This window comes from Xenopus laevis, chromosome 1L, assembly GCF_017654675.1.
Source record: "Xenopus laevis strain J_2021 chromosome 1L, Xenopus_laevis_v10.1, whole genome shotgun sequence".
NCBI lineage: Eukaryota > Metazoa > Chordata > Amphibia > Anura > Pipidae > Xenopus > Xenopus laevis.
In genome coordinates this window covers 134,931,215-135,056,003 of record NC_054371.1, presented here as the reverse complement: position 1 = coordinate 135,056,003, position 124,789 = coordinate 134,931,215, and the positions used below count along the sequence as shown (strand labels likewise).

The following is a 124,789-nucleotide window of genomic DNA, read 5'->3' as shown; positions in this document are numbered from 1 at the left end:
TTGGAGATAGGTTTCTTTTTCATTAAAGAAAGTAAAAATGGGATTTTATTTTTTTTGCCTTGACATGCCCTTTAAGAAAGGTAGCACAGTTTAGAATTTTTTCTTCTGTAAAATGAGACCAGTGGTCATGAGTCAGAATATTTTTGCAAGGCACTAAATGTATGCATCTGTCTACGTATGTGTGTATTCGTATGTTATGGAAAAACAATGTTAATCATAATTCATCTGTGTTTGTTAAACTCAATATTTTCTTTTCTTCTCCTTTTTTGATAAAGGTGGCCACTGAACCTTGCATCAATGTTCCTAGAAGCTACACACCTTGAATTCTCAGTGGAGCAGAATTACCGAGGGATTATCAGCAGTAACATGCACCAGTGAGCATCAATAGACATACATTATATACAAGAAAAGTAGCAGGACACCACCTCTATATTTCATGCAGTGGGACTCTTGATAACTCCTCCAGTCCATTGTTCTACAGATAAAGACATTTGCTGATCTTCTGTACAGCCCATAGATCTTTGTGACAGAACAGCTTTAGTGTGACTACCCAACCATTTTTAAAAGCCGAATGAAACGTATGACACTCTTATATTTACTTGATTGAGCTTTCAGAGAGAGCCATGAACACATTTTAGAAAAATGTTTCCTGCTTATCAGTTTGGAGAAATGTCTGCCTTTAAAACAAGGCTTCCACCCTATGAAATATATCAGGAGCCAAAGACAATCTTCTCTAGCTACTTGCTACGTTGTTCTGCGCACAGTATTTCATTTTATTTCTTGGAACTAGAAACAAACTCAAATACACACAGAGGGAGTGATACAGTCCAACACATGTTATACTAAGTTTGCTTGCGCATCAGTCTTAAAAACAAATATTTGCATGTACAGATTTATAATTAAACAAGGCACAAATTAAAATTTTCAGCATAAAAAAAGATTGATTTCATTTGATTATTGTGAAAATGTACTCAGCGAATACAGGTATGGGATTCGTTATCCAGAAACCGATTATCCAGAAAGCTCGAAATTATGAAAAGGACATCTCCCATAGACTGTATTTTATCCAAATCCAAATTTTTAAAAATGATTTCCTTTGTCGCTGTAATAATAAAACAGGACCTTGTGTTTGATCCAAACTAAGATATAATTAAATGCATTGTTCACCTTTAAATGATTTTTTAGTATGATGTAGTGGGTGATATTCTGAGAGAATATGCAATTGGTTGCAATTTTTATTATTTAGCTTTTTATTTAGTAGCTCTCCAGTTTGCAATTTCAGCAAGCTGGTTGCTAGCTTCCAATTTACCCTATCAACCATTCACTGATTCGAAGAAAAGACTGATATGAATAGTAGGGGGTCTGAATAAATAAAGGAGTAATAAGAATTAGTAATAACAATACATTTGTTATTTAATGGGGTCAGTGACCCCCATTTGAAAGCTGGAAAGAGTCAGAAGCAGAAGGCAAATAATCCAAAAATGACTGTATCACAAATAAATAATGAAGACCAATTGAATCTATAACATCCTAAAAGTTATTGATTTTTTTTTTTTAGTAAACTTAAGGTATAAAGATCCAAATTACAGAAAGATCCATTACCCAGAACACCCCAGGTCCTGAGCATTATGGATTACAGGTCCCATACCTGAACAGTAGGTAACATATAGATTTGTTCTGTGTACCATTTCCTCAAATTTCTTGTAGACATTCAAATTAGAGTTTTTATTCCAATTTTATTGTAATTAATTGCTAAGTGGTTTTTACAGCAAAAATAGCGGATTTGAATTTCCAAAACCCAGATGGAAAAATTGAACTATAAAAATGTTCCAAAAGCTGGCGAGTCCATGAAGAAGTCAATGTGAGTAAAATTTAAAAAAAAAAATTCAAGCTATTTTTCAATTTGAGTTTTGGAGAGTTATTTGAGATTCATTGAAAATGATAGAAAATGTGATTTCACTGTATTCAAGATGTTCTTTTACATTTTAACATGATCAAGTATAAAGGTTTTTAAAGGGGTTTTTCATCTTTGAGTTAACTATTAATATAATATAGAGGAAGATATTTTGAGACAATTTGCAATTGGTTTTCGTTTTCTATTATTTGTGGTTTTTGAGTTATTTAGCTTATTATTCAGCAGCTCTGCAGTTTGTAACTTCAGGCTGCTTGGATCCATATTACCTTACATTACCATGTATCGATTTGAATAAGAGACTAGCTGCAAATTCACTAAACGACGAAGTGCCTAACGCCAGCGTGAATTCGCCAGCGTATCGCATTTTCATTATTTCGCCGATTCACGGACGCTGGCGTAAATTCGCTAGTGTTGCTTCGCAACTCCCACAAAAATGCTGGCGTTTTTTCTTTTTTTATGGGTGATAGGCTGAAAAAGATCGAACATTTTTTTGGGGCTACCCTCCTTCCCCTCTACATTTCCTAACTCATGGCACCTTAACTATACAGTGGCCAATTTGCAGAGTGATTTGTCTAAGTTGGAAAACTGGGCAGCAAACTGGAAAATGAGGTTCAATGTTGATAAATGCAAGGTTATGCACTTTGGCAAAAATAATATAAATGCAAGTTATATACTAAATGGCAAAGTGTTGGGAGTTTCCTTAAAGGACCAGTAACATCAAAAACATTTTTAAAAAATTTGTTAGTATACAACGAAAAATAAACACCAAGACAAATTAAATTGCAAAGTCTTTATTAAGAAATAACTTACCGAAATTCCACTTCCTGTCCTCTGCAAAAACGGCGAAAGGGCAACCATCCATCCTGCAGTGATTGATTTCTCCTCCCTGGCTATTCTAGTGACAGCGAGTCTGCAGCGCTTCCCTTTTTCCAAGCAGCAGGTACTGGGAGAGCCGGATCAATGGGGTGTGCATGCCACTTGCTCCCCATAACTGTGCCCATCTGACTGTGCTAGCAGTGCCAGCTGCTGAATCCTCCCAGCAGCAGCATGTCCAGTGGCAGCCCCCACAGCATTGGAACAAGGTAAAGCTGAGCACACTCCCTCTTTTCTTCAGATAGCCTGGTGCACAATATAAGAGGGTACGGCAACCCCCAAATAGGACAATTGTGTAGAAATACACTGGCACTCAAGGCAATTAAAGTGCAGGGTTACCCCTTGCTGTTTATTTTGTGCGAACGTGCAACGTTTCGGGGCAAGCATGCTTGATAAAGGGGCTTGCCCCGAAACGTTGCACGTTCGCACAAAATAAACAGCAAGGGGTAACCCTGCACTTTAATTGCCTTGAGTGCCAGTGTATTTCTACACAATTGCCCCCACAGCATCCAATTGAAAAGTTGCGTAGAATTGGCCATTCTATTACATACGAAAAGCTAAATTAAAAGTGAACCACCCCTTTAATAAATAAGCACACACTTGAGCTTGGTGAGTCTGAGTTTTTTCGATTAAAAAAAAAACTCGAAAAATTCAGAAAAATGTATTTTAAAACTGTGTCCACTAGTCTGAGCTACTGAACCGCTGAGTTATGTGTGTACATGAAAACATTTATGTGCACACAACAGTTTTTTAGTTGGCAATTTTTTTCATTCAAATGTCTTGATATTTTTCAATTGGTAAAGTTTGGAAAACTGGAATTCTAGAACATAAAAAAATCACTTTTTTTGCAGAATTTTCATAAATCACAGGATCCAATATTAATAAATTTGCCCCTTAATGTAACTAGTAAGTCAAATACATCTCATGAGAGGAAATACTGGGGGTCATTTATAAGGTTTGCGCAGGGCATTTTTATTCACAAATGGTTGTATTGCCCATACTTTTTCCCCGAACGCTAAAATATTGCACTGCTGTGCCCATCTTTCCATTCGCATTGTGAACAAATTTTCGCAAATGGCTCGCAAATGAGACGGGTGTTTGCGTGAGTGCACCCAGTGTGCGAGGATGTTGTGCGTGAAAATAGCATTGACAGTAACTTAAATTCACAATTTGCGAAACTGTTTTGGGAATATTTTCTGCGCCACCAAAGTTGGGGCATAACTCAGATGCAGAGTATTCGCAATTTGCATTTTTCACCATATTTAAAAAGCTCTTATGGACATTCGCAATTCTATTTGCACATTAATTACATCACTCTTATCCAGCTTTATAAATATAACAATGCTCAGGGCAAATATTTTCACTGTGCGAATCTTCTGCCCTGTGCGAAGTTTATAAATGAGCCCCACTGTCTTCATAGAAAGATACATGTTAATTTTACTTTTCCAATATATTTTTCCATTTTAAAACGTTATTCCCATAGTAAATACAATGGATGTTGCCCATGACTGTAATTCTAGGGTAATGTATTAACAGTACAGTATCTCCGGCTGGACACAGCAGACATGCTTTATTTTTGTAATTTTTTTACTTCTTTTTTCCAGACAGTATCAATGTAAGGCACCCCGCTGGACCTGTGCACTTGCTTACCCCTATCTGATCCGGCCGACGGGCGCGAATACCAGTTTTGCGCTGATGCATGCACGATGATATCACGGCATGTGCCTTTGAGTTTTGGGGCTATGATTTACTTTGCCCGTACTTCCTGTTTCCTGCTTTTTGGCACCAAATCTCCCTATTTAAACTGCTTAGCCAGTCATTCATCGCCCAAGCTGGCTTCTGGTCCTGTCAGATCCTGCTCAAACCTTTCATTTGCTTCTGATCCTGGTTTTTGGCCTGCACTTTGACTATGAATCTCGTTGCCCATCCGAGCCTATGCCTGTTCATGACTTCTCTTCGTTTGATCTTTGTCTGTACCTTGTTTTTGGAACTTCTGATCTCTAAAGCTGGTAGGATCCCTGCTAGTGCCGCAGCAGAAAGTTCCGGGGCCCCAAAAGGTCGTCGGTGAAAACTAGTTGGGCTCTCCTACCTACAGAGTCAGACTGATACCAGCAACCTAACTCATACACAGTACTTCAGCTGTGTTCCTACAATTTCTTTACCTCATTGGAGAAAGAAGGGGTCACAGGTCAAACAGCTGAAACTATTGACCATGTGTAGATAGAAGTTTGGCAGGCATGTGTTTTGGCTTCTATTCATTCATAGTCTGGAAGCTGTTTGCTTGTCTCTGGGAGGTCTTTAGATTGCTGGAACATTTGTTTGCTGCTCATAGTGAGTTGACACCTGTATTTGTTCACAATAAAGGAAGTCATATTTTTTTCTACACAAAACACTGTTTCTTTTGTATTCTTCAGAAAAACTGATTAGTCGTCTGTTACTGATACCACTGCACATAAACTTCCTCAAAAAAAAAATGGAAGAAATCTCTTAAAGGGAAACTCCACACAAACATAACTTAAGCTTTTTGAAAATCCTCCAAACCCCACAATTCCCTGCACACATGATTTAAATAAGGAATAGAACATCACAGTGCAATGCATTGTGGGTTATGTATTTCCTGCATGCTGTCTGTAAGCTGAGGAGAAGTTGTTACAATTTGTAACATCAGTGTTTAGTCCATCCTTCCCTGCCAGGATTTCAAATGATGCAGAAAGAGAAGAACTGTTAAACAGCTGGATTTCAGCATAGAAAATGGCATTTATTCATACTTTTTGATAAAAGGGTAACTGTGATGGGTATATTGGGGGTTTCTGTGTTATGTGGGCCTCTTTATCAAGTTTTGGTTCAGAAGCCGGAGTACCCCTTTAAGAAAACTTTTAAAAGAACTGTTGCACTGCAGATGTTTTAGAGAAGGGAAGTGTTGCCAGAGGAATTTTTATTCTTTTTTTATTGTACATAGTAAGGATATAGGGATTGATTTATTAAAATGCAAATTTGAAAAACCGAAATAATCCCTCCCAGTTTGAATTTTATCACAGTTCTAAACAGATTCCCGACAGTCAGAATAATGTTCCTAACATCTTAGAAAGTGTGTAAATGAATTGGCCCATTTCCTTAAGCCCCTTGGTGTCTTTAAATGTGCCAATTTGTCAGAGTTGATCAATTCTTTTCAGTTACAGTTTAAGAGTTTTGTGGCAGCCGTAAAGTATAAAACCTGATCACTTTGATAAGACCCTTAAAAAATCATTTTGAAGCATTTTCTGAAATGTAACACATTGCAAATCTGTAGGGGAATGTATGATTCAGCAGAAATCAAATTGGTAGTTTCAAGGAAAGTGATCTGTAAATAGGAACTGCTCTTGTATTTAAAAAAAAATAACAAAAAAAAGCTATTACTGTTAGCATTTGTAAAAAAAATAAAAAAATAACAAGGATTAGTATATGAGCCTTAATATTTTATCCCAAAGTAAATAGCCATACATGGAATATACGGATCATTTCTGAGGAATGTAGAGACACTTTCATGTGGTCATTCTATTATAAGATTGTGGGCGAAACAGTAAGCTTTGCCTAAAATGCCCATATAACTGTGGTTCCAAATTGATAGCAGGCACCCAGGGGCAGGGAGGTCCCATTCAATGTCTAGCATAGAAGAGACTCATGGAGAATGCTAGTTTGCTGTTCTAGATACAGTACTCCTGAAATTCCAGACTGAAGGTCAGTCAGGGTGGGGTAAGTTTAATTGGAAATATAGCTGAATGGCTGATGCAGCAATGTTTTCATATATCTGTAGCCCCCTTACTTTTGTTATGACCTAACACAATGTTAGACTCAGGAGGGGGACTGTCTAAATACAGTACCATTTCAGTTATCATCTTCAAATATGGTCTTACATGACCTAAAAGTTGCCTGTTTGTGGGACCAAAAATTATAATTTTATCTAATCTGTCATACAAAGTACAACCTATTGACCATTTTTTTGCACCAACATTATATTCTCCTTATTCAACAATGGTTCAAGGCTCAGAGATTCAGATATTGATTAAAAAATCAAAATAATCCCTTTTTACAAAGAACATCTTCAAAGAGTGACTTTTAAGTGTACGTGGCACTTGCTAAGGGATGTTTACGTTTTCATAGTATAGTCTTTTCTATGAACATAAAATGAAGGTATAATAGACATATTACATTATACAGTAAGGATCCTATTTAGTATGCATATGTGACATATGCAGCATATATATATATATATATATATATATATATATATATATATATATATATATATATATATATATATATATATATAGTCCAAATTCTATTGGAGTTTAAAAAAATTAGAAATTCTAAATTTATCGTGTACTGTCCCTTTAAAAATTCAAATTTGACTAGTCGCCATCTAAAACCAGCCAAATTGGGGGTTTGGCCTATGGGGGACCACCTACAATCAATTTAGAGTAGTTTGGTGGACTTTTGAAGATTTTTTTTTTAAGATGTTTTTACATCTTTGTTTCGAGTTTGCAGGGCGATTATATTCACCGAATTTAAAAAAAAAAATGATTTTTTTTTTAATAGATTTCGATTGGCCGTTTTTTTCCAATTTTGAGTTGATGGGAGTTTGTGGAAGTTTTTATAAACTCCCATAAACTCTAAATTCTGTCCTTGATAAATATGCCCCTTACATGTCTGCATGAGGCCCACAAAAAAATCAAAAACAATCCTAATGTTACAGCAGTGATAAAATGAAATGTGCATACAATACTTTTGAAAGCGGTTAGGCTGCTACCAATATAAACTCAGCAATTGAGAGAAACGTTTCGGTTTACGTTGTATTGAGCTAAGCAACAAAAGAAACCCTGAACACTAAAGGACAAAGATCAAAAGAACAAATATCATGGGTTGATGATTCCTGATTCAGGTCATGAAGTGGTCTACCAATCACCAGGTGTTAAACCAGTTGAGCATCTCTAGGAAGGCAACTATGGGAGGCATTGGTGTTACCATACACAAGTATTCCTACATCCAAATACAAGGGTGATGCTTGGAGATGTTTCAGTACACAATTTAAAAGAGCGGAAGCACCATCAAGGGCACACTCCTGGTCAATGTGTTGATGACCAAACACGTGCAGATTGATACGATTGTGTTGCTCTTCCTTGATCAATAGTGCCACAGATTAATTATCATATCAACAGAAATGATCAATAGAGAAGATCAAAAGATCATCTCTAAAGGTTCAGTTAGGGGTCCATAGTTGACTAGGTTTTCTGTTTTGAGTGGTCTACTCTGGTAAGCCTTTGGATTCTCCCATTAAAGATGGCTGCCTATTTATTAGCACTTAGGGAGCATTGCAAAAATGGGTAGCAGTGTTTACATTGCTTTTAGATGAAACCACATTGTAAATAATAATAATAATATATAATAACATAATAAATATGTTTAGATGCATTTTCTCTGTTTATAGTAATGTATTTGTTGTTAAATAAGGCCACGCAAATAGCAATTAGATCAGCCATTTTTATTTGTTTTATTTCCCACAGAACTAGCCTGCCATTGTTTAAGTTCTCTAATTGTATTGCATGTATAGAGCTGCTTCTAGCCTTTACTGTAAATACATTTCATCAAATGGCAGATCTATTATATGAGGTATCTTCCTTTCACTTTACGATGTTCCACCTTCATTTCTGCTGTTATCACATGGAGAGACTGCTACGTAAACTCTACATTATTATAAATGCCTTCTGGCAAGGATCATTTGTTTTATTTGAAGTACAGAGGAATCTGCAAGCCTGGTTTGTATCAAAAAGATATGTAGCGCTTACAGACAGAACAGACAATCAGAACATGAAACGCGCAGGGCAGGATACACTAATCTATTGTGAATTGAAATACATTACAATAATAACAATAAATCAAATATTTTCTGAACGTTTTCTTTTGACTGTTGAAAAAAATTGTTTTACAAATATTTTGTCCAGATTTTCAAAACCGAGAGAAATAATGCCATTTAAAGAGTCAAAAGTGAAACTCATAAGAACAATCATTCTCAATTACAGTTCTTTCATCGCAACATATTAATCACAATAAACGTGAGCATATAATGGCAGCATATAATGGCAGTAAAGAGAGGCTTTGTTGAATTTGTAGGTAACCTGACATGGATAGCAATATAACTCCCACATAGCAAAAATCCTTAAGAAATGGAGTCTTTACATTTATAGAACCGTCATCATGGAAATATTTTAACTGTGCAAGATAATTCTTTCGAGTTCTGACAAAAAAAAAATACTCTTGTTCATCATAACAACCCAGCTGGGATCATATATCATGGAGCACCAGGAAAGCATATGACATACAACCAAGAAGACAGTATGCATGCATATTTCTGTATTCCCTGGCTCATGCTATGAGAATATTTATGGGAATGTAGAGATGTGTGCATTGCTAGTTTAGGTGGGTTGAGCTAGAGCTATTGAGAGACCTGTCTGCTTGACCCCCTGCATATTACAGTACTTATCTGTAATCTTCCAGTAAGCCTTCCCTGTGGTGATGTCACTGATAGGACCCTCACACTCCATGATGTCACTGGTAGGTTTGAGTTGAGTAAGGGCCCATGATGTGGGTGCAGGTCACCAATCGGTGAGTTGGGATTTTCCTCTTTTATTTTTATAATTATTAAAACAAAATATGTGAAACATAATAAAGAGATATAAAAAATAATTTGTGTATGGTCTATATATTATTTCTAATAGTGATTTCTAGCACAACCTGCACATGTCACTTTGGATCAATTGAGTATAATCTAATAGGTTACAAGAATAAAGTAAAAGTGTAAAATAGGAATAAGTTATTTGAGATATAAACTGTATCACAGATTATAGATTTTTAGTTTTTTTTGGCCCGTTATATGTAGAAATTTATAGTGAAACATAGACTATTAAACATTTGGCAAACTTTTAAAAACTTTGGAATTATTATGAAATACTGGCATGTGCTCTGTTTTCTTGAGATGTTTTTTAAATTATAATTATATATTGTTTTATATACTTTTGTTTAATCCTACTTTACACTGGGTTTAGGTGTGATGTAATTTCAATGCGCTGTAACGAGTGTATAGTTGTTTCGACAATAAAGTTTCCATGAATCCTTGTGATTTTTGATATATAGGAAGATCTACCAGTCAAAGTTGACCAAGTGTGACCAGCAAGGTCTTGATTTATAAAATTTTGAGATGTACTGTAATTTTTTTTAAGAGAAAAGTATGGGGGAAAACAAAACCTGAATTTTTTTGGAATTTGAGTTTTCAATATTTTTTTTAAAAAAATCTTAAAATATGAATAAAGAGCAACTGCCAGCTGAAACCTGTTGAGATTCAATAGAATCAACGGGAGGTGTATTTTCAACATTTCTGTTATTTTATTTTTGCAAGTTCCTTCAAACAGTTGAATTTGCAACAAAATTAGTTAACAGTACCACCAGGTTTTTCTGATTGTAGTTTTTTCATAAATATGCGAGCCAATCATGAGGGGGAAAAATCACAATTGCAGAAAAACTCAATAAACTATAATTGTGATTTGCATTTTTTTTTAAATAAAAATACAAAAAAAAACCCTACCTGCCTACCTTACATAGACCCCTTCCCTGCTCCCCCCCCAGCCTAGATGTTACCCCGGGTAAATGCCCCAACCTCCTTACTTGCCCCTCGGTGCATATTCTGTGCAGTGGAGTTCACGGGCACCATCTCTTCAGTAATCTTCATGAAGAGAGCGGTGTTTCGGTGCATGCAGAGTTGGAGCAATCTTCTGGCTCGCGACAACTGCGCATGCTCCGAAAGTAATGGAAATTGCTGAAGTGCCGGAAGAAGACCTGAAGATTACCGAATAGAAGTAGATGGTGCCCGTGAACTCCACTGCACAGAATCTGCACCGAGGGGTAAGTAAAGAGTTAGGGGCATTTACCAACACCTAGGCTGGGGGGAAGCAGGTTAGGGTTTTTTATAATAAGGGTTTGGTTCTCCTTCAAGAATCAAGCCCTTATGTCACTAGATTTTGCTCCCATGCTTTAGTATACAGAAATAACTACATTTAATCCTGGACAAATAGTTTGAATATAATACACAAGAGCCTTGGATGATCTGTAAAATATATTTTATCCAATTCTAATATATCTGTACAAATATATTTGACCACCAAATGCAGCTCAATATTGGTAAAGCTTTTAGTAAATAATGTAGTTACTCTTTGGAATGAATGTTATGTGAATCGCTGAATGAACAGGCCATTTAACAACTACAAAAAAAAAGCATGGGAATGGGAGCTACAATGTAAACATCACAATGAACAATTAAAACGTCACATTTATGTTCCTTTGTTCCAAAGCAATAACATTTCCAGGGTGACTCTATTTGCAATGACTTGTGAGAACCCAGCCACAAGTAAACGATCACTTCACTCTCTGTGACACAGAATTACAAAAGTAAAAGAAAACTTCCCCGCTTCTTTAAAGAGACCAACATTTTTGAGTGCTGAATGGAATACACCAGACCTTGGTTTGTTTCGTTAGTAATTCGAGAACAAGCTTTAAATTCTCCTTGTCACCAAGGTAGCATACACTTTAATGTAAAAATATTGACTTTTTTATTCTCCTTTCCACCCTCATTCTTCCTGATTTGCATATGGCCTTTGCACATGGCTATTATGTGGAGGAGTCATACCAAAGTGAAATGGGTGACAATGAATTGTGTACTGCCTGAACAAGTTACCCTTCTCATAGCTGGTTGATTTTGGCACATGGTAGTTTGCATATGTGGGTTAAAGAGTATCAGAATCAACCAAAACACATATTAAGTCTCTTTTCATCTCCCGCCTTGATTACTGCAACCTACTCTTCGCAGGTATTCCAACAAGTCACCTTTCACATCTCCCATCTGTTCTAAATGCGGCCGCTAGACTCATTCATCTATCTCGCCGCTCAACATCAGCTGCTCCCATATGTATGTCCCTTCACTGGCTCCCAATCTCCTCTAGAATCAAATTCAAATTACTAACACATTCAAGGCCCTTAACAATGAAGCCCCTCCCTATATTTCATCTCTAATCTCCAAATACACTCCTTCATGCAACCTACGCTCTGCTTCTGATCTTCGCCTCGCTTCTCCTCTCATAACTTCTGCCCATTCTCGTCTACAAGACTTCTCTCGAGCTTCTGCTTTTCTCTGGAACTCTCTGCCTCGAGTTGTCAGACTTTCTCCTTCTTTCCAAACGCTCCTTAAAGACCTGTACCTTAACCTTTAGTTGTAAATTCTAATTTGTAGGGCCCTCTAATCCTATTGTACTCTGTAACCCTTGTTTGTTATCCACCATTTATTCCCTGTTTGTTATAACTAAGGTAAAGCACTGCGTATCTTGTCGGCCCTATATAAATAAATAATGATGATGATCTCCTTTGTGGCTCCTTAAACAGGAGGGACAACAGCTTAGATGGGCAACAGAAGGCAACAAATATTTTGTTTATGGAGTTTGTGGATCCTTTTACGTGACACAATGAGTAGACAAATGCTATTGATTGTATCGAATTAAGCCAGCTAGAGCAGGTCACGTTATTTATTTACTTGATGGGCTGACTTAACATTATTAAACTTGTCTCTAGACAGAAAGCGGATATCTCATTCAGGTGATTGACATGTATTTTGGAATGGCATATTTATATTTACTATATTTACTTATCTTTTCTTTCCTTATTCAAGTTCATAGGAGAGCTTTTCTCTGGCCAGTTATTGTAGAGGTTCACTCATGGTCCTATCACTGGATCAGGACCCACAGGTCGGACCGACCGCCACACACATTTTGCGGGTCATGGGTGGGTTTGGGTTGCTCTTTTCTTCAGCCCTCCCTGCCTGCAACCTTTGTCTGTTGGCTTTTGGCTTCGGCAGCCTCTATTTATAGGTACATGCTGCCCTGCCATTTGTGACATCAGAGATGGGCGGGTCAGGGGCAAGTCTATAAATGGAGGTGTCAGCTCGGTTAGGGTTGGGTGCAGGTCGGTCGCTATTGGCTCATGCCGTTATTGATGACATCACGTTATTGATGACCCACAGTGACCATCCCAGTAGGCACACTTTGACTTATGACTACTTGTGTGTTACAGCACCAGAATATTAGCTAGTTATGAAAGCACTGACTTTTCTGTTAAGTAGCAATTAAAGGTTTCTATAGGGATAATCACAAACTCACTTTACTACTTCACAATTAGTTGGGCACCAGTATTTCTTTAAAAACACAGTAAACCTCTTTATTGCTCTCCTACTGCCCACTTAATGCCAAAGAGTACATGTGCCCCAAGGACTCCTCAGGGATTTCTGAATGTGGCTTACAATTGCTCCCCCCCCCCATTATTAACCCACCACACAGTTTGGGAACTTCTGGCAAGAAAATGAAAATTGAGAAAACCCTATGAAACTTTTTTTTTAATTAAAATATGGTCAGAACTATATTTTGTGTTTAAGTTATTACTGTCCTGTATGTGCATTTCAAAAAAGAAAAAGAAAAGAAAGAAATTGTTTCAATGGATTAGGGGAAAGTGTGAAAATGTTTGATTCTCTGCAAATTATACTGGGCAGGAAACTGTGAGACTACAAATAAGCAAGGATCTTCTTATCGCTCTTAATGAGACCTAAAATATATTTAGTTAGTGAATAACAATTATTTTTCAAATGAATCCTTTCCACTCATAGGTAAATAGGATTCCAGATCTTTGGCTGCATTTCAGCTCCCAAAAATGACTGACCTCTTTACAAAAGAATTTTGGAACAATTCTTTCTTTTTTTCTCCATTGGGTTCCCTGCTTTTTTGAAGGTTGGCAAAATCCCCTGGACTCTGTACTAATCTTCACAATAAATCAACTGACTTCACTCTTTCCATTTATACCCTGCATATTTGAGCTTGGAAAATTGTAATTCATACATATTTACAAGGGGGGGGAGGAATCAAAGGAATTTAGATGGTTTGGGGAATTTATATATTATATAAAGGGCGTTTTTATGTTATTAAGGGCGATATTGCTTAAAATAAAAACACACAATGCAGTTTTAATTATGTTGCACAGATTTCATTTTAAGTTTAAACCTTTACTTACATGACATAATTGGCCAGCTTCCACTATGCTTTGAGTCCATATGGTTCTTAGTAGAGAATAACAACTCTGGCATCTAAATTAAAGCTTCTTAAACAAAAACTACTTTAAAAAAACCTCCACCCAAACACTGGAGAAAATTCACTAAAGCGTCACATTTCGGGCCACTTCACCAGACGAAAATTAGTTACCACTACACTAATTCATTAAAATGCAATATTGCGTCCTGGGTGCCGAACGCTGGCGACTTTTTGCCAGCGTTACTTCGGCAGTGCGAGCGTTTCAAATAGAAATTACGCTAGCGTTCTCTTCTGCCTAGAGAAACGTTGTTAGTCCTCTTACACTTAGGTCAATATGAATAGGGAGGGTACATTAAAGTCATATGGACGGCTTTACTAGAGATGTTTGCTTGAACTGGATCAACTGGCAGATAGGTAGTTAATAAAAAAAAAAAAAAAAAAAAAAAGGTTGAACTCGATGGACATGTGTCTTTTTTCAACCTTACTTACTATGTTACTATGTTACTATGTAAGTGGCCACTTTTTATTACAAATGTCCATGGAACCAGAATAAAGACAAAATATCCTCTAATGCCCTACCCATAAGCCCACGCTAAAATGAATGTTCCATGCCCCTAAAATGTCTGGGGGAAAATGTTGATACAAAACATTTTAATAGTTAAGACTTTTGCAAGCAATCCCGCTTAAAGAAAGGACAAGTCGCCAACGTTTTTACAACTTTAATGCATTTAATGATGTAACTGACATAAGATTGAGGAAGATATAGCTTAATTTTAGCAGTTCGTCTGGTCTGGCGAAGTCAACTCTGGAGAAAGACGTAACGTTCATTAAAATTCACACTTTACAGAAATTGCGGAATAATGACCGTTTGCCAGATCGAAAAGTCGTTTGGCGATAGAGTGCGAACGAACTCTAGCGATGGTCCTGTTCGCTAGTGAATTGTTGCCTACACCTGTTAGTAAATTGCCGATGTCCCTGCGGATGGGATTTCTGGTGTCGCTAGCGTTAGCCACTTCGCCCTTTAGTGAATCTGCCCCACTATACCTTATTTAGATCACAAGGTATGAAGGTGTTTGGGTCTCCTATACCTTATTAGTTAAAGGCCAGGAGATATGAGGGGTCATCTATGAACCCTGTGAGCACAAGTACAACAGTACACCACTTAGTGCTCATCTACTCCACATGTGTGCTTTTTTATTAATTTGGAGCAAAGTTTTTGTTTCTGGTTGTTTTTATCTAGCTGTTATTTTTTATTTAAAGAGAGTAAGGTACATAGACAAAAAAGAAATGCTCAGAAAATGTAAGACTTATTGATGACCATGGCAAGCATAGCTTAAAGGCTAAGTAATACTGATGGTCAAAGCCTGTTGGTTTGGTGCAGTTATAAAAATCAAAGGAATATCTGATTTGTGCTATTTTTATAGGACTAGGCCTACTGTATGTGTGTTTATAATTCTTTAAAGGAGGAAGTGATATTAAGGCAATGTTTGTAGGAACTAGCTAGACTGTCCTGTAAAACAAAAACAATAAGAATCCTGAGCCAGAAGTTAAAGCTCTGGAGATGTTCCATCACAATAACTGAAGGGCTATGGGTTTAACATTCATGAAATAATAACATGTAATTAGAGTGCACATACATAAAGGGCTATTTTGATTTATTTTAGAAAAACAGAACTAACTTGGATCTCAAATTCTCTTGATATAACACAACCAAACAATATAAATCATTAATTACTATAAAAAAAAAACAATGAGCAGATGTTCTCAACACGTCTCATGAATTTGCTTTAAATCTGGTTGTCATCAGTTTTTATTATTGCATTGTTCACTGAGCTGGCAGGGTATAAGTCACCCAGTGTAACACCACAGACATTTCCAATTTAGCCAAGTAAAGTGCAACTAATAGGCTAATAAAATATTTGTTTTTGTAAAGAAAACCTAACCTCTGTCATAAAATACAGTCCAATGAAATGATAGCAAAGCGAGCAATCAAACTGTTATTACAGCCCTACCCATTTCTAATGCATTTTGCTGACGGAGCATAGGAGCATATGGTTATATGAAAAGCCTTTGCATTCCAGTTGGAACCCTGTGCAAGGTTGGTGTAGGGTGCAATGGGAAACAATAGGGCTCCGGTACAAAAAGTGGAACAAAGGTGAAAATTGAAAAAGTTATATGTGTTCCTAAAGGCACATTGGCCTGTGTTTCTGTGGCACATATCACAGGCACAGTATAATGGATTTGGTCCATCCCTACTTTAAAATAATTTCCTTTTTCTCTGTAATGAGAAAACCGTACTTTGTACTTCATCGTAATTAAAATATAACTAACCCTTATTAGAGGCAACCCAATCCAATTGGGTTTAATTCGTGCTTAAATTACATTTTCGTAGACTTAAGGTAGGGAGATCCAAATTACACAAAGATCCCTTATCCAGAAAACCCCAGGGCCCCAACATTCTGTATAACAGGTCCACTATCTATACTTATCACGTGCTGTAGGCAGAATAAAGTACAGCACTCTTGGCTGTGCAAAAATGTTCAGCTGGAGAAAGCAGGGAACGCATTCTGGTGCAGATTTACTAAAGGGCGAAGTGACGGTTAGCGAAAATTCGCCAGCATCACGTCATTTCGTTACTTCGCTGATTAACTAACAGCGTAACTTCGCTAGCGAAGGAGATAGACTCTAGCGGTAATTCGCTCCCTTTCGCCTGGCGCCTACGCAAATTCAATAAGATGCGGATTTTACTGAACGTTACCTCTTGCGCCAGACTTGCCTTTGCCACCTCAGACCAGGCGATGTGCAATAGAGTAGATAGGAGTTCCTCAAAAAATAGTTGAACATTTTTCTAAGTCCCAAAAAACGCTGGCGACTTTTCATTTTTCAGGGTGCAATAAATGCAAAACCATTGTATCAATGTGGCAGATTTATCAAAATGTGAGTTTAGAGCTTCATAAATAAAAACTCACCCATGTTCTATTCATTCCTATGGGATTTTTAGAACCATATTTACCAAAAAGTTAGTTATAACTTTTATCCATTGATAAATGCAATTCTAAAAATGCCATAGAACGAATAGAACTTTTGTGAGTTTTTATTTATTAAGCTCTAATTTTGTATAAATCTTCCCCTAAATATTTAGCCTTTAGGGTATTTCTTGTTAGGTAGGGTCAGTGACCGTCCAATTAAAATCTGGAAAGAGCCAGAAGAAGAAGGCAAATAATTCAAACACTATAAAAAATAAAAAAAAAAGTTGCTCAGAATTAGCCATTCTATAACATACTTAGAGGGTTGTTTACTAAACCTCAAATTTATCGGGTAGGGATTTTTTGGCGCTATAAAATTTTTTTTTTAATTTTTCGAGATTTATTACACCTCGAAATAAATCCATCTCAGACCTACTGAAGTCCTGTTTGAGTCAATGGGAGAGGCACCTATCTCAATTTATAATTATCGTGCTGAGTTTAGCCCATAAATAGGAAAAATTTAGGGTTTTCGGACAAAAACCCGAAAAAAATAGAGCGATTCAGGAAAGGTTTTCACTTGATTTTATTTTTTTTTCCCCCGATCCGATTAGTTTATGTTTTTTTATTAATAAATTAAGTCAAATCAGGCGTGGGAGTTTGTTTGTGGTCTTTTTAATAAAGTAATGAGATAAATACAGAGTTTAGTAAATAACCACAAATTACTCTCTATTCCTTATGGGAATCCATATAGCGGATTCCTGTAAATCCAAGCGGAGCCAAAGGGACTTGCCCCCGGTCAGTATGTACCATTTTAATGTGATTTGTAATAAAAAAAAAAAAAAAAAATTGAACTACTAATTGAGCCTTGGGACATATTTCTTTGATATATATATTTCTACATTTAGTAAATAACCCCCTTAAAGTTATGGCTACTTTGTATTACTCATATTTCTATTAAGGGCCTCTCCTATTCATAACCCAGTTTCATATTTAAATCAGTGGTTGCTAAGGTAATTTGGACCCTAGCAACCAGATTGCTGAGAGCTGCTGAATAAAAAGAAAAATAACTCAAAACCCACAAATAATAAAAAAGGAAACTGATTGCAAATGGTCTCAGAATATGACTGTACATCATATGAAAAGTTAATTTAAAGGGGGAACAGCCTCCAAGTGTTTGGTTGTTTTTATGATTTCATATTTTATTTATTAAGAAAAATTAGGAGTTTGGGAGCAATAGTGAATTAAGAATGAAACCAATATTTCACTAATTAAAGTGTCATTAACAATCTTGTAGAAAAACTGCTTATGAATCGACTAAAAGAATAGCTGCATCCACATCATCATGAACATCACACAGGACATTGGCATTCTCCTGCATCCCTTCATGCATCATGAATTTAAACACCGTGTGCTGCTACAGAAATCAGAATTGTTCTCCTCTTTCTATATAATGTCTCGGCTGACTCGCCGTATATTTTGTTAGACAAATTTTCAACTTCAAAGCCATCTGTCGGACAGATTTACAAACATAAATCAGAAGTGGCCCTCCATACAGGGAAAAAAAAGCAGATTCCAGATGTGCTACTTCTTCATCCAAAAAGTTTGTTTTATTAATATACCGGCATCTGAAAAGTATTTCATATTCCTGGCAAACTCTGTGTTACCAGATATGCAGAATGTATTTAGGAAATCTGAGCTGTATAAGGGTTTGATATTATGTGCTGAGATATATATATATATATATATTGTAAGATATGTAGTTGAAAAGGACACTTTTCAACTATACCAGTATTAAACTGGTGAATAGAAAACTCCAGGGAAATATGTATGCTGCTGCAGCAAGTAAGGCTGTATTTATGTATCAGCTCAGGAAAAGCTGGATAAATGGGTCCCTGGGGTGAATGGAGAAGAGCAGGGTGGGATTTCCACTCCACTAAGTGTTTTGCAGCTGCCCAGCTAGAGGTCTATCTAGGGGAGGAGCTATCTGATTAGCCTGCAGGTGAGCTGCAGATAAAGGAGGTGTAGGACAACAACTCAGTGCTCCCCCTGGAGACCTCCATATGCTGGAAGGAGGTGTGTTTGAGTAGATGGGGAGGGGAAGGTTTCCCTGCTGAGCTGAAGTGTTGGACAGATCTCCACGTAACTGGAGAGAGAGAGACTCTAGGAGACTGAGGGGCTGATTCAAGACGTGTTATTTAAGGGACAATTCATCAAATTATTTTCGCATGCACTAATAGACATATCGCAATCGTTAATTCTACATTTCTGCACAGCGGTATTCTAATTGCATTGCGATACTTACAGAATCCTAACGCATTATTCACTAACATCTTTTAAGCGATAAAAGCATAAAATAGTGCGATAATTAATGAGAAATTTAACACCTCCCAGGAGTAGCCGTTACTAAACAACATCAGATGGATTTATAGAAGAAGATGTAGTGAGGAGCTGTAGGGCAGCAATTCTAGACCTCTATGAGGAACTGGAGACTTACCTACAATCAGTAACACATTTTCCGGATCCCTTGGGCAGGTCCAGAATGCACTGCGATCTGTGTCATGGAATTATATTAAGTTTCCCAGGGAAAGGAATGACTAGAATACTGTAAAAAGAGACTGTGGGTGTTGAATTGGGACTGCTAATTCTTATGTGAAGCAAGAGTGTTGAAACGTTGATTTTGCAGCCAAGCTTTATATATATAGATAGATAGATATAGAAGGGGTGACACTGACCTATGCACTTCTTAAAGGGTAAACTGCTCTGAAGTGCTCAGAATCCTAAAGTCAATAAATGTTATACAATAAACAATTGAATTTTTTGTATGTTTTCCATAAATCGCAGCAGTTTAACACTGCCTGTTTTTGACCACAACATTTTACTGTTCTGTGGATAAATTGTGTCAGAAATGGGCAAATTGTACAATACTGCTGTGGCTAATATGTTTTGGGGGAATATATGCAGTGAAGGAATGCACTTGTACCCTTGATCAGCTACGACCTTCTATTGTAGCAGAAACTAATGAAATTCATATGTCCAGGTATGGGATCCCTTATCTGGAAACCTGTTACCCACAAAGCTCAGAATTACGGGAAGACATTCTCCCATACATTCAATTTTTAATCAAATAATTAAATTTTTTAAGAATAATGCATAATAACATAACAGTTGCCTGTACTTGATCCAAACTAAGACATAATTAATCCTTATTGTAAGCAAAGCCACCATCCTATTGGGTTTATTTATTGTTTAATTTAATTTTAAGTGGACTTCGTTATTTGGAAAACCCCAGGTCCAGAGAATTCTGTAGAACAGGTCCAAATAACTGTATAACAAAACCCCATAAAACTATAAGTAAATAAATAAGCTGCTGCTTGTGTGTGTGTGTGGATAATGTTTCTCATTAAAATATATTGCTTACTCTGAATCTGTTTAAAAGCATCGAATCCAACATTTTGGGATTACCAAATCCGTCTGAAAATGGGCGAATCCTAAACCAAATCGTGCATCCCTAGTTAAAAGTGATACAAGCCAGTGAAAATACAGATAACTCTACACATTGTATACTGCCTATATATTCCACATCACGCAATACAGATAATACATCATTCTCATCAGCATCTGATGTTTACAAGCCTTCCATATTAAAAAGAACACAAGCGAAATATTAAATAATTTGATTCATTAGTCTATGGCTGTCTTAATTTTGTCATTTGTAATGTAAAATCCACATCTTTCGGACTTATTTCAGGCAATAAAACAGGCAGTAGATCAGAAGAGGATTCAAGGCATTTTGTTAGTCTACATATTTAATTGCATTCAAAATACACAGTGGTCCATCAGAGAATACGAACTCAGTAATACGGTATCAAAATATCTGTACACACAAGCATGGAAAGTGACATTTAGTGTTTTGGATAAAAGAGACATATAGAAAAGCAGATACTGTGCATCACAATATGAAAGTTAGTGTCACATTCTTTTACATAAAAACTATATATATATATGTAGCTGTAATACTATAAAAATATGAACTCAAGAACAGAAACAAACAGGGAGACTCTCTGAAAACAAATCGGGTAGATCTAGTGAATACTGTTAATGTATAAAGTGAAACACTATATACCTTCTCTCTCATGCAGTACAAATGCTGCACAGTGTAATGTATGCTCAGAAACCTACTTGAGATCACAAGAATAGGCCTATACATTTGGAATGGCTGACAATATAACACAATGTGCTCATTTATTAAGGAGTGGCAAAGAGAAAATATATGGAGCTTTGCATTATGCACCTTTCTACTGCTGAGTTGTGCCTGGCACTCTTAGGTGCAACTCTTTGTGCTTCCAAACTGGACTGCCCCATTCTGTATATAGCACTGCCTGCACCTGGCAATTATGCAAACTAAATGGGTGGCACATGAAAGGTGACATGGGGGATCCACAAGGGAGCCCTGTAAGACCAAGGTTGCATGATTTGGGCACCAATGCCCTGTTTGGATCATACTACAAGCCTAAGGAGGACTGCCTCAACATGCAAATATAATCCTAATTCACCAAGACTTCATAATTGGTTGGACATCAAGTTGCAGAATTAGTTTGGTGTGTCTGATCCACCCATGTATGTCCACCTTAATAGGCAACACCCATTCATTTGAAAGGAAAGTCTCTGTTACTGGTCTAGAGCATTTTGATTGAGATAATCCTGCCTAAGAGGACAACAAGCACTCGAGAACCATTTGCTTCAAAAATAAGATCTTAACCCAACTAGTACAATTGCTGCCTTCCCTCAGATTAGACAAGTAATAGCTGTTTCAATGTTGCTGAAGAGTTGGGACCCCGATTAGAATGCTTGTCCTCCTCCACTAGCATTACAATAGTGAGTAAGCTTTTTTGCCTTCCTCTGGATCAACTGGCAGTTAGGCAGGTTTAAAGGTTGAACTTGATGGACGTGTGTCTTCTTTCCAACCTAACTTACTATGTTACAACAAATAAATCCAGGGATGAGGAACTACAAAAATAAACATTTTCCCCCTAATAATGGGCAGCATTAGTCTACCCATCTTTGAGCTGCCATGTGATAATGATTTCCTATAATTCCATGAAAAGTTTGGTTGGAATTTGTTAAAGGACATAAATTCTCTGTTCTAAGCACAATTTGTGTATCCTTCATTTCTCCATGATATGAACCATATATAGCAATACAATAGAATTAATAGATTCAGACATGATAACAGAGTCACATTTTTATCTGTTAAAAAGCCACCTACTCCTTCATAGTCCGTTAATAAAGAAACCCCTACTTCTTGAAGTATACACACCCATAGTCTATACTTTAGAAACCCCCATAATATGCAATAAGTCTTCTATTTTGAACTTTGTAAATTTTACATTGTAAAACCTCACAGTCTCTTGAAATACCAACATTGTGAGCCACTGCCTTAAAGGAAATTCATTAAATTTTCATTATGAGCTATATTCATGAAAATCAGAAAGGTTTAAAAATATAATCCATTAAAAACACTGAATTATCAAGTTATTCTACGCTAGCTCCTCTCTATACAGGTTTGGGACCTATTATCCAGAATGCTCAGGACCTGGGGTTTTCCAGATAACATGTCTTTCTGTAATTTAGATCTTCATGCCTTAAGTCTACTAGAAAATCATGTAAACATTAAATAAACCCAATAGGCTGGGTTTGCTTCCAATAATGATTAATTACTGTATATCTTAGTTGGTATCAAGTACAACATTCTGTTTTATTATTACAGAGAAATACTGGATTATTTGGATAAAATTGAGTCTACGGGAGATGGCCTTTCTGTAATTCGGAGCTTTCTGGATAACAGGTTTCCAGACAACTGATCCCATTACCTGTACATCTTCTAGGCAAAGAGCGTGGAACTATTTTTGCAATAGTTCCCTTTAAGGAGCTTCTGATAAAAGATTGACCATGTTAAGAAAAAACTCAAATATTGGGCAACCCTGTGTAAGTTGCCTGTTGTGTGCGGATTGAAATCTGCCTTCACTTTTTCTATAAAGTTCTAAATATGAAGCCACTTTGGTTTGTGTGTTTAACACAGAATATCTAAACCCATTTAAAGTGGACCTGTCACCCAGACATAAAAAGCTGTATAATAAAAGTTCTTTTCAAATTAAACATAAAATCCAAATTCTTTGTTTTTTATTAAAACATTCATAGCTGTAAACTCATTTAAAAATCTCACCTGTCAATCAAATATTGCCTGCCCCTCCTCTATGCCTAAGGCATAGAGGCGGGGCAAGCAATTACTTTCACTTTCCATACAGCACTTCCTAGATGTCACTGCTCTCCACACATTCCCCCGTTCTCTTAACTATTTAATTATGTGGCCAGTCCATGGGAATAGACGTCAGTTCCCCCATTCTGGTGCACAAACAAGATTCTGAGATGATGCGAGGATTGTCTTAATAACAGTGTCCATAAAATGGCTCCTACCTGCTTGCTGTATTATAAATTCCCAGACCAAAGGAAACAAGTTTCAAATAATTTAAACAGTGTAATTAAAGTAAATTTTACTTGACTAGCTTGAAAAAATAGTATTTGGAATATTTTTTTTGGGTGACGGATCCCCTTTAACCCAATTATCCCATTTAACACAGAAATTTGCACCACAGCATCCCATCTAATTAGAGCATTCACCATTGTGGTATGCTAATGAAAAATTTAAATGCTAATGTTGGGGAATTTATTCAGCAGGCACGAATTAGCAGTGAATTTCCGTGTTTCGCGTCTGGCGTATAAATTCAGGAAATTGCCGCAAAAAATCTCAAAAAACATTGATGCTGGCAACAATTCTGACACCTAAACGGACAAATGCCAACAAATAAACGGACGCCCATTGACTTTAATTGCGTGGAATTGTCTATTTGCTCATTTTTTGCCAGGAAAACGGGACATATTCGCCGATCGCTATTAAATGCATTAAATGAGTTAAGATGACTGTAGATAACAGTTTCTTCAGTTAATCCCGAGTCATGACGCATTTAACACACAAATCCAAGTGGCTTCATCTGTAAGTATTTAAAAGAGGTCACATTTCTCAAATACTGTTTGGGTAGAGCTCTGATTGCCATGACAAGTTGCTAAAAGAATTTGTTAAATACTTGAACCCAGTCAGATATAGTTCTTTGCACCTGAAAGGGTTATAATTCTGTGGGTTAGATTCACAGTGTTTTGTATTATACCTGGGTCCCTTCATTTTATTTTTTTTTAAATTTGGGACCTACAGCATGTGGGTAATTTATGATTGTAAGAGACAGCAAAGAGCTAAAGTCGAAACAAGATATAGATAGCACAATGTTATATAAACTTTTTTTTTTTTTTTAAAGAGTGCACCCGCCAAAATATTATACCAAACTAATTTCCCACAAGAGAAACTTCCTAATACTAAATGCAGAATGCACTGCTGACCAATACTCCGATAACACAGCTGAGATTTGTCACACTTAGAAACATTTTGTATTTAGCACTGCAGTAAAGCTAACCATTACGCTCCCTGCTACAAACCATTACCTTTACTGCTTTCCTTATGGTTTGAAATAAACCTCCAGTGTTGAAACTGCACCAGCTAATGTGACATATGTTATAGCTGTTAAAGGAAGTAAACACATCGATGATTAGATCGTGCAGAAGAATTCATACTGAAATACTGCTTCAAAAATGCCCAAATGCATTCACAGTTCCTGTGTTACTTTTGGGAGACATTCAAAACATGGAGGTGTTTTTAAGGACACAGTTTAAGTTTCCGTGCACTTATATATCGTCCCTAAAAACTTTTACACAGTACTGGGTGTTTTATTCTAAATACTCAGTTTAAAACGACTTTTGTTATGTTTGCCCAGCACTTGTTTCACATTTTACAGCTTTTGTAGTAATCACAGTAGTTTTATTATACCTTCGGCTGATTTTGCCAGGAACGTATTTGTTCACGATAAAAACAATCTGTACTTGATTAACAGAAATAGCAGAATGCTCTATTAATACTATGGTGGAATAGCAAGCTAGTCTAATGACATTGTCTTGCTAAAAATACTTCTTCTGATTGCTAGAAATACTGCTTGTTGCACAAATGACCTACAACAGACTACTTTCTCCTTATACATAAATATAAATGAAGCATTACCAAATGATTCCCTATAACATGGGACCCAGATGGTTAGAAATGTTCTGGAGGCATTAGGAAAGCACGGTCAGTGTGACTGTTCCTTTTGTTCGCTTAAGGATAGACACCGCTTCTTCATGAGTCACTCCTTCTAAGCTCTGTCCATTCACAGCGATGATTTGGTCACCCCTGTTCAAGCGCCCGTCTTCTGAGGCTGCACCCTGAAATATGATAGATCATCTCATGAGATCCAACATCACTAGCATTCAGGTGAGAGTCTGCTAGATGAATAACTCTTAGACTTAATACTTATAATACACAAGAGCCATGAATAGCCTGTAAATTATATCCTTATAAACAGTGCTTAGTTATGTCATCAGTTATAGTTGGAGCTTAGTGATGTCATTACATAAAGTATCCCCTGTTGAAAATATATTAGTAATCACCTTGGAGTTCCATGACCTGTATAAATCCACTAGGCCTTCATTTTATATGGTCATGGAGCGCCTTCGTAACTTATAATATCCTTATATTTTACAAGAGGGAATTCTTTATTCGCTATATAATATACAGGTATGGGACCTTTTATCCAGAATGCTTGGGAACAGGGACACGATTAATACACTCTACTAAAACACAATTTTTTTTCCAACTGAACATAAACTGTAAGTCATTTTCATGTTATTAATACAATACTGGAAAACAAACAAACAAAAAATCTGTTATAATAGACTGTGAATGGCACTGCTGTTTTTCCCCCCCAACCATTCCAGATATTAAGGGAGCGATTTACTAACATTCAGATTTTTTTTTCCACAAATCCTATTTTTTACATAAAAATTTGTTTTTTAAAATTTCTCTAAAACTTTGAGGATTATGATGTGTAAAGACCACGAAAAGCTGTAATACAGAAAACTGCACTGGCACGGGATACATTGTGATTGATCCGCTTCCTACTTATGTCTTCCCGCCACTTACACATGTGCAATAGTGAAAAAACAAACTTTAAACAAAAAAGCCAGCTTTTTCACTCTGCTACGCATGCATTGGCCACAGGATTTTGCAGAAAGAAGGGAGGAATAGGATTGCTTGCTCGCAAGTACACAGAGCCAGTACAGTTTTTTGCTATCAAGAGCACTGGCCCAGGGTATCCAGTCATTACAATCCATGGAGTGTGTCCTAACATTTGGGCACCCACCATAGATTGGTCCTTTTTTCTTCTCCTTTAAACGGCCTAAATTACAATTTTTATGTTTTTGTTTTGCCAGTTTTACTTTATTGACCTGTAAAAAATCTGGGATTCTGCCTCCAAAAAGAAATAGATCAGCTTATAAGGGGAATGGCTGCTTGCCACATAGGAATCATTGACTAGATATCAAAGCCCACAACATAGCATTAGGCCAGATGCATTACTGGAAATGGCTTTTTTCACACTTCATAAAAACTGCTATTTTGATGAACAGGTGCATTTGAAAGTTGATTTAAAAATTAGCATTTACCTTTGAAAACACTGTCTTCACATATATTGGCAGGTCACCGTGTGGGCTACCATGCCCTCCTACAATACTGAAACCAAGGCCATCTGGTCCTCTCTCAAGGATGATTGCCTTGTATTGTGGTGGTCTAGGGTACAAAGAAGGAAAGCATATGATTTAGTGATTTGACAGAAAAATAAGCAAATTATATAATATCATGCAGATGCAGGGTGATATTCAAGAAAGGTTAGGGGGGGCACATCCTACATAAAATGTTCAAAATAGTCTTTTCATATTCTTATTACCAACACAAAGGTAAAGATATTGTTTCTTAAATTGATCATAGAAATGGAAAATGGCACAACCTAAACAGTGTCAAACTGGGGGTGTGTGGGCCCACTAGAGCTGCCACATCAGGACCCCCCCCCTGATATTACACAATCGCAGCCAACTCATTTAAGTTTTATCTTAAATATGCAACCGATCAAAGATTACTAGTAACTTTTCCTCCTATGTATTAACAGTCAAGTTTGTATTAACCACAGTATGTTTTATGGAAATATATTCCAGGACTCTCTGGTCAGATACATTTCCAATTTTAAGCAGAAACAGAACATGGAAAAATACTTTTTCAGCAAAGAATCTATCCCAATAAATCTCTCTAAAACCTTCTTACATAGATGTGCAAATTTTATTAAATGACAACTATATAAACTGGGCTGTAATAATAAATGTTTATAAAACCTTGTATGGGAGAAATAAGGAAAAATGCTAAATTAAATTAGAAGGAAAAGCCATTTAATAGATATATATTTTATGGATTAAAACCAGAACGTATCTTAGAAGAAATGTTTTGCTCTATAAAGGATGTGTTTGATTTAGTCTTGCCAGATTCATCATATTCCACATTTACCTTGTGATAGTTCTGGTTTCTCCGCAGATATGTGAAATACACATTTCCTCTAATAAAGAAAGAGACCCTAATTCATTATGCACATGCTTGTCTAACATAAGTAATACAGAACCTATCAAGATAATGCAGAATGGGGTCAGACTGTAGCTAAGCTAAACAACTAAAGTGTTGTAAAACAGCAGTGCACTGTGTGCAGGAAAAGGAAGTGAATAAATGTACTGAACTGAAGTTAAGAAAAACAAATCTGAGGCCACTGGAATGTGACAGTGGGAGATGGTTAAAATTGGAATGTGGAGAGGTGAGTAAAATATGAGATGGTGTGATTGATGTAGAGGAAGAAAACCTACAGATTTCTTAAAATATGATGTTTTCTCGTTTGTCACGTTTTTCTTAGGATTTTTTTAATTGATTTGTAGAATTAATTTGTAGGATTTTTGATTTGTAGATAAACAGCACTTGCATTTAAATGTGGGTGACTTATTCTGGGATCACAAGATGAAGGACGTCTTTTATCTACTGTTTTTATAGTTGAACAACACCTTAAGTGATAACCCAGATTTTGGGAACTAAATTTAGATTACTGACCGATCCTATTCTTATTGTCGCATGGTGAAAAGCATGGAAAAAAATGTTTCAATCTGATAAAACGTTGACCATTTCCATAAGATGTTTCTGAACAGAAGTTAGGAAAATCATGACATCTTCAAACTTCACCATTTTTCCAGCTTTGACACTTAATAAATAGGCTCCTTGGACCTGAATGCTGCCTAAGTTATAGAGATGTACAGATTGTGGTAAGAACAGCAAAGGAGGAAAACAAAGGAAGTTGATAATATAGGCCACATACATAGGCGGATGATCAGTTTATTAGATATTGAACCAACATGTTGATGTCCACATAACACTGAATGTTTTGTTCAGTTGATGGGCCCATGAGTAGGCCATGAGTGGTTATCATATTGGTATTATTAACATGTATTTATATAGCGCCAGCATATTTCACAGCACTGTAAAGTAAATGTGATTATACAACTAAATCACATTAATTACTTACATAGAACATATGAAGTTACATACATCACAACCAATACTGGTACAAAAAGTGAGGAACACCCTGTGTAAAAGAGCTTACAATCTAAAGGGAAAGGTAATAAGACACAAGGTGCGGGAGTGGGCAAGATCAGAATTAAGTGAGTGAGAGATGTAGTACTGTATGTGGTATTACATTTGGTAGTTGAGCAAAGTGAGGGTAGGCTTCTTCTGCGTTTTAAGAGATGTTTTTGAAAGCAGAAAGGTTGGGAGAAAGTCGGACAGACCGTGGGAGAGCGTTCCAGAGGAGGGGAGCAGCTCTTGCAAAGTCTTGAATGCGAGCATGTGAGGAAGTAATGAGAGAAGAGTTGAGTAGTAGGTCAGTAGAGGAGTGTAGTAAGCGGTTGGGTGAGTATTTAGAGATGAGTTCAGAAATGTAGGGTGGGCTAGAGTTATGAAGTGCTTTAAATGTCAGGCTCATTAATTTGAATTTTATTCTAAAAGGTAGCGGAAGCCAGTGTAGGGATTGGAAGAGTGGCATGGCAGAGGAGGAGGAGTGGTTGCGGAGGTTTATGTGCCTTGCAGCCGTGTTCATTATGGACTGGAGAGGTGACAGGTGTCTCTGGAGGGGAAGGCCAATTAAAAGAGAGTTACAGTAGTCTAAACGTGAAATGACGAGAGAGTGAATTTTGGCAGCATCTTGGCTTGGGGGGATAAATGATGGTATTTTGGATATGTTCCTTAGGTGGAAGTGATATGATTTAATAAGTGACTGGATATGAAAAATATGATATCATAGAAGTGTAATGTTTACTGAGAGCTTACGGCTGAGCATTGAAATATGTCTCATCACGGGTCCCATGTGGCTGTGGTCTGGCGGGATAGGAGAAATCAGAAAAACCACATGACCAAAAGGAATAGTTCTTTTACAAACTTATTCCCATGTGTGGTTGCTGTAAAATGGACAAAACTGTTGTGTTTATTAACATCAATTTCACAATTTACACAGTCAGCACCCTCACCTCCAAAATACTTTAATGTGATGCACGTCCAACGGTTCCCAGCCTCAATCCGTTCATCAATTCAAATTGTAGTAATAGACGGCACCAATCTTTTCTCAAGGCCGTGAGAGGTCTGAAACGTTGCCGGGTGTTTGGGGTCAGAGCCTATGTCCCAATAAAGGCATTTTAAGACAACAAATCAATGATTGGTGCCGTCTATTACTACAATTTGTGTTTATTAACATCGTCAAACACGCTGCTTGCACTTTCCGAATAGTTGCGCTAAACTCTTTTGCATCCGTGCTGCCTCTTGTACAGAGTCACGAGAACTGAATTGGACAAATAGTGGGTTGTGTAAATAGGCTCAGGAAAGTTGGAACAATGTCGTGCACCAAATGTGATGCAATCTCCACTTTACAAATGTTAGCTGCAACTGCCCTGCATTCATTTGGGCACAACTCCCATTTGCCTGCAGTTATGCTGGAATTCTGGGAAAGAACGATATGTATCCAAAAACTGTACTTTGTACACTGCGTTTGTGAATGATCTTTTATGTGTATGGCCACCTAACGACAGAGGAATCTAATGTATTAAAGCAAGAAAGTGTAGAAAACATAGGTATTGCCAATAATGCTGGTAGTTTGCGTTGTAAGTGCCATGTGGCATTAGTATAGCATACCCTAAATCATCCTGTAAAATGCTGCTTGACGTGAGTCCTGAGAAGCTGACAGTTGACCCCACATGTTCTTGCTGCTGGCCGGTTACCACGCTCACATCCCCACCGGCCACCACCTACACAGAAAGAGAAGAAGAAACTGAACTATTAGGGAACAGCTGTGGGCTTAACTGAAGATTTCACTTTAATGATAAAGCGCAGCTGTCAGCTTCCAGGGAAATGGAATACATGCAGTTTGGAGCAGGCAGCTGTTCTGTATTGTCAGCAAATGTATTTCAGGAAAAGAAGTAGCCAAGGACTAAACATAGAGGGAAAAAATGTTCTTCGACTACGTTTGAGGAATAGATGTGATTTTTTACCCTGGAAGTGGACATGAATTCTTATCCAAACTCAATGCTCCATATGTTCCAATGGGAACATTTCCATAAAAGGCAATGGAATCATTTCTTATGATTTATGACTTATTCTGTTTCTACTTTCATAATGCTGTGCAATACAGATCTATTTAAATTGCAATGAATTTGCTTACAAATATGGAAAATTAGGTCTATTTGCCAAGGACCAGCAAAGAAAGACGGTAAAATCTATTTAGCCAGAGTGAGCGGTTTTACCTGTAGTTCAATTGCGCCTGAAGCGTTTTTCAGGAGGGTGACTGCCTGGGAGTGAGTCATTCCTTCGGTGGATTGCCCACATATGCTAACAATCCTGTCACCAACCTTTGTTCAAGAAGAATAGTTAGGAGAAGAAATAACACACCTGTCAGTTAAATATCCATGGTATTCGTGTAATACAAAACCAAGTGCAGTGTTTTTACAACCCTAATTTTCTGGAAAAATTAAAGTAAATAGAACAGTTTAGTATTAAATCACATCTTGCTAAATCTGTTCCTATGCAGTCACTTCTTTGCTTAATGTATATTAAATAATAAAGTCAAGTGCATACAAAGTAAAAAGCTGTCTACGACATTTTATAATATTTATACTTTGCTGTTCTTACATATAGAAGTCTGTCACTTAAATATTATTTTTTGGGAAGCAGCTAGATAAAAAGGAGCTTGTCTCTTGCTTTGGACATAGCCCTCAACTGCTAAGGGTGCATTATAGATGTTTCCTAGGCCCTTGCAAATTCTGCTAGCTTTAAATATCTGTTATTCTTCAGAAACAATAATAATTCTTTTAGGTTTCAAAGAAAAAGAATCGATAGTTCAAATACAAGGCATGGCCATACGGAACACACCCTGGACTCAAGCAGACAGACAACACTCTGTATTTCCCTATAATTCATCAAGATTTATGAGATTTGTTATAAAAACACATGGGTGCATCCAAAAGCAGCGGGGAGCAGGATTAATGCTTTCATGGCAATAGACTGCCAATTCTTCAGAAGCCACTGATAACACATCCCAAGCAATGATTAAAAGGGCATGTAAAGCATATTTTGAAGGGAGATGCCAAAAAAAGTGATTTATTTCACGGTGGTGCCTATTTTGGCAGTGAAATGGGTTTTAAATGTCATTAAGAGTCTTAGATACAATTATAAGAGCTCACAGAACAACTTTGATTGTATCCTAAATTAGACTTTATAAAACAGATAGTTTAAGGGTGCTACGAAAATCTTTGGCTACATGAATTTAATCTTTAGAGTCTATTGCCCTCTTGTGGGAAAGGATTAGATCACAAAAAATAATTTCAATAGTAAACTATCTTGCATCTCTGGTGACTTGCAACAAAAAAAAAATGCAGAAAAAGAGCTACATTATCCTGACGAGGAACAAAGGCACTATAAAATCTATAGCTATTTGGGAATTATATTTAGGTGTTAAAAAATATATGTATATACACTGTTCTTAATAAATAAAGGGTTTCATTACTAGTTAGTAAGAGGGCAAAACATGTTTTTTTTTCTTTAATTAAGAACTAGATAGGACAATTACATTTAAATTGTGCAAAACAAACATACCCTGAGTTTGTGAGTTTGGGCTGCAACTCCATTTGCATGCATCATAGCAATGAAAATTGGTACATCTCCCAGAGGGCTACCAATACCTCCAGCAATGCTGACTCCCAGTGAGTCTGATGGCCCCTGTTAAAATACATATAAATGTTTTCAGCTGGCAAAAGCATATAATTCAACTGCTGTTTATAGTTGTCACTTAATATAGTCACTCTTCTTTTTCTTGCTAAACGTTACACTATTTTAACTATACTGCTACTTAAACTGTGATGTATAAATGAAAAACATCAAACATGGCTAAAAAGGGCTATGATGATTTATACAGTAGTTGTCCACAGAATCAGGCACACAAGCCTACAAAGAAGCAAGGTCTAGAAGGGTGAATGTATTAACAGAAACAATGTTTGCTCCAGATCTACGGTCCCATAGCAATCTATAATGTGGTTAACATTTGTATTCACATACTGTTGTAAGAATGTACATATCATTGGTTGCTGTGGGCTCCTAGGGCAAAGGTGCACCCATTATAACATTACCCCATGTCTTGCGAGCAAACACCTCTTTCCCCCAGAATATGTTTAGTGTCAGCAGAATTTCTCATTTCATTTGCACAAATACCTGAAAATCATCTTAAAGCTTCCACTTTCTAGTATCTTATCTCCACATAGCATTAGGTCCCAATAAAAAAAAACATGCTATATATGAACGCCAGAGGTCTACTGAATACTTTGATGTCCAATATAGATAGATTTACCAAACTATCTGGCACAGATAGGTATCTGCAAAATAGCTGATATGGATTTTCAAGGCTGACACTCTGGCAGCTGCAATATAAGCATCTAGTATGTGTATTATGTGATAGTAGGGAGACCCTGGAAAACAATATATATATTCAGGAAGTATACATTGTGACAAATCCAAAATGGGTAAATATGTCTTTCTACTGCAAATTATGAAACTATAAAGCCATGTTAAACACAGCTGTTTTTATGACATTTCTAAAAATCTTTGCAAAGCTTGCACTGTACTCCATTATATGCCCCACATTTTGTAACATACCAGCATAAAACATCCTAAATATGAACGCCAGGGCTCTATTGAACAGTTTGATGCCCAATATACATAGATTTTCCAAACTATGTGGTGTACAGAGGCGCCCAAATGGATATACAGCACATAACATGTCCATGGTCAAAAAACAAGTAACAAAGAAATGCAGAATGCAATAAAATCACTAAAATGCAATAACACCACTAAAATCAATGGGTTTTTTTCACTCGTGTAATCAGCCATGAGAGTCACAGTTTAAATTTTTTAGCTTGGCCAAATAGGTTTGATGGACAGAAACAAGTGAGCAATGCCTATGCAGAACTGAAAATGCAATAAAATGGCAAAACATGCAATAAAATGGCTAAAAATGTACCAAAATCACCAAAAATTTAATATATTTAGCGAAATAACATAAAAAAGGTATTGCGCATTGTGGTTAGTGAATATGCTGTTTGCAATTGCAATAAAAGAGTTTTTTTCAGACACCACAGGATGCAGTAAAAAAAAATAACAAAAACATAAATTGTTTGTGTGTAAGTGTGCGTACACTTGCCAAAATAAGTGTTGTATGCATATGCGTGTGTGAGTGGTGCAGATGTGTGAAACTCCCAAAAAATGTATGTGTAAGTGTAAATATAATTGTGTATTAGTGTAAAAGGTGTGTGTGTGTATTGTGTGTGTGTTACACTAACCTGGGGGGATCCATCTTAGTAGAATCTACGTTCTGTGGCACTTATGTACTTTCATGCACAGAACATAGATTAATTGGTAAATGCACTTCTTGACAATTCTTTAATTTTTATAAATCTTGGTTAATCCTTATAAATCTTAGTTACATGTTTGTCTAGCATGTTATCACATTAAGTTTATAACATTAAGCTTATAACATTAAGCTTAAAATAACTTTAAATTAAGAAATTGTCTTTGATTTTACTATATATTCCTTCAACATGCAAATATATCTGGCCTTCCATTTACAAGTGAACACAGGGCTGCAAATAGGGTTAGGCAGTAGAGGCATGTGTCTAGTGAGCAATGATAGTGGTGTGGTGCGGTTGCTTGAACCCCGGGCACATCCCTATGCACATACTTTATGCTTTCTGTAACCTTGTGCATCAGCAACCATGTGAGTGGGGGAGCAGATAGGGGGCTGAGGTAGTGGATCTACGTGGAGCAGGAAGTAAGTAAAAAAATTACCTTTTTTATTTCCACGGTCCTCAGGCCTTGAATGTCAGAAGCTGCAAGGGATAGAAACTGAATTAGCCTACAATAGGTTTTATTTCATAATGGCCTCTGGTCAGCTTATTTGCATAAAGCTGCATGAAAAGGCAAGATGACCTTTCAGAATACAATGCTCCCACTAGTGTTCTATATTGGCAACAGCTTCACTGAAACAGTACCTACCAGCCAACTCATTCTTAATTTTTTTTTAAAGCAATTTGAAGTAAACTGCCTTTTGGCTTATTAAGAATCCGACAAAGATGCTGAAATGTCAGTGTAACCTTAGCAAATGTCCTAAGTGAACTATACCTCTTGTACTAACTACAACGTTTACTATTTACAATTCTGTCTCATTTGGAATAAAGTGAACATGGCTAGGCCATATTAAAACACTATACGTTTTTAAAGTGCTCAAATCGGAGGTACACTTATTACACAGAAAGCTTTGTATTACAGCCTTGTTCCACAGCCTCCAAATAATCCAAATTTATAAAAATAATTACAATTTCTCTGTAAAAATAAAACAGTCGCTTGTACTTGATCCTAACTAATATTTAATCTTTATTGGAAGCAAAACCAGCCTATTGGAATAATTTAATGTTTACATGATTTTCTAGTAAACTTAAGGAATGAAGATCCAAATCATGGACAGGTTCGTTATCGAGAAAATCCCAGGTCCCGGGCATTCTGGATAACAGGTCCCATACCTGTAGTTTTCTATAGATAAATACCAGATAAAGTGACTTGCATTTATCTTTAATCAATCTATACATCGGGACCTTAATTAAAAGCTCTCAACTACGATTTTATGACAAAGGGGCTAATTTACAAAAGATCATATTCAGATTTATTTCAGGCTTCCCCACAGTCATGAAAGGATAAATGAAATAAATAAAATATTGAATAAGGGGGTGAACCATTTAGAACCAATTTAAAACTTTTGTGACTACTTACACATTTTTATCCCCAAGTTAACTTAACCAGGAATGTGAAGAAAAAAGTGCTTGCTAAAGGATAGTAAAGCTGACCACACACATACTGATAATATAGTTTTATTTTATTTTAGGTAAACCCTAATCTGTTAAAACCAAGTTAAAACCTAATCTGCAGATCTACCAGTGTATGGTGCATGACAGATTTGAAAGAGAAGAGAAACTGTGACTCGTCTTCACTTCCTGCAGTTCAGATGTTTGGGCAGTCTGAACAATTGGAAAACTAATAAGGTGCCCATTCTGTGTATTAACAAAGTAGCTCACAGAATTTTGGGATTCATTTTTTATGATTGGAAATGTTCTAAGTAAAGTGTTGACAATTTAAGCATACACGGTGGCACCATAGACAAATTCTATACAAAAAAAAAAAAAAAAAGACTTACTGTCGCTCTTTTTAGAAGCAGAGTCAGCCGCTGCTGTTCCGGGTATCGGAAAACTGAATGACGTAAGACTACTGGTCCCTTCACTGACCTAAAACATATTTGAATAGTCCAATGAGTATTTAGAATGAAGCAGTTTTCATAGTTGTATTTCATCATATGGCTGCGGGATATGCTACGTTAATTGCAATGCTTGTCTCAGTTCAAAAGTTCATTTTTGAATTGAAGGATGGCTTTCACCTCTGGGGTATATATACATGGCCGTTTCTAAGCAGATACTAGAGTTTTGAGCTGATTTCTCCATTTGTGCTGATTATCTAACATATTTCAGGAAGTGTGGTGCATAAATCAACCTCAAACCCCCCCTTAATTGTACTGGGAATATTTAATACTATATGAAAGCATGGGCAATAACTTTAATTGCCTTGTTTAAAGGAGAACTAAAGCTAGAAATGTTTTTCATTCTGTTTTGGGCTTCTGTACCAGCCCAAGTCAACCACAGCCCTTCAATATGGAAGATCCGTGTCTCCAAAGATGCCCCAGTAGCTCCCCATCTTCTTTTCTGCTGATTCACTGCACATGCTCAGTGCTGCTTTCAGTAATTGAGCTTAGGGAATGACTCAAAATATACAATAAAAATAGAATATAAATGTCACAATATAAGGATGATTACTAATTAATACAGATAATTACTACATGGCAGCACATAATCCAGTGCAATTAGCATCAGAATTTAATAGAGTATCGCAGACACTTTCCAAGATGGTGACCCCCTATGTCAAGTTTGAAGTCATGGATCATTGCTGCTATTGACAAGATGAAACTTGTGCTGGTGCAGTAAGTTCAGTATGACATTTTTAGTCATTCGTTTTTAATATTTAGTTCTCCTTTAGTTCTCCTTTAAAAAGTCCAATCAAGGACCCTAGTAAGGACCCTAGTAATCCAAAAGTAAGACACGTATAGATGGCAGATGATTTACTTTAGTCAAGTTAAATTCTTAATCACCTGACTGCTCTGAGATGTTCTTCTTTCTGAGTGAAATGGACCGGTTTTGACTCTACCAACTTCCAGTTTCACAGTACCTAAAGAACACTAAAGAATAGAACTTAATTAACGCACAATTAACTAAAACTGCAATATATACGTTCTTGCTAAATTGGTTAACTGTAGAGAAACAATATGATTCATTTGGTGATAAATATAAACAAAATATTAGAGACAGAGGGGGCAAGCCAGAGTCAAACAATCCATTCAGATTTAAAGTTTGCAAATGAAATGAGAAAATACCAAGATGATTTATCACTGAAGATCAGACTCCGTCAACATATATCCAAGTGCAAATATTTGACACAGTCTCTCTGGAATGCACACATAAATTGTCTTGTCTCACAGAATAAACAGCAAGCCCTCATTTAGGGTTAGTTCACACCAGGAGATTCGGGGAGATTTTGTCGCCTGGCAACTAATTGCCTCGTCTTCTGAGCGACTATCTCCCCGAACTGCCTCAACGTTTTTCCCCTAGGCTACAATGAAAAGTCGTCTGTGCTAATGCACATGCGGTGATGCATTTTCTATAGTTGCCCGGGTTGCAGGCGACTTTTCATTGTAGCCTATGGTGAAAAAAACGCTGAGGCAGTTCGGGGAAGATAGTCGCTCAGAAGACGAGGCGATTAGTCGTCAGGTGACAAAATCTCCCCGAATCTCCTCGTGTGAACTAACCCTTATAGCTACTTTCTCTGCTTCTCCCACTGTCATAGCACACAAGCCTTTTTGAATCTATTCTTACCAAGCATGGATTGCTTCCCACTTATATAGGTATGTTCCAAGTTGCACGAGTATTTATGACCACGGTCGGACTGGGCCGGCGGAACACCAGAAAAACCTGGTTTGCCAGTCCAGACCTAAGCCGAACCCCGTCGGCGCTCCCCCAGGCTGCTGATCTCCCTCCCCCGACGTGCTGAAGGTAGGTTTAATTTATGCACGCTTGGGGGAAGCCGGGTTTGTGACTGATATCCAAGTCTTCTGCCAATATAGGTCTCCTCGTTTAGTATCATACACACACAAAATATTTTATAAAAAATTTTTTGTACGGTATTATCTGTTCGTCTATGGCCACTCTTCATCCTTGAGCAAGTTCCATGCATAGTGACTTTCCCAAATGAAGTCTGGTGCATGCAAGAAGCTGAATAAAAATCCCACTTGATGTTTTCAAAGCAGTATAGGATAGAGTATTATAGTTTAAGAGATATAGTTCAGATGTGGATTAAGAAATATTGATTGTGTTTTGAAGAGCTGTTCATTATTGATTTTTTTTTAACATGAAAGACTTTGTCCTAGAATAAATCTGTTTAAAGTGAATTTCTAGCACTTGGAGCATGTCTTTTCATTTAGAGAACAAAGTAATATACACTGTGTCAATGTTTTGGTCTTTTGACTGATAACATTATCATGACCTGTATTTTTTAATACTTTTGTTATGTTTCTTGCAGGTATATACCAACACTTGCATATGTCACAAAATCATTGTATTTTCATCTTCTTCTCATCAATGAAACAAGTATCGATTAAATTGTCTTTTGTAAAGTAGCCCTAGCAAGTTCTGCAAGATTGCTTTCCCTGTACTTTTGTGGGTTTCATCAAGGTATTCCAGTTTCCTCCAATGCTCCAAAAACATACAGGCAGCTTAAATAGACGCTGATAAAATTGACCCCAATGTGTGAAGACAAAATAAGATACAAAGTTTGACACATTAGCCACTACTTAACTATTGCTTTGGATTAACCCAGGGAAGATTCCCCTACCGTCACCAGTCAGGTCAAAGGATCCATGATTCAAAGGCCTGTAGCGGAGATACTTTGAGGTGGTATAGAGAGAGTTTTGTCTGTCTTTAAATCAGAATGAAATTGTGTACATTATGCTGAAAGCATAATTTTATTCAAGTTTAAATTGCTCATGATACTAAGATCAAGTTTTGTCTTAGCAGGATTTGCAGTCTCTTAAAAAAGCACATGGGGAATCAATAGGATTATTAAACAAGGCCTTCTGAGATTACAGTTATTACTGCTCTTCATTTTATGTTCTGCCATCTGGAGTTATCCAATATAACTTGCTATTATTATCCAGTTATGAATCTCTTGAGTCTTTGAGCATATCATTACAAGTACTCTGTTGGAAGTCATTTTTGTTTTCACAAGCCTCTTCCTTTAGTTTCATGACTGAACAATAGTGCCTAATGGAGAAGGACTGCAGTTGATAGATGTACATTTCTGGGACAAATAGAACAGTAGGTGGTTGCCAGCATTCAGAACGGTTAATATTTACCATACAGGTACGGGACCTGTTATCATAGAAAACAATTTACCCACAGAGATCTGAAATAGGAACATAATTTACCATACTGTAGTGCTTAAGCAAACAATTTATTTTTTTATTCTTTTTTTTTCCTACGCTGTACTAGTACCTTGTATTAGATGGCAAACAAGCTAGAGTGAATCCATAGTGATCGCAAAACAACTTACTGTTTTTTTGTTTTTTAAATGAAACTGTATATTCCCAACGCACAGGTAATCCCCTTGCATAATGGACTGCTTATCTATAAGCTAAAATAGTCACAACAGAGAGTGAAAGGAGGGGGTTCCAAACTGTATGTAATGTAATTATCTACCTCTTAACATGAGGTAGATTCAAGTTATCCGTTTGTCCTGACAAAGACACTAAAAACATACACTGTTTTAATGATTAAAAGAATAAACAAAAATTATGTTTGGTACAAGCCATATTCATTCAACTCATGTTGAAGAAGGAGGTATACTGTCCCTTTAAGTTAAGAAAATACGGACATATTATGGAAAGATCACAATACTTAAGTGATGTGTGTAAAATGTGATGCAAGGATGTCCATGGTAAAGTGCTTCAGACATACTGACTCTAATATAAATATACAGACAGGAGTTATCTTCTATCTGAATTTATAAGCAAACTTTTGAGGAATCTTCTACAAAGTGTGAGCGACAGCGTGGGCCAACTTGCGGTCGTGCATTGGCAGCTTGCCCTGGAAGCTAAAGGCCTGACACTATAAACCTAGTATTATTGTGTTACAAAGACAGCACAAGATTGCGCTGCCACAAATACACTTCTTGGCAATACAGTAATTACCTTTAACAGAGCAGCGACAGCTTCCTGAGTGGCATTTCTAACATCTTCTCCATTCACCATTAATAGTTGATCTCCCTGCATCAGCCTCCCATCTAGCTCAGCAATGCCTCCTTTCACAATGTCCGACACAAATACTCCAGTATCATTCCTAAAAACAAAACAAGAGTTTTCCATACAATATGAGTTAAATAAATGTCATCAAAAGGTCATCAACATTTTGCTGGTTCTAACCTCCTTTTTATTACAGTCTTGTTTTTTTTAGCAAAATCAATTTGATACCTATTTGCAGTTAAAACATGAAATAAATTAAAATAGGCAGTGTTTTTGATTCTGCCTCATCTAATCACGAGAAATTCAGAACTAAACAAAGGAAAAATGCATCTGAGTTCAGCACAATGAATCACAATGATTTGGACAGAAACATAATTCATTTTATGTGTTTTGTAGGTTCATGACCTGTATATAAGCAGTATATCTGTAGCCATATGCCATTTACATAATCCCTTAGGGGTCAAAAGACTGGGAAACAGTTCAACATCAGTTAGTAGGGCACAGGTTGGAAACAATAACTTCAGGCAATGGCATTTTGGCTTAGATAACAGAATTTCTTACAAAAGATAAAACTTTGTGACGGTAGTAATGTACATCTTAATTATAAGACTATAAAATGACTTAGAGGCCACAGAACATCAGTTTTATTTTACCAAAGGTATATATTATACACAATGTAACACCATTTTTTTTTTAACAGTTTTTCAGAATTTTATAACCAACAATTGGTTGTAGCATTGTTCAATACAAATACCTTATATACATACAGGACTACAATAGCATATATAAACAAGTTTACTAAACCATACCTTTTTCCTACAATGCTTAACCCGAGACCTTTGCCTGGTCTTTTCTGAAGTTCCACTGTGAATACATCATACATATCCTCTTCTTTGTACTGAGCTTCGTCTCTGTATACAGTAAGACACACTTTCTGAGGTGTCTGTCTAAGGACATTTATTGCTTCATCATGAGTAGCATTCCGTAAATCAATCCCATTCACCTATAATTAATCAACCATACAACAAGCATGTCACACAGGATTTATCGAAAGTGAATTATCTTAAACATATAGAACTGAAAAATTGGTTGACATAGGTCTTGTGACCCTAATTAAGAAATTAGGGTAAGGAATTGTGAGAATAATTTTTCCTAATTTAATGAGCCTTAATTTCTTAAAATTTTATTGTGACTAAATTAGCATTTTCATAAAGCTTATGCTTTTGTCATATGTGAAAAAAGGGGACCTTCATAAGTGGCTGCAATTGTAAAGATTATGAGCAATAAACAGCAGATACCTAATGCAGACTAGATGTGCGGGCCGGCCCAAAACCCGCGGGTTTACCCGTGGATCGGGCGGGATCAGGCCAACTCCTGCACAAAATCTTCGGGTCTTGGGCAACCTAGTACTGCCAGCTTCCGGCGCGGGAATTTATAGACTTCCGCCTGCCTGCCCCTTTTGTGACGTCACTGCGGGGCGGGCTCGGGTCTATAAAAAGAGGGTCGAGAAATTCTCAACCCGCAAATCACTAATGCAGACATAATATCTGGTTAGGAACCTTTTCAAAACACCATGTTGAGGGGTTTCTCTACAAGTATGCCCACAAACACTAAACCCTAAAAACATGCAACTCAGACATACTGGGTGGCCCTTGAGGGCTAATTACAATGTCATTAGTAGTAAAGTGTGTTTGTGACAGTATTCCAGCAGATGCTTGCTTGGGTTACCTAATAAAGGGTTCAGCTTATGGTGTCAGTTATATAGCATCCCTTGTGGAACATTTCAAGTTTCCAATAATATCTTTCCAGCAATATAATGGTTGTTGCTCCACATGTGTTTAAAGGAACAGTAACTGTAAATAAAGTAAGTAAATATTATGTACTGTTGGCTTGTACTGGTAAAACTGATCTGTATGCTTCAGAAACACTACTATAGTTCATATAAACAAGCTGCTGTTTAGCAGTGGTGGAAATTGAAAAATATGCTATGACACAGGTTAAATAGTGGATAACAGATAACACCATTATGTTATTAACTGCTGTGTAACCTGAGCCCTTTCTCCTTTGAATGGCTGCCCCAATTGCTACACAGCAGCTTATTGATATAAACAATAGTAATGTTTCTGAAGCTAACACACCAGTTTCACCAGTGCAAACACTTTAATTTTTTAACGTTACTGTTATTTAAAATGAGGTTAAAAGAAATCTCTACTTGGGTGTTTCAATTTAAATTGTTATTCTGCTAATTCAACAATACAGATATAAAGACTCATTTAAGGCTATGAGTGAATACAAAGTTAAGAAAAAAACAGTGCTATCTTCATTGTTTAAACCACCACACAACATTTTGCTGAGAATTCTAGATTCATTGTTGACACTGAATACAGTTTATAATGCTGCATCTGATACACAAGATGCTGCTTAATGAACTGAGCTCATTTGTCTACCAAAACAACATGTGGATCATAGGCATACATTATAATATAGACAGTCTCATGAAGTACCAAATAGTATTTTATATACAATGATATTATAAATTGTACAAGGATTATACAAGTAAGTGTTGTAGAGAAGCAAAAAGACATCATTGTTATCCGAGCCCCAACTCAGATAGTTTATTAAATTTTTTACCTCTAGAATTTGATCACCAGCCCAGAGTCTACCATCCTTAGAAGCAGCACCTTCTTCATAAACTTCATGGATAATAATCGCCCCCTGAAAATGACAGAAAATAAATATTTTACATTATTCACAATAACCGTTTTTAAATAGGGCTCCTTCCGCTGGTAGGCTGAGCATTTCAGCTTTCCCTTTGCCGGTATAAAGGGTACAACTCTTCTCAACAAAGTCTCAGGTCAACTACAGTTTAAAATACCTTCAGAGTATTCTAAGCCTCTATTGGAGCTATATGCTTCTCTTTTCATTTGACTTGTTTATCACTGCAAACTTGGTGGCAGAAAAATTCCATCTGAATGCATTTATTTATTCATATAATATGTATTAGAGACATGTATTATTAACACATTTATTCATATTTTTTATTCATATATTTTCAAAACTGCATATACCAAATCAGACGGAGTCACATTATTTCAGATCGTAATATTAAAGGACAGGTTGTGCTGTAAACAGATTTAATTTGCTTTGAAATTATTTTTTTCACTGTCTCTTGAGAATGAAGCAGCACCAAGGATTAATATTTGCTGACATAGAATTTTTTTTTTGACTTACCAAAAGAGTATCAGCACCACCCACAATGCTAAGTCCCAGTCCTGTTCGCCCTTTAGATATATCAATGGTGGTTTCACATCCTGGGATTATAGGGCAAGTGGACGGATCAGAGGGAAATGTAGCTGGGGTGGAAGATCTACTTGAACCTAAAGGCAATACAATTACTCAAATTATATATAACTGTGCTCTAGCATTAGTCTTGACTGTACCATTTGATTGAAATATGTGGAAAATACATTGGTTTACAATGCAAACACATTTTTTATTAACTTTAGAAATGTCTCTACTTTTTATCTTATTTTAAACAGCATAAATAAAATTCTGCTTATGTTTGTCTTGTACTCCCAACACAGGAAACCTATATATGGTAAACATGTTGTCAATTTGGTCCTGATTTTATATACCAATGTGTATTATTTGAAAGATCCTTTCACTTGAAATCAATAACAATTCTGGTCTTTAAAACGCATAATTTGGTGGTTTGGCTTACAGAATCTTCACGTGTAATTACATAAGAGATATTTGAACTTCTCCTTAGTATTCAGCAACTTAGAGCTCACCACAACTAATTTTTTGTTCATTAATATGGGATTTCTAGAAGTGCAATTATCAAATTGTAAACTCTGATTAAAAATGTATATAAATTCTTACTGCGAACTGGCTCAGGTTCTGTGAAGGTGGAGAGTGGTAGACACTGTTGTCCATTTTTGATCTCGCCTGTGCTGGAAGTAAATGTAATTGAAGGAAGAGGAAGCAGTTGTGGAATGTCCTTTTCATCAGAGCTTATTGTCAGCTTCACAGTTGTTTTTGCTTTCTTTAGTAGACAAATAACCTAAACAGAATTATGGAAGGTTATAAAATGTGATTTCAATCAGAAGAATAGGCGATGGTCTGAATAGCAAGATATGTACTTAAAAGAAACAATAACCTCACAAAGCAATAGTTTTTTGGCTGCTGGGGTCAGTGACCCCCATCTGAACCTTGGAAAGAGGTAAAAGAAGATATAGATTGTATGCTCTTGCGAGTAGGGGCCTCTAATCCCATCCTTACTCTGTTTGTTAAAATTTTTGTAAGATCCTTGTTCATTTTATATGAATGTAAAGTGTTGTGTAATTTGCTATATAAATGAATGATGACTACATAAAATGTAACTATGACAAACAGAATAATATGTATAGCTACAACAGTGACCTTTCTTCCGATGTGTGAAAAGTACAATGCACAAACAATATGTTATTCTGTTAAATTTCTGCTGAACAAAACCAATAAAGGAAGTTAAAAAAACTATGACAAATAAAAAATGAAGACCAATTGAAAAGTTGCTGAGAATAAGCTATGCACAAGCAACACATAAAATTTTCTCTATAGTCTTCTAGGGGAATAAGGTAAACAGATTCCTCACATCTGTTACAGAACTATGTCACCATAGTTGAAGACCTTCCCTCTACCCTTTTATTATCCTCACTACTCTAAGGGGTATATTTCTAAAACTGTGTAATTCATTGCGTTGGTTAGGTAAAAATTGGTGTAAAATGAAATGTGATGCCTTCGATGTGTGGTTCCTTCCTTTTTTTTTCCTCTTAAAATTAGTCAATCCTCTATTAATCAGCAGATCCTGATGTTTTGGAAAGCCACAGAAGTCTTCTCTACCTTTTCAATAGGGTCTCCAACAACTGGTTCATCATCAACAGCCAATATATGGTCTCCCACCTTGATGTGCCCATCCTGCAGAAGAAACAAATCATGTCAGTTCACTGGGGAAAGTCCTCTGGGCAATGTAATATCTTAGTCATTGAAGTTACCTTTGCTGCTGCACCATGATCAGTTAAGCTCTTGATAACTACGCCATTTATAGTATCTTCTTCACTGATGGCAATGCCTAAACCACCTTGATCCTAGAAAATAGAAAACATCACCAAATATTTTTAAAAATAAAATAATGATGATCACCAATTCCTGTAAATCTTGGTATATATGTTAAGGGGAATGTATTATGCTGTTATTGTGCACCTTTTTATTCTGCCTCTCAAACTTATACTGTAACTTAAAATGTTGTCGGGTAGTTCAGCATCATTGAACCACTAGAAAGAGCATTCATCTTGGGGACAGATTTATTATAAAAAATTTTTTTTCTAATTAGCCTTCTGGTGGAGAGCTGCAGAATGTAAATAATTCCAAGCCCATGTGCAATATATTAAAAATACCATCTGCAAATCATCTTCAAATATTATTGTCTACCATATTTATAATAATCAGATGTTACAACTTTAGGGTAAACATGCTGCCTCTCCATACAATGATTGGAAGTTTGATTCCAACTAGGGAAGTAGCAGCAAAGAGTTTATCTTTTCTGTTTGTGTTGGATTGACCCTGGTGTGCATTATTATTTTTTGTATTGTTTACTCTTCCAATAGGCCTCAATAGATGGAAACTGAAAGCTAGTATATTTTTGTTTTTTCATTATGTGCATATACTCTTTTGATTGTGTTTGGCCATATGGAAAAAAACAAATATCTATCCATAAATTAAGGAAAAAAAACCTTCAACATTATTAAAGGAGAAGGAAAGATTAAAACTAAGTAAGCTTTATCAGAAAGGCCAATATAAATACAACAGTAAATCCTCAAAGTAATGCTTCTGTCAAAAGAAACACAGCATTTCTTTCCTTCTATTGTGTACGCACAAGCTTTTGTATCAGACTTCCTGTTTTCAACATAAACCTCCAGGGCTAGGGCTTGAGCATGCTCAGTTTGCTCCTCTCCCTCCCCCCTCCCTGCTGTAATCTGAGCCCAGAGCTATGAGTGAGCAGGCAGAGAATCAGGCAGGAAGTGATGTCACACCAAGTTAATATGGCAGCTGCTATCCTAAACAAACACAGTTCGAGAGCGGTTTACTCTGGAGTGGTAAAGATCACTAGAGTGGTTCTACAATGGTAAAGCACACTATTGTGGCTAATCTATTGGCAACAAACTGTCTCTGTAGCTTTCCTTCTCCTTTAACAACTACGAATAAGACAGCTTTTTTTATTGATCATGACATATTGCGAAGCCAAATGTAAAATCATTCAATTTTTCAAAACCCATTCATGAATGTGTGTATTGTCTTCCTGTTTGTCTTTCACAAAATATTTAACCTGGTGATCGATTTTATTTACCTTTGGCAATTCCACATGCATAACATTTTTAAAGGATCCAAGATTTATTGTGCGAACAGAACTTGGGACACTTTCTTCTTCAATCTGTTGGGAAATATCAAAACAATGAAACTATGGAGTAGCCCCCCACCACTTTCCCATGCGCTAGGGCCATGTAAATACTAAAAACAAATTTTGCTTCAAAGGAAATTTTTATAATATAAATAATTTTATAATTAAAAAAACAAATGGACTAAGCTGGAGTGGTTGCTTAAAAATGCTGTGATAGGTTTTATCTGAGTACACATTAGGACAGTATAAACTGTCAGGATCAAACATCAGACACACACCACAAAACATGATTGTTATCCTGATATCCAAGTCTGGTCATAACTAATTCTTGTAACTGAGCCTGAACCAGGTGGATGAGCCTGTTCTAAAGGCTAATGGCAGAACATGCCTTCTCTGCTTGTGTTTCTATAGGCTGATCCAATCCTATCAGCGCCCAGCCACTCCTTGCTGTTAAGTGTGCGGACAGCCATAGTATCGGCCTGTGTGCACACTGATTCGATTAGAATTAAGTATCAGGGTTATGTATCAGAATGACTGATTGGAGTCAGGATATAATGTAGTGTTTAGAGCAAGTTTGAACCCAGTATGTCCTAATACGGTCAATAGACAACACAGATGAAAAAGTAGGTTTTACCAAAATGCATATAAGTATGTAGTTTATACCTTGTCAGCCAAGAAAATGACAAAGTGATTTGTACCTCTGAAAATACTGGAGAGCTTGAGAAACTTGGTTCTGTTGCCTTTACAGGGCAGACGGCCATCTGGTTAACGGCATCTTTGTTCCTAAACAAAATGAAGCAATCACACAACAGATGCACACAGACTACATCTTAGAGGTGTCCTATTTAATAAATAATTGTATTCCTAATCATTTAGCCAGAACACAAGTGCTGTATTTCTCTTTTATAAAGCAGAAGGAAAATTGAAGATAAGTGCAGCCTAATTTTCTGAGGGGTGTTATTGTTGGCAAATGTGGTCTTTATTATGATCATACAGGAACACTTAGAACAGCAACTTGCGAGAAGGTTTTTTCACTGGTGAATCACTCAGGGATAATACACAGTGCCATCTTGTGGTTGTCTCAGTATAGCACAATAAATTCCATAGATTCCAAGTTAAGTCAGGTGCAAACACATTGTTTCAATACAATGCTGCAATCAATTAAAGACTGTGTATTTCAGCTTATGCACATACAAATATTCAGATTGTTCACCAGAAATAAAGACTTTTTTCAATTGCCTTCTATTTTTTATTTTTACCATTTTTCCAAATTCTAAGTTTACAATTTAATGTTCCTGTCTCTGGTGTTTCATTCTGGCAGCTCAGTAATTCAGGTACAGATTCTGAACTGTTACACTTGCAACATTTAGTTAATACATCAACTAAATGCATCAATTTAGAACAGTTTACAGAGTCAGTGACACCCCCCCCTCCCAGAGCTGCTTTAGAAAGACAAAAGGTAAAAAATAGAGCTTTACATTTCAATATTAGAAAAAAGGTCACACATAGGAAATATAATGCAATTGGAAAAAGTATTTATATCAGGTGAACTATCTGAATCTAACTGAACTGAAAAAAGTGTTGGAAGGTGAACAACCCCTTAAAAGAGGAACTATCGCGAAAATGATAATTTAACGAAAGCTTCATCATACGGACATCATATTTCTGAATATAATCAATTATATTTCTAAACTATTTCTGAAATATTCAAGTTACTTTTCACTATCCTCCTCTCAGCATCTGTCTCTCTGCATTCTCTCTTCATGCAGGAGTTGGGAGTCTGATTTCGAACGACAGTTAAACCCAATATATCTCACTCTTACTAAAATCACCAGATATCATGTCTCTCTACATGCAAAATTTGTGCCAAAGTCAAGTTTGTGCCAAGAGGTATAGTGACGTTAAACTTTATAATTTTAGACACAATACAACATTTTTTATTGATCGTATTTACGAAGTTTCTTCTTTCAGTACTGTGAAGCTTATTTAAAATTTTCATTTTTGCAATAGTTCCAATATAGTTATATTCTGTGGTAGCTACCCTTGATTTGAATAAGCAAAGGCTCCTTTAGAAATATAGCTCCCAAGCATATGAATAAGCTCAAATAAGCAGATGAAAAAAGATCCTTGGACAATGCCAATAAATGTTAGCATTTAAATTAATATAAATTAACTTTAAAGCCTGCTTATAAAAAGAATATACAGTAGAACCCCCATTTTACGTTTTGCAGGGGACCAAGAAAAAATGGTGTAAAATCCAGGAATAATGTAAAATCAGGGAAATTTTATTATATTATGCATCATATATAGATGGGACCACAAAACAGCAATGTAAAATGAGGGAACACTTAAATGTAGTTTACTTGTCAGCTTTGCAGCTTTGTCTCCCTTGTAACTGAAACATATTACTTAAATTACTTATTATTGCAGTCTGTCAAAATATGAATAATAAACATAATGCATATAAGTCAAGAGATGGTACATGGAAGAATAAAAAGTATTTGTTTACAGCTTACCTTATAAATATTATTTTCACTTTTGAAGGTGCACATTTAATAATTGATGAGGCATTCTGATGGCTCCTTCCATATAATATTTGCCCATTGATCTATTAAAGAAACAAACACCAATGATTAATCTGAGCTCTCGAGTTTATCAGGAACAATGCAACCCTACAAAGCTACACAGAATGGCAGGGCAGGAAATATATGATTGATAGCTGAGATTATTAACACAGGTATGGATGCTCTTATAAAAAACTAATTTGGGTTTTGTGTTTGAAAATAACTTATTTTGATTATGCTTTTGATTATACTTTGAAATGCAAAAGAAGAGGTTTGACCTAAATAAAGGTATCCATATAGGAGAGATATGTTTGTTTAATAACTTTGTACTCCAGCATGCACCCGTTCACTGAAAAAAAAAAATCCCTCCCCATAGCATAGAAGTTTTTCCTAATGTAGCAAAAGTTGACTTAACATGGCTTCTTTACCTATTAAAAGATGGGTTAGTGCTAGTGATCACTATTCCTCTTTTTACTTTAACTTTTACTTGTTATTTTTCTTTTTTTTTTTGTATAGCTTTTCAAAGTAAACTTACAAAGCGAGTTCAGAAACAGAAAGTATGAATTTGCTAAAAAGCAGCGGAAATAGACTTGCCTCTAACAACTCATCAGCAATCTGCAAACGACCATCTTTGCCAGCTGCTCCATTTGGATCGATACCCACTATGAAAACGCTCATTCGCGAACGGTCTTTGTTTCCAGCAAGGCTCAGTCCCAAACCGGTTTTTCCTTTTTCTAGCTCTATCATATGTAACTCTCCTGGCAAGTTCCCATAGCGCTGCGATATCTTCTCTATTTGCAAAAAACAAAAACCCTAATTATTATGTTCATCATGCTAGGAACAAACATTAAGAAAAAGAAACAAGAAACCACGATAAGTGCAAAAAAAAAAAAAAAAGGAGGTGATAAGGCAAAAAAACAGGAGCAGATTTATGAAAATCTAAGATTCACTCTTGATTTTTCGTACTTGATTTTTTTTCTCATTGACCTCGCAAGTAAGAAATCACAAGTGGGATCTCATGCCTTTCACTTTCACTCTTTAATTTCTCATATCAATTGCAGACACAAAGATGGAGCAAGTAAATTCTTCCTGAGATGCCTGCGGTTCCCATAGAAATTCATAAAATAGATTTACTAGCCTAACTTTAGGGGAGGTAACACATAAAAATTACAAAAAAAAATGTCAGTCAAAAAACGTTTATTATTAACGATAAGTGTAAAGGTCAGAATCTCAACTTTTGATAAATCGGCCCCATAGTGTTCAGCAAATAATGATGAAAATAAATGTGGGATCTGCTTGCTGTTTACCACTGTGCCCTGAGAAAAACATCCATGACTCACCTCATTCTTAAAAAAGTCCATGATTAATTTGTTATCCTAATGGGAAAGATACAGAGTGATGGAAAATAGCACAATTTCAGGGATTTCTATTTAGCTTATCTATAAAGGCTACTCAAGCTTATAACTAAAGGTTATGCCGTTTTCCTCACAACATACTTTGGCAAGTGCATGTTAAAACACTGAATGGCAATTATATTTACGTGGTCAAAGATACAATCATGTTTGTATCTTGAAATGTATGCTACACTTATATAAATTAAAGCATAATTGAAGTTATAGTTCAAAAATGTGCAGTCCCAGAAAAGATCTATTGACTGTCTGGAGCTGCAGCAGTTCTGGGCTGGCTCTCAGTAATGATTTGCCAACCAACAGGGAATGCACACCAGTGTACACCAAAAATACAGTAATAGTACATTAAATGAAAACTCTTACTTCAAAGGAACCAGTTTGGAAAAGGGGTCTCAGATAAGAGTACTGTTATGATCTAAGATAAACTAAAGGATAGCTCTTTTTAATTTAATTTAAACATTGCATCCATCATATTACAAAATTATAATATATACCTTAAAGGGCACCAATCATAATTAAAATCATTTACTACGTGAATGCACTATGGGAAAGTTAAAGAAATCCGATTTTTAAAACAGTTAGAATTGTTTGTATAATGTAAATCATCTCACTAAACCTTCTGCAAGATCTCCACTGCAGTTCTAGCTGAGGCAGGCCATCTTGGATTTCACTGGCTCCTCCTACCTATAGCTTCACAGCTCTGAAATCTCGCACATGCTCAGTTGAAATTCCTTGGTTGCTTAGCAACCCTTCTAAGCTATTTTTAAATCAGCCAAACTTCTGTGTTAGCTGCTGTTCAGTAGTGCTGCCACCTTCTGGAAGTTAGTGTGTGCCATTTATTTGCATAATGACATCACCAGCAGTGGAGGAATCTGAGCATGCTCCTGAAATTTGCATATTATAGTCTCTGTTATAGTCTCAGTATGGCCTCCCTCAGTGAAAGAACCCATTTGACAAAGTAAGGGATTTTTTAAAACCTCCATTTTTTTTTCAAAAAACTATATATGTAGTTTGATTAAACGTGTTTAGGTTGTACTGGTCAGATTGTTAATATGTGTTTGATTTTGGCTGTGATAGGTTCCCTTTAACATTATGCACTGATGAGTAGTTCCCCTCTCATTTTATCCTGTGGTCCAATGCATTTGATTCAAGCCCTTCAAGTCTGAATAAAATCTTTAGCACTGATATTTTAAGAAAACACAGTTCATTATACTGGATTATGTTCAGATAACCATATTCAGATATTATTACTGTTAGACATAGGACAGCTGAAAAAGAACCAGCACACAGAGCTCTATATGATACACAGTCACAGAATATATATTTATTTACATGCTGATTCATATAAGGAGCGAAGGAATGATCAATTTTTTATTGTGATCACTTTGCTCCGGTCTTATCCTTGAATATGTATACAGTATTTAGCTATTTGACCTGTTTTTGGGTCCCCTGATGGGCTGCCTTTTCAAGCTACACACATTTCTGTCTATTTCTCTCAGCTCCATTTTCTCTTTTTCTCAAAGGCTCTCTTTTTCCACTTGGGTCCTCTAATTGTATTTTCTATCTTTACAACCAAATGGCCTTTCTGTAAATCACTAAGTCCTTATGTGTCACTCTAGTATGGCCCTAGTATTAGTTGGTTTGGGGCTGTCCCTGTGTGGCCAACACAATCTCCTTCTATGGCCAAATTTATGTGATAATTAGGTGCCATAATTGTGTATTTAAGAAATGTGTTCCCATAATTGTGCTATCTATCTATTGACTGCTTTAATGTGCAATTTAAAACTGCTGTATACACAGCATTATCTCTGTTTAAATTTTACTATACAGTATTGATTAACAGTCTGACGATCATCCAGGGTTCACCTATAACTACACCAAGTATTCCTATAATTGTGCAAGCTGTCCTTAGTGACTGCATTAGTGGGCAATACAAATTGTCACACACAGTGCTGCTTATGCCTGTATTCTATTACGTTTTTGACAAGCAGTCTGATGAACAATTTTTTTGTGGTTGCACATGCTGGTCTTTTTGGGACTATGCCCCCCCCCCCACACCATAAATACACTACATCAATTTTTTCAATCTTGTTATACTGTACCAATGGTGCTGAGAGGTATAATACAACCAATCCCTTTTCTTTTGTTACCTCTAGAGGCCACAATGTTTGTTACTTGATTCCCTGATATGTGTTTCTTGCACTGTCTTGAGCTATATGTGATAAGGGGCCTCTTATCTCAGAACCTTACACAGTTCTGTCACTTTCCATTCGGGTGGTGCAGTCCACTCTGGGCATTTTGATAGTTTGCACTTTTAAGACTACGCTCAGTTTTGGTTCCGGATAAGACCCTTCTGCCTTAACTTGCTTACTAATTTTTGCCAGTTTTAGACACAGTGCCTGGGCAATAATCCTCAATCTGCTATGCAATATCTAGTTAATCCTATATGCCTCACTTGGTTCTTTAGTTATCCCCAAATAACTGGATTAACCACATTGTTTCTTTGTATTATGCTATGAGTAATCCAACAACATCTTGATTTTTCAACTTTTCTGCAACTTGCCTTATCTACAGTTATCACTTGCTTTAATTTTATTTACTTTTATGATCTATTGTTAGGCTGGTTGCATGCTGATTCATATAAGAAATATAAGCACACTTATAAAATCTTGCCAGAAAATTTAAGGGGTTACCTACAACTCATTTCTGGCAATACCTCTGCCTTTTAAAAATGTTTAATAAATATGGATACCATAACCATCCCCACGTGGTATTTGCCATTGACAAACCCAATATTTTGTTCAACTTACTCCAGCTATAACCAAACTCATCTTCCTTTTCTGGGTCTGCGATGGCTGCGTTGCTGGTCATCTGAGGCTTCTCCGAGTTTATAGAGGAAAATGTTGAGGGTCCCATTACAGGTGAAGAAGTCTTTTCTGTCTCAGAATCAGAACTACTAGATGCCTGAAAATGGGCAATGTATAGAAATGAATGTGAAAACAAAACTTTGATGCCTTGAACAGGCAAATATGTAAACTTACAGACAGAAAACATGCCTAAAATGCTTACAGAGAAAACAAACTCACCCCAAAGCATAACATGATTTTAAGGGTGAGCTGGCCCATAGTGAACACATAATGTAAATGTCTCCAATAACAGCTAACATGCTGCTGTACAGGCCCCAAAAACTTAGTTGACTTGTTTTTGTTGTTTGGGGTCTTCAAAACACTGCAAACCACACATACGCAAATCAAAAGTGGACCAGGCACTTTTGAAGGAGAATTTTATTTTTGCTAATTTTTTTTAAGGAATGGCTGTATAGGGTCATTAAATGTACTCAACAAAAATTCACCTGGGAAAATTTTAAAAAAAAATTGTCTTTTCAGCAGTACATTTTTTTTAATTTGATTGATTGTAACCAATCAATCAAATATCTGTCAGGCAAGTCATTGCGACAATGCTCCCTGCGTGATATGTGCTCATGATCACAGGACTACTAAACATTTTTGCTTGCACTGAAATAAAGACTGCATACTGTGTCCCTAAAAGTACAAACAGAATTAGTGGATGGGTTCACATCATTAATGACCAACATGCTACAAATGTATCACCACAAACAAACTACTGTACACGGTGACACGGATGAAGCATATCCACAAATATTTGCGTTTGCTCACTCTGACAAACCTTAAATGGTGTGGGAGCAAATGGGTTAGTTGGGGAACAACGGAAGGCAATTCTAACCGGATTCATTGTGCCCTAAAGTGACAAACAAGAAACAAGAATTGCTTACTGAACATGTTTGCTATTTGAAACATGAGTCTAACGTCACATGGAACATCTACAGTACTACCATCAGGAGGAAGTAAATGTTAGCCATAGCCCATCTAACATTAGCAAAAGTATTCTTGCTAACAATTTGAATGTATAACATAACAGAAACAAATAATGGAAGTCTTTCCATGAAGAGATTTTTTTCAAGCTGTAAAATGTCTACACATAGAAGCCCATTTATCAAAGGTCGAATTTGAATTCATATGAATGTTTTTTATAAATTCGAACACACTAGAAATTCGAATGGGAGTTTAAGAGAAAATGTGAATGTCTAAAACTCGAACGAATATTACCGACTCGAAAACTCAAATCGAATTTGGTTTGAATTAAGCTTTACTTGAATCACGAATGTCAGGAAGGCTATTAACATCTTCAAATGGGTCACTTGACCACTGCCATTGACTTCTACATGAACTCGTCAGGTTTTAGGTGGCGAATAATCAAATTTGAATTGTTCCAAGGGTCAAGGTTTGATAAATCTAGAATTTTGAGTTTGAATCGAGTTTGGATTATTCCTAATTTGAATTTGAGAGTTTTGACCAAAAATACAATTCAAAATCGAATTTACTATTCGACCCTTAATAAATCTGCCCCATACAGTGCCCTCCATAATGTTTATGACAAAGAAACATTTTTATTTGATTTAGCCCTCTGCGCCTCAGTGTAAAATGTTAAATCAAACAGTTCAGATGTGATTAAAGTGCAAATGCCAAGCTTTAAAGTTATTTGCATACATTTTGGTTTCACAGTGTAGAAGTTGCAACACTTTTGCACCATAATGTTTGGCAAAAAAGTAATGGTAGTATTTTTAAGTACTTTGTTGCATATCCCTTGCATGCAATGACTGCTTGGAGTCTGCAATTCATAGGCATCACCAGGTGCCGAGTATCTTCACTGGGGATGCTCTGCGAAGCCTCTACTGTAGCTACTTTCAAATCCTGCTTGTTACGGGGGCTTGTTTCCTTGCCAGCATGTGGAAGGCATGCTCAATTTTATTTAAATCAGGTGACTGGCTTGGTCATTCAAGAATGTTCCATTTTTTAGCTTTGAGAAACTCCTGTGTTGCCACAGCAGTATGTTAGGGATCATTGTTGCAGGATGAAGAGCTGTCCAATGCATTTACTGGAACTTGAGCAGATAAGACATTCTATACACCTCAGAATTCATTGTACAATTGCCATCAGCAGTTATCAATGAAGATAAGTGTGCCAGTACCTGTGGCAACCATACATGCACAAGCCATAACAACCCTCCACAACATTTAACAGATGAGCTGGTATGCTTTTGGATCTTGGGCAGTTCCTTTAAATCTCCATACTTTCTTCTTGCCATCACTCACTCACACACTAATACAGGTTAATCTTGGTCTCGTCTGTCCATAACAGCTTTTTCTAAAATTCTGCAGACTCTTTTACATACTTTTTCATAAACTGTAATCTGGCCATTCTGTTTTTGCAGCTAACTAGTGGTTTGAATTTTTGCAGTGTAGCTTCTGTATTTCTGTTCATGAAGTAATAAGGTTTGGCCAATGTCTCCAATGGTTTTATTCTTGTTTTTCAGATTCATAATACAGTAGCTTCCTTAACTTTCATTGGCACAGCTTTTCTGCTCATGCTGAACTATTGGCAACTACAGTACATACTCCAAATGGTAGACACAAGCCTAGGTATCTCATCCCTGCAACACACCTGAGTAAACACCTTTGAAGTTAATTGTCCCAAACATTATGGTGCCCTGAAATGAAGGGTAGTATGTATATAAAGTGTTGTAATTTCTACATGGTGAAACTGAAATGTATGCAAATAACTTTAATTTAAAGTCAGGAATGTGCACTTTAATCAGGTCTGAATTGTTTGATTTAAAATTTTACACTGAGGAACATAGGGGTTAATCAAAGAAAATGTGGGTTTGTCCCAAACATTATGGAAGGCACTACATATGAAATTGCCATGGCCATGCAATCTTCCAAAAGATAATATCTGTATAAGAAAAAGCAATGTTTGTTAAGTAGAATATATATTCCATTGGCATATTTAAACACAGGACTAAAATATGTCTTCACGTACATATGTACCTTTCTGACATAAAAAGAGCCAACGTTCAACTCTAAACCGATTCAATCGCTTTGGATTTTACATGCAGTGTGGGGTTTTGGAAAAGTGCAGTTCGGCAAAAAAGAGGTTACTAAAAATATAAAGATAGCAATGTTTTCTAGACAATATTTTGGTTTTGGGAAAAACATAGTAGAATGGTCACCAGTCTATAACAGGCCATATAAAAGCATCTCACATTCCTTTATATAAACAAATTTAGATATTTTATTATTTATTATTCAGATTTCCCAACCTAAATGGCAGTCCAAAAATCTCCTGGCCATCTGTGGACAGGCACAGTAATTGCTCAATTTAAGTTTTCATGTATTAATCGCCGATTATTAGTGGTGTTGTGCTTGTAAGCTTCCATTCAGCAATGTTATAGAGGGTTCTACTGTATTAATGAGACTAAAGGATCATTATCTTTACTATAAAGAAAATTCATTTTGAAGAAATAGGAAAAAGACGAGATAATCAACCCGTTACAACAATTGCTGTCTGTGATTGTTGACTGTGAATCATAATTAGTGAGATGTTTAATAAAAGAAGAAATGATATAATAATCACTACCTACACTAAACTATATACAAAAAAAAAAAGCAAACTGCCAATGTGAAACAGCTCAGAAGTAGTCATTGGACTGTGGCTCAAGAAGATCTGCTATGAAGTAGTGTTTATTGTCATACATCTTGCAAATAGGTGATTAATTATGTGGGTAGTAAGCACTCCATCCTTACTGAACATATGATTACTACTGGCATGTGGTTGGTGAAGTGGCTAGTTACCCTATGTGGTGCTGCGAGCCACCAAACATATACAGGTACTGCAAGCTTAATGGCACTGGGATTATATGCATAAACAATTCAGTGCACAGTATAGATTACATTTTACATACATGTTATATGATTACAAACAAAATTTGTGATTTTTTTCTTAAATACAAAAATTAAAGGGGACCTGTTCCCTAAGAAATAAATCCAAATCCTATGTCATTATGTTAGTTGAGCAAAATAAACTTTACTTAACATTATTTAAATCATGTTGCATTATTCTTTTGAAATCTGCAATTAGAACATACAGGCAAACATTTCGTGGAACAGTTTATCAATGCCAAGCTTTCTATCTCAAAATCTAATGTATGCACCAGAAATGAGGACCCCATGCCCATGCAGTTATATACAGTGAGAAGATAGGGGGGCATGAGGAGTGTAGAAGAGTGCAGAAATGAAAGTGAAAGTCATTGCTGTGCCTGAGTCATAGCGCTGGGCAGGCAATAAATGATTGACAGCTGATTCAGCCAAAACACTACATTTTCAGTCTTGGCTATTTAATATTATGCATCTACTACTTGTATGCTTGTATATAAATATATTTTCAGCTATGTAGCATAATATGTACACAGCACAAATATATAGAACAAACAGGGACCATTACAATAAAATTCAAATAAATACAAAGTACAGTTACATTAAAGATTAAGAGCTAAGTGTCAAAGAGACACAAAATAGAAAGGAAGGAGGTCCGTGCCCCATACTAATACTGTGCCAACACTGCCACTTTTAATTAATTATCATTAAGCTGAATGTTAGCCCCACCTTTATGATAACATTAACCACCAGCCACAAAAAAAAATAAAAAATTAGGACACAGGATATCCTAAGCAAAACAAATCTGCAACCAATGTCTTACCCATAAAGACTAAAGATCATTTGTTAACAAGCACAGCGCAAAATGTATTATTTGCTACAGATCAATAGCAGGCAGCATGCACTGAAAGTTAACAATAGCGTAAAACATCCAACCTTGTTAATGTTGAGCTGAGAAGAATCAGCAAATGGGTTAGTGCACCTGAAGAGGGGTTTAGTACCAAATGTGCTCTGTAACAAAGGCAAGGCTGGTTTCTAAAAAAATAAAAATAGATATTACAAAATGGATAGAAATAGGACATTAAAATAATGTTTAATAACAGGCATGCCCTAGAATATGTGTGCAGCACCATCCAAAAAGTGCGTACTTAAAAAAATCTGGTCATCGTAGAGCCTGCAGATATTTATTTTCAAAGCAAGGCAGTTAATGTGAAGCCTTCCAGCTACAGGGCAACTACACCCATTCCATCAAATTCATTACAAAACAAAATCTCAGTAATAGTATACAATTTGGCTCATTAGAGTCAAGATGACACTAGATAGTTATTTGTGCAGTATGACAGCATTAGTTAGAGTCCCTTATGAAAGTGACATGCAGCAACATATTTACCTTGGGTGGTGTATGAGAAAAAGGGTTAGTAGTTGGGTGTTCTCTTAAAGCAGAGGAAGATGGAGAACAATACACAGATGCAGGCTGGAGAAGAGAAGGTGGCAAATGTGTGAATTTACTCAAGAAAGAGTGAAGCCTTTAATGATGAAGTTTTAATTATAATGTAGAAATAAACACACAAGGATAAGCAGCTAGAAGGTTTAGTATTGATTTATTAAAGTAAGCTGGAGGAACATTTACCCTTCTAAGGAAAATTTCCTATGCATTTGCTCAAGTCCTTGCTAAGACTGAGTAGATGGAAATGCATTTTACATGTTATTAACATATAATGGTATAAAGATATATATATCTATTTTGAGAATGAACGTCTCTTCAACAAATCCCAGCTGATACCTTTAGGACAGTACAGGTAAAAGTAGCTTACCAACAACTGGAGGTCGGTAGGGTGGATATTTATTTTTAGCTTTGTAAGGACAAACTACTAGAATAATCCATTTGTGATTGTCGGGGTCTAGATGCTCCCCAGAGCACTTACCCTTGATCTGTTGACAATACTCTGAACCAAAAACACAACTGGGTTCCCTGCTTTCCTTATGGCTTCTACTGCTTGTTCATGGCTTGCATCTCTTAGATCAGTTCCATCCACCTAAGAAGAATAGCCAGAGGTCGACATATAAGTTCCAGGTGCAATTTTGGGGTATATGTATAATCTTCTTTTTAAAAAATAAAATAAAGAGAGTGTTAAAAGTAAAAAAATAAAATAAAATAATGACATATCAAAGCCTTGGACATACATGCAAACCACTTGCTTATATTTGTGTATATTTATCATACTATCCATAGTGCTGTTCACCAAAGCAAGAGATAAAACAAATAGTACTATTCTTCAGAAAACGCTTTGAAATAAAGTATATATTACCTGGCCTGGGTTTGGTAGCTGCAAAAACAGATGCTCGTAACAAGCTTCATTATTGCAAAAAGCCTTTATATGGGAGCTTTATGTTGTAAGTGATTTTACTAAATGGCTTTAGTACTTGGATCTTTTTCTACCTCTATACTTTCTAAAATGAAAGTGACTTTAAGACGGCAGCTGACACATTAATCCAAACAGAAACAGACAATTTAAGATTTAGGATTTTAATCTTGTTGGAAAAAAGGGTGCAGGATGCCCAGTCTTTCTTGCTCAAATGACTCCTATACTTTAAAAGTTGTTTGGAATAGGTACTAGTATGAAAACATTTTGGAAAGAGAAAAACCTAAAATCGTATCTTTCTAAATCTTAGGATGCCTGTAAATTACATTCACATACAATATACATGGTTTGTGACATAATGGCAGTGTGCTGGCCCAATAAAATAATCTATCTACTACTGAATGCTACACTTGAATTAGGCGAGATTCATTTTAATTTCTTTGTATTTATTTTCTATATCATATTGTCGGTACATATTGTGTTTTTTTTTTTTAAAGCCAGGCAATGGGCTCCACTATATTACTGGATTTGGGAACAGAGGAGGAATATAAATACAGTTAAGCATTATCTTAAATTACATTTTTAAAGCATTTGATTTGTAAATCTGTAAAATCTGTAGCATAGTTGCAGTTACATAACTGTGACAGAATGTGTAAGGTGATAGGTTTACAGTCTCCATGCAAGACACCCAAAATATATATTTTTTCTAGAAAAATAGAAATGGAAACATAGGTACTGAAAAAGTCATTTGTGATTATTTGAAACAAAATATACAATTTGTGAATTGCCCTTTTAAGTTAAAGCCCGATGAGAGGAGGATACACCAAAAACATCTAAAAAAAGAAATGAATAAAATTAGTTTCTATCTGAAACAGTTCCCCAGCCTGGCTCAATCTCAACCTATGCCACAAACTTTTACAAACTGTAGTTATGATAAGGATGCTTTAAAATATGTTATCAGAAGATCTTTAGAAAATTATCAATGTCTACATAATTCTTAGATACCTCTACAATTCGATCCCCAGTTTTAAATGTTCCATTCTTCCCAGCAGGACTATCTTCTAAAATGTGTTTGATAAAGATTCCTCTCATGACTTCGCCATTGCTTAAACGACTTCCCATTCCTCGACCACCAACAATACTGATTCCTAAAGATTTACCCGGCTCTCTCCAAAGTTCAACCCTTAAAAAAGAAAAAATGTACTTGTAAAAACTGTTTTGTAAACATTTATTTGTAAATTACTGTTTTAGAAAAGCGGGAAATTGCCTGCATATGAATTTATACCTAGTAAGAATAGATCAGAAATATTTGTGTGACAAATTATTTGGAAATGGTGGAGTACAACATCAAAACTGAGAGAAGTATAGACTATTATAGACTATTTAATGGGAATATTCATGTTTCTCTTCATATGTAAGTGATGGGTAAATCAGACCCCTTTCGGTTCACCGAAAATCCGCTGAAATGCATTGAAGTCTATATTTTTTTGACGCTCTGGAAATTTCTGACATGACAACTTTTTTTTATGCATTGGAGACTATGGGAGTAATTTTTGCGGCAAAACATTCATCACTATTCATATGTAATACATCTTTAATTAATTGTAAACAACAGTACCCTGCATTATTTCTCACATAGCGCTACTGTTCATCATCAGATTTATGGGTGGCGCTTGGATGTGTTTGACCTAATTTGTTATTTACTATGTATAGTTTGAATACATAAAATGATGTATGACTTTAGAGTGAAAGAAACATATTTTATAGTAACATTAGTTTTTTTTGCATTCTATTCAAGTCTAGACAAACAAAGATCGAATATACAGGTAACTATAGAAATCTCTGTGTTACTTCAATGCCAAGAGTTAAGCCTTCCAGGTGTTGACTGGTCCCTTTCCCTGCCTTGTTCCACACAGAGAAATACCTACCAAGTTCTAGGCTATTCTATGATCGATACTGTACATACAGTATGCTGCAAGGAAAAAAAATATACAGATCTGCCTCACAGACACTACCTGTAAAGCGTCTCTCTCTATCATATAGGTCAAAAGAGAAAAAATGCTTATAGCTACCTTATTGGGTTGTTCCAATTGCTATATGTGGCATTCTCAAGCTCACTTTCTTCCCCTTCTCCTTCTTCTCGTTCAGGCAATTCTGGAGCAAAACTGGGAGAAAAATATTAGATGATTTGTCATAATTAGAAAATTATATTTAACTTAGCCTTACAGGAAAAAACAGTGTGCTCTTAAGTATTAATGCTTGGAAGGAGTAGTTTGCAATAAGGGATCCAATGCAGTACTCAGTGCAGGGAAATGGGAAGCATGAGAATCAAGAACATACACAAAACAATTTCTAGTTGTACTTTAAAGTGTAATACAATAAGTAGCACATATTCTGTGCATTATTGATTTCCACTCTTCACACCATCTCATTAACATTTCAGTTAATTTGTTTCTGTCTTGAGGTCTTTCATACTAAATAAATCACATGATCTGATCTGAAGAACACTGCACATTGTATATTGTTTAAATTTTGTAGGGGGTCATTTTCTTTTTATGTATCACAGACAACGGTTTGGCAGAGGATTTGTTATGCTGAACCAACACAGGCAGCTTTACTGCATCATGTAGTAATGACTTCAAAGGGTTGTTCAGTTGTTTACAGATTTTTCACCAGAAATACTTTTTTTCAATTGCTTTCCATGCTTTATTTTTAAAGCATCCCCAAAACTGCATCTTAATGTTCCTGTCTCTGGTGTTTCAGTCTGGCAGCTCAGTATTTAAGGTGCAAGCGCTGAACTATTACAATTTGCTACGTAAGTTGATACATTTTTCAGCAGAATCTGTGGAATTTAGCAATTATTGTATCAATTAGAACATCTGCTTTTAAAGGGGTTGTTCACTTCCAAACACTTTTTTCAGTTCAGTTGTTTTCAGATTGTTCCCCAAAAATAGAGACTTTTTTCAATTACTTTCCATTACCCCCCCCCACTCCTCCTCCCCTTTCAAAAACATTTGGCTCTACCAAAAAAGGTTGGGACTGCAGCTCTAAACTGTTACAGTTTTGCAACATTTAGTTGCTATATTTCTCAGCAGCATCTCTGGAGTATCAGCAACTATTGTATCAATTGTAACAGTTGCCTGTAACGAAACTCAGAGATTTTGCTCAGCAGGGACAAAGATAAGAAATGTATCAACTAAATGTATCAATTTAGAACAGTTTACAGGGTCGGCGACCTCTCCCCAGAGCTGCTTTAGAAGGTTAAAAAAAAAAGACTTTACACTTCAATATTAGATACAAATGGCAACACATAGAAAATAGAAAGTAATAGGAAAAAAGACGTTATTTCTGGTGTTCTATCTGAAAACAATTAGTTGTTTGAAGGTGAGCAACCCTTTTAATGAAACTCAGGGATTCTGCTCAGCAGGTACAAAACTAAGAAATGTATCAACTTACAGTATCTATTATCTATCTTATATCAATTCGGAACAGTTTATAGAGTCAGTGACCCCCACCCCAGAGCTGCTTCATAAAGACATAAGACAATGAAAAATGAATGTTATGTCCAATATTAGAAAAAGTATTTTTTTTTTTTAAAACAGATACAAAAAATATTGGAAGGTGAACAACCACTTTATTAGTGAGTAGTAGGTGTACAAGTTTGCTTTTTATGCAACATTATAGTAAATTTGTATTTTTTGCTCAATAAGGTCTTGCTGCATACAAAAAAATCCCATCATAAACCAAACTCTTGGTATGCAGGATATCTGTACATTCTGTCACATAAATATCACTTGCAGCTGTACTTTATATATCCTTGATCTTTCTGTATTATCTGCTGTGCAAGCATGTACTACTAAAGGGGAAAGAAAGGCAACAATTACTGTAGGATGCCAAGAGTTAGGAACCCCCTGTGATTGTATTCACTTACCTGATAACTCGGGCTGGTGCTGTTAGCAGAAAACTGCCCACAGCAGTGCCACATGTTAAGCACAGAAATTAATGTGGTTCTGTCTATCACTGCCCTCACATGCCTGGATGTTGACCAGATATTTGAAAGCATTCATATTTGTCTATAGAGGCTGACAAATAGGTTTAAATCATTTATAGTGCTCACCTTTCTGTATTTGATCCATAAAGTTCTCCTGTCACTTTCCCTTCAATGGGTTGTCCCAGGCAAGCTCTGTATTCTTCCAAGTGCTCACTTGGTACATAAGTGATACTATAAGAAAACACATCACATATATGTTTTCCTCTACCAAGGTTTCATTTGTTCATTCCGCATTGCATGCAATAATGGATAAAAGTGAGGATCATTGTCACATGCTGATTAATAGTGTTTTAAACACAAAGAAACATCAAAGACAAAAAATTTGTACAGGTAACTTTTACAAACATGTAAAAGTGCTACCTTTATTATCTATTAAAATCTATTACTTCATAGGGGTTAAGTGGAAGGGCATCACAAAGAAAACATACTAAAAGAGAGCACAGAACAGTCTGATTATAAATAACGGGTACTGCTTTTATTCAGATCATAACACTAATGCCCCCATTCAAGGCAAGGGAAGCAATGAATTTGATTTGCTGAGTACACTATTAATTTGAAAAGTACTCAACAATGTGTGCAATTGTCTTTCTATAGAATTTTTTTTTTAAAACAAGCTCCTGTATGTATTTTTTTTGTTTTCTGTGGTGTTTTTTGTAAGTAAAGCATTAATGGCATTAATTGCTGGATCACCAAGTTCACTGCTAAAACAAAAATTCATATAAAGAGAAGAGGAGGAGCATAAAAAGGACACAAAATGACTGGTACACAGGTCAGTTCAGATTACACGGATGATAAATGACAGATTGGCTATACAGTAGTTCACTTCCCACAAATTCCAATTTTATCAGCCTCTAAGTTATCGGGAAACAATTAAATTGTAATGACTAATATATAGATATATAGATATATATATATATATAAAAAGCCCAATATAGTAAAAGGAAGTTATAAAAAACTATGAATCACCATTTGTTAGATCTAATTAAAAAATATATATAATATAATACTCCAAAGAGATTGGATCAATTTTCTGAATTACAGTAAGCTGTCTATGGACTAGCAGGGTTGTGACTCAGTCCCTCACTACTATGGGGCCCATTTACTTAGTTCGAGTGAAGGAATAGAATGTTTTTTTTGGCTACTTCGACCTGAACGATTCGAACTAAAAATCGTTCGAATATTCGACCATTCGATAGTCGAAGTACTGTCTCTTTAAAACAAAACTTTGACCCCCTAAAAACCTAAAACCCACCGAAGTCAGTCGGGAAGGTCCCCATAGGCTTTGCAATCTGTTTTTGGTCGAAGAAAAATAGTTTGATCGATGGATTGCGGTAAATTCTTCGACTTCGATATTGGAACGATTTAACTTCGACAGTCAGATATCGAGGATTAATTAACCCTCGATATTCGACCATAAGTAAATTTGCCCCTATATGTTTGCATCTTTGGGGTATATTGAATTGACTACGAAGATGCTTCAACATTTTGTCTTATAGGATTTTCCATTTACTTCACATGGATGGGAGCTGAAGGAGTTACAAAATTTCTATTATGTGCTCGCTATAATAAAGACCTGAAGATTAGTGCTATGACAGAAGAATATCCGTAATTTTCATCTGATTTCATATTATGCACTAAATTGAATCAAGGAAGATAAAAATACCACAAAGCCCACCAGCACCTTAATCAAGCATCACAGCTGGTGGCTACCAACACAAGTGCTTTGGGAACTGGCCAATAAACATGACGATATCACAGCTAAAATGAATTTGATCCACTGCCTGGCACCTGGGTTTTTTGACTGATATCCAATGAGTAGGAGTCAGATAAACAACTCATGAATGCATGATCAAAATTTTGCTTTCAACACAAAATGTGTTGTCTATAATATGAGGAAAGGATTTTTTTTCCTTTCTGTATTTGTGCTAAATAAAAATGAAGCAACAAAAAAAATCAGCCTGTGCTGCACTGTGTAAATATAGTCAGTTTTAACCCTATTTCTTTTTTAATGTGGAATATCCGTGTATTTGGAACACTCCCAAAAAATATGGTGCAGTTAAATAGTCTATATCAAATAAGATTGGGTTTAAATCAAACGGTTGAAGCAATTGATGGGCTTTCAAATGAAAACTGGCAATATACACCTCTGCTACATCACTAATAAATTCTTTTATAACCATTACGGACACACTCATAAATGCCGGCTACCTAATTGTATTTTAAAGCTAATTTAACTTGTTAGATATTATCCAGTCCTTACTTTGTATAGGTTTCTGGTACAAATTGATATAACCCATGAAAGCATTTCTAAAAAGATAACGGAATACTGTACCACAATAATAGCCTTTTAGTAAAGGGTAAATTAGGTGATGGCTCTATACATATAATGAATAAGGTCACCAGTTGGCTGTCTTAGAAGTTTCTGGTGATAAACTGTAATTAGATCAAACCCCTTTTTAATAAACCAAATGACATGGTGAGAGGCACAAGCAGACTGATGAACATACAGTCTGAAAAAATTCTGATGTACAACTTTATTGTATTAATAACACACCAATTGAAGGCAAGGATTGCCCATGAGCAAGGATCATGGGCAAGTTTCAGGCACTTTCTCATTGGTGCAGCCGGCCATACTTTCCATTGCATAAATAAAGCATAATGTAGGGCATGAACATTGGACAAGCAAGTTTGATTATCATAATATGTTAATTATTGTTCCAGACAACTCTGTAAGTAATAAATCAATGAAAGGCTTGTCTAGAAAGAAGTAATGGCATTTAAATGAATCATTGTCTGTCTTCTATTAAGGCACGAATGGCAGCAAAATGCAAAGCAAGGTACATTCTCTTAAATGCAACAAAGTGTAAGACTTTATTGTACGACAAAGCACTTGTGCACACTGCATCCAAAAGCCTCTACAAAGAAAGTTTTTTTTGAAGCTCAACACACTAATTTTTCTTGTTGGACCAATAAGAATGCCTACCTCACCTTTTTTTGTGCTGCTGTGACCTTCTCTTAAAGGAGAACTAAACCCTAACAATGAATATGGCTAAAAATGCCATATTTTATATAATGAACTTATTGCGCTAGCCTATAGTTTCAGCTTTTCAATAGCAGCAATGATCCAGAACTTCTCACTTGTTACAATCTTGGAAAGTGTCTGTGACACTCACATGCTTATTGGGCGCTGAGCAGCTGTTGAGAAGCTAAACTTAGGGGTCGTCACAAATTACCAAGCAGGAAATGAGTTTGGCCTGTCATATAAGCTGATGCTACAGTGCTGATTATTAAATTCTGATGCTAGTTGCACTGGTTTCTGAGCTGCCATGTAGAATTATCTGTATCAATTACTAATCAGCCTAATATTGTGACATTTATATTATGTGTGTACATATATATATATATATATATATACACGTATCCCTAAATTCAGTAACTGAGAGCAGCACCGAGTAAATAGCAGAAAATAAGATGGGGAGCTACTGGGGCATCTTCAGAGGTACCGATCTTCCTTGCTAAAGGGCTATGGTTGCCTTGGGCTGGTATAGAAAGCCAAAACACAATGTACAACATTTCTAACCTACTTCTTTAGTTAAGCTTTAGTTCTCCTTTAAACAGACTTTAAATAATTTTATTTTCACTTTGTATATCCAGTGGAAATATCAAATGCAAACACTCCTGTTGCAGGGGTTGCCTGGTTTATATACGTTACTGATTTTTCTCTGCCTTGTTAGCATGATATTCTGTTTGCCACTACCATTTACCCAACACTCTGGGGCCAATTTAATAACATTCAGATTTATTTCATGAATCTCTAAAAATTCATGATTTTTCTTTTTTTTTTTAAAACTCAAAAAAGTTTTATTCAAGTGTAAAACCCCAAAAACCTCTAATACAAAAATTTGCAGTTACATAGTTAAATCGGGTTGAAAAAAGAACAAGTACATCAATTTCAACCCCTCCAAATAAAAATCCAGCATCCATACACACACCCCTCCATAACTTCACATAAATTATATATATATCCATATCTATACTAACTATAGAGTTTAGTATCACAATAGCCTTTGATATTATGTCTGTCCAAGAAATTATACAAGCAACTCTTAGGGGCAGATTTTTCAAGGGTCGAATTTCGAATGGCATTACTTCGATATTCAAAGTCAAAGTTTTTTTTATCGAATTTGGCCTTATTCGGTCGAAGTAAAATTGTTCGATCGTACGATGAAATCCTTCGAATCAAACGATTCGAATGATTTAATTGATCGATCGAACGATTTTACTTCAAATTCGAAAAACTTAGCCAACTGTTGGCTATTCTAGGAAGTCCCCATAGGCTAACATAGCAATTTGGCAGGTTTAAGGTGGCAAAGTGTCAAAGTGAAATTTTTTAAAGAGACAGTACTTTGATTTACGAAGTCAAACTTTTTTACTTCGAGTCGAAGTTGAATTTAGGCCTATTCGATGGTCGAAGTACCCAAAAATGAGTTCAGATTCAAAGTTTTTAAATTCGAAAATTCACTTTGACCGTTAGTAAATGTGCCCCTTAAAGGGATCCTGTCATCGGAAAACATGTTTTTTTCAAAACGCATCAGTTAATAGTGCTACTCCAGCAGAATTCTGCACTGAAATCCATTTCTCAAAAGAGCAAACAGATTTTTTTATATTCAATTTTGAAATCTGAAATGGGGCTAGACATTTTGTCAATTTCCCAGCTGCCCCTGGTCATGTGACTTGTGCCAGCACTTTAGGAGAGAAATGGTTTCTGGCAGGCTGCTGTTTTTCCTTCTCAATGTAACTGAATGTGTCTCAGTGAGACATGGGTTTTTACTATTGAGTGTTAGATCTACCAGGCAGCTGTTATCTTGTGTTAGGGAGCTGTTATTTGGTTACCTTCCCATTGTTCTTTTGTTTGGCTGCTGGGGGTGAAAAGGGAGGGGGTGATATCACTCCAACTTGCAGTACAGCAGTAAAGAGTGATTGAAGTTTATCAGAGAACAAGTCACATGACTTGGGGGCAGCTGGGAAATTGACAATATGTCTAGCCCATGTCAGATTTCAAAATTGAATATAAAAAAAATCTGTTTGCTCTTTTGAGAAATGGATTTCAGTGCAGAATTCCCATGACAGTATCCCTTTAAAGTCATTAACAGAACCAGCTATCACAACATCACCCAGCAGTGCATTCCACAACCTCACTGTGAAGAACCACCTACGTTGCTTCAAATGAAAGTTCTTTTAATCTAGTCTAAAGGGGTGGCCTCTGGTACGGTGATCCACTTTATGGGTAAAAAGGTCCCCTGCTATTTGTCTATAATGTCCTCTAATGTACTTGTAAAGTGTAATCATGTCCCCTCACAAGCGCCTTTTTTCCAGAGAAAACAACCCCACCATGACAGTCTCCCCTCATAATTTAAGTCTTCCATCCCGCTAAATAGTTTAGTTGCATGTCTCTGCACTCTCTCCAGCTCATTTATATCCCTCTTAAGGACTGGAGACCAAAACTGCACTGCATACTCCAGATGAGGCCTTACCAGGGACCTATAAAGAGGCATAATTAGGTTTTCATCCCTTGAATTAATACCCTTTTTTATGCAAGACAGAACTTTATTTGCCACAGAATAACACTGCCCAGAATTAGACAACCTGCAATTTACAAAAACATAGAAAAAACGTTGGAAGTCCTTTTGAAGATTGGAGCATTGCTGACCTTATTGGACCAATCGTAATAAATTCTGACTTTTAGAGGTTTTCAGGATTTTTTGTAATTTTACTTTTTTGTATTCTTACTTTTTATACTTGGATCTTTTAACAACTTTCATGATTTTAGAGAAAGTGGTTTCAAAAACCCCGAAAAGCACTAAAATCTGACCTTAGATAAATGGGCCTCCATGATATTTAGATTTCTCCATGTATAGACTGTTCTACTAAAAACTGAGAAAATACTATTGCCAATTATTTGACTTTATTTTACAATTTGCAAGTGCTTCATTAATGGGGTGGTTCACCTTTTACTTAACTTGTAGTATGATGCAGACATTCATATTCTAAGACTATTTACAATGGGGTTTAATTTTTTTTGTGGTTTTTGAAATATTTAGCTTTTTGTTCAGCAGCTCTCCAGTGTAGAATTTCAGCAGCAATCAGTTGCTGTGGTTCAATTTACCCTAGTAAACAGACAGTGGTTAAAATGAGAGACTAGCAGATGAATATGAGAGGGTCTGAATAGAAAGATAATAAAAAAAAATCACAACTTTTTTTTTTTTTTTGAACAATCCCTTTAATGAATTACAACCAGTAATGGTACTAAGGGTATAGCCACCTGGCTATAAGTGCACGAGAAGTCTGTCTTCTACCTTTTATTAGCATAATATAATTTAGAGTGGTCTGGTTAGTAATATGTGATATTTATTATGTAATATTTTTTACTTTCCATTCTCACTCAAGTGTGTATGACTAGTTAGAACAAGCTACAAATGATGTAAATATAGCATATAATATATAAAAGTATAGCTGTATAAACTTCATGCACATTTTGAACATGAAAATCAGATATTTTGGTTATACATCCCCTTTTCCACTGTACTACATTGCCTTTATTATGTTAAAAAAAAAAAGGGGGATATAAACACAAAATATGAATTGAGTAAACTTCCACAAAGTGGTCTTTTAAGCACTTTTGTAATTTACATCTGTTTTATACCAGCTAATACCAGCATGAATAGCTCTCTTTGAAAATAAGTGTCAGCAGCCTTGTCAATGCATTTGCTGTATAGTAAGTTAAACGTAGGTTTGCTGACTGACTTTCAGAGAGGCCAAGATGCTGGCATTACCAGTAATCTCAAGGAGCCACTATAAATAGAAAATGAATGTAAAATGCTTAGATGATACATCACTTTATTGTTTTGATATAGCTCATCTTTAAGAAATATAGAGGCAAGCGAATGTTGTGCTCTTGGTTCAATTTCCAACTAAACATTGTGTTTACCTCTCTCCAGCTGCAACTACTTGACATGGAATGCGATTATTGCTTTCTTGAAGGAAAACAGTTTGAAGACGTGTGTTTGTGGGGACGAAGAGAAAGAAAAAGGACTTGCTTTCTAGCAAACACACACAGCTCCACATGCAAAGATTACACAGGCGTAATGTGAACATGCAGGTGCCCAAACATAGTAATACGTAGATTAAACAAGCAGGTGCAATTCAACCCAAGTGTTAGTAGAAAACAATTATATAGCACGGGCTATGCCGATCCAGATACATAAATAACTGTATTTAAACTGGGGCAAAATTCATGCAAGTGAAGCTGCAAACTTTCAAGATTTTTTTTTTTTTAAATTAATGTGTTAAAAAAGAAACTCACAAAAACAAAGAAATGTGTCTTTGTCAGGATGCATTGAAAGAAACAGATATTAAGAAGGAATTAAATGAGTGAACAGACACACTGCAGATTGTAAGCCATGCGGAGCCTTTGAATCACCGATACTCACACATAAAAGGGGGCCTGATCATCAGCAGGTGCTGGAGAAGATCTAGAACAGGAAGCATACGATGCAGCATCTTTTTACAATAGTGTTAACAAATGTCAAAGCCTTGCATTGCGTGTGTGAAGCATACATATGTAGTTAAAAGTACGTGCAATTTGTTTTTGCCTGGCCCTCCACCACCCTCAAATCCCATCTCTCTCTTTCATCCACACCTCCCCCAGAAGGCATCTGCTCATTCTATTCTGTAGCCATGATTATCAATAAAGATGAAAAAATGTTCCTGCCATCCGTCTTCTCTCCCTTGATCAGGAATGTATTCTTTAGGTGAGGGCAGGTGAATTCCAATTTCTAACTGGTAATTATCTGACAGATGTTGGAAGCAGCAGCTGCTGCTGAATGTGATGCTCTGGCTGGTATTACAACAGAGAAAGCAGAAGCTATTGGCAAGGTGGACTGTGAAGTAGGGCGTCAAGCATTCTGTGTGTATGAGGCCGCACAGCTGCTTCTTGGTGCAAAACAACGCAAACCTGCAACCCCAGCCAGCTGTTTGAAAGCTTGTGAAGCTGAAATTATTCCTTCTCTTCAAGGAAAGAAAACAAAATGTGGCTGAACAAAAAAATGCCAATATGTTCTTGTTAAGAGATTTCTCTCTTCCTACAAAAGGCTGCGGAACATCAAACGTGGGAACCAGGCTTGTCAGCATTTCTTTTCTTTTAACAATACGCTTATAGTGACAGCATGTCTCTTAATAAAATACACCATAGAGCATTTGGAGCAATTATGGCTTGTAAAAGCTTTAGGGCCCGAATGTGTTTAAAGACGTGACCAGTTCTGTTGGCTTTTGTTCCCTGCTGTGTTTATTTCAACAAATAATGGAGACTAATAGCTAGCAATATTTTAATAACAAACATGCCACGCTACTTTAAACTGCTTACCCCCGATGTCTGATGGGCTTTTTTATTTACATTCAGAAAGGTTATGAGAGCTACTAAATGGAATAAAAAGGATTCTGAGAAATGATCAGGCAAGAACATGATCACTTTGCCATAGTTTATAAAGTAACATAGATCATTTTTGCCCCAGTCCATTAAACCTACAGCAGCCAACCAGCAATGAGCATTGACTGGTCTGGTTTATGAAAGCAAATGTCTCAGACTAGTGAACTGGGACAAATTTGGAAAATAATGAAATCAAAGTATCACTGGATTTCTTGCATACTTTTAGGCTATTGGGTGATAAGGTCTGTAATTGAAAACAGTATATGACACCGTAGTTCCCATTCATTAACGTCACAATGAGCTTGCCTACCTTATATCTGGTCCAAGCAACGAATGTCTTCTCAGCATAGCCCGCGCTTGAGCATTGGTGAGGTTTGCTGTGGACTCATTATTGATGCTCAGGATGCAATCTCCCACGCTGATCCGCCCATCGCGACTTATGGAACCTCCATTAATTATACTGCGAACAATCATTCCGGCGCCATCTTTACTAGCACTCACTGTCATGCCTATGTATATCAAGAGACAACAACATGCTTAAAGTTCCTTAATTTATTCAATCCTGACAACTAATACAAAGACATGGTTTGTAGAGGAAAAGAAAAAATAAATAAATAAAAAGAAAGAAAAATTTATTTTATAGGTGTAATGCAGCAAAATATACTATTACTGTAAGATCTCCAGCTCTAGAATGCAGTTAACTTGAGGCACTTCTCGATCTTCAACCAGGGAATGAAAAACCTGTTTCCATTTATCAAAAGGTGGAAAGAAACTTCTCAAAATATTCCAGCAGACCATTTACTGTAAGTGCTTTGTGCAGGGGTGTATTTTTTTTGTGCAAGGGGGGATTTTTTAGGAGAATTTTTCTTTTTTCTACCTTTGTAGATTTTTTTTTTTTTAACTTTTTTTACCTTTCATAGATATGTCCTGTAGACTCAAATTTTGTTTTTCAATTTGATTTATAGATTATCACTGAATTATTTTTATAAAGAGGCTGAACTGCTAACGTAGTTGCTAAACGGCACCAGTGCAGTTACTCAAAACCACAAATGAGCAGTTTATTTTGAACATTCTATAAAGTTATAAAATGAAAGCAAAAGATTGGTTGCTAGTGTTAACTGCAGTCATGGCCACCACCATGATGAGGGGTTAGGCTATCAGGGGCATTGCCATGAGGGTTTATGGATTCTTCATGGCAAATCTTACTACACTGGTTAGTATTTTTTAGGCATATTTAAAGGACCCAAAAGATCAATTTTTTTTTTAAAATTAGTTAGTAAAGAACTAAAAAAACCCCACAAAGACAAATTAAACTTTGAAATCGCCAAGTCTTTATTAAGAAATCACTTACCGAAACTCTGCTTGTGTTCCTCTTCAGAAAAGGCGATCCGGTGATCCATTGTGCAGCGCTCGATTTCTCCTCCCTGCCTTCCTTATAGGAGATAGCCAGGGAGGAAAAATAGAGCGCCGCATGATGGATCGTAGCCCTGTCGCCTTATCTGAAGAGGAGTGCAAGCGGAGTTTCGGTAAGTTATTTCTTAATAAAGACTTAGAGATTTCAATGTTTAATTGGTCTTTGTGTTTTTATTTTTAACGAATTTAAAATAAAAAAAAATTATATTACTGGTCCTTTAAGCTGCACAGTGTAGCACACATAATAATAAACCACAACCAAAATCCATAAAAAAAAAACATGCTGCTCACTTTGGTATTGTACATTATAAAGCCTTTCTGTGAGTAATTTCTCTGAATTAAAAAATAAAGCAGAATCCTATTATTTTAGAAGAGTAAAATTTCAGCCACACATTTATGCTGCAAATTACCATGATATTTTTAAGCAGCAGCAGAACAAGCTTCTCAAAATAAACCTTGTTCTGCATCTGATTAGCAAGGAATCTGTCTCACAAAGGAGTTATTCTTATTGGAGAATTCAGGATTTTCTGGAACACTGCTCAAACCAAGGAATAGACCACCTCACAGAAAAGACTGTGCTGAGCAGCTCATTATTTGATGTCACAAAGTACTCTGCAGGATCAACTCAGTGATTTCTCTATACCCCACTGTGCCTTGTATGGGAACAAGAGATATAAAACACTGCATGCACAAGCACCAAGATAATAATTAAAATAACATGTATGTGCTTAGCAAAATGTACTGCTATATTCAAAAACAAGGATTTTACCTTATTAGCCAGTAGATCAAAAAACAAGAGTGGTGGCATCTGTGATAGCTTTAATGGCTAACTACATCTGATTATTACAAAGGAAGCTTTCTGGACTCTATGGTCCCTTTTTCTGTTCTTTATCTTTTCACACCAGGCACAATTATGCAAGAATGTCAGTGTATGCTGACATAATTCACCACAATATAATATCCTCCTGCATAGACTGTAATATTTAATATGAAGCATTGGTGCTACTGCTCAGCACACCCTCCTCAGCACCAAAAGTACAAGGAAAGACACACAAGCTTTTGGGAAGGACCACTTGTGCATATTGTTAAGAGAAAAAAAACAGGAGGGCTCGGTTGATGAGAATTTACAATCTTAAAAGGAGTGAAAGTGAGATATAAGAATAGGGGTGATTATTGTTGTTGCAGAAGTCCTGTCATTCAAGATAGCAGTGTTAAGTGTGCAGTGAAAATGCTACATCACTTGTTAGTACCAAGCGGTTCTGGGAGTGCCCAATGACATGGGGAAATGCGTTCCAGAGGATGCGTCCAGCACTTGAAAAGTCCTGGACATGGGAGTGTGAAGAAGTGATGAGGAAGTGTGAAGGTGTGCGCTGACCAAATGGTTACCCCTGGGGGTTTACATGGTGATTAAAGAAGAACTATAATTTAAATCACTGGGGCATACCAAAAGTTTAGGCACCCACCAGTGATTAAAATCTCTTCCCTGATACCCTGGGCCAGTGCTACTGTGCTAAAAACTGTTTTGGCCCAAGGTATTTCTACAGAAGATCTTTGTCCCCATCTTCATTAAATTCTTCCATCTTTTTGTTCCACTTCTGTCAGAAGCAAGGGCAGTAGAGTGAGAGCTAAAATTAGAGGCATAAAGCAGCCTTTTTCACTCTAGTGTACATGTCTGTACCCGGAAAAAAGAAGAGAGAAGAAAGATTTCGCCAAAAAACCTTGGCAGAAATACCGCAGCCCAGTGAAGTTTTTCACCAACCAGGCCACCATCCGGGGTAACAGGTGAGCTATCACAATTATTATTGCATGCCTTAGATTTGACATCTTCCAGTGATTGTGACTTTAATGCTCCTTTAAAGTGGTGATGTATGGTGGTGCAACATTCTTTGGAAGTTAGTACAAGTATTGGACCTCTTGTCCAGTGACCCAATACCCAGAAAGCTCCAAATTATGTGGAGACCATCTCCCATAGTCAATTTGAAGCAAATGGTCACATTTTCTAAGTACTTCCTTTTTCTCTGTAACAATACAGTGGTGTGATAGTAGGTTGGATAAAGCCATAATAGCTGTTCCATCATATATGTTTGAATATATGGCACTGGGAGGAGATGTACAGAAGGAGAAATCTTAAAAAGTGCATTCTAATCATCACAACCTTACACACCAGTTGCAATGCAATATTTTAAATCACGTTGAAATATACTGTATATCACCACAGACAACCTATGGCCACTAAAAGAAAATATACAAAGCGATTTAGTTACAATGGTAGCATTGTTTATTATGGCATGACTTGTTTTTTTGCAGTGTGCATTTGCCTGATGAGGCTCTGAATCAGTGGTTTGCTGCTTATTACTAACACGATACACTGGATTTAATCTTTCACTCAGCTGCATGTGCCCTGCTGAGGGTACTGAACATTTATTTCACTGTAATTTTATTTTTCAGCACTAAAGTCCAATACATGGTGGGTTGATTCATCTGCCACCACAAAATAACACAACAGTACATTCATCTTAGGCAGTTCTCTTAATCATGTATTAAGCCTAACAAATCTAACCTCACAGTTTAGCTTATGTGAAATAAATGTCTAGCTTCCAGTAAGAATTCCTCACTTTTATGACAGATAAATGTTACTAATACATACAAGTACAGGGTATATTATTTTTCTAAAGAAATAGCAATTACTAGGACAAAAAAAAAAGAAAAATAAAGTCTTACCTAAGCTGCTGCTGCCTCGGTTTACAGAAATAATTTTTTCAAACTTGCTCTTAATTAAAGTATTAGTAGAACAATGCTCATTTGTTTCTAAGTATTGTTTGCCACATGAAAAACCTTTATCCTGTGAAAGAAGAGAATTGCATATGAGCTCAAATAAAGGGAAGAACTAAAATCACAAAACGGTAACAATATCTGCTTACTTATGCACCACTACTTTGGGAAAACAACATTGGAAAAAAAAAAATATCCAAGGTCAGTATGAGAAAAATACCTGCAACATGCGACCACTCGCACAAAGATAAGAGAAAGTACATCTCTCATTTATGTATCGAACAATCTAATGGCTAAGGAATGACAGCCTATACGTGTAAATGGACTAACTTGGGATGTCTGGCATACACAGGCCCTCTTTTTGACCTACATCTCACAGCAACCACATGCTGCAAGTTCTAATTCAACAACAGCTGGAGAGTCAAGGGTTGAGTATTCAGAGAAGGTATACAGTAAGTGTTGTTCATGAATGTGACGTTACAATACATACAACACCTAATATGTACTGTATATTGTAGTGTCTAACAATTATGTCTGAAGATGCCTTTTCCATGTTAAAAAGAGAACAACATATATATATATATCAGTAAATCAGAATCAATGTATGCTTCTCCATAACAACATTCGTGATATTATAGATATTGTTTTTCACCATAGAAACTGTATACAGATAAGATGGCAGAGGTTTCCAAGAGAGATTGCTCCAAATCCAAAATAAGATGAAAAAACAAAAGTATTTATTGGCAAAACATCAGCATGAGCTTGGCCTTATATGTTTCATTATATTTATTGTTTTAATCTGAGAAAAGTACGTTTTCTTTGCAGTCACTGCAATCAGAAAACGGACAAAGGGGCTACAAGAAATATTTATGTTTTTAGGAGTGCAATACATTGTTTAAGAACTGATCACTTTATTTGCTTGCCTTGAAGACAACTAAAGAGATAAATTATTAGCTGGTACATGTAGCTTGTTAGAAAGAACTAGGGATGCACCAAATGCCGAACCCCCAAATCTTTCGCGAAAGATTCGGCCGAATACCGAACCAAATCCTAATTAGGAGTGGGAAGGGGAAACCATTTTTTACTTCCTTGTTTTGTGACAAAAAGTTTTGCGATTTACCTCCCGTATGCAAATTAGGATTCAGATTCGGTTCAGCCGGACAAAAGGATTCGGCCAAATTCGAATCCTGCTGAAAAACCTGGATTCGGTGCATCCCTAGAAAGAACCTTGGTTGATGTCTGTGTTGCAATTAGACTATCATGCTCCAATAGAAAAACAATCCAACCCAATTCTAACAGCTACATATACCAACTACTAATTTCCATGTCTGGTGTTATCTGAATTGTAGGCATATGTAACATGGAAGAAGAAAAAATTGCATGGGCTAAATTTTAGCATTACAAAAAGTTTTGATTTTTTGACAATATTAAAATTCTAATATACTGGTACAGGTATGGGATTCGTTATCTGGAAACCCATTATCCAGAAAGCTTCAAATTACGGGAAGGCTGTCTCCAATGGACTCTATTTGATATAAAAAATGCAAAATTTAAAAAATGTTTTTCCTTTTACTCTGTAATAATAAAAACAGTACCTTGTACTTGATCCAAATTAAGATATAATTAATCCTTATTGGAAGCAAAACCATCCTTTTGTATTTATTTAAAGGAACAGTAACAGCAAAAAAGTTAAGTGTTTTTAAAGTAATAACATATAATATACTGTTAGCATGCACTGGTAAAAGCTGTATGTTTGCTTCAGAAACGCAGGACCTGATAAAGCATTGTCTAATACAATGGCGTTTTATCTGTTATGTGCTATATAACCTGAGCCTTTTTTCTCCTTTCTTCCAGCTTGAATGGCTGCCCCATGGCTACACATTGGCTTGTTTATATAAACTATAGTAGACTTTCTGAAGCAAACACACAGCTTTTACCAGAGCAGAGCAACAGTACATCATATTTTCATGAAGCAAACACTTTCAGCTTTTGGTATTACTGTTCCTTTAATGTTTAAATGATTTTCTAGTAGACTTAAAGGAGAAATCAACCTATCCTGAAAAAAACCCATCCCCCCACCCCAAGTAGACCCCCCTCCGTCCTCCCCCAGGCTAACTACCCCCCAGGGAGATGCCTCATACTCCATACTTACCCCTCCCCGCAGATTCTTCAAGCGAAGTTCCGCACGTCCATCTTCTGCGTCCTCTGTAAACTGACTGGGAGATCGGCAATTTCCGTGTAATTCCGCGAATGTGCAGTTGCGCAAACCGGCAAACTGCTCCAACTCCACATGCGCAGAAATACAGATCTCACAGTCAGCTTACAGAGAACGCAGAAGATGGACGCGTGGAACTTCGCTGGAAGAATCTGCGGCGAGGGGTAAGTATGGAGTATGGGGCACCTCCCCGGGGGGGGGGGTACGGGTTTTTTTCAGGACAGGTTGAATTCTCCTTTAAGGTATGAAGATACAAAAAAGATCCATTATCTGGAAAACCCCAGGTCCCTAGCATTCTGGATAAAAGACATTCCTCTGCACTTTTTACTGTATTATGCTAAGCTAAAGGCAATATATAAAATCTAAAAGCAATACCCTGCAAAAATACCTATTTGGCTATGATACATAGATATAGGATATTGGCAGGATAAATGATTGAAAGAACATTACCTTTAACTCCGCACAAGAAAAATCAGCAGGTGTGTCAACAGAATTTTCACTGAACTTTATCCATGATGCAGGAGAAACATCTTCTTTTTGCTTCTCAAAAGCAGTTACATCAAAATGATCCTTCAGTTCAGGTGAAGGGCTGTTTACTGGATTCTCTTTCTCCATGTTGCAAAAATCTATGCTAGGTAGTTTGAAATCCAGCATTGGTGTAGAGGTGGCCCAAAGCTGTTTCTCAGAAAGGGGTTTGGGGAAAGATGCCGATTCCATATTTATTTCTGAATTAAATGTAGTATCCAGAAATGATTCTTCTGAGACATCCTACACGTTATAGAATACATGAATAGGAATGCATACAGTATATAAAATACAAGTATTCATAAATGCACAGCTTTTTCTGCAAACATTCTTTGGCATCACCTGGGCTACTAAATTCATATACTTAATGATTTATGCAGCATAAACTGTGCGATAGACATATTGTTCATGCATAGGACAGAAGAAAATACCAATACAGGCCAAAATCACATATTTTGGACAGAAAATGCCCATACAAGTTTCAGGCTGAAAACTGCCCTTTAAGCTCAGTTACAGGCAGGTGCCTTTGCCATTACTGTCTGCAGTAATATACCAACACATCTGCAAACTGGTATTCCTGTGTCAGACACCTCTGTATGTGGGCAACCATAAGATAATCAGGGATGCACAGAAACCAGCATTCTGTTCAGGATTCGGACCAAGATTCTGCCTTTTCCAGCAGTATTCGGCCGAATCCAAGTGCCTGGCTGAACCAAATCCGAAAAATCATGTCCATTGTCAGTACACAAACAAGGAAGTAAAAAATGTTTTAACTGCTTGCTGCATGCATGGTTCTCTTCCCCCCTTGCATATGCAAACTAGGGTTTGGATACGGTTCAGGATTTGGCATGGAATTAAACCTGCAAAATAAGGTCCCTAGGAGTTTAATGGTCGCCAGTAGTCACTTTCCATTTAAAGCAATAGGAACTGCAGAAAGTTGCAACTGTTATAGTTGGAAATGTACAACACGGTCAGCGAATTCAACAAACTGACAGTATAATCTGAAGGTGGCCATACACAAACAGATTTAATCTGCTGATTTGACCCCTTTAGACTGATTTGGCAGTATGGGGACCTCCAAAGGGCTCATCTAACAGTTATCAGGCCAAAAATTGGCCAGATGTCAATGGGGCATGTTTGATCTACCCGTTAGTTCGGGATCGCATAGCTCCTCTCGGATCATTCCTACGTATAACTGCCGTTGTAATCGGATTGTTTGGCTTTAGGACCAATGATCGGATTAAAGGCCCATATCGTCCACCTTAGGTGGGTATATGGGAGAAAGATCTGCTCATTTGGCGACCTCACCAAACAAGCAGGATCTTATCGTTTTATAGATTAAAGGGGACCCGTCACCCCCAAATCCTATTTTATCACTTTAGTCAAGCATAATTAACTTTAATTACACTGTATTTTGTTTCCTTCAGTCAGGGATGTCCTAATTATAGGAAGTAGGCAGGAGCCGTTTTGTGGACACTGTTATTAAGGCAAGTCTTGCATCATCTCAGAATCTTGTTTGTGCACCAGAATGGGTGACCTGATGTTCATCCCCATGTACTGGTTACACAATTAAACGGTGAAGACAACGGGGGAATGCGTGGAGAGCATCTAGGAAGTGCTGAATGGAAAGTGAAAGTAATTGTCTGCCCCGCCTCTATGCCTAAGGCATAGAGTAGGGGCAGGCAACATTTGATTGACAGCTGAGATTTTTAAATGTGTTTAAATGACTTTTATTATACAGATTTTTGTGCCTGGGTAAAAGGTCAACTTTAAAGCAGCAAGTTAAATTGCCCAGATATTTGCACATCTGATATCTGATGGGCAGCATCCGGCAACTGTCTAATAGAAAAGTATTATCTTTTTACAGGTTTTTGTTTGTCTTCCTTTGCCATCAAAAATCAAAAAGGGGAAACAGATTTCTGCCCTTTTTGAACATTTGCTACCCACTTTTGAACGCACAACTCATCAAAATGTACCTCTGCAGTTTTATTATTCTATACAAAGACAAAGTTCTTTTGCCATAATTTCAGAATATACCAATTTTATACCAAGTACACAACAGAGTACCTGTTCGCTGTGGCTCTATTGGCAGGTTCACACATGTACAATGGTAAAGAGTTTGTTCTAATTTCCATGAAGTAAATTGCAAAGATCAATGAATTACTATCAGTAAAAATAAATACTTGTAAATCAACATAGGAAATAAAAGATGACAAAACCTTTACAAGGTGTAAACATGCAACATGAAATCTGCATTAGAAATCTGTTATTGCTACTAAGAAAAACAGTTACCTACCTTTGGAAGAAATTCATCAGTGAGATCGTCATTATATGCACTTCCATGTAAAGCTAACAGAGAAGCATGGAATGTACTATCATCCTGTGCAGGAAATCGGGATTCTATAGCAGACTCACTGGTCAAGTCACCCTCAGATGTCTCCACCTACATTTATAATAAAATAGGTCATCACACACTATTCCTTGGTTAATACATTTACATTTTGAAAATTGTGCATACAACTTTAGTTATTTTTATTTTCCATTGCAATGAAACTTCTGTTACTCTACTAAAAGCGTTAACGATAACAAACACTTTGTTTAATGACAATTTCCCCTGCCCTATCCCGAAAATCCATAGCAACCAATCAGATGTTTTTATTATGGAAAGCGGTTTAGTCATTATGGGTTATGGAGGTAATACGAATGTACCCATGGTTGCATATACAGTAAAAGGTGGTCACTGTGAAAAATACACAAAATGATTCTAGTCAAATATGGTTATATGAAAGGTTAAGAAAGTCACTGGCACTAACCAGAGCTAACTCAGCATGGAAAAGAGGAGCATCATAAAGCCCTTCCTCTGCATAAGACTGTGCAGTGTAGAAAAGAGTGTCTTCCTTAGCAGAAACAGAACCCTCTTCTGGTGACAGCTGGAGAGAAATCAGGTTGCAGTTGGAGAGCATTAACAAACAGAGAATAGCAGCATGCGAGTGGAAACTTTGCAAGGGTATTAAATACACAATTTAAAGGGGAAGCTCATCCATAATTTAAGTTTTAGTATTTTATAGCCTTTCCTATTTATAGCAACTTGATATACCTTCCTCGTCTAGTTGCTAGAATAAACTGGCCCTTGGTAACCAAATAGCACTGGAATTCCAAACTGGAGAGCTGCTGAATAAAAAACCAAATATTTGGGGGAAAAAACATAAATTAAAATCAACTGAAAATTGTCTCAGAAAATCATTATACTAAAAGTTAATTTAAGGTGAACTACCCCTTTATTCTATTAGGACTACCATTAACGTATTTACATGGAACATGTACTGAAATGACATCCTTAGGCATGAGAAAAGCAAAAAAAAATGGATAGTGGAAACAGTGGATAGGTATTTCAGTCCATGTCCAGGACCTTTATCAATATCTTATGTACTGTGTCATTATGGAGACATATTTTGTACTGCCAAATGTCATATGGATAGAACTAGTGGTAATATGTATTGTGCCTTTGATATCACTATAAGATATTCATATCAGTGCTGCGCTTATTCTAACTGGTCACCTTTTTAGTGATGGGGTTATTTCTTAACGTGCTAGTGTGGCTGGGTTCCTCCGGGGATGCTTATGTCCATACAATCACTCTCTGTAAAGTTTATATGGGGATGTGATCACTACATATGGGAACTACATAACTGCATGACTGCCATTACAAGTGATCTTTTTCCCTGGGGCATCTAACCATGCAGTTATAAGACTGCTGTAACAAACTAAATAACAATGTTGTTGTCTGAAACCATTGACATGGTAAGGGGATATATTCCCTATACCCAAGACATCTGGCATGTCAGTGCAATCAATAATCTCCTTTTTGGTACCACTGTTTTTACCAGAGTATTTTATTGCATGCGAGATGTGGATTCTCTTTGTATTTCTCCCATGAGTGGGACCAAAACCATGACACAATAAACTACACTTTTTTGTACTCTATAAGCAAGTATGTAAACTATAAACATTGATTTATTAACTAAATTACTAATTTGGTATAATGTGAGACAATTAAGTGCCAAAATAATTAAACAATACTGTTATCAGCATTAATGAAAGACAAAATAAACAATAAACAATATTTTCTTACAGGCAATGGCTTGGCAACCCCAATGCTAACTTTTCCTGTTGGAGCTCCTTTTAATGCCTGAACAGCTTCTTCGAGACTGGCATGTTCCAAATTGATGTCATTGACAAACATAAGACGATCTCCAGGAAGAAGCCTGCCATCTTGTTCAGCAACACCTCCAGGAACTAAAGAGCGAATTACTATCACAGTACTTGCTGGGTCAATAGGATCCTAAGGGCAACATGGAAATATGCTTTAAAGTTGTTCTCCAGACATGTAGGTTGTGTAATATTAAGATATGTAATAATACTGTACAATTTTAATACTGATATGGAGTTGTTTACTCTGAATGCCATAGCTCATTCTCTCTGTTAATTAATTCTGTTGCTTGAGCTAGCGTGTCATAGTGTTTAAACGCTACAAAAAAAGAAGATTGAAATGTTTAAAGCAAGCTCTTCTGAGTTCCTGTTTGAAACCATACTAGTGAGTTGTTTGTGCATGCTGCAAGACATGTGGCCCTAGTGAAACCATCTTCTCTTGTTTTTAGGTGAAGAACCCTATGAATAACACAGCTACAACAAACAGAAGTAATAAAGAATTCCACTTTGCAGTCACTCGAACCTCTGCTGAGGTCAGTGTGTTTACTTGTGGGAAACACCTTAGTTAGCTCTTCAATGAAGCAACATTGCATTATACTTCATATTCTAACACAAATATCACTGTACATTTTCCACATACCACACATTGTTTCAGAGCAAAATAGAACACTTTACTATGATAGTTTGCCTTAAAAAAACACAATAAGAAGAAAAGGTAAACATGCAACTCAACTTCAAGTATTAGATGTTACTAAGACTGGACATAGAAGATAAACACCTGATAATCTAAAATGCTGAATCCAAGACCAAGACTTCCTTTTTCCAATAGGATATCCTGAACATCGATTTCCCACATTGCAAGTGGAGATGTCTGGGCATCCTCAATACTTTGAACATCCTCGGTAGATGCTGTGTTTAAATCATCTGTTTCTGAAGACTCAACCCCACCACCAAAGTCAATGTGCAGCTATAGAAAAAAAAAAAAAAGATGCATTACACCATACTATATAACACAATACAATGTGAGGCAAGTTACCTTCCTACTAACTGGATGTTTAGCAAGATTCTTCTCTTCTTGGGTAAACGCTATTGTTGCGAATAATTATATTACATTATGTTTGCCTTAGGTGAGTACGAAATACAGGCCTACCAACTATTATGATGCTTCTATGATATGTTATTCCCTATTTCAGAACAAGCGCTCAAAGGACTCATATCCAGGGTTATGGTTACAGCATTTAGGCAGCTTTGTCTATTTTTTAAAAAAGGTACACTTTATATGTAGATGTCAGGAAAGTATTTTCCTTTAGTTCTAATAATTTAGTGTCTATTTTGTCCAAATGTATTAAAGTCAATGGGCGTCCGAATAATTTTGACGCACGAATCGCTGGTGGCGAAGCCTGCCCAATTTATTTGCCCATAACTACTGGTCAGTAACAGAAAGCTATATAAAACAAGTAATAGCAAATACTCTGGCCTATATTTACAGTATCTAAAGCTAAAACTGAATTTTCCTTTACTCAGTTTTCACCAGGGTTCTGAAGTAAAACTCACTAAATATTCACCAAAAAATTAGCAATCAAACACAAAAGCTTCAGTGAAACATAAAAAACTTATTTTGATAATTGTACCTTATATTCTTGTACAGTTGTTTAACAGCTCTATCATTTCAATAGTCATATTCAGTTTACAATACCAAACAAATAATGGTGAACTAGTATTATCTGAATGGTATGGAAATGCCCCCATTTCCATTCTCAAACTGAAATAAGGGCATTAGAAACAAGGGCATTAATGTTGTACAGGTGCGGGATCTGTTACCTGGAAACCCATTCACCATAAAGCTCCAAATTACGGGAAGGCTGTCTCCCATAGGCTTCATTTTATCCAAATAATCAATTTTTTTAAAAACTAATAATAAAAAAATTTAATTTTACTTGATCCCAACTAATATAATTAATCCTTATTGGAAGCAAAAACAGCCTATTGGGTTTATTTAAGGTTTAAATGATTTTCTAGTAGACTTAAGGTATGAAGATACAGATCCGGAAAACCACAGTTCCCGAGCATTCTAGATAACGGGTCCCATACCCCTGTATGGTATAGGATCTGTTATCCAGAAACCTCCAAATTACAGAAGACTATCTCCGACAGAATCCATTTTTAGCAAATATTTCTAATTTTTAAAAATAATTTTATTTAATTTCCTTTTCCTCAGTAATAACAATGCAGAACCTTGTATTTGATGGTAACTAAACTGCATGAATCCAAATTGGTGTCAAAAAAATATTTTATGTTTAAATGATAATTAGCAGACTTAGGGGCCGATTCACTAACTTCGAGTGAAGGATTCGAAGTAAAAAAACTTCGAATTTTTGTGCTCCTCGACTATCGAATTGGCATAAATTCGCCTGAGTAGAATGTTCGAATAGATCGAGCGCAAAACCGCTGCGACTATTCGCCATTCGATAGTCAAAGTACTGGATCGAGCGCAAAAACGCTGCGACTATTCGCCCATTCGATAGTCGAAGTACTGTCTCTTTTAAAAATACTTCGACTGCCTACTTCGCCACCTAAAACCTACCGAATTGCTTTAAAAGCCTATGGGAAAGTCCCATAGGCTTTTTTTCCAAGTTTTTGATCGAATAAAAAGGCATTCGATCGAATGAAAATCCTTCGAGCGAATATTCGATCAAGTGCCTATTCGCCTGGCGAATATTCGCCAATTCAACAGCGCGTAAATTCGCCCGAATTGCCTATTCGATTCTATTCCCCAGTCGAATTTCGAGGGATTTAACCCCTCGAAATTCGACCCTTGATGAATTTGCCCCTTAAAGTATGTTAATCCAAATTAAAGAAAGATCCCTTATCTGGAAAAACCCAGGTCACAAGCATTCCGTATAACATATCCTATACATGTACTATCAGAGGTATAAGGGAAGCTATACCTTATCCAGGACTCTTAGATTTTCCTACTTAAGTTTTATCTTTCAGACAGGGGCGTATTTATATTAAGGCACCCGAGGGCCTGTGCCTATTGCGGCAGATTTCGGGTGCCTATAAATTTATTTTTTAAATTAAAAAACAAAAACTCCCCCAGCCTCTTCCACAGATTTCCATAGGAAATCCAGTGAAAATCTCTGGGGGGTAAGGGGCCGGGCTGGTTGGCGGAAGTGATGTCACTGCGTCACACGCGTTACGTAGGGGGCGTGTTTAGGGCCAGTGCCTAGGGCAGCATCGGACCTGCTTTCAGGATACTTTTAAGGTAGATTACCTTTGAATCAGTGTTCAGGCCCTGTGGCAGTGGAATATCCTCTTGAATTTTCCACAGTGCAGGTAATGGTTCAGGAAAATCCTCTTCCTGAAGCTTGTAATAAAATGGTAAAAAGTTACACAATTTTAATCCAATTTAGAAAATAAAAGAATAAATATCAAACATACAAAGATATTAAAAAAAACTCTCCAATTACTAGTCTAGAATTTTAAAATTCTAGGAAATAAACATTTTAAAAGCTTTAAGAAACATGACAGAAAGATAGAAAGCAATCAAAACATGAGCACAAGTTCTTACCCTTTCTGGTTCATCATTCTCCTGTTCAGACACGTGTTGTTCTTTTCCATCAAGCGGACTATTGAGAGATTTTACTTGTCGACAGCACACCATGGTTACACAAATGGGCAATTCCTTTAAGATATTTACAACATCTTTGTGATTTTGACCAAGAAGAGAAATCCCATTAACCTTCAGAAAGAACACAGTATAAGGACAAAGATTTTCCAAAGCAATATAAACTGTATATTTTTATAGAGGAATTTGTTTTTACTTCTAAAAGCTCATCTCCACTATATAGGCTGCCACTGCGACCCACTGGTCCTTCTGGTAAAATAGATCTTAGGAAATGATGACCACCTGAAGCTTCCAGACTTATGCCTAATCCGCTGCTTTCACTGAACTTGTTTACTTGTGCAACCTGAAACAAAGTTGAAAATGGAAAAAAAATGTAAAGTCACTCTTTAAATTACAGTGGTATTGTAACAGACTGCACTTAAAGGGGTTGTTCACCTTTAAATAAACTTTTAAAGGCCTATTTACCAACATCCAAATGTATCTAATTATTTTCTGAAAACTACTCCGACCAAATCCACACAGGTATTATTCCCTTATTTATCATTACATTTCCCCGAAAATTTCATGTGCGAAAAAATGGATCGTACAAATTTTTCGAGTTTCAACACAAAAACTCAAGGCTTTCTATTTTTTTCCCAAAAAACACAAAATCTTGGATTGTTGCCCGAAACCCAGTGCAGATCAAGATATAATAGGGACTTCTCCCATTGTATTACAATATATGCAACTTCGGCAGATCTGAGATGCCGGATTCAGCATCTATCCAGTTTGCAATTTCAGCAATCTGATCACTAGGGTCCAAATGACACTAGCAACCATGCACTGATTTGAATAAGATACTAGAATATGAACAGGAGAGGGTCTGAATAGAAAGGTAAGTAATAAAAAGTAACAATAACAATAAACATGTAGCCTTACAAAGTATTTGTTTTTAGATTGGGTAAGATGGAAAGAGTCAGAAGAAGAAGAATGCAAATAATTCAAAAACTATAAAAAATAAAGGCCAATTGAGAAGTTACTTAGAATTAGCCATTCTAACCCCTTTAAATGTCTATAGAACCTCGGAAAAGGCAATATCATGCCACTTATTTATATGTATATAACATACCACAACTTCATAGTCAACTCCCATAATCCTTTGCCATTTGCTTTTTATATCCTCCTCCTCCTCAGTATTCACTTGAGTTTCTTCCTCTGCAAGACATTACGAATAGATTACTTAATATGCTGAGCTCAGTCGTCCTAAAACACAGAAACTTTGCCCTTTGTTACATACTACACCAATGCTAGTTTACATTTAGCTAAGATTGTATGTTAACACTGGAATCTACAACATATTTGGGTACTCTGAGCTGTGGCTAATAGTCTGGATTATATTAAGCTACAGGGTCATTACAATTACTTTATTGTCCACTGTACATACGCCCTGAAATGTTCATGTGTATTATCATATATAGGGAAGACAACTCAATATATTAAAGAAGAAGGAAAGACTCAATCACTGGGTGGGGGGTGACAAATGTAAGGCGCCCCCAGTGATTGTATTCATTTACCTGATATCACGGTCCAATGCGCTTGCAAAAACAGCACCAATGGGTACCCCGTGCAGGGTATCGGGTTGGTGCCTAACATTTGGCACCCTACAGTGATTAAACCTTTCCTTTATCTTTAAGGGTAGAATCTCACAGATTAGGATGTGTCTTGGAACAGGTTTTGAAGCTCAAAAGTCATGATGATCAAGCTTAAATATTAAATTAATTAATACAATTATAAAGCGCAGAGTCTCTGGGCCAATGGCCGTGATACAGGTTATAATTTGTACCTTTTAATATAGAGAATTACTTTTAACTAGGTGCTGTTTAGGATATATGTTGTGGCATGCTGCATGGATATATTAGAGATATAAGAGAACCGCTTACCATGTATAGCCATCCTGTATCTACTGTGGGCCATGGTATTAGGTTTTTTATCACATGCCAATGTGTTTAAAGGGCTTAAAAAACATTGCCCATGCAAAGATTTTCTTAAATCCATTAAAACTGATGTTTTGGTTCTGCAATCAGACATTTATGATTCCTCAGAATGAAGGGGAGGCCATGCCCAACAGGGACCACTCTCAGGCGCCCTCAATTATTCAACCACTCCCTTACTTTGTTCCACATTGAAGTGATAGATTCTGGCTCTCCGGCTCCCTTTGCTTTCCATGGTGCAATGTGTCTAAAGAAGCCTAAAGGGATGTTTTTGCACCATTTTATCATAAGCTGAAATGAACAAGTTATGTCAAATAAAAATGGTTTAATTTCTGGTTTCAGTATCTCTCTAAGTTGTTTGTTTATTTTGTAAGTTGAATGTTGAATATGCTGTACCAATCAATTTATTTTCTTCGAATTAGGTAAGCAAAATCTGTGAATCTAATATAGCAGCTTTTCATTATTAAGAATTGTTACTATCAGCTCTTTAGATTTTACTGAATCTGTGCCTTAATCAGCCACTTCTTCATGACACACACACAAAACAGTACATTGTCATTCACAAAACAGCTGTGGCAATATGGCCAAAGAAATAGCAGCAGCATATGAAATGTTTTGAAAGAGCTCCAAAAGGAGAGGTGGGCCAGCTATTCTTTACATAAACTGACACTGTCAAATGCAGCATTAAAGATCTAAATGACAGCTGGGCCACTGCACCACAGACAGATTGCTAAAGAGTGTTGTTCCCACTCACAGTCCATGCTGTGCATTCTGAAAGCCAGTACCTGTTTGTAAACTTGACCAATTTGCTGGAGACTGTGTTTCTCTGTTTGTAACTGATGAAGATGAAGAATGAATTATAGGGATGCTATCTGTGGAGAACAAACAAAAAAAAAAAAATCATTAACCCAATTCTTCACTTTCATTAGTTCTAGAACAACCCTGATTTCTACAGCAAACACCATACATTAAAAGGCTTGGTTGCTCAAAAGTTAACCTTTTATAAAAACATCTTACCATGTTTCTAATATATTATATAAATGTCCTGTAAAACCTAATGGCATAAAGAAAAAATTGTCATTATTAAAATGACCCTTGGAATAAATGGACCTTATAAAATAAAGGGGAAATAAATGATTTAGTATAGTAGACAATGACATTACTTATCAGCTACCAATTTACATTTTTGTTTTTGATTATTTTCATTCATACAGCTATATATAACTTCAACATACTCTGCAGTGATTTGCATGGATATACCAAAATATGTGATATAAATACTTTTTCTTAAACTGTACCTTCACTACTGTCTGCATTTTGTAAAGGTTGTCCACTTTCAGTAAGTATCCTAGGCTCCTCTATTTGTGGGATGCAGGCCTCCTGTTTCAGACCCCTTCTTACTAAAGTCAGATGAACAGATTGCCCAGTGTGACGCAAAACCTCCACTGCTTGCTGGTTGGTAAATCCCCGAAGGTTTGTTCCATCCACCTGTACATTTGTACAAAGAAATTAATGTTTCTGTAGGGTTTTAAAAATATTTTTATTTGAAATATCACAACCATCATATATAAAGAAAAGCTTGAAGGTGCGTGTTATTATTAAAGGGGTTTTTCATCTTTGAATTACCTATAAGGGGCAGATTTATTACGGTTCCAGTTGTGATTTTCACGAAAAATTAAAGTTTTCAAGGTTATTTTTGAGTCCAAATCGATTTTTCTGGGTTAAAAAAAAGATGTTAATAGCCTTCAAGATGTTTGAGTATTTTTCGGGGGGGTTCCCTTGAAAAACTAAAAATTCAAGTTTTTTTTTTTTTTTTTTTTGCTGAAAACTCGAGCAATTCGACTTTTCACGCTGTTAAACCCAAACTCGCTATTTCAAGTTTTTTTCATTCCAATTTTTTCTTAAATTAGAAACGATTCAATTTGTGAGTTCATTCAAGGTTTAAAAAAGCTCACATAATTCTAAAATTAAAACTTTGATAAATAACCCTCTTGGTATGATGTAGGAAGTAATACTCAGGCAATTTGCAATTGTTTTTCATTATTTCAGGTTTTTGGAGTTATTTAGCTTTTCAGCAGCTCTTCAGTCTGCAATTTTAGCAATCTGATTGCTAAGGTCCAAATTACCTTAGCAACCATGTATTGATTGAACAAGAGACTGGAATATCAATTGGAGAAGGCCTGAAAAGAAAGTAATAAAATGTAGCAATAACAATACATTTGTAGACTTACAAAGTAATATTTTTAAAGGGGTCAGTGACACCCATTTGAAAGCTGGAAAGTCAGAAGAAAAAGGTGAGTTGGAAAATTGCTTAGAATTAGCCATTCTATAACATACTAAAAGTTAACATAGATGAACCATCTCTATAAGGGGTAACAGTATAAACTTAAGCCAACTTACAACAATTATCTGATCTCCAACTTGAATTCTTCCATCCTGCTCAACAGCACTGCCTTTGGTAATGCTCTTTACAAAAATTCCTGAAGGTTCTGACAATGGTAAACAGAGAATGTCTTAATACAAGTCTGAGTTGGGCAAATAATAGAAATTGCTGACAATCAGACTAGTCTGCTAGCTAAACAGTACATTCGAACAGTAAATCTCGATATGATAAAATCCATATAAAAACATTTGCTAACATGACAATTGGGTGGAGTATAAAAGAAAATACACCACTATATAAATTGACTGTATATTCAATGTTTTTACATTGTAAATAATTCTACACCTAATTCTGAGAACTTTTTTTACTTAAAAAAGTAATCTGAGTTTCCCCAGACTCAAAAAAATGTAACAGTCGTCATCCCATGAAAATAAGAAACTTTCTAAATATAAAATTCTAAATTCAGTGCCATTTTTGACATAATCAAGACACTATCCCTCTCTCAGCAAAACTTATATACAACCAAAAAAGAAACCGCACTAAACAGGACTTTGTATAGTGTCAATATATATAAATGTCAATTTAGGACCGGTGCACACGGCGATTAGATAACCAAAAAAAAAGAAACTGCACCAAACAGGACTTTGTATAGTGTCAAAATATCAAAAATTTATTTTCAACGTTTCGGTTCTACTTTTTGAGCCATCTTCAGGAATAAAAGACGGCTCAAAAAGTAGAGCAAAAACATTGAAAATAAAATTTTGATATATTGACACTATACAAAGTACCGTTTGGTGCGGTTTCTTTTTTGGTTGTAATATTATTGTTTTGAACCAACGTTTCGGCTCCGCACAGGAGCCTTCGTCAGGGAAAGACGAAGGCTCCTGTGCGGAGCCAAAACGTTGGATCACCAATAAATCTCCACTTTCATTTGAACGATTGACTTGATGTATTTCCTTGGAGTGCTGTCAATCCCTGCATATACATATTAAGGCGCCCATTCACTAAGTTCGAGTGAAGGAATACAGGAAAAATAGTTCGATTTTCAAATGTTTTTTTTAGCTACTTCGACTTCGAATCAAACTAAAAATCGTTCGACTATTCGACCATTCGATAGTCGAAGTACTGTCTCTTTAAGAAAAAACTTCGACTCCCTAGTTCGCCACCTAAAAGCTACCGAAGTCAATGTTAGCCTATGGGGAAGGTCCCCATAGGCTTTCCAAGTTTTTTCTGATCGAAGGATAATCCTTCGATCGATGGATTAAAATCCTTTGAATCGTTCGATTCAAAGGATTTAATCGTTCGATCGAACGATTATTCCTTCGATCAAACGAATTGCGCAAAATCCTTTGACTTCGATATTCGAAGGATTTTAATTCGCCAGTCGAATATCGATATTCGACCCTTAATACATCTGCCCCATAGCATCCATGTTGGGCCGGCACTACTCGTAAGAAAAGTGTTTGGTGCCTGGGTGCTATATATATGTAGGGAGGGGTGTGTGTATGGATGCTGGGTTTTCATTTGAACTTTATGGACTTTGTCTTTTTTCAACCCAATTTAATTATGTAACTCTGCTGACAATCAGACATATATATATATTTTTTGAGGGTTAATTTTTATATATAATGATCATATTATCCTTACCAGAACCCTTGTCACCAACATATCCAGCAATAGTTATGCCCAAACCCTGAGCATTTTTTGTCAGTTTAACATCGAAAGCTTCACCATCCGCATCTTTCATTTCTCCCTCACACACCTTTCAGAATACAAGAATGTAGAACCATTAATATGGAGGTGAAAACCTCTTAACTCATCCAGCTAATTGTGTTTAGTACAAGAGAATACAGACTGAAATACAGTTCTATTGTACAAGTCTGCATTCAACAATATATTTTATTACTTTTATTTTACTACAACAGAACAAGTAGAAAACAAACAATGGGAAACCCCTTACTTACTTGAGTTTCATGTACAGATGGTAGTGCAGGAGGTATCTGAACTCCAACAGAGACTCCTGTAGAGGCATCTTCCAATGGGCCTCTTGCAATAACAAGCTTTACCCGTTTTCCGCATTGCCTTAATACCTGTGCCACCTGTTCACTGCTCATTCCGGCAAGGTCGGTTTCTCCAATTTTCAGTATGTGATCTCCACTGCAGAGCCTGCCATTCTAAAAATGAAATACTGCTATTAACAGTGAAACTATGAAAAAAATAAGTGAGAAATGTGAACAAATGTCTTTATTTAAAACATTTTTTTCATTGTAAGCATCTGCAATCACTAAACAACAGCCATTAAAAGAATACTAACCACAAGGATATTCAGTTTAATTACTCCTAGTACACAGGAATGCTTATCCTACAAACACTTATAGTTCTACAAACAAACTTGGTGAAACTCCTTTGTTTATCCTATCTTCTCTCGCCCTTTATCGGTTTCTATATTTATGCACCCATGAAAATGTAACACACAAAACTCTTTCATCAGGTGATAATCAATACATTGCTAATAATAATGAGCAATACGTTCATGAAGAGACATTAAAACAAGAACATTGTTCACCTCAGGGAGTTTTGTCCAGGAAGAACCTCCCTTTTTTTGCACCTCCCTTTTTTTCCCAAGCAAGCCATTCTGTTCCCATTTCAATCATCATAATAGAATTTTGAAGCTGGTAAGACTGTGCTCTTCTGCAAATACAGAGCGCAGTCCTACAGGCTTCTCGCAAAAAATATTTTAAGCAAATAGACTGACTTCTTCTGACACTTGAGTTAAAGGTAGGGCCTCAACATGGGTGAAATGCATATGAATACATTTAGGACATCATTTAGCATCTGTAACAATTTTTTGCTATAGAACCGAGGATTACATTATTTTATATTGCATACATGCCCAATTATAGCAAAACATATGGTCATTAGGTCCCTCTGGAATTTTGGATAATAATACAATAAGAAGACTATAGGAAAGGCTGAGGTCACCCAGCCTGCGACCATGGCAAAATACTGCAGGCAGAAATACAGATATAGAATTTATGCTCTTCATATTTCCATTAGATAAATACAAAAAGAAGCTACAAAATCAAGGTATGATATGCAGCTAGAGCCCCTAATGGAAATGTGAGAATGTGAGACCATAATACTGACAATAAGACATCATGATGGCAGAAATGATGGTAAGTTTCTGGATCTGGTACTAAAGACACTGCATGAACATTCTTGAAATCTTAATGAAAGGGTATGATTGCTTTTGTAACACTAGTGTAGTGGCAACAATTGCCAACTAAATAAAGACAGTTAACCAACCTGGTCTGCAACTCCTCCTGACACAATGGTTTTCACGATTACTCCAGTTGATTTTGCTCCAACAATTCCAAAACCAAGACCTGACCCATCATTCACCAGTTCTACAGTCTCTACATGCTGCCAGTGCATCTAACAAAGCACATTAAATAATATTACAAAAACAGAAGTATTAGTCTATTTTAGGCCTACCACTTACAAAATAATTAATACTGCAATGACATTAGACATGATGCAGGCCTACTTACAGTATAAAGCTATGTAAAAATATAAATCGCAAATAAAATTTTGCATAACGGTGCATTCATTTTAGTTGTAGGCCAGTTTGTGAAAAAAATCACCATTGTTGCATTTTACACTAATTATTATGAAAATGTGTTCTTGTTTACTGACACTCTTCCATTGCCTTAAATGTCTAAGGTTCCATAATGGCTTCAATTACAGCATCCGGGCAGTGTAAACCTTTATAAACACATCAATTCTTTTTAATGATTTCATTGAACATTATACAAAAAAATCAAGTTTATGTAAAGATATACAGGGGCTTTGTAAATAAACATATAAAATAAATATATTTTATATTGCCTTTGACACAGGTTTTTGGCATAAATAATTTCACGCTGCTTTTTTTTTATTAACATTTTTAGCCTTTTCATCCTTGAAATCAAATTAGAAAAAAAATATTGTAGTGGCCAATTTTTCTCTTTTCAATTTCAAATAATTTTAAACTGCACAGAAACACCCATATGTCAGTAATATCCCTGAAGTTTACAGACATTCTGAAACCCCAAGCTCTCTTGTTTAAAGATGGAGCAAATAATTTATAAGCAAATTAGAAGAATCTAAACAGCGAAAACAGATCAAAGGAATAAGAGTCAGATTGCTTGCTAAAATGTGTCGCTTCAATTAAAACAGAATTAAACAGATTTAAAACAGAATGAAGTCCTAAAAACAAATATGGCTGCAAATTCCATATTTATATACCTGTACTGAACTTACTACACACACCTAAAAGTTTAGCATCTCTAGAACAGTGATGATCCATGCCTTCAAAGTTGTCCCCATCTTGGATTTTGTTAGGAGTGTGTCACTGATCATGCTCAGGAATCATTGTGAAGTTTTATTGAGACCTCAACAAACATTTTGGGGCATTACAACATTTGCTGAGGTCTCAATAAAACCTTACAGTGATTGCACATTGCGGAGTACTGTGAGTGCAATTTGAAGATATTTAGTAATATTTGTATATTTCTTCTATGACTGGCAGAAGAACCAAATAGAGCACCACGTACATACAGATTCATTTTTAGCTCCACACATAGACTGATGTTTTGTTCTTTAAATCAGCACAGGACTGCTGTGGTCTTGGGCTGGTACAAAACCCCAAAACATAATGTGCAGCATTCCTATCATAATTCTTTGGTAAGTTTAGTTCTGCTTTAATTGTCTCAAGTTTGATATCTAAAGTTTAAGGGGCATATTTATCAAAATGTGAGATTTATCAAAAACTTACCACTTTCTATTTATTCCTCTGGGATTTTTAGAATCATATTCATCAATGAGTGAAAGTTTGGGTTCACCATATAATAAATACACTTCTAAAAATCCCATAGGAATGAATAGAAAGCAGGCAAGTTTTTCTCTAATCTCACATTTTGATAAATCTACCCCTTAATGTTTTTTACATTTCGACCAAATCCTTACATTTCAACTACAAAAAAAATAGAACCATTGAGCAGCACAAATAGAAAGAAATGTGTTGAGGATTTCAGTACTTACAGGACTGGAAAGAGCAGAAACTGTGCTTGCCTCCGATGGTGAACGGGATATGCCAGGGCCGATAAGCTGTTGTAATGGTCCTCTAGCAATCACTAGTTGCACTTGCTCTTTTGCTTTTTGTAAGATGCCAATTGCTTGATGATGTGTAATTGTTTGATCAAGAGGTTGACCATTAATAGACAGGATCTGGTCTGCTTCTTTTAATCTACCATCCCTACAATAAAGAAGTTAGACTGTGAACAGCAGGCTGCAGTGTACTTGAGAATGTTTCTTCCATAGTCATAACTAACTGAATAGCACTTACTGTTAAGCAGTTTCAATATATTTTTTATGAAAATTGTCTCATTCCCAATAACTGGGATTACAAAATATTCAAGCATTGTTGTAATAGAAATCTTGGCAGACAACCGATATATGCTTTCAATGGCACATGACGTCAGTACGAACAGTGGAGAGGACAGCAAAGGGCTGATTTCCATAGCAATTACATTGACAAATAACTTTACAATCAATGAAAAGTGGTTTAATGTAAATTAAATAGATGCTCAGAAAAACATCAGGCAATTTCTTATTTAAAAATTAGTGTGGAACTCCCCTTAACTTACAAAAAAAAAAAAATGAAGAGCAAATGAAGAAAAGCTATTGGATATATAACATTAGAAAACAATAGGGGTAAGTTATTGATGCAACTAACTGTACCTCATGCATCTGAAATTGTACACTGTACTTGTGGTAAAAAATTGACACATAATATGTATCGCAAGTTCCCATTTATCGGCTTACCTAAAGTAACTGTGCAACCCAGATGATTAAAAATCGACATGCCTGCAGACAGCTAGTAATTTAGATTCTACATTCAGGTTGCTCTTGTCTGTGCAATGCCAAATGTTGTCTGGCAAACGACCAAAAGCAGGAGAGTCTACATGCAGAGGTTAACACCTGTATGTGTGCATGTTTGTGTGTGGCTCCTTATGGAATAATCTACACGGTTTCCCCAGTACTGTTGCACGTCTGAACAGTGCTAAATCCAATATATCGTAGATCAACAGAGACAAGAAGAATGAAGCAATGACATGTAAGTTATTTGATGCTCCAGAAACTAGTTATTACCTAGATTCTGAACAGAAGTTTGCTTAGCCAGTGTACAGGTTAACACCAACAAAAGGCTCATCACACATTTAGGGACCTGTTGGAGTGTATTTCCTTTGTCTAAAAAGGTTTAACCATATTTATATTATTATTTCCTGTCATATTTTACCTCCTCAAGATCTTGCGGACAACTATACTGTATTATTGGCTAAAGTAGGCAGATACTCCAGAAGCAACACACAGCTATGTGAAAGTAAGTATGTCATTCTAAATACCATGTTTCCATCCTATCTGCCTCTCAGCATGAAATGCAATGTGACACATTTTTTTCAGTTTTGTTAAAATCCACTTTTTATATCTTTGAATCAGCGACAGTTCTGTTCTGATCCTGAATCTGTATTTGCTTAACATATTGCTTAACATACTGAGGGTACCAGAGCAAACATTACTGATTATTTATTTATTTATTTGTTTATTTACTAAATTCTACTAAGTTAGGAAGGTGTGAAAAAAACATATTTACGGCAACTAAGCAATAAACACCAATACAATAAATAAAAAAAAAAGTTAATTTGATTATATTTGTGACTGGTATGATTTAAATATTGTATTTAAAAGGTACATTTTTAAAATCACTCTCATCATGTAGGCAAGGAAAAATAGCGAGGAGCCTTATTTCAACTTCAGCAACCCAAAGATCCTCTCCATGTCAGTTACATAGGAGTGGTGGAAACAATGATAAAAACTATTAATACCTATGTGCAACACTGTCTTCCTGAATGTCTTGAACAAATATCCCGAGTTCACCTCGGTTTTCACTTTTTAGCCCCACCACACTGAATCCAAGGCTACCACTCTGAGGCTTGAGTAAATCCATGGTTTCTATGTAACGGCCCTGTAAGAAATATAAAACATATCTTGCATTAACAAAAATCTTGTTCACTCAGTTAACATCTCTTATATTTCTGTATTCTTACCACAGGATATAAATAAATTCTTTATAAAAAGTTGCCACATGTAAACTAACCATTTGAAATATAAAATTGCAAAATGACTTGACTACTGGTAGCAACTAATGATAAACAGGTCTATACTTACTACACAGAAAAAATATTAAAAAGTAATTGTGAATTGACATATGTTGGCATGTTAAACAGGCTTTATGAAGCAGTAGTACAATTACAGTAAAAAACAAAGCGTTAAAAGAGAACTAAACCCTAAAAATAAATGTTTTTCAAAATGATGTGCTCCTTCTTTTAGGGCATTTCCTGCAGGAGACATTAACAGGCAGATTTATCATAACATGTGAGAGAGTTTACCACAGAAAAACTCACCCACTTTCTATTCACCATTTGATACTGTAAATACAAAAATGTCATATAAATGGTCCACAGGTCCGCCCCCATCTCACAGTAAAAAAGCAAAAAAAATATTGGTGGCTAGGACCCCACATAAGAAAAAAAAATTGGTGGCCAGCCAGCCCCTCCCCACATTATGAGAAAATTGATGGCCAGGGCCCCTTAAACGTCCATGCCTTCCCAAAGTCAGCAGCTCTCAGAAAGATGGGGGGCCCGGCTAATCAAGTAAGTGTGGCATGGCCGGACCCCCCTTACCCTCAGGGCCCCCTAAAACTCTCCCCCCTGTCCCCACCCCGATGGCTGCCCTGGCAGTACATGGGCTTCTCAGCAAACAGTAGGTAACAACTTCCCAAATGTACCGATTCTAGATTATGTAAAGTTTTATGGAAAACTCCCTGCAGTACACTGCCAAATTCATGAAATCCAGAAATCTCCATACTTTACAATGCAAGGCAAAAACAATCTACTATCAGTAGGTTTACCCTAGGAAACCATATATTTTTGGAAAGTACATATTTAGATAAACCCAAAGAGAGCAAATTCTACCTAAAACTACCGAAGTGCAATGCTTAGCAAAAATTTATCAAAATTAATGTTTTCTGAAAATTCTGAAAAATCACCTCAAAGCTTGCATTTTACAGCATCTTATCACTCACATTCGGCCAGATTCAATTCAATGAGAAAAAGTTATTACATTATTTATCACATGAACTCATGGACGAGATTCAATTCAAGGAGAAAAAAGTTCTCCAAATTCAGTTTCAGTTTTTTCCTATAAGCTTCAATAAAGTTTTTACGAGATAAACCGTGAGATAAGGTTTTTATTAATTGAATTGCATCTCAAATTGAATCTCGTTCATGAGATTTCACGTGATAAACCTTTTTCTTAAGGAACTGAATATGGCTGCTGCAAAACATGCTCCCTGTGTGCATTTTGTGTTGTGACTCCAAAAAAAATGAAGTATCCTAGAAGTACCCTAGAAACCTATATATTTTTTTGAAAGTACACATTCTGCCAAATCCAAAATCTGTAAATTTGTCTACTGTAACCTATCAAACTGCAAAGCTATGCTGAATTTAGCAGATTTTATGAAATTTCCTAAAATTGTCTCAGTGTTTCCATTAATGTCAACACACAGTATCCCCCGCATACCCTAATTTACCAAAACAAAACATCCTAAATATATAAAAAAAAAAACCTGGATATCGGTCGGCTCGTCGATCGGGCTGGATGGAAAATTTTGATCAGGTGCCTTTGAAGGCACCCAAACATCGGCCATTGTTAGTGTTGAATCCTCAGATATAGGTAGAATTCTATTGTTTCTACCTGTATATTGGACGATTCAGCTCTACACGTGTGTATTGAAACAAACGATCTTTCTTGGAAAGATCTTTTCCAAGAAAGATTGTAATAGTTACATCTATGGCCACCTTTAGGATGAAAGTGTAATGCAGCTTCTCTCTCATATTTGTTTCATTGTGAAGTGGTGGATTGCAGGTCTTGAAGTCCCTCTGCCTTCCATAGAACCTGTGCACCACACACTACGGAAAGCAGAGGGAAAGTCCTGCAATCTATAATCTCACAATGGAACAAGGTGAGGGAGCCTAAGGAGGGGGTGGAATGCTCCTTATCATGGTTTCCTTTCAATCTGTGAAACCAGGTATGTCTGTATGAAAAAACAACAACAACAAAAAAACGCAAAACATTTAGATTTATTTCTGGAAGTTCATGCACCTTAAATAAGTCAATGTGGTAGTGTTGCAAAACATATCACTGCACTAACCTGTTCTAACAGTTGCAATACGCATTAAACACAATTACTGTTTACTAATAGTTATGACTGTAGATATATACATTTACCTGTGCCATTTGTTTGATGATTTGGTCCAAATTTTCAATACCAAGTTTACCATTAATTTGTGGAGACATGGATCTAGTTGTGGTTTCTGATGAGTTAATTGGGCTGCCATTTTGTTGGGCCACCGTATAAGATTCATTCTGAAGTGTAGAAAAAGTGGAGGATCCATATGAAGATACTTGCGCAAATTCTGATACTGTTGATAAGGGAGGGGTCACGTGTACCTACAAAATTGTAGAATAAAATTTTTAATATCACTTAATTTAGGGGTGCATGATCAAATCCTACTTATATTTCGATAAATGAATCCACATTTTCTTTTAAATTAAAAAAATTGGTTCTTGAAAAAGGTGTAGTATATAGATATACATGTTATATACAGTATAATCAATCAGTTTTCCTCTGCTTCTAGTGAATGGTTTGTGAAGGGGGAGGGGGGACACTGGTAGCAACAATGCATTACAAATTCTTCACAGCCGCACAAGTGAATATTGTAATGTGAATCTGAAAAAGTCAGACACCCTAATTTCCTTTAGACCCATCACATGCATAGTTTTAATGGTGATACAGTAAGCTATCTACTGTGTGTGCAGTAACTGGCATGTATGGGATCTGCCTTTCACAATGCACATGGGATAGATTTTGCCCAGTACAGAGGAGTACAAAATTCTTTGTGCGCTCATGAACAGGAATTCTGCAGTATTATAATCTTGATTCTCATGAACTGCAAACAGTATGTTATTTATACAGAAAATATTTTCTACGGCCAGCAGGCTACTCCAATTATATTTTGTTTCTCAATCATTATTAATACCATGTAATAACAATAATAAATGTATAAAGGAGAAGGAAAGGCATTGTACACTTGGGGGTGCCAAATGTTAGACACCCCCAAGTGATTGTATTGACTTACCTGAAACCCTGGGCCGGTGCTCCTATCAGCAGAAAACTGCACCTGCCCGGGGTTATACCAATAAACACCACAGATTCGGCTTCTTGTTCTACTGTGCATGCGCAGTCGCACTAAGTACTGGTTTTCTGCTGATAGGAGCACCGGTCCGGGGTTTCAACAATCACTTGGGGGTGCCTAACATTTGGCACCCCCAAGTGCACCAAGCCTTTCCTTCTTCTTTAAGGGACATTTTAATTTTACTAATAAACTATTTGTGACAAAATATATTATACAGCATGCAGAGACAGAAAGCAAAGAGGCTGTAAAATGGTCCACCACTTAAAACCTTCCAATATACAATAATAATAATTTCAATATTTTTAAAGTAACATGGATCTATAAATGCTATTAAAATCAGTAACTGTCTGTTAACATTTTTTTCTCCTCCTGACTCTCCTTAAATAATATTGCAAGCTGGCTGATTAATGGGGTAGTTCACCTTTACTTTAACTTGTAATATGTTATAGAATGTCTAATTCTAAACAACTTTGCAATTGGTCTGAATTTTTTATTTTCTATAATTTTTTGATTATTTGCCTTTTTCTTCTGACTCTTTCCAGCTTTCAAGGCTACAAATGTATCTTTCTATTCAGACGTTCTCCTATTCATATTTCAGTCTCTTCTTCAAATCAATGCATGGTTGCTAGGGTAATTTGGACACTAGCAACCAGACTGCTAAAATTGCAAACGGGAGAGCTGCTGAATAAAAAAAAAACTATATAACTCAAAAACCATAAATAATAAAAAATTAAAACCAATTGCGAATTGTCTCATAATATCAATCTCTACATCATACTAATATGTATCTTTAAGGCGAACAACCCCTTTAAAACGCCTTGTGGAGAATTGACTTCTCTTAATTAGTTTACCAGATAAGACCATGAGAAGAGAAAAATAATATAAAAATAAATAAATAAAACACTGACAAACATTTTATCTGCAACAACATTTATAAATCAATATCAATGTAACATAAAAAATATTAATTTAATGCAAAAAAACAAAACAAACAGTTTTTGGGTGGTGGCCTCCTTTAAAGTTCTTAGTGAACATTTAGCATCACACTGATTAGGAGTTGAGATAGTTCTGGAATGGAATGCGAACTATGGCCTCAGCCCACACAAACAATTAAAATTCTTCAAGACCACAGCTATGCTCATCAGAGGTCAGAAACCACCTGATTTCCATGGAATTTTAACCCTGTAAATAATCAACACAAAACCATTTGAAAGTAGTTTTTACCCTCTACTTTGAGCTCATATTCAGGATTGTCAGAGAATGCCTTGGTTTTTTTTTTTTTTTTGTTTAGCTTCAGCACTTGGATTTCCACTTATGGGCAATCTCCATTAGTAACATTTTAAGAATCTGACTAATTAAGACACATCCTGTATAATTAGCAAGTTAATTATATACAGGATGGTAGACTGCATCCGTTTTTAAATTATTAAGCAGAATGTTGATTTCTGGATTGTATGTGTCTATTAAGTTTATATAGGAACCCTTAAAGTCAAAGAAGGATAAAGTGCATGTTATTACATCAGACCTAGGAAATAAATTTGCACCTGTGCCAAATCTTGTAGATTAAGTTTGAAAAAACCAAACATATTTTCTGATATCACTTAACTACATAAATCTCACAGAAAGTGATGTGTTGTGCCCCCAAACAGAAACATGCTCAACAGTAAAATGCTACTTCATACTGCCACTTTCCCTTATAGTCTGTACCTGCTCTCTCAGATGCTGCAATGATGTCTGTAGACTGAAAATTTGATTAAAAAGAGGGCTTTGCAACACAGATTTCAACAAACACAGCTTTTCTTCATTAGCAACGTCCCCTCGCTCTCGTACTTTTGCCTGCAATCGCTCAACAGCCTGTAAGGCTCGATGATTATCTATGATTCAAAGAAAATGGCATATTATTGCAAAATGAGGGGTGCAAGGGTTTATTCATAGATCAGTTAGCAAAAAATGTCAAACAAAAATACAGTAGAACCACCATTTTATGTTTTTCACAGGACCAGAAAAAAACAACGTAAAATAAGGGAAATGCATTATGAATCACATATTGGTATGACCACAAAAAGAAAAAAATAACAGCAAAATGTAGGAAAAATTTGAATTAGGGGATGCAAAATTTAAGTAAGTATGAACAATTTGAGTTTTACATGAAGCACTGCGCATTAAGGAAAGGATTAATCTAATCTAGAGCATGAAAAATAACTAACTTTCTTAGTAAAAGGAGGGGGAGGGGGAGACTTGCCAGATTTTAAATCATTCATGCCACTAAGTTACCTAAGATGACTGCTGTATTTTTTATGAAAAGACTAAACTGGATAGGCCAAACACTCCCACTGAACTACTCTATATAATTTGTTGTTACTTAACAGGAAAGTAAGTATCGACCTACAGTCATGTTGTTTGACAAAATTCCAGCACCATACATTTAGAGGCACATTTATCAAGGGTTGCATTTCAAATTCAGTTTCAGGTTTTTTTTTTTAAACTTCCATAAATTCGAAATTCAACCAATAGAAATTTATTAATAAAATCAAATTGTTCCAACTCGGGTGAATTGAAATGACCTGACAACTCAAATCGAATTCAATCAAACTTGATTTAAGTTTTTTCTCAGAAAAAAACTTGAATGTCAGGAAGGCTGCAAACATCTCCAAATTAATCCCTGGACCTCTCCCATTGACTTAAACAGAAATTCGGCAGGTTTTAGGTGGTGAATAGTCAAACTCGAATTCTTAAAGGGCCAGAGTATGATAAATTTCGAAAATTTAATTACATTTTTTTTAAAACTCGAATCGAATTTGGATAACTCCCTAGTTGAATTTGACAGTTTTGACCATAAGAAAAATTGAAAATTCAAATTCAAATTTTCAATTCGACCCATGATAAATCTGCCCCTTAAACATGATCAACATGATCCATACACCTTTGCTCTTAAATAAGTAAATGTCGTAGGAATTGCATTTTGTTTTATAATATGAATGATCTTATTTTTCTGAAAAAGAAAAGTATCTAGGAGAAAGAGCATAAAATCCCATAAATAGTGAAAATATTGTTTTAGATAATATCACAGACAAGCATGGACAGTTCAGGAAAGTCTCAATACAACTTCTCCAAATGGTAGTTCGAAAACCCAGTGGAAAATGTTGAAGTGCAGAATTATATTTCGCCAACGCCAATGTTAAAAGCAGTAATAGTGTCCCCACATTTGGTTGGGTACTTACACCAAAAGTACATCAAATGTTCAGTCTCAGTGTAATCACATGAAACAATAAAAATTATATATAGTGCAACACAGCTTTATCAAATTAAAACAATACAGGCATTTAAAAAGTACTCACAAACATCCTGTAAAGCCAGCATGCAATAGCTGAATGAAGTCCAATGACAGTTTCAGATTTAAAACCAATTTACATAAAATAGCAGAGCTCATAAAACCTTATGCATTTTGAGGTCTTGTTTCCTCTGGAGGTATCTCTAGTATACATCGATATATGCCGCTGCATTGAAAGAGGCTGTTTTGCTGACACAATTATAGGGCACCTACCAGAGGAAAAGAGTTTACCCCACCAGAGATGCAGACTAAGAAAACCCAAATGCCAAAGTGAAACAATGTTCGTAGCAAGCGATATGCCACTCGCACTAAGAGTGAGCTCCCAGTGCAGATGGCCATGTTTGTTAACAGGCATGTGCTAAATTAGAGAGCCTCCCCAGGCGCCCATTATGTGCATGTGTGTGATGTTATAAGCAAGCTGGGATGGCCAATTTGATTGTCTCTCGACATGGCCACCTGCATAGGAGTTCCCACCAGGTGCAGACTCTACTTGCTAAATTAGATACATTTATTGACAGCATCTATGGAATGTTAGCAACTATTGTATCAACTATATCACCTGACTTTAATAACACTTGAAGGACATGTAAACCCTTCATATCCTTATCGTGTCTATAGGTTGGGTAAATATTCCCCACATGACCTGCATAATTTTACCTGTATATGCCCCTGCCCTAGCCTGCCCTGTCCTGTTTTCATAAATCTTACTGTAATGTTAACCAGGCAGCCATTTTCTATACACAGCGTCAAAGAGGAGAGTCATTTGTGCATTTGTTGAAAAATGGAGAACATATTGAACATACGTACTGGCCACTCACCACGTATGCAATTAGCCTCCTTTCCTGCCTGCACCTGAAGCAATTGTGCCGGCCCAGGTATAGAAGAACACAACGGATTCAGCAAAGAAACGCAAAAGCTTGCATACTCAAACCACTGTGTGTGCCTGCAGGTGCACGCAGGACAGGAGAATACCAGAATAGTAATAATACAATGGAACCCCACTTTTATGCACCCGCATAGTTTTCCCAGCTACATCTTTATTTTGTGGTCTGGCACACGTAAAGCCCATATTTTCCTTCCCGAGTTTTGCTTTCCTAGATTGTTCTGAGATTTTTTGCGGTCCCCAGGAAAATTGGGTTCCACTGCAATGGTAAAAAAAAAAATAAACACTGGAACTGAAAACATTTTTTTTGGTGTACCATCTAAAGATAATAACTAAACTAAAACTGGGTTTTTGAAAGGTGAAATACCCCATTAATTAACCTTTTAAATGCCACAGATCGTAGAATCTACGTTCTGTGGCAAAGGTACTTGAAATGCCACAGAACGTAGATTCTACGTTCTGCAGCATTTCCTGTTTCAGGAGCGGAGGAGCGGCTGTTAGAGCCGCTCGCTCCGTTCCTGCTCGATCCCCTGCCCCTAGGCAACGAGCAGAGCAGGGGATCGAGTGGCCCCTGGGGCGCGATCGCCCAGGGGCCCAAAAACAGCAGCAGGCACGTGTTACTTACGTGTCCTGCTGCTGCAGCCTGCACCGGATCGTCGATCTCCGCCCCCACAGCACACAGACAGGAACCACGAGGCAGATGTCTTCCAGGGGCTCTTCCTGATCGCCTGCAACAGTCTCCAGCGATTTTTTCAGGTTAGTGCAACAATTACACACACAAACACACCAACACACACTTATTACAGTAATACACACTTAGATTCACACTTACACACACTTACACATACATTTTTGGGGATTGGGGGGGTCACTTACACTCACTGCACTTACACACATGTGCACACGCACACACGCGCACATAACATGTAATTTACCATTTGTACACACGCACACGCACATACATGGCATTGTGGCCTTTTTTTTTTTTTTCTTATCGCATCGTTTCTTTTTTTGGCTGAAAAAAATGTTTTATTGCCATTACGCATAGCGTATTCGCTAACCGTACTGTGCAATACCTTTTGTATGTTATTTCGGTGATTATATTGCAATTTTGGGTATTTTGGTGCATTTTTAGCCATTTTATTGAATTTTTAGCCATTTTATTGCATTTTCAGCTCTGCATATATTGTGTTCACTTTTTTCTAGCCGTATAACCTGTTTGGCCCATCTAAAATATTCAAACTGTGATTCTGACAGCTGATAACACTAGTCTGGAAAAAAAACATTGATTTTTGTGGTTTTATTGGATTTTTTTGCATTTCACCCTTTACTGCCTTATTTTGTTTTGCCTTGTAAATTTTATCTACTATATATCCATTTGGGGGTCTCTGTGCGCCACATAGTTTGGTATATCTATGCATTTTGGGCATCAAAGTGTTCAGTAGACCTCTGGCGTTCATATTTAGGATGTTTTATGCTGATACGTTACGAAATGTGGGGCATATAATGGGGTAAAATTCAAGCTTTCTGACAATTTTCAGAAATTTGATAAAAACCGTTATGTTCAGCATTGCTTTGCAGTTTGGCAGTTTGCAGTAGAAACACTTATTTACCCATATTGGATTCGTCAGAATGTGTACTTTCTGAAAATATATGGTTTTCTGGGGTCTTTGTACTGTTAGGGGGGTCTAATGTCGCATAATACACACACCAGGTGCTTATATTGCAGCAGCCAGCGCGTCAGCTGTGAAAATGTATATACACTATTGTCATTTGGGGGTCTCTGTGCGCCACATAGTTTGGTATATCTATGCATATTGGGCATCAAAGTGTTCAGTAGACCCCTGGCGTTCATATTTAGGATGTTTTATGCTGATAAGTTACGAAATGTGGGGCATATAATGGGGTAAAATTCAAGCTTTGTGACGATTTTCAGAAATTTGATAAAAACGGTTACGTTCAGCATTGATTTGCAGTCTGGCAGTTTGCAGTAGAAACACTTATTTACCCATATTGGATTCGTCAGAATGTGTACTTTCTGAAAATATATGGTTTTCTGGGGTCTCTGTACTTTTAGGGGGGTCTAATGTCGCATAATACACACACCAGGTGCTCATATTGCAGCAGCCAGCGCGTCAGCCGTGAAAATGTATATACACTATTGTCATTTGGGGGTCTCTGTGCGCCACATAGTTTAGTATATCTATGCAAATTGGGCATCAAAGTGTTCAGTAGACCCCTGGCGTTCATATTTAGGATGTTTTATGCTGATACGTTACGAAATGTGTGGCATATAATGGGGTAAAATTCAAGCTTTCTGACAATTTTCAGAAATTTGATAAAAACCGTTATGTTCAGCATTGCTTTGCAGTTTGGCAGTTTGCAGTAGAAACACTTATTTACCCATATTGGATTCGTCAGAATGTGTACTTTCTGAAAATATATGGTTTTCTGGGGTCTTTGTACTGTTAGGGGGGTCTAATGTCGCATAATACACACACCAGGTGCTTATATTGCAGCAGCCAGCGCGTCAGCTGTGAAAATGTATATACACTATTGTCATTTGGGGGTCTCTGTGCGCCACATAGTTTGGTATATCTATGCATATTGGGCATCAAAGTGTTCAGTAGACCCCTGGCGTTCATATTTAGGATGTTTTATGCTGATAAGTTACGAAATGTGGGGCATATAATGGGGTAAAATTCAAGCTTTGTGACGATTTTCAGAAATTTGATAAAAACGGTTACGTTCAGCATTGATTTGCAGTCTGGCAGTTTGCAGTAGAAACACTTATTTACCCATATTGGATTCGTCAGAATGTGTACTTTCTGAAAATATATGGTTTTCTGGGGTCTCTGTACTTTTAGGGGGGTCTAATGTCGCATAATACACACACCAGGTGCTCATATTGCAGCAGCCAGCGCGTCAGCCGTGAAAATGTATATACACTATTGTCATTTGGGGGTCTCTGTGCGCCACATAGTTTAGTATATCTATGCAAATTGGGCATCAAAGTGTTCAGTAGACCCCTGGCGTTCATATTTAGGATGTTTTATGCTGATACGTTACGAAATGTGTGGCATATAATGGGGTAAAATTCAAGCTTTCTGACAATTTTCAGAAATTTGATAAAAACCGTTATGTTCAGCATTGCTTTGCAGTTTGGCAGTTTGCAGTAGAAACACTTATTTACCCATATTGGATTCGTCAGAATGTGTACTTTCTGAAAATATATGGTTTTCTGGGGTCTCTGTACTGTTAGGGGGGTCTAATGTCGCATAATACACACACCAGGTGCTTATATTGCAGCTGCCAGTGCGTCAGCCGTGAAAATGTATATACACTATTGTCATTTGGGGGTCTCTGTGCGCCACATAGTTTGGTATATCTATGCATACTGGGCATCAAAGTGTTCAGTAGACCCCTGGCGTTCATATTTGGGATGTTTTATGCTGATAAGTTACGAAATGTGGGGCATATAATGGGGTAAAATTCAAGCTTTGTGACGATTTTCAGAAATTTGATAAAAACCGTTACGTTCAGCATTGCTTTGCAGTTTGGCAGTTTGCAGTAGGAACACATATTTACCCATATTGGATTCGTCAGAATGTGTACTTTCTGAAAATATATGGTTTTCTGGGGTCTCTGTACTGTTAGGGGGGTCTAATGTCGCATATTACACACACCAGGTGCTCATATTGCAGCAGCCAGCGCGCGTCAGCCGTGAAAATGTATATACACTATTGTCATTTGGTGGTCTCTGTGCGCCACATAGTTTGGTATATCTATGCATATTGGGCATCAAAGTGTTTAGTAGACCCCTGGCGTTCATATTTAGGATGTTTTATGCTGATAAGTTACGAAATGTGGGGCATATAATGGGGTAAAATTCAAGCTTTGTGACGATTTTCAGAAATTTGATAAAAACCGTTATGTTCAGCATTGCTTTTCAGTTTGGCAGTTTGCAGTAGAAACACTTATTTACCCATATTGGATTCGTCAGAATCTGTACTTTCTGAAAATATATGGTTTTCTGGGGTCTCTGTACTGTTAGGTGGTCTAATGTCGCATAATACACACACCGAGTGGTTATATTGCAGCAGCCAGCGCGTCAGCCGTGAAAATGTCTATACATATTGTCATTTGGGGGTCTCTGTGCGCCACATAGTTTGGTATATCTATGCATATTGGGCATCAAACTGTTTAGTAGACCCCTATGTTTATATTTAGGATGCTTTATGCTGGTAATGATACATGGACAATACGATGCTGGAAAGTTGAAGCTTTGAGGCAATTTCCAGATATTTCACCAAAACCGCCAAATTTGGCAAAGCCTTGCGACTCAGTAGTTTGGAGCAGAAAGGCATGGGTACCCATTTTAGATTCCGTAGAATGTGTACTTTCCAAAAATATATGGGTTTGGGGGGTAAACATATATTTCTGTGTTTTTACCCCGCAAAAATGCAGTCAATGTGTTGATTTTTCATTAGCTGAAGTTACCCACGGGACTGTTTGTATGCGCTAACTTCATTTTGGGGCCTCTAAATGCCAGATACTTTGGTAAACTTATGAACAATGGCCACCAAAATGTTCAGAGGAACCCTGGCAATCATATTTAGGGTGCTTTTTCTTAGTACGTAATGACACATGGGTGATATGGTGCTGGGAAGTTGAAGCTTTGAGGCAATTTTCAGATATTTCACCAAAACCGACAACTTTGGGAAAGCCTTGCGACTCAGTAGTTTGGAGCAGAAAGGCATGGGTACCCATTTTAGATTCAGTAGAATGTGTACTTTCCAAAAATATATGGGTTTGGGGGGTAAACATATATTTCTGTGTTTTTACCCCACAAAAATGCAGTCAATGTGTTGATCTTTCATTAGCTGAAGTTACCCACAGGACTATTTGTATGCGCTAACTTCATTTTGGGGCCTCTAAATGCCAGATACTTTGGTAAACCTATGAACAATGGCCACCAAACTGTTCGGAGGAACCCTGGCAATCATATTTAGGGTGCTTTTTCTTGGTGCATAACGATACATGGGTGATATGGTGCTGGGAAGTTGAAGCTTTGAGGCAATTTTCATATATTTCACCAAAACCGACAAATGTGGGAAAGCCTTGCGACTCAGTAGTTTGGAGCAGAAAGGCATGGGTACCCATTTTAGATTCTGTAGAATGTGTACTTTCCAAAAATGTATGGGTTTGGGGGGTAAACATATATTTCTGTGTTTTTACCCCACAAAAATGCAGTCAATGTGTTGATTTTTCATTAGCTGAAGTTACCCACGGGACTGTTTGTATGCGCTAACTTCATTTTGGGGCCTCTAAATGCCAGATACTTTGGTAAACTTATGAACAATGGCCACCAAAATGTTCAGAGGAACCCTGGCAATCATATTTAGGGTGCTTTTTCTTAGTACGTAATGACACATGGGTGATATGGTGCTGGGAAGTTGAAGCTTTGAGGCAATTTTCAGATATTTCACCAAAACCGACAACTTTGGGAAAGCCTTGCGACTCAGTAGTTTGGAGCAGAAAGGCATGGGTACCCATTTTAGATTCAGTAGAATGTGTACTTTCCAAAAATATATGGGTTTGGGGGGTAAACATATATTTCTGTGTTTTTACCCCACAAAAATGCAGTCAATGTGTTGATTTTTCATTAGATGAAGTTACCCACGGGACTGTTTGTATGCGCTAACTTCATTTTGGGGCCTCTAAATGCCAGATACTTTGGTAAACTTATGAACAATGGCCATCAAAATGTTCAGAGGAGCCCTGGCAATCATATTTAGGGTGCTTTTTCTTAGTACGTAATGACACATGGGTGATATGGTGCTGGGAAGTTGAAGCTTTGAGGCAATTTTCAGATATTTCACCAAAACCGACAACTTTGGGAAAGCCTTGCGACTCAGTAGTTTGGAGCAGAAAGGCATGGGTACCCATTTTAGATTCGGTAGAATGTGTACTTTCCAAAAATATATGGGTTTTGGGGGGTAAACATATATTTCTGTGTTTTTACCCCACAAAAATGCAGTCAATGTGTTGATCTTTCATTAGCTGAAGTTACCCACGGGACTGTTTGTATGCGCTAACTTCATTTTGGGGCCTCTAAATGCCAGATACTTTGGTAAACTTATGAACAATGACCACCAAAATGTTCAGAGGAACCCTGGCAATCATATTTAGGGTGCTTTTTCTTAGTACGTAATGATACATGGGCGATATGGTGCTGGGAAGTTGAAGGTTTGAGGCAATTTTCAGATATTTCACCAAAACCGACAATTTTGGGAAAGCCTTGCGACTCAGTAGTTTGGAGCAGAAAGGCATGGGTACCCATTTTAGATTCAGTAGAATGTGTACTTTCCAAAAATATATGGGTTTGGGGGGTAAACATATATTTCTGTGTTTTTACCCCACAAAAAATGCAGTCAATGTGTTGATTTCTCAGTAGCTGAAGTAAAGTCCTGATCAATTTGGATGTGCTAACTTCATATTGGTGTCTCTAAATGCCAGATACTTTGGTAAACCTATGCATAATGGGTATCAAACTGTTCAGTGGACCCCTGGCAATCATATTTCAGGTGCTTTTTCTTGGTACCTAATATAGTTTGGGATATGCGGAGCAGCAAAATAAAACCTTTGAAATGATTTTTCAGAATTTTGAATTTTTTTTTGAAAAACCGCTATTTTCAGACAAGCTTTTATGTTTGGTAGTTGGGAGTAGAGAGACATAGTTACCCATTTTGTAATCGGCAGAATGTGTACTTTTCAAAAATGTATGGTTTTCTGGGGTAAACCTACGGTTTCAGGATTTTTTGCCTTGGAATCTAAAGCATGCCGTTTTCTGCCTTAGTGCTTTCAAAATTCGGTAATATACTGCCGGGAGTTTTTGCTGTACAGAAATCCTAAATCTCCCTAAAACTATACATATCTGGTATTGGCACGTTCGAGAGACATAAGGCTTTCCAAATCAGTTGGATTTTCATCCCTAAAATGAAATATTTTTCTGGTATAAATTGATATACGATGAAAAATGGTAATTTTTCATTTTTTTTTGGTATTTAGCACTATAAATTTTTTTGCACAGGTGGAAATACATGAAAACTCCGGCAGATTTAGAAAGCTCAGTTTCTACCGAAAAAAACAATGTATAGTTTTCCTAGGTAAACTATAGGTTTCCCCTCAGAAAATGCCCCTAAAGTGAGAGAGCACAAAATGTTTCAAAAACGGCTGGCATTTCGCGTAACCAAAATGTGAAATTCTGCTGGCACTTAAAGGGTTAACATACAAAAGTAGAAACAGAACCAATATAAACGCACAGATGATGAGGACCCATAAAACAACACATACATAGCTCACTCTTGCTCCAGGAAGAAAGAACAACAAATAAATCTGCACTAAAAAAAACTACACTTAAATGTGTGATTAAATACTTCCAGGTTAGTATTCCCTGGACAACATATGAGAGGTAACAGCAGTTCTCTTTAGAGTGGTGGCAGATGGGGAGATTAGTCGCCGAGCAACTTTGGGCGACTAATCTCCCCGTCTGCCACCACCCTTAATGTCAATGTGATAAAGCCTACACTATCTGTCACAAGGTAGTCCACTGAAACACACTAGCTAGAAATGAAGCTTAAGTTCTCTGCAGTTTGCAACTGGCAACCCGCAACATGTTGCTATAGTAGGACCCGTGCCCAAGCCATTTTCTTGTCTTCTCTCTGCAAGTTACTTCTGTGCGCATCTTTGGCTCCAAGACATCTTCAAGAGCAGAGAAGCAGCGTACTTCACCAGTCTGTCCTGTACCCAACCCTAACCCGCAATGGTCACCAAAATTTCAACCTGAACCCACCCAACTGGCAGTAAAACGGTGGGTCCCTGTGGGTTTCACATCAACACACTCATCACTAGTAAGTATGTACAGGTATAGGATCTGTTATCCAGAAGCCCGTTATCCAGAAAGCTCCGAATTACAGAAAGGCCATCTCCCATAGACTCCATTTTATCCAAATCCAGGAAAGGAAATTATTTCCTTTTTCTCAGTAGTAATACAACAGTACTTTGTACTTGATCCAAATGAAGATATAATTAATCCTTATTGGAAGCAAAACCAGCCTATTGGGTTTATTTAATGTTTATATGATTTTCTAGTAAACTTAAGGCATGAAGATCCAAATTACGGAAAGATCCATTATCCAGAAAGACCCAGGTCCCGAGCACCCTGGATAACATGTCCCATACATGTACTTTTTATGCATTTGTAAAGGTTTGCCCAGCATCTGCAGAAACCTTCAGCTGGTAGGAATTCTTATTGTAGCTCACAGCAAGGAAGCTATTATGTAGGGTCAGTTGTGTGAATGGGGCTTAACCAGTGCTGATAAAGAGGATCTTCTGCAGAAACATTTTCTTGGTTTGGGGTGGGGGTTGAGATAGTGGGTCAGCTGTGTGATAAGAGGTTAATCCTTTTGTGGGAGATAAAGGATGAGCTGTGGGATGAAGTTGGAAGGCTACAGAACCATGGGCCCAGGACTGCTTCATTTTAAGCAGGCTGTTTTAATATATAATTTAATATATAATTTATATAGAAAAGTCACTTTCATCTTATTTAATATTAAAATATTCTTTACAAAATATGGGAAAGAACACCAAAGCTCCCATACTTATGCAAATGAAGAGATAACAATGCAGTAAATTGTAGTTCATCAATTTTAACACACTTTAATAGGCCCCTATGATTTTCTCCGAACATTGTTGAGCTACATCTCCCAGCAGTCCCAAAAAACAAAGCCGCAAACTGCTATTCGGAAAATGCTTAAAACTGTATGGCATACAACACACATACATATATTTTATAGTAGGGGTACACTATACCATATATGGATATGCAAAGTCTGGAAGGTCATCTATCACTATATAATGACAGGATCAAGACAGACCAAGATACAGGTCATCAAAATCCTCAGTGAATTCTAATTTTCAAAATTCCCCAAATTGCTGTTCATAGATTATTTGTTGAATGGGCTTATTTCACACAAGGCTGCATCAGGATTGCACAGTAGGCACCTCTTCGAGGTCATCACAGTCAAAGATAGAAAAAGAGGCCAGGGTGGAGCTTTCCTAGACAAGGAAGTAGCTTAAAAACCTGAAGTTAAGCTGTTTGACTTTAGAAACCAAAAGACTCAATGCGGGGAGAATGGTATATTATTCTGGGTGATGTTTAGAGTTATTTTAGACATAGATAAAAGGTTTACTTTTTATTTAATGTGTTCAAAACCATTACAGGAAATAGAAGCTCAACTTTCCCTTTAATAACAAACATTTTATATACATTTCAAGCAAATGTTACTAAATATTTTGCTTACCAATTGTTTCCAACATGGTTTTCAGTAGTGATACCTGTGAAAACAAATACAGAATAACATAAATTCAAGCTTGAAGGCTATATTAGAATTAATATTCTGGAGAATTTGAGAGTCTGGCTTTGTTTTATGCAAATACATTTCATAGCCATACCAAAACCCCAATTGATAGCATTAACATATAGTTATAATGCAGCACTATATTCTGCAGCACTAGAGGTATACAAAAGATGGGTTAAACAACAAATTAACAAAGACATTCTAACACCAAAATAACAAAGATGCATTTATTTCATACTCAAAACCATTTATTATAAAATGGCACTGCAGTGTATCAGATATGTTACAGGTATGTATCAAAAACCTGTTATCCAGAAAGATCTGATTAAGCAGAAATCACATTTCCAAAGCCAGAACAAACCCATGCTGCTAGAAAAACAATCATATTGGTGCAGACAGTACTAAAGAATGGTGACACATAAACTACAGGCAGTGTGTGACTGAAGATAGCACATCAGTACAGGTATGGGACCTGTTATCCAGAATGCTCGGGACCCGGGGTTTTCCGGATAACGGATCTTTCTGTAATTTGGGTCTTCATGCCTTAAGTCTACTAGAAATTCATTTAAACATTAAATAAACCGAATAGGCTGGTTTTGCTTCCAATAAGGATTAATTATATCTTAGTTGGGATCAAGTACAAGCTACTGTTTTATTATTACAGAGAAAAAGGAAATAATTTTTAAAAAATTGGATTATTTGGATAAAATGGAGTCTATGGGAGACAGCCATTCCGTACTTCGGAGCTTTCTGAATATCGGGTTTCCAGATAAGGGATCCTATACCTGTACATGAATTGCTTACCATTTGCACAGCTAAAACAGTAAATAGCACATGACCCACAGCATTAAATGGTATAGTGACTCGTAGGAAAAGAATGCACAACTACTTGAAATATAAGTTTGCCAAAGCATTAAATGGTTCAGAGGTCCATGACTCAATTGGTAGTTCAAAGCAACTTTCCATTTAAAAAAATATAAGTGTTTTTAAAGTTCAATAAACACAACTTCTACTAGCAGACGTGCAGAAAGGGAAAGGAAATATTGATTTCAAATGCAACTGCATTTAGGAAAACACAGTTTGAGTGTTAGCTATAGGACAAAATAGGATCACCCTTGTTTCTGTTGTTGATTGGGGACAGGGTCAACCGATGTATATTAAAATGAAAATATAAAAGATGCAGATGAAAAGGAAGGGGATTGCATAAAGAAAAGAGGGAAAGAAAATTGAGAACTGCAATTACATTTATTTATATATATATAGCGCTGACAAGTTACGCTGTACTTTACTTGCGGTCCTCGCTCTGATGGGAATTTTAAACCTCTGCAATTAAATCGGCCAGATAGGAGCTGAGGAAGCCTGTCGGAGAGGCCCATACACAGGCTGATAAACTGCCGACCTGGTCTGTCAGCAGCTTTTCTCTTCGCAAATACATTTAAATGTGGCACAAAATGTGAAACACTCAAATGTCCTGCCACAAAATGGACTTGCTGTTTTGTGCATCCAGAGCCCTAAGTACTTAAAATAAACATCAGTAAGTTAAGACTTTCCTTTGAATGGAAGTATCAAGCTGAAGAAGCTGTTAGTTTTGTGGAAGAAAGAGAGGAGGGAAGGCAGCAAAATCACAGTTCAATAGAGGGCAGGATCAAGGGTCAAATATTTTTGGCACTGGAAGCACAATCACAGATCATGGGAGGTATCAATTGCAGGTCAGAAAAAACTGGTCTCAGTACTGCAACAGCACCGCTATCCGGTGGGGCCTTTTGATAATTAAAGGAACAGTAACACCAAAAAAATTAAACATTTTCAGCTCCATTTAACCATAATGTACTGATACCCAGCACCAGTAAATGTGTAGAATATAATGGGTTTTGTCACTCATATTTCTCTACTGAATAAACTGAAACATCTCTCATAAGATATTTTTTGCCATGAAACAGTTTATGTGTATGTATTCAAACAGCAAATAGACACTTTAAAATCTAAAAGAAAAATAACTTTTTTGATGCTACAGGTCCTTTAAAGGGATACTGTCACGGGGAAAAAAAAATTTTTCAAAATGAATCAGTTAATAGTGCTACTCCAGCAGAATTTTGCACTGAAATCCATTTCTCAAAAGAGCAAACAGATTTTTTTATATTCAATTTTGAAATCTGACATGGGGCTAGACATTTTGTCAATTTCCCAGCTGCCCCTGGTCATGTGACTTGTGCCTGCACTTTAGGAGAGAAATGCTTTCTGGCAGGCTGCTGTTTTTCCTTCTCAATGTAACTAAATGTGTCTCAGTGGGACATGGGTTTTTACTATTAAGTGCTGTTCTTAGATCTACCAGGCAGCTGTTATCTTGTGTTAGGGAGCTGTTATCTGGTTACCTTCCCGTTGTTCTTTTGTTTGGCTGCTGGGGAAGGAAAGGGAGGGGGTGATATCATTTCAACTTGCAGTACAGCACCAGTACAGCACCAGTCACATGACTTGGGGCAGCTGGGAAATTGACAATATGTCTAGCCCCATGTCAAATTTCAAAATTGAATATAAAAAAATCTGTTTGCTCTTTTGAGAAATGGATTTCAGTGCAGAATTCTGCTGGAGCAGCACTATTAACTGATTCATTTTGAAAAAATGTTTTTTTCCCATGACAGTAACCCTTTAACTCTAGCAGATAGAATTGTTTTCAAATGACAGTACATGGGAACAGACAGAAGCCTTATTATAAGAATTTGTGGCTTGGAATCCAGGGCAGCTTGGAACATTAATCTTAACTGGCCTGTAATCAGACATGGTGAATATGCCTTTTATATGAATTATGGGATGATCTACCAAACCTAGACTGTGCAAACATTCTTTAAGCTATCCCATACATAAGCCAAGATTGCTGCACAAATGCTAATTGTTGACATTAAGCAGTATATTGGGCCTATTTTGGGATAGTAAACTCATTTTACAATTGTATGGTCAGGGTAAATGGCTTTCTTCTGAACCCCATTTTGGCATGTATATTTGCTTTATATGAATTCTAATTTTTCTCATATGATCAGGTAAACTTTCTCAGTCAGCTTGGAACAGTGGCTTTATGTTCAAATATTACTGAACAGCTTTATATATAAGAGCTTTGCTCCAAAAACAAATATTTTGTCCTGTAACTAGATACATTTTTAACTACAGGTACCAATTACATTGCACAGAGACCAGTGGCTGAGCACATGTAATTAGTTTGTATACACCGCTCTTTAGGCAGGACAGGTATAGCATCCATTATCCGGAAACCCATTATCCAGAAAGCTCTGTTTCTTATAGACTCCATTTTATCCAAATAATCCAGAATATAATTATATAGATATAATTAAACTTTATTGGAGGCAAAACCAGTTTGTGGGATTTATTTAATGTTTACATGATTTTCTGGAAGACATAAAGTATGAAGATCCAAATTATGGAAAGATCCGTTATCCGGATAACCCCAGGTCCCAAGCATTCTGGATAACAGGTCCTATACCTGTAGTATAACCCAGTAGCCATTTATTTTGCACTGAAAACAGTGACATCCTACAGAATACCATATCCATTTCATTGCAACAAGAGACATCACTCAGCACCTGTATACATTGTCCTGTGACAAGTGACTTCAGTCAGCAACTAAATACATTGCTTTCTGACATCACATTATAAATTATTCATATTGCACCGAGAGCACCTGAAGTTTGTAGATCATATAGGTTGAAATAACAAAGAAAGCTTTTATTTCCTGTAGTAAAAATTATGGAACTATAGTACAGGTACGGGACCTGTTATCCAGAATGCTCAAGACCTGGAACTTTCTGGATAATGGGTCTTTCCATAATTTGAATCTTTAAGTCTTAAGTCTACTAGAAAATCATATAAACATCAAATAAACCCATTAGGCTGGTTAGGCTTCCAATAAGGATTAATTACAGTTAGGTCCACAAATCTTTGGACAACTTTTTTCTAATTTTGGTTCTGTACATTACGACAATGAATTTTAAATGAAACAGCTCAGATGCAATTGAACTGCAGACTTTCAGCTTTAATTCAGTGGGTTGAACAAAAAAAAGATTGCATAAAAATGTGAGGAACTAAAACCTTTTTTTAACACAATCACTTCATTTTCATCTGTTTGTTACTACAGAAAAAAAGGAAATAATTAATTAAAATTTGTATTATTTGGATAAAATGGAGTATATGGCCTTCCCATAATTCGGGTTTCCAGATAACAGATCCCCTACCTGTACTATGACTTAAAATTGTGCATTTATTTGTCTGCAGCCTTGTGCCTTTTATTTTGAAAATCTCTATTTCATTGAGTTTTTCCAAATATCTTGAGGGATAAGGGTACAGAAAATAAAAAAGGGTAGGGTCAGGGAATGAAATATGGGAAAAGCAGCCCTCCCTCCTGGTGTGGGTGGCCTAGCACTGGCGGGGGGCACTGTTACCACCAACCAGAGTGCAGGCTCTATTAGCCCGCACCTTTGGTTGGGGATAATATTTTTGCCCAACAGGTGCGCTTTAAGGGGATGGGGGAAAGATAAAATTTTATAGATTAAACTTGTAAACCTGTAAAAAGGGTCCAACATTGACACATGGTAAGATTTGTCACCCACAGTTAAACCTGCACTACTGCAGGCAGGTTAATCGAGGGAAAATGTATTTATCCTAATGACTTATCCATAGGGCAGATTTACCAAAGGTTGTACGTTTTTTTGCCAGCTATTCAGCAAAGACAATATGCCTCAATGTAACATAAATAAATAAAAAAAACTGATTACATTCTACCCCACTCCCGGTTATACCCAAGCACCCACCTAGAGTGGGATAACTGGGAACAGATATGAATATGTTGGCAGAACAGTCAGCTGGACAGTATGTTAGACAAACTGGTAAATTGTCTTTTTTTTAACAAGGAAAGCCTGCATTACTATAAAGTCCAGTAAATTTAAAGTTTTTTTCCTGGAGCACCACCCCAGGGGAAAAAAAACTTAAATTTAAATTTACTTGAGGGTGCCTAAATTTTTTGCACCCCCATTAAATTGGGCTATCCCTGTAATAAAAAGCCTTGTGGTGAAAAAGCTTTCTTGCATTTATGATAATCCTGGATAGCAGGTTTTAAGATAGCAAATCTAATATCTGTATTTTATTCAAAAGTCTGGAGAGTGCAGGGGTTATTTGTGACACTTATCAATTTACTTCATTACCCAGTCAATAGTGTTGAGAAAGAATATTTTAATATGGCAAGGCAATGTTTCTATGTACAGGTTTGTGTTTCTTTATATGTAGGAAAGTATAATCCTCTAAAGGCAACAGAACCAGTAATAGGCTTTAACTACCATATGCTGCAAACAAACGCTAGAATAAGGCACAGAAGAACAAAGAGGCAAGAACTGCTACATTGTAAAAAGCCAGTCTACAAATCTACCCAAACTATGACATTTCCACAAGTTTCCTTTGAATTATTTGTTTATAGCACTGCTTTTCTCCACATTTTCTAAATTTTAGCATGTCAGCTGTTTAATGTGCTTGTTTAGAGCCTGTTAAATAATTTGTGTCATTTTTAGGGTTAATTATCAGTGTGCAAACAGATTAAGAGCAAATGGTTTAGATAAGGGATGTAATACAAATCCCAAACTATTTGTTTGATCAGTAAACACTAAAAGTTTACTTAGTCACTTGAGAGTGGCTATGCATGCATAAACTTTAGGTTAGGTCACACGGTGTATATTTTCTCCTATGCATATTTTGCATTTCCACACTGAAACCTCCAAGTGTAAGCTCATAGGTGATGCTGTTTTCAGCACAGGGCTAAAAGCATCAAAGCATCTAAATTAGACCAACTCCGAGGCAACTTGTAATAGCCACATATTTTACATTATTTTTTTTAACACAAAAGTTTCAGTGAGTCATGTGACACATTACATTGTTAAACACTTATATACCAAAGATATCACTAAACACAGTTACAAATATATTTAGCAGGTTGCCCATGGCGCGTATTGCATAAATACATTGTGTTAAATATCTACATGTTCACATTTTTACAACACATCAGAGTCAGATTTATAACAGAGGGCATATAATAACAAATATATACCACTGTATTATTCTCCTGGGTCCCAGGCACTATTGAACCTGCAGAAGTGGAATAATAGCTGGATACATCCAATAAGGGTTAACTAAAACAGAGGAAACGGAAACTTTTAAAGACATTTCCATTCTGTTATCATGGTGTATAATGTGCAGACAAATACTATTCTCATCACTAAACATTTTTTATCAAACAAATTAAAACTACACTCTCCATATAATACCCATGTCCTACTGCATCTGCATGTTACATATTTACCTTGCGTTTAGAAAACAAAACCCCAGTAAAACTCCTCTCAATGTTCTGCAATGCATTTTGAAAAAAGGCAATAGGGCGATCAGCCCTGCAGCTATGGAACTGGGTGGGCACCCCCGACGTCTCTCCTACTCACAGGACTTCCGGTTGTAACCCGGAACCCGGAAGTCAGTTCATTTGCAGTGCAGCGCAGGATTCATACTGTGGCGCGTAAATTCTTCTACCTCTTCTAGTCGCATGTCGATTTTTGTGGGTTTATAATGCGGGAGGGCTGCGTTTCAGAAGGGCTGTGTGTGAGACCAAGGGCTGGGATAGAGAGGCACGCTGATGGAAGGGCAGGGGGAGAGACACAGCTGATGGAAGGGCAGGGGGGGATGTACAACTGTTGGAAGGGCAGGGGGGGATGTACAACTGTTGGAAGGGCAGGTGGGATGTACAACTGATGGAAGGGCAGGGGGGATGTACAACTGATGGAAGGGCAGGGGGGGTGTACAGCTAATGGAAGGGCTGGGGGTGGGAAACACTGTTAGAAGAATGCTGAGGGGAGGGAAAGGCTGATTGAAAGGAAGTTGAGAGGAAGGCTTTGTAGTTTGTACAGGGAAAGGCTGTGTAATGATGTCTGGCTTTGTATAGGGAAAGGCTGTATGAGAGAAGAAGAGTATCATGGGAAGACTGTGGAGAGGAACAGTATGGGGGAAGGCTATGTGGAAGGGAACAGTACGGGGAAGGCTATGTGGAAGGCAATGGTATGGGGGAAGATGTGGAAGGGAACGCTATGGGGGGAAGGCTATGTCCAGAGGAACAGCATGGGAGAAAGCTATGTGGAATGGAATAGTATGGGAGAAAGCTATGTGGAGAGGAACAGTATGGGAGAAAGCTATGTGGAAGGGAACAGTATGGGGGAAGGCTATGTGGAAGGGAACAGTATGGGGGAAAGCTATGTGGAAGGGAACAGTATGGGGAAGGCTATGTGGAGAGGAACAGTATGGGAGAAAGCTATGTGGATAGGAACAGTATGGGGGAAAGCTATGTGGAAGGGAACAGTATGGGGGAAGGCTATGTGGAAGGGAACAATATGGGGGAAAGCTATGTGGAAGGGAACAGTATGGGGGAAGGCTATGTGGAAGGGAACAGTATGGGTAAAGGCTATGTGGAGAGGAACGGTATGGAAGAAAGCTATGTGGAAGGGAACAGTATGGGGGAAGAGTATGTAGAGAGGAACAGTATGGGAGAAAGCTACTGTATGTTGAAGCGAGCAGTATCGGGGAAGGCTATGTGGAAGGGAACAATATGGGGGAAAGCTATGTCGAAGGGAACAGTATGGGGGAAGGCTATGTGGAAGGGAACAGTATGGGGGGAAGAGTATGTGGAGAGGAACAGTATGGAAGAAAGCTACGTGGAAGGGAACAGTATGGGGGAAGGCTATATGGAAGGGAACAGTATGGGGGAAAGCTATGTGGAAGGAAACAGTATGGGGGAAGGCTATGTGGAGAGGAACAGTATGGGAGAAAGCTATGTGGAAGGGAACAGTATGGGGGAAGGCTATGTGGAAGGGAACAGTATGGGGGAAAGCTATGTGGAAAGGAACAGTATGGGGGAAGGCTATGTGGAAGGGAACAGTATGGGGGAAGGCTATGTGGAAGGGAACAGTATGGGGGAAAGCTATTTGGAGAGGAACAGTATGGGAGAAAGCTATGTGGAACGGAACAGTATGGGGGAGAAGAGGATGTGAAGAGGAACAGTATGGGAGAAAGCTATGTAGAAGGGAGCAGTATGGGGGAAGGCTATGTGGAAGGGAACGGTATGGGGGAAGGCTATGTGGAAGAGAACAGTATGGGGGAAGGCTATGTGGAGAGGAACAGTATGGGAGAAAGCTATGTAGAAGGGAGCAGTATGGGGGAAGGCTAAGTCGAAGGGAACAGTATGGGGGAAAGCTATGTGGTGAGGAACAATATGGGAGAAAGCTATGTGGAAGGGAACAGTATGGGGAGAAGAGTATGTGGAGAGGAATAGTATGGGAGAAAACTATGTGAAAGGGAACAGTATGGGGGAAGGCTATGTGGAAGGGAACAGTATGGGGGAAAGCTATGTGGAGAGGAACAGTATGGGAGAAAGCTATGTGGAAGGGAACAGTATGGGGGAAGGCTATGTGGAAGAGAACAGTATAGGGGAAGGCTATGTGGAAGAGAACAGTATAGGGGAAAGCTATGTGGAGAGGAACAGTATGGGAGAAAGCTATGTGGAAGGGAACAGTATGGGGGGGGAGAGTATGTGGAGAGGAACAGTATTGGAGAAAGCTATGTAGAAGGGAGCAGAATGGGGGTAGGCTATGTGGAAGGGAACAGTATGGGGGAAGGCTATGTGGAGAGGAACAGTATGGGAGAAAGCTATGTGGAGACGAACAGTATGGAAGAAAGGTATGTGGAGAGGAACAGTATGGGAGAAAGCTATGTGGAAGGGAACAGTACGGGGGGAAGGCTATGTGGAGAGGAACAATATGGGAGAAAACTATGTGGAAGGGAACAGTATGGGAGAAAGCTATGTGGAAGGGAACAGTATGGAGGAAGGAACAGTATGGGGGAAGGAACAGTATGGGGGAAGGCTATGTGGAGAGGAATAGTATGGGAGAAAGCTATGTGGAAGGGAACAGTAAGGGGGAGGCTATGTGGAAAGGAACAGTATAGGAGAAAGGCTATGTGGAAGGGAACAGTATGGGGGGGTGGGAAGGCTATGTGGATGGGAACAGTAAGGGGGAAGGCTATGTGGATGGGAACAGTAAGGGGGAAGGCTATGTGGAGGGGAAAACTATGGGGAAATGCTATCTGGAGATTAACAGTGTCGGGCAAGTCTATGTGTAGAGGAACAGTATGGGGGAAGGCTATGTGGAGGGAACAGTATGGGCAGGAAGGCTGATTCAATCAATGTGTGGGAAATGCTAATTCAGGGGAATGCTGTGTTGAGGGGAACATTGTGGTGAAGTTTGACTGAGGAGAACACCCCGTGGGAAAGGCTGTGTGAGGGGAAACTATATTTTTTTAATATTTACTAATTATTTTTCTAAATAAACAAAAAAACTACACAAACATAATTTGCCTTTGTTTTTCTTCTTCTGTTTAATCAAAAACCATAAAAGCACGCCACCTTTGCTCTTTCATATACAGTAATTATGGGACTCTTATGGGATTTATAACATCCTTATACTTCGGGGTACTTTGTCTATTATATGTATATTGTAAAGTGTCAGCATGCTTCACACTTACAATCACAGTTCACAGTCAATATGGACTGAT

The 124,789-nt window shown here is 36.8% G+C and overlaps 1 protein-coding gene across 12 annotated transcripts; it reads right to left on the bottom strand.

Annotated features, from left to right (window-relative positions):
* Positions 1-23,956: 23,956 nt before the first annotated feature.
* Positions 23,957-121,884, bottom strand: mpdz.L (multiple PDZ domain protein L homeolog). Of its 12 annotated transcripts, none has more exons than XM_018257840.2 (51): positions 121,503-121,884; positions 115,094-115,127; positions 103,222-103,388; positions 100,547-100,768; positions 98,083-98,222; positions 96,239-96,452; positions 94,463-94,591; positions 93,121-93,330; positions 92,804-92,918; positions 91,174-91,262; positions 90,072-90,261; positions 89,559-89,645; positions 87,912-87,997; positions 87,000-87,146; positions 86,747-86,917; positions 86,450-86,542; positions 83,954-84,142; positions 83,099-83,308; positions 81,780-81,896; positions 81,263-81,409; positions 78,892-79,209; positions 76,176-76,296; positions 72,352-72,550; positions 71,047-71,088; positions 63,623-63,727; positions 61,578-61,670; positions 60,511-60,688; positions 59,068-59,178; positions 58,533-58,616; positions 58,079-58,177; positions 54,037-54,108; positions 53,160-53,313; positions 49,535-49,731; positions 48,893-48,984; positions 47,075-47,159; positions 46,326-46,409; positions 44,974-45,066; positions 44,822-44,896; positions 43,823-44,003; positions 43,172-43,317; positions 42,572-42,655; positions 40,750-40,943; positions 39,890-40,037; positions 36,740-36,826; positions 35,738-35,825; positions 34,339-34,379; positions 32,098-32,220; positions 30,750-30,854; positions 30,142-30,254; positions 26,544-26,667; positions 23,957-25,265 (listed from the first exon to the last, which is right to left on the bottom strand). In XM_018257840.2, the coding sequence occupies exons 2-51, from the start codon at positions 115,107-115,109 to the stop codon at positions 25,119-25,121; spliced, it is 6,522 nt and encodes a 2,173-aa protein (XP_018113329.1). In that variant the 5' UTR covers positions 115,110-115,127; positions 121,503-121,884; the 3' UTR covers positions 23,957-25,118. The 12 variants fall into 12 exon arrangements, with proteins under 12 accessions (XP_018113329.1, XP_018113421.1, XP_041419788.1 ...); XM_018257932.2 differs by lacking the exon at positions 121,503-121,884 and adding an exon at positions 121,251-121,328; XM_041563854.1 differs by lacking the exon at positions 71,047-71,088.
* Positions 121,885-124,789: the final 2,905 nt, after the last annotated feature.

What these genes read in the sequence shown, in the direction of transcription:
- mpdz.L (XM_018257840.2), bottom strand. An exon ending in TTGCTGATGAGTTGTTAGAG is followed by an intron (nt 48,985 to 49,534) that starts GCAAGTCTATTT and finishes TTTCTTTAATAG; the next exon opens with ATCAATGGGCAAATATTATA. An exon ending in GTGGTGCTGATACTCTTTTG is followed by an intron (nt 42,656 to 43,171) that starts GTAAGTCAAAAA and finishes TGTCATTTTCAG; the next exon opens with GGGGCGATTATTATCCATGA.